At 39.3% G+C, this 130,051-nt stretch overlaps 2 protein-coding genes, 2 long non-coding RNA genes and 1 pseudogene across 4 annotated transcripts; 3 read left to right on the forward strand and 2 right to left on the reverse strand.

The window, feature by feature from the left end:
• Window positions 1-14,150: 14,150 nt before the first annotated feature.
• LOC140923944 (uncharacterized) lies at window positions 14,151-14,896 on the reverse strand (annotated as a pseudogene).
• Window positions 14,897-45,044: 30,148 nt separating this feature from the next.
• LOC140925247 (uncharacterized) lies at window positions 45,045-56,095 on the forward strand. The gene is made up of 3 exons (XR_012164381.1): window positions 45,045-45,202; window positions 45,567-45,695; window positions 55,847-56,095. It is a non-coding gene; the product is annotated as an uncharacterized lncRNA (long non-coding RNA).
• A 6,962-nt stretch (window positions 56,096-63,057) lies between these two features.
• On the forward strand, window positions 63,058-73,802 carry LOC140925250 (uncharacterized). The gene is made up of 4 exons (XR_012164383.1): window positions 63,058-63,230; window positions 65,193-65,309; window positions 71,582-71,701; window positions 73,664-73,802. It is a non-coding gene; the product is annotated as an uncharacterized lncRNA (long non-coding RNA).
• A 922-nt stretch (window positions 73,803-74,724) lies between these two features.
• On the forward strand, window positions 74,725-97,951 carry LOC140925243 (EGF-like repeat and discoidin I-like domain-containing protein 3). The gene is made up of 5 exons (XM_073375235.1): window positions 74,725-75,246; window positions 76,638-76,787; window positions 80,684-80,806; window positions 88,325-88,641; window positions 95,658-97,951. Exons 1-5 carry the CDS (start codon window positions 74,913-74,915, stop codon window positions 95,790-95,792), a joined length of 1,059 nt encoding a protein of 352 aa, XP_073231336.1. The 5' UTR covers window positions 74,725-74,912; the 3' UTR covers window positions 95,793-97,951.
• A 9,625-nt stretch (window positions 97,952-107,576) lies between these two features.
• LOC140923945 (uncharacterized) lies at window positions 107,577-112,061 on the reverse strand. Its single transcript, XM_073373960.1, has 2 exons — window positions 111,987-112,061; window positions 107,577-110,454 (listed from the first exon to the last, which is right to left on the reverse strand). Exon 2 carries the CDS (start codon window positions 110,439-110,441, stop codon window positions 107,577-107,579), a length of 2,865 nt encoding a protein of 954 aa, XP_073230061.1. The 5' UTR covers window positions 110,442-110,454; window positions 111,987-112,061.
• Window positions 112,062-130,051: the final 17,990 nt, after the last annotated feature.

The raw sequence follows: 130,051 nt of genomic DNA on the forward strand, positions 1-130,051 counted from the left end.
AAAAAATGAAATGTTGTGAATTTAAGGACCTTTCAGGGATGGGAATAGGGCAGAAATAGGGTTCATCAACCAGGGGCACCCAAGGTCAATTTTTGGAAAATATCTGTTCGGAAGACGATTTGAGATTCAGAATGTTCGGAACATTTGTTGTAAAATTTCGTGCTTGCCTGCCTCTTCTAGGATTTTCGAACATCTTAAAAATGATATGATTGTCCATTTCTAACGGATTTTTACCCTAAAAAGGTCACCTAGAAATTTTCGGAAGCCTTTTTTCTGGCAGAAATTTTCGAAAAGGTAACTTTTGATCCCTATAATTTTCGGATCACTAGACTTTCAGCTAGGAAATCCGAACAGATGAAAAATTCTTAGGGGATGAAAATATGCCTATATCTACCGTTAAAAAACTAAAATACGCTCAACAATGCTATGTTTAAGTGGTTTTGAACTATATTATCGTCGGGTGCCCCTGATCAACAAGTAGAAAAGACACCAATAGTGTTCATAAGCAATATTGACACTCCCGACATGAAAGTGCTTGGCTTTGTCACAGTAACAATCAGTATCTGTCAAATAAACAATAATTGAATGTCAAAACAACCCACGCCTTAAATAGAAAATAGCTGAAGCGAACTTCAGAGCAATGAACTGAAGCCGTATTTAACTACTGTGACGCATGTGTGGTGCGGACTGATCCTTAGCTAATATACGCAGCGTTTTGGTAACTTTAAGTTAGCAAGATCAAAGAGTAGAACGTGTAATGTCGAATTGTTATATAATCAGTGTTAATAACAGACTCAGATGTGAACCAAAGTATACAGGCTCATTTACTGTCAAATTAGCGAGTGCAGAACTTCTTTCTAACACGAGTGGGAAATTCTGCCAAAGGAAAAGGAAAGTTATTGAAGAGACGAAATACAAGGCCCAACTAACGCCGGCCATATTTCCCTTGCCTAAAAAAATGCGCGGGGAAAGTCCATAGAAACGTGTTTGCCCGTATGACTATTTTTTAATGCTAGCTTGCACTGAGCGAGACTGTAGGCAGGTACAGTGAAACTTATATCAGGTGCACATCTTGTATTAAAGGTTGAATGGATGAGTGTTTACCAAACACTCAATATGGGAAGAATCCCATATTTCCTGTACGAACAAACCTGTATTTAGCAGACACTGCGTGATGTCAAGCGCATCAGAGAAAGAGTACCGATGGTTTCTCCTTACAAAAAAAAATTCACGGCATGTCCTTTAAGGACCATTTCTGTGCATTGTACTTACTACCTGACTTCTAATCGACCGGGAGCCTATTATTTTGGAAATCGGCACAACCTGCATTTTAGTCGGTTGTCTCTTGCAGATAACCAACTAATCTGGTTGCGCGCGCAATGCATGATTTCTACGAGCAATGTCAAACTGTGCTCCGTGCTTGTCATTATTTTCTTTGAAACAATGTATAATTCAGCCTTTACAATTGAACCGTCTTGTGGGAGCACCTCAAGTAAGCGACCTGATTTCCTGTAAGTGACCGCCTAACAAAAACACCCGAAAAACCAAAAACTTTCCGTTTGGAAATGGTTAATAATAATAACAATAATAATAATAGTAATAATATTTATTGCTTTTATTGCGCATTTTAACATTAAAAGATGTGATCAAATGCGCATAACACTCGAATACGACTAAAACAAAAAATATATTATACACTCTCTATAAACTAAACTGCTTAATCATTTGTTACATTTCCTTCCTAATGGGTTATTTAGCATAACTCATTACAAGTAAGAAGTGAAAAGAGAAGATAAAAGTAGAAAATACAAACCTACGATAGCTCAAGACAGGTCGGTATAGGCCTCTTTAAAATAGTGGGTCTTATTAAAAATAATGAGTTTCTTAAACTTATCAAAATCATTCTCTTTCCTTATATAGTCCGGTAAACCGTTCCATATCTTTCGAGCAGCTGCAGTAAATGATCTGTCCCCAACAGTGCATTTGAACTTAGCGCTAGGGTCATGCAAAATAACGCCCAGGCACATTACTCCGCGGGTTATAGCGAGAACATCGTTTAATATTTATGAGATTACTTATAATAAATAAACAGGACCCAGATTGTGAATAGTAATCTATTTCACAACACTCTCATTCATGCTTAGTTTAAATAAGTTATGGACATAATATTGCTCAGCGGTCTAAGCCAGGCTGGAACAGCTTGGCTTAGGGTAGCAGTGTTGAAAGACCCACGCGAATTTTGTGTAGACAAATGGGGTGGGCGGGAGGGTCGATCGCTTCTTGACTGCTCCGCTGGCTGAAAACTAAGCTAGAAAGGAGTGCTTTGCTCCAATCCTGTATTTATAGTCCTGCTATACCCTCGTGCACGTACCTGCGTGCATTCAATCCACGGTAGTATTTTATTTTTTCGCGTTTTACTTTCGCATATCATTACGAGTGTTATGAATTGTAATCTATTTCACAACACTCTCATTCATGCTTGGTTTAAATAAGATAAGGACATCATGCTCAGCGCCCTCAAACCAAAATTGTTCATCTTTAATTTTATAAGCCCTACAAACAACCCGTAACAATCCTAACCCTCTTATAATACCTCATTTCCATAGGAAACTACCCCAATCCTTACAATAAACTATCCCCAAATCTCCCACAACTTACAAAATAAAATAATCAAATAGATGTCCTGCTGGTAAATAAATAAACGTTCAGATTCAATAATCAGTCCGATTGAGGTCTTTTCCGTGAACAGGCTGATGGAAAAGCACACACAAATCGCTTCAGTTCATTGATATCCTGCCATGTACTATTAACGCTCATCACCTCGAAAACCTCCCGACGGATCGGAGAAAGAATTGTAGCCCCCAACCTGAGACATATGCATCCGTAGCTACTGACTCTTGAATATGTCGTTCATCCCACCAAGGTAATGGGTTATCCCAAGTCTCCAGGAGTAACCAATAGGAAATCTCCCCTCTCAAGGCACCACGTAGCAAAATCGGCTTTTGAGAGCGGATGCCCTTAGAAATGGCTGCATTCATCTCTTTTTTGAATAAGCTTGCCGCAGGCACTGCCCGAGAAAAAGAGGTACACTTCCCTACCAGACGTTGCAACGTTTTAACAGAAACATAAGTGGATTGCAGTGTTTCTTGAACCAACGTAACGAATGTATGTTTCTTCTCGGGAATTAAGTGAAATACTTCCATAGAGGAGTCTGCCAAAAAACCTAAATATGGGACAATTTTCAGGGGGGTCAAGATGGACTTCGATAAACCCAGAAAATAGCCCATCCGTACCAGGTAAAAGGCTACCAAGAAAATGTCAGACTTGGCAGCTGCAAACCTGCGTTCATCAGCCGTACTTAGCGTGCCATATTCTCCCTGTTCTAATGGAACTTGAAGTTGTCCTGGAATACCAATGGAACGAAAAAAGTCAGTAGCCAACAATCCCGTTGTATGGTAAACGTAAGGTGAGATTTTCCAACCAAACGGCAAACTGTTATATGTAAAGTACCAGCCACCCCACTGGATCCCAAAAAAGGTGCGACTTTCGTCCGTTAAAAGAATGTGATCATACCCAGATTTGTCATCTAACACAGTCTGATACGAATCTTTCGCGACGTATCAATCAATCAAACAATCAATCAACTTTATTTAAACACGGTAAATGGCTCAGCAAGCTGGTTTTCAGACAAGCCGTGTGATAATTACAATTTATAAAAATTAAGACTAGTGATTAACTAGCAATACAATATAACAGCAAGAAATGAGTATTAGATATAAGGTAAAAACATAATAAAAGTTATATCCTAAGATATGGCGGGTTTAAAGCTAGTAAGATCCCCCATCTCACGTGTTTCATTTGACAGTTGGTTCCAAGCCATTGCACCCCGATAAGAAAATGAACGCTTGAGAAAATTTGTTTTAGGTAGTGGTAGTTGGAGATCATAGTTAGAACCCCTCAAATTATAGTCATGAGTTTCCACGTACCGTGGTAAATCATTAAGGCTATCCAAGGTGAAAGGTTTGTCTCGCATCCAGAGGTTTAAGTATCGCGCATCATGACAAAGACGTGCTTTTGATGGCTCCACAGTCAAAGATAGCACAATATGAGGGCTTGAACATCACCCACTTTTCCCAGCAAGGAAATCGCCCCAGTAGTCAGGCGATTAAGTAGAGTTTTCCGGACAAAGTTCGCGAACGACTTGCAAGACATGTTTTTCCTAAACAGTTTTCTTGCTGGAAGATCCGAGTCATACCCCTCACCCTTAAAGAACCCCGTAAAATGCTGGAAATATGGAAATATAGACACTTTATCTCTAATCCACCCTAAAACCTCTGTTTTCGTTGTTGAAGGATTCCGTTCCGCAATTGTCTCCCAGAACGATGAGTGACAATCAGGGCGGATAAAGGTTGGGCGGTGAAACGAGCGCTCCGCTCTTCATTTAATGTGTGATGCGGAGTAGGACTGGCACGAGCGCTCTTTCCGCGCTTCCGGTGCGCTTGAAGGCCGGCGAAATTTTCCTTTTTGCAAACCGGAAATCCTATTTTCTTTCTGTAATTTCAGGCCACATTGTTAAATAGATAAATTCGTTTCATGACAATATCAATAAACAGTTTCATTTGTTTGTGTCTGTACGTCTATAAGTCAAACTTGTTGGTCGTATAATGCCAAAATTTGAGTTTAATTTGAAAGTGTTGAATACCTCCTCCTTCCACTAAATATCACCTAATCGTCTTTCGCCGTTTCGTTTGCAAAAGCTTAACACTTCTTAACCTCAATTTTTACATATGTTAAAGGGGGATAAATTTTATACAACATAACAAAAAATTAGATTGATATATATTGATATAGTGGCGTTGTACTTCTTCAAACTTTGCTTCTCGGATGCAACGCGCCATGGGGATTCGCGCAATGCGTTGCAAATCCAGCAACCGCATGTAAACAAAATTTAGTGAGGTTAGTTGTAAGGTTTTTTCTCCTTTTTTCTCTCTAAAACAAAACAAGGTAAACAGTAAAAACTGAGGGGAAATTAATTTTGAAGTTTCGAAGAAACAGAAAGACGTATGAGATGTTTTTTTCAAAATTAAAAAGAAGGATGATGGTGATTGAAATTAGCATAATTTCACCTTGCACGAGCTGCACGCAGTTATAAAATACACGTCATCTAGTTATGAAGCACGATCTGCTGTCTTTTAGTTTTGCCATGGATGACATGAATGAGATTTTCCTTCGTGTTTTAGACAGTACTTAGTTGTTTTTGTTTTGGAATAACATCGACATTGGTAGTAGTCAGTGGTAGAGTCATGGAAGTAATAAAAGAAACCCTTTGAAAGAGATGTTTGTCTACTCCAACTAAACCTCCCGCAAAAAATAGCAACATTTGCCTCTCGGAGACAGGGTACCAGAACAAAGGAACGAGGAAGAAGTGCAAGAAAACAAATCAAGCTGCCATAATTCAGTGACAGCGGCAGTGTCTAATGTACAAACCACATCGCAAGCCCTGACCGAAGGCGAAAACAAGCGACATTTCTAAGCAGAGTCCCAGTCCACTGCATCACACCTTTTTGCTCGGACGCGCTCGTTTCACCGCCCAACCTTTATCCGCCCTGGTGACAATGTAACTCGCCCGCTCTGAAGTGATCGGGGTCTCGGAAAAATAACTCGCGCACATCACCAATAGCTTTGCCTCGCTCCACGCATGCGACCTTTCTTTGAAGTACTTCATCTGCTGTCATCTCCCTGCCGACCTTAATGGGGGTCCCCACCGAATCCACCCATTGTATGGGATTCGTCAGAAATTCTCCATTAGAGATAATTTGGTCAAAGTCTTCATCGAACTCTTAAGCCCATGTTAAAATTCCCTACAAAAAAGATCACCAAAAAATGCAAGATTTAGAAGGGGAAGATCCAAGCAAGTCAGCAGAGAGATGACAGCTTTGACCCAGAAATCCTGATAGGGTAACTAGAGACCCTGGTTTTAAAGCCACCAAGGCTCTGTGACCCACGACCACAATCGAAGAAATAACAAAAACGCATGTACCAAGGATAGCTGCCATATAGACACGGACACGTTTATTAATGAGTCTTACACACTCAACACACTCAATGAATCAATGTCATTAATCGATCGTACTGTTCACTACTCATTTTGTTGGCGGTTGAGGCGCCCTGTTCGTCTCTTCGAGGTCACGCAGATCTCTCTTTCGTTGATTATAGTTAATCTTGAAATGCCCTATTTTACCACAGTAAAAACAACCTACGGATCGGTTGTCTACCGATCCCCGAGAGCCACGCACACGATGTCCCCTATCATAAGGGTTCAACGTAGACCCCCCACGACTATTTCTACGATAGTGCTTTTCTACTTTGGCTACTACATCAAATACTTTTCATTGTCCTTGTCGCCCAAAAGGCGAAGGATTAAACTCTTCAGCTGGTCGTGGAGCACATCCATCTTCCCGCGTACCGTCTGGTACACTAAACGGTAGAACTTCTGCCGCTCATGTTTAGTGTCCTGGGCTGTGTGCTGAAGAGCTTCCAGCATCTCCAAAGCTTCATACTTATTGAAGTCGGCCAAGGGACGAGACGCGTAGCTCATAATCCCCTGCACAGAACTTTCTACAGAGGACTTTGTTAAAGTTTCCACTGTCAGTGTCTGATAAAGCTTCTTCAATTCTCCCTTCAATGTCTAAAAGAGTAAAGAACCATGCCATAAAAATCTCCGTTACTGTACCATCATCTTTAAAGTTTGGAATACCCCTGTAACCTGGTTGCATTCACCCCCTCTAATCAAAAAATTTAAGTCAATCAGTAAAAGGTTATAATTCACTCCCGTTACTACACGGCGTAGAAACTGCATTTGTAACCAATCACGGACTAAATCTTGGGGGCAAAGCATCGCCGCGACTACACACACGACGTGCAAATACATCTGCAACAAACTACAGACTGAATCCGGTGACAAAGCACCCCCGTGACTACATATCAAGGAGTCTGTAGTCACGCCCCTCCTTAAATGTTCACCACCTAAATGTATTAAGAACGATCTAAGGCCAATTACTTTAACTTCTCAAATAGCTAAAATATTTGAGGGTTTCATGTTAGCCCCCCTATTTAATCGACTCATCGATAAAATTGATCTAAAACAGTTTGCACTCCCAGGCAGATCAACTACGCATGCGCTCGTTTACTTACTTCACTGTATCCTAGAAGCACTTGACAACAGCCATTGCTATGCTCGCATCTTCTTTACTGACTTTACCAAAGGATTTGACCTTGTGGATCATTCTGTTTTGTTATCTGAGCTTCGCGATTTGGGGGTGCATGAGGCCTTAATTACATGGATTGGGGCCTTCTTGACGGGAAGGTCGCAACAAGTCAAATTCGGTAGTGCTCTGTCCAACAGCGTTATTCCAAGGGGCGGTATCCCTCAGGGGACAAGACTAGCCCCCCTGTTGTTTGCAATCCTCGTCAACAACCTAGTGAAGGACTGGAAAACTAGAGTTAAGTATGTGGACGATCTCTCAGTCTTAGAGATTATTCCTAGGAGTTCAACCAGCATGCTGCCCTTTGTAGCTAGGGACATTTGTTCTTATGCTAGTAGTCATGGTATGAAGCTAAATCCATCCAAATTTAAAGAGTTACGCCTAGATTTCTTACAGTATAAGCCCTCCGACCTACCTCCCTTACAGATGTCGGGCAGTATTATAGAGCAGGTGTCATCTTATAAGTTGCTCGGTGTCCATCTGTCGCACAATTTATCATGGTCTATTCACTGCGACTATATTGTGAGGAGAGCACGCAAGCGTCTCCACGCTTTGTGTGTCTTAATGAAATAAGGCCCCCCACCAGCTGATCTCATTGAGGTTTATTGTAGCCTTGTGCGGCCCATTTTAGAATATGCATCCCCGGTGTGGGCAGAGTTACCCAACTGTCCGGTTCAATTGGTGGAAAGCGTGCAGAAGTCTGCAGTAGGAATCATTTTTCCAGATTGCTCTTATTAGTCGGCACTCGTGCGCTGTGGCTTGCCTACACTGTTGTCGCGCCGTGATGAGGCTTGTAGGCGTTTTATATCTAACATCAAGGTTTCCGGGTTCCTTTCACACCTGCTGCCGAAGCCCACGAATGTCGCTCATGGGTACGGGTTGAGGTCGGGATTTTCCCGTTCTGAATTCCGCTTTGTCAGAACGGACCGCCTTAGTAATTTTGTTACCCACAGTTACAATAGGATTTAATTGTTTTTGCCTTCTTGCCATGTGTAATTATGTGTTCTGCGTATTCTTGACCTCCCTTGTAATTTAGTGTTATACACTACCAAAGGGTTTAATAAACTGATTATTATTATTATTATTATAATTACATCTGTAACAAATTACAGACTGAATTCCAGTGACAAAGCACTCCCGTGGCTACAAACGGCGCAAGATTGCATCTGTAACAAACTACGGACCAAATCCCGGTGACAAAGCACCCCCGTGACTACACACGGCGTATAATTGCATCTGTAACAAATTACAGACCAAATCCAGGTGACAAGCACCCCCGTGACTACATACGGCGTATAATTGCATCTGTAACAAATTACAAACCAAATCCGGGTGACAAAGCACCCCCGTGACTACACATGGCGTATAATTGCATCTGTAACAAATTACAGACCAAATCCTGGTGACAAAGCACCCCCGTGACTACACAGGACGTATAACCCCATCTATAACAACTTTAATACAGAGTGCCCGTGATTATACGCGGCCTAGATTAATTCAGAAGAAAACTCAAATACCCCCCCGGGATCAAGGTTCCTCCCAAGGATTAATGCGCCCAAGAAAAGGGTATCCAGGTCTACAAGTTACGCAACTACCTACGCGCAAGCGAGAAGGCGCCATCCACGCACGGCCTCCTAAGCCGCAAGCATCCACACGCTTTCGAACAGGGTTACACGAACCCACACACGCCCCTAGGCGCACGCGGACCCAAGCGAAACTAAAGGGACACGCGAACACCCGCACAACCTTGTAAAACTACACGCATAAACGTACAGGATTTATGCCAGTCACGATAAGGCCCCGAACAACGTGCGCGTAGCAATAGACAAAAGTGCCCAAGAAACCCAAGAGGAAGCATGCGAGAAGTCACGAACCGCCCACGAACCTACACCCACGTAACGCGACACTCGTGCTACCAAATCGCTGGGGTAACAAAATGTGCACTAAGAAATATATATTTCGCTACAAACAACAAAATACTATCCAGCCACAAGGCAATGATAAAATGAATTAATCTGGAACGACGAAGGAACACTTACCTGTCACTAAAGAAAAAAAATTCCTACTTAACACGTGGAAGCAAGCAACGAAAAAACATAAAAAAGCTTTGAAGGACATCTGAAAAATTCTGTTCTAAATGATTAAAACTACGTAACAAACGAGGCAACTGCGTAACGTACCATGGAAACATACTCTCAAATTATGAACTAACCAAAACCCGAAAAGATAGGACAAATAATTTACCTCAAGCTCCGCATTCTGCGTCTCATTTTGAGCTGGCTGTGCAGGTCCAGGTTGTGGATCCGGTGCCGCTTGCCCTGGGGCAACTTGGGCTTCTTCAGCAGCCGCTATAGGTTGAGGAAATTGTTCTTCAACTGCGCCGTCGGCCATGAGTAACGAAATTCGCGTGGGTCTTTGACTGAACGATCCCATCTTGACTGCTCCGCTGGCTGAAAACTAAGCTAGAAAGGAGTGTTTTGCTCCAATCCTGTATTTATAGTCCTGCTATACCCTCGTGTACGTACCTGCGTGCATTCAATCCACGGAAGTATTTTATTTTTTCGCGTTTTACTTTCGCATATCATTACGAGTGTTATGAATAGCCTTGAAAGAGATCACAGCGATTTTATAGCAAATTCGGAACTTCACCGGTAACTAATGCAGTGCAAGCATCACTGGGGTAATAAAACAGTATCTGGGTGTATGGGTGATAAGTTGCGCTGCGGAATTCTGAAGACGTTGCAATTTGGAAAGATACACAACTGGTACACCTTAGAGAAGACCGTTGCAATCGCGTGCCGTGATTACGCCTTGTACAAGCAATTTGATGCAGGCTGCAGGAGTCAAGAACTTCCTTATTTGTCTGGTATTATGCAGGTGATAGTAGACTGATTGACAAGTCTTGTTAATCTGTTCTGTCATCAGCCCGGAATATGCCTAAATTTAAGGACAGTTGTGGCGCGTCATGGAGCTATTGTTCTAGAGGAAAATAGCGGATAGATTACCTAAACGACCACAGTCAACGTTTCGAGGCTCTCAGGCATATTTCGAAGACTTTTCATGAGGCATACACAATTTTTCAAAGTGGGCAGTGTATCGGAAGCCTTATTGGAAGTGTTTTGTGAAATATTCAGCACATTTTGAGGCTGATTTCTTCTTTTAAACAACGCGATGTAGGCGAGATTTTGGTCAGTTTTCAAGGTAGGTGAACCAGTATCTATTATTTTTTCGATTAACAGATTTTTTACGAAGTTTTAGATATTTTTCCTCGATTTTCATATCGATTAACTTGTATAATGTTGAATGTGGGGATGATAGACAATCTAGAATTTTGGTAGACAATTTTTGAATTCCGAGGTCCAAAACACGTGTTCCACTCCCGGGTTTCACGCAGACATGGCAGATCCGTTTCATTACTTTTTTTCGCATTAATACGAGCCTTTGCCTCACTTTGCCGAATTTGCGGAGATAAAATTAAAGATCATATGCGCAAGGTAGACACTAACCACTTTGTTTCTGAAATTCACCATATCTGGAACGATTTATTATTGTTGGATTCTCCAAATGTTCATCCATAGTTTAAAAAAAAAAAATCAAAGAAAAAAAGGCAAATTTCAGCTGTAAATGATGTATTTCGCTAGTCATTGAACATGCACTGATTATCTGGGATAAAATTAAAACATTGCAGTTACGACAGCAGACAAAGAAAGCACCAGATGCGTCAAGTCAGCACGAATTGAAATAACGCAAAAATACAAACAAGAAAAATTAATGAATTTGAACTGCTTTTTATTCTCTTTATGATGACTGGTTCTTTGATTCTTGTTCTGTAGAAGTTAATAGGTAGTACCATTCCTTTTTTGTACGATCGCAACAAATTTTCACACACTCTTTTACGGCTATTTTTACACGGGACCAGTTTGCTTCTATCAAAAATATTTCAAGCCACGCCAGTGAATCTACGACCTCTGCGATCTGTCCGGAATCAGTTCGAACACCCCGATGATTCTTTGCAATGAATAATACTTTTATTCTCTTTCATCAATTTTTTTTTGTTGTGAAATAATGTGAAACCTTGAAGAGTACTGTAAGCTTATGTTAAAATCTGTCCGACTCTGTCCGCTGTTGTGAAAATGTTTGATCACTGGGTCGATGTTTTGATAAACACAAGCGCGCCTTCTCATTGATTGAACAGTGTCGCGTGACCAGTTGGCCCTGTCGCTAAATTTAGGGATATTCCGGACTAGTCATCCTAAGGTTAATGTCAAACCACGAACCAAGGTTGCGGACGACACTGATGCTTGACAAATCTCTAGGTGTGCAATATTCACTTTATCAAGTTATTGCTGAGTACCAATTAGAATGACCTCGGTTTTGTCTTCATTAAGCTTTAGCTGGTCCGCCGCCATCCATGCCCTAATGTCTTTAATACATTCCTGTCCAGCATCCACGGCTTCAGTTTGGTTGTCCTCAGAATCCGGCATAAAAGATAGATAGAGGTGAGTATCGTCTGCGTAGGCGTGCACATCCGGAAGGTGAGCCTTGGCTGTTTCAAACAACTTCCTAGCGTAAATTGTAAAACAATATGAACCTTGAGGGACACCATGGGGCAGAGCAGCAACCTTCAACACAGATGCGCTGAGATATTCCATCGAGGTATGATTTAAACCAGCTAAGTGCAGTCTCAGATATTCCAAAGGTAGATTCTAATCGCTTGAGCAACACCTGGTAGTTGACAGTGTCAAAGGCGGCACTTAGGTCGAGAAGTACCAGCAGTGTGACCCTCTGTTTATCCATGCTTAACAGAATGTCATTGTGCACCTTAAGCAGCGCGGTTTCTGTGCTGTGACCAGTGCGGTAGGCAGATTGTAATAATTATAGATATTGGGTAAAGCTGGATCGTCATCATGTGCTCGTGAACCTGATTAAATATTGCGGGCTCAGCACGTTTTGATATAAACTGGAGATTACTCACAGGTCTTAGGTTTGAGAACGAGATGTCTTTCCCAGATTTTTTAAGGCGTGGATCGACAAGAGCTTCTTTCAATAGAAGGGGAAAATGACCTGATCCCAAAGAAGAATTTAGTGTACACGTTATTACTGGAAGAAGTTCCTCTAGATACGCTTCGACTATAGATGTTGGTATTGGGTCTAGGGTATAGGTCTTTTTAGCTGGCTTCTGGACGAGGCTGCGGACATCTTCACAAGAGAGCTGACGAAACTCATATATAGACTATACTACAGGATCGTCTTTAACTTTGTCCTCTTCTTTCATAGCGGCTCTAACGATTCCAAGTTCATTCCGGAAATTATGCGACGAAAGAATCCACCTATGTCATCAGCTAGAGCGCGATTATCACGGTAGTCAGGAAAACAGAGATTATCCTTCGGCGCGAGGAGTGTCACAGTTTTCATTTCTCTAAACAGCTTCCCAAGATCACTGCTATTGTCATGTACAAAGTTCGTATAAAATTACTAGTATTAATGCTCTTAACCCATAACCCCTTAGATAAAAGCAAGTAACTAGACCAGAATTATTAGGGGGAAAAAAGGGGTAATGGATGAAGTACTCCAAATATGGACAGCAGGTCACTTTTCTCTACATATTGGTGTAACAGTCCGAAATCTACAAGGGGAGAGGTGATAATCCTCTCTAGGGAGTGATAATCCCCCAGGATAGTGAGAGGTGATAATCCTCTCTAGGGAGTGATAATCCCCCAGGATAGTGAGAGGTGATAATCCTCTCTTGGGGGTGATAATCCCCCAGGATAGTGAGAAGCTAGGTGATAATCCTCTCTAGGGGTTGATAATCCCCCAAGGTTGTGAGTGGAGGTGAAAATCCCCCTTGGGTACTGGAGAGGTGGAAAGACCTCTCTAGATGTCTAATTCTCCGGTTTAAGGAGAAACAAGAGTCTATGGGGCAAAGTGTGACCTGTATGGGAGCACTTCGTCCCGAACCCATCTTTATTAATTGCCAACAACTCTCAATACAGATATCATTACTAATTTAAGCTAGAATTGCGTGCCTGCTGCCCGTCAGGAAAAACCCTCAATTATTTTTGAGGGAAACCTGAACCCTCCCGAAAGCAAACGGGAACCTCGAGAGAGAGAGGTTAGACGAAAATATATTAATAGAAGTTGTAAGTAAATGACAATTAAACTTTTATCAACTTAATAATCAAAATAAGGCCCGAAGTAACTAAGTGCACAAGCATGTTAGGATGCCGGGTATGATGATTCCCCTCAGTAGAAACCCCACCTCTTTTCTGCCATATCTTCTTGACAATTGCCAATTGATTCAAAGTGTAAACAACAAAGATCAGTAGTTCGTATGACTGCAAAAAGTATAAGCAGCTTCTTAAATTTTTAAGCAAGAGAAAAGACCTCATATATAAAACCTTAAGAAAACCAGCAGAGAGAATCAAGCAGTAATAAGGGAGGGTGGGATGGGATTTTGTTCCACGAAGAGAAGAATATGAAGTGCTATTTTGCTGAGCTAGGCGCGAAAATATAGGCATCAACTGTACATGTGATAGCTGGCATCTAATTGGCTGAGCGAAACAATTAGTGTGACAGGGGTCGCATGCAGGAGGTGACCCCTGAAAGGATAGGATAGGATAGGATAAGTGCTTTATTATCCACAGAGCGCCTACAGACACATGTGTTTACAACGATAACAAAGATTTAGTGCAGTAGTTACAGTGATGTACATTTGTAGAATTTATACAACTATTAAAGAAAGTTATATTTACCGCATCTATCTCTTTCACGGAAGCGATCACATACGTATTTAGCTACAATTTTTTGCATTTTCTCTCCTTGCTTCATACTTATCAACGTTGCAAAGGCAGAGCTTGGAGTCATAGAGTCAAGAAAAAGATTAGTTTACTTTTTTAGCGTATTGAACAGCTCTCTCCTAGGATCCCTATAGGCTATGCAATTCATCAAGAAATGCTCCTCGTCTTCTACTCCAGTTTTAGATGGTGGTTGATAGGGTTAACGTATCGTCCAGTTTCAATTGCTAGTTTGTGGTTGCTTAATCTTAGCTTTGTGATTGCTACTCTATGATTGATGTTTCTTACATTTGTGAGGTAATTTTCGTAGTCATGGGTAAGTTTAAATTTCCTAAAAGTTCTTAGTTTGTTTTTTCGATGCGGGTCCTTTCGTTCATCATTGTGTATTTCGGAAATCTATGTTTGCTGTTCTATGTCTAAGAGTCTCTGTCGTATATAGCTCATGATTGCAGGAGTGTTCGTTTTCGCTGACCATATGTCGCCAAGACCTGCCAGATGTAATAGCCGTTTTAATTTGCTTGACCAAAGTTCCTTTTTATCTTGACCAATTTGGTCTGCAAATGCTGTTCCAGAGAGTTTATTTTGGTGCTCCGGCTCACAAAATTTCAGCCAATATTTAATGGCTCTGCACTTTGTCTTCGTTCGCATTGGGAAACGGCTTACCTCCGATCTGCACGCATTTGAGCTGCAGAATTTGTTAACTCACAATAGCCACCTAATAAACTTTGTTTGAACAAACTCAGTTGGATCATTTTCTAGCTTTCCGTCGTGATCGACCCCCCAGACCTCGCTTCCGTACGTGAGTATTGGGGAAAAAACCGTGTCAAAAATTTTCATTGTGAGTTTTACATCGTCTCTGAAATGGTCGCCAAATGGAAGTGAGCTGGTTCCATTACTGGTAAGGGCGGGTTTATGGTTATCACATTAACTCTAATTTATCCTGTTGTATAAATTAGCTATAATAGTTATTAGTATTATTATGTATAATAATCGTTAGTGAAATAGTTTGTCTTTAATTTAGTGCTTTCGCCAGGTCTTTCTGCTCTACGTCTTTACGTCTTTTCGCCAATGCAATCTCCTCGTTGTACCAGAGAACTTGCGGCCTGGTCGTAACTCTCTTAGTCTTAATAGGTGCATAATTGTTAATCGGACGGGACAGTATTGTTCCGTAGTTTTCAACCAGCTTTTCCAGGTTATCAGGGCTACGCCTTTCACTGTAATCGTTAGTAAACAGGTCAGAAGAGGCTAGATTGTTGCGAAGATCAGGCATGTTAGCAAATTTAAGCTTTCTATACGTGACCATTTTGACTTAGGAGACAGGCCTTTTAATCCTGAGATCACAGACAATGGAGGCATGATCAGAAAAGTACCGGTCCACCCTGGGTAATTTTTGAGTGATAGTGCCTGTCTTACAAGTAATGACGAGGTCAAGCGTATGACCATGAATGTACGTGGTCATATTAACATGCTGGTGAAGACCAAATGAGTCTATCTTATCCAGGAACTGCAAGGCGTAGGGATCGTTCCGGACATGTACATGGATATTAAAGTGACCAATGATCAGCAGGTGTTCCTTTGAAAGAATGATAGAGTCTAATAAAAGTACTTAGTATTCACCAAATCAGTGGATAGCAATTTTTCCGCGTTCTGATTGGCCCTCGTAACTCGGAATATCCTTGGATATTCACTGTTTTGGGACGGGATTCAAAATGGCTTCTCGTTTCTCGACAGTTTCGAAAGATGAAATTTTAGCGGTAACTGAAGCAGCTGCGCCAAAAATACCAAGAAAGAGACAAAATTTGGCTTGTCGCTGTTTACTGCTCGGTAGAAAAAAATTTCTCGCTGAATTTGCAACAAAATCGTAAGAAAAAATAATCCCCGCAACACTGCCGGTTGAAACGTAAGTAACTCTAATAAAATGACGTCCTTTATTAACAAAAAGTTCCTTTTTGGTTTTTATCCAACTGATTTGGAAAATACTAAAACAACTATCCCCCTCAGAGTCGGTTCATAGCGCTAGATATATAGCTCGACGCTTCGCGTCTCGGTATAGAACGAGCACTATTCACTATTCACATCACCAGCCTTTTCTCACGTCTGGCCATTATGTAGCCTCTCGTGTACACCTTTCTTTGGCTTGTCACACAATCATGGGGAAGGAATGCGTGACGTCTGCGTGGCAGGCCGCTGACTATATTAAGATGCAAAGGAACAGTGTCTGGCTATGTGACCACCCCGGGTGCCAAACTCCAGGTAACACTTTGGAGCCAGGCTCTGTTGTTTTGGCACTTATCGCGTCAGTGTTCAAGTAAAACTAAATCAGTGTGAAAGTGATTTCAGGGGGTACGATAAAGGCGAAAAGCGATGGCTTTGAAAACCAAGACAATGGTGGCTGAATCGCGTTTTGCTAGCTAAAGTTGTTTTGTCTCGATATTTTTGACCAACTAGTCGGATTTTGCTAAAACAATTATTCCTCTCGCCCTCATGGCCTCCGAAACATCAACAAATCTGGCTACCATTTAGAAGACTGCTGGCCTTCAATGTTACAATCACCGCGCGGTGATTGTAGCGGGATGAAGCGAAGCTCCTAGGCAATCATAGCGCTCTATTTTCGATAATCATCAATGTAATTATAGCTCCAGTTAATAAATTTATAATCTAAATCAAACCATAAACTTGTTAATTATCAACAAAGCTCAACAAATCAAACTGGATAGATCCATATGACTTTAAAGGGTGGGGCTGGGTGATTTTAGGGAACCAATTTTCAAACAGTCCGAGAGTGAAACAAATCTTGCATCGAGTTAATAGTCTTATATGTACACCGAAAAAATGGCAATCACCTTTGATCAAAGTAGATTAGGCTAGGAAACAAATTCGTCCCAAGCAAAATAACCTATTTTCCCCACCTATAAAACCACCTTTTTTATAAGGGTAATTGGACAGTCCCCGCGAAATATAATTTTATGCTATAAACGCCGTTAAGAGACTGTGCTCCTCGGTGGCAACCAATTTACAATCAAGTCATAACTTTTCTGTTGTATCTCAAAAATCAGGCCGGATGTTTTTGTGTGTGGCTCGCTACGAGTTTAACCAGCCTTCATCACCTCTGAGCTGAGGTAAACACTCTATCAGGCGTTGTTTGTTTATCGTTCAGAACTCGGACAGAGATTATATCACTTTTTGCATTTCTTTACCAATAATGCTGCAGTTTTTCACAGAATAACCCTGTGAGACAAATTTCCACTCACTCAATATCCAGGACGATCGAAGCACGAAGTTCCTTTGCACAACAAATTATAAAAATGACAACAACATAAACCGCTTTTATATAAAGAATTCACTGTTAGGCGGGACTGTTCAGTCAGGCCAATCAGCCATTATGTAGTAAGAAGGATAATAATGGGCTTCAAGCAAAAACTTTTGGAAAAAAATATTACTTTACATGTAATTCAATTTGCAAAATAACCCGTCCGACTGATTTCTGAATTTTGCCAAGCGCCAAACTTGCAATGCGAGTTGTGTCGCCTGTCGGGAATGAACAGTACCCGTTAATAGAGTTCAAAATAAAACAAGTAGTTATTTAAAAAATCGAACACACCTTTTAGGAAGCCGTTCTCGGAATCATTTTCGTTTGCATTCTACTTCTAAAACACCATAACCTTTTAAACTGTTTGATATGTGCGGCATTTTGAGTACTCCTGCATGCGATTCACGTACGACTGAAAACAACTGACAAAGCAATAAGAAAAAGAATTTGACAAACAATCAACACAAAAAGTATAATTCAATGAAACATTTGAAGTACATTCCACCCCAAATCAGATTTTGACTAGAATAAAAATAGGAAAGTTACAATAAAAGATGCCGCAGTTTTTTTCGATTTTAGCTTAATCCGAATCTTTTTTACAGATTTTCAAAATGCAGAATTTCTATCTTAGGCCGTGACATTCTTGGCCTGGGGTGAGTGACGTATTTTGAGGCATTGTTCTCTTTGATATGCCCAGCATGCATGACAGAGTTTGACGTACATTCGCTCTAAATAGGGAGTTTAACGCGACGACGGCGAAAAAGTCACTTAAATAGTGGCTTTTAGCGCGTTATTTAAAATTCCAGGGCGATTTAGTATCCCGACTCCCTCACTTTTAATTTTCAATTTACAGTATATATGGTCCTTGGTCCGGCCGGTTTTACTTTGTGATGTAATTTCTGGGAGAAAAACAAAGGTTCAATCCAAACGAAACTTTCCAAGTGCTCATTGATCTGTTTGCCTTCTTAAGCTCGACTTCACGCTTTCCTTATGCTAGCGAAGTTGGGAAAATCAAATTAACGCATACGTAGGTGAATTTTGTTCTGTTATTTTTGTCTTTTTGTGGCCGCGCCTTAAATGATTAGTTGGATATATATTTTGAATTCAGGCATATGCGATTAAGTGCTTTAAGAGAGCCCATTTTTGGTGTACATGGCATGCAAGAAATGTTCTTTCGACTTGCAAAACAAATTTGGTCGAGAAGTTGAATTTCAAAACCAAATGTTTATAATAGATGATATTTTCAAGTAAAGTTGGCGCATTAGGTCGTTGTTTCGGCCACCGGACGATACCATAAACCATCCAATAGAAACTGAAAAATGAGAGCCTCAGAAAGTTCAGTTTTCTTTTCCTTTAGTTATTAGTAAATTAAGATTCACGACTTGAAGCGGATCTTTCAACTTTCAGTCATTTGATTCATTTTTTTTTTTTTTTTCTTTACGGTCGTTTCGCCAACGAGTCGTTAAAGCACTTTCAAGGATTGGAGTAAATCAGGATAAAAACCGCTTGCAAGCTTTCAGTAATTTAAATACATTCCTCGAGACTTTCTCGGTAACACTGCACTTAATTTATTAAGTAATGATATAAAAGGCCAAAAAAAGGAAGTTTATATCCGTCCGTCAATAAACTCAAGCAATACGTTTTAACAAGCAAACTGACATGACTCTACAAATGCATGACGTACATTTATTGTTTACGCTTTTCGGTCGGATTTCTTTGCCGTCGCTGCACGAATAAGACATGAAGTTTCCTATTTTAATTTTTTCTTGAGGACGTCTTGTCAGCGGATACCCTGTTTTGACAGCTGTCACTTGATTATAAAATGAATGTGCAGTAGATCATTGCACACTAGCCTCCATTAGCTTACTACTAATGGATAGAATCAAATTTTCTTAGCCATGGGGCTAATCTAAAACATACTCCTCCACTGACGGGCTGACTCCTGACCCCCCTCTCCCCCTCCCAGGGTCTCTACGGTCAGCGTTCGATCGTACGCTGATGTCATAACCAAATTTTCTCGGATGGATAGATTACCAAATTATCTTAAATATGGTGCTCCGCCCGCGCGCGCTTGCGCGCGCACGAGGAGCTCCCCTATCAATGATCGGTTAAAAAATCCTTCAGTGTTCTAATGTAGCTTAGACCGTTGTTTTTACCTTGGCAATATTTTAAAAAAAAGTTAATGAGGGAGTTTTTGAAATATACTTTTCTAAAAATTTTGCATCCTTAAAAATGTCTTTTTCACTTTTTTAAATCATCAAAAATGATGATTTACAGAGCCGGTACTATCCAAATTTATATATTTAGATTAAGGTGCGGCTCAGATGTTTGAATCGCCCTAGCTTTGCGATCACACATTTTGTTATTCATACCGACAACATATATTTGCTCATGTAAGCGTGAAGAGGTGTCATTTAAAGTCGATTTATTCTGTTTCAGAAACGCCAAACAAAATAATTCACCATCCATTTGCCAGTTTCCTTAATTTTAGATTATTGTTCAAGTGACGTGTCACTTCAGCATAATTAAACGTTAATAAGGCACAATATTTACGTTTGCATGTTTGGGGAAAAATTCATATTGCTCTAAGTATCCTAACAAGAGATATTGCCAATCAATTATATTCCCCGAGCACGCCTTTGACCCAGGCCTAAAAAGCTCCTTAAACCAATTGAGTAAATGGCATCATGGTTCATGTAAAACACTCTATCAACAAAACTAAATGGAACTGCAGCATTGCCTGTCCCGACGTCATCAGTCGATCTATTAACTAAATAATACAGTTCCCTATTGTCTTCTTTTTGTTGCGCTCGACGTTAGGAGAACGCAACTCCTAATCTTGGACATTCTGTGGTTCTTGGCTATTCTGCGGTATAAAGGGGTGACATTTAACAAGTTTGCCTTTCTCGTCATTCTTCATGTCTATTCGGTGGCAACTTGAATTACATCATGGCGTACTATTGTCACTTGCTAAGCAACAAAAAATAGGTGCACCTGCAGCAGCTTAATATCTTTCTTTCAACAAAATAACAACTATGACACCGATGATATTGCACTGGCTTTTTGATGAATGGATAATCGAATCGGTGCGAGAAACAATAAAAAACAGGGTTCTAGACTAATTGAAATGTTTGTTTACGTTTTACAAGTCAACCGACTTTGTAAACAATCTACTTCATGCAAGAATGGAGCAACTTTTTTTCCAATTCTGATGTTTGCGTGAGACACTTCAATTCGTATTTGGTTTTCAATATCTCTTGATGATATCAGGGCACGGAACTCCTTTGCCCACCGAGTGTTTTTCCGTTCGTTTTAACTTTTGTTATATCCCCGAATATAATAATTAACTTTGAGGCATTTCCTTGCACATCCGATCAAAAGATAATTTAACTTCCAACGCACTCCATTGTATATTACTACTTCTCAAACTCATTAATAATTCATAAAGAGAACACAGTGGAAATTAATCTTTAATGAGTGTTTGCAAATCAGATGAAAAACTGCTCATTTTCTATTCTTATTTTCTCCTTCTAAAATCATTTTGTTTAAGAAGTAAAATAAAGCACTCGACACAGTATTTCATCACCAGATGAAACACCTCGAAGTTCGTCGAAAATACGCAGCTGCCCGTCGTATTTTCGACTCTCTTCTCTGTGCTTCATCTGGTGATGAAACACTGCGTCTCATGCTTGATATACTAGATCTTTGCTGATAAAAACCATGAAACAAATTTTAAATAACAGTTATCGTGAAAATACATACAGAATCGACCTTTATTTTTGTTTTAAGAATATCAATTAAGCCATTTTGCATGAAAATGAATATTCAATAGTACGTATAGCCATTTTAAAGTTTAACAAGGTCACTAAAAATTGCCTTAAGCAAATATCGACAACAGTAGTTGACGGGATGCCAGGGCATTTCAAATACATTTATTGGCCCTTGCACAACCCCAAGGCCGTCCGAGTGGGGAAGAAATTGTATAGTACTGGAAACTAGGATCGATTGTGTTCCTTAATAGAAAGCAAACACGAAAAAAAGTACACGGACAACATGACAGCGTAATTACTCTAGAAAGGGATAGCTTGGAGCTTTAAACACAGTGCTTGAAATTTGGACCAAAAATATTGACAGAAATTGAGTTGCCATACTGAACACTTCACTCTGATAGAGCCGATGGTGAGATAGAAGAGACCTTTCACCTTTTTCATCTGATCATAATATTATCTTTTAGTTCATAGTTAGGATTCGTTACTTCACTCTAATTGTACCTTTGCACATTCAGGTTTTTAATACACTTGGCCATGGGTAAGTGTAGTGTATGCAATATCACACTAGAAAGTAAAGATGTTAAACAACCTCTTTATCCCGTTGTGTCTCTATCGGGTCCTTTTTGCAGTTTCCCTGCTTGTCGAGAGCAGTCAGGGTACATAAAAACAAATTCTTCATCTTTTTATTTGCACGCTATAATATGATTTTGTGATAATGGTAATTTTGTGGCGTCCGAAGTCGGAAGGAGGAGAAGAATTTGTAAGATGGAACTAGCTCGCGAAGAAGAAATTAGCATGCGTCTCAAAACAACTGTGTTGTTAATTCATCAATGTCTTAACGTGTGCTTTTAAAAGTGGTTTAAAAAGTATGTTAATATCTTGGTTCAAGTCTATTTGTAGATATTCTGATCTTTTCTATAACATGCAGCCAGCCTTTCAACAAAGCGGTTGCAGTTTTTCCAGGGAGCGTTCAGGTTAGCTTGTCCCCAGTCCCCAATTAAGCTTCCTAAACCTTAAAATTGATAACCTATTAATACGTTTTAATAAATGGTGACGTGTGCTTTACATCACGTTGAATCAAATACGATTGTCTTTAGACAAATGTCTCATCAGGAAATACCAAGCTCGAGTGCTCTCAAATAAAACGACGACAGAAAGACTACAGAAAACAAATACAAATAATGATCTATTAGCCCTCTGAGTAAGAGATGAGACAACTGAGTATGAAATATTTGTTTAAGTTATAAAAGAAACTGTAAGGCACTTCATTCTAAATCAATTTTTTGAGATACGCCACAGATATCTCGCACCTCCCTATTATTTTCAATATTTCGTTTCTCGTCTTTTGCATGTATTCAAGTATTTCTTACAATAATTCCTACGGCCTATATATCCTTTAGGTTAAAAAATAAACTCAATTTCAGTACCGTTGCTTGTCAGGCACTTGACCTATCACCCTCCTATTCATCAAGAGCGTATATAATAACATCTGAGAAAGGCTTCTTCATTAAAAGCAATGATGCCGAACAAATTCACCGTGTCCAGTTACGTCTGTGCTGCGTCTTTTTCGCTCTTTGGCCTCTCGTCCAAGGCAGTAAAGGTACATAAACTTGAAAATTCTCATTTATTTTGTTACTCATTATAATCGCTGTTTCTTGCTAAAGGTGACTTCTTAGCGTTTGAAAATAGCAAGAGCAGATGAAGTTTTAGGGTGTGGCACGTTCGCAAAGAAGAAATTGAATTGCGTCGAAAATCAGTTGTGGGTTCAGTTAATGGGTTAACATTGAAATAATTATAAATAACTAGTTATAAAAAAGTCGTATTGTTTGTGTTCTTATAATTGACATTGCAATTTTTTTTAATTTCTATTTCTTTTAAATAGCAGGCATCTTTAAAGCTGGTAAAGCCGACGTGACTACAGTTTCTCCTGGGCTATTCGCTTGCCAACAGGTCTCGTTTGCGACACCTTTCCATGGCGGACACGAAGTTACCGTTCTTACTTCACTGGGTCGTTCTATCAAAAGCCCTACTCGTGGTAACGGGAGCGCCATCTGGGTGGAGTCAGTAGATCAAAGTGGTTTCAAGGCTTGTATTCTAGAATACAGTGATGGGTCCAATAACACAGCAGAGGTGAACTGGATAGCAACACAATCTGCTCCAGCTGGAGGTAAAAGGGGATCTACATCTTTTGGCGATTGGACAACAGGAACACAGTGCAAAATAATTAGTTTTCAGCAGGTAAGTGTTTTGATTTGCAATATTTCCATTTTATAAGGGATCATGGCATCAATATATGAACGGTATAGATACCTTGAGACGGTTGTAAACATTTCATTGGTTCTTCGGTTCATTCTAAAGGTTTCTTTCTTTCAATTTTCTTTTTTTTTATCGTATGAGTTTCTTCTTTCATGGCAAGCCTTACTTTTCTCTTGAGATGAAAGAAGAAGTACAAATTGACAATAACTTATCAAATATGTAATCTAAAACCTTTAAAGTTTTATGAAAAGTTTTTTGGGTTGTTTTCAGCCTTTCCTGTCACCCCCAGTCATACTTGCAACCCCTAGTCACCAGACTCCAGAGAGACCTCAGGATGCAATGGCCGTGTGGATGGAGGACTCGCGCAAGGACAGTTTCAAGATTTGTGTCAAGGAATCTAAAATTTTCGATGGAGTTCACAAAAGTATTGAAGTTGTAAGTAAAGTAGTAGTTACGACACGGCAGCCGCCTCAAATTAAAGGGTTAAAATAATTCATCCCACCTGAAAATGATAATTTCAATTGATTTATTTCTATGGACGCCTAACTGAAATTAACCTTGTCATACAAAAAGAAAAGACAGAAAGCAGGAATAAAGCCAAGAAGGAATTATTTAGCGATCTCTATGCAAATTAAGATTTGATATTTTGTTAAGATAAGGAACTAAACCCTTTTTGCAGTACAATATAATTACATTTCAATTTGACATCAAATTTAAGGTCAAGTTGGCCACACCAAAGACATTTTAAGCTTTATCCTCTCGCCAGTGCCTGATCTTTCAAAATTAATTAATGTTTTACTTCTCGGCAGTATCGACCCACTTAACTTATTTCTGGAGAGAGGTTGAGATGGAAGGGATAACGGGACATTTATATTCCACTTTATTGTTTGCCAGGTCCGCTGAAAGGCAATACTCCTGATGCTTGTATTGTTGGCGCGTTGCAAATTCATTTTCTTATCAGCTACCAATTCACCTCAACATCCACAAAAACAGCAGGGAAATTTGACGTTGCGTATCTTATAAGCTCTGAGCGCCAGCATAGACTTTAAAATACGTTTCCTGATAACGAGAGGAAGGATTTATTGCAAAAGAGTAAGATTTTCCGTATTGGGAAGAAAGACTTGGTTAATGAGAAATGCGCTATAGTGCCTTCAATTGACCTTAATCTGCCAGCAAAATGGTCTCAAATGGAATATTATCTTCCCACTGCAGGTTATAATGAGAAACAAAGATTTTATACTTTGCGCTACCATGAGACCTACAAACCAGATAGATGACCTTTGAAAGTCAGTTTGTTCTAAATAGAAGACATATTTCCCGTCTTATATCTTCACCTACATAGCCTTGGGTGTTTCTTAGACAATGCACAAAAAAAAGATATATTTAATTGTTATTTTCTTAGACTTTTTACTAAACTAAACAGGGACTATTATTGGTGGATTCGTGGTTAAGTTGCCTTGACTAAATTCAAATGTGTCCCGATCATGAAACCAACATTGTTTACCCAATTCAGACCACGTACGTGATGTTCTCAAGGGAATTTCCCTTTTGTCTATTCATAAGTTTGCATACATATGCACTTCATCAAGTCATGATGGAAAGTGGTGTGACACACAGATGGTGGAAAAAAACACTGCCTGTTTTCACTTTAAAGGGCCTGTTTAGATGGAGGACGGGGGGCCCCAGGTAGGTGCGGTAACCCGCTCAATTGGATAAAAAAAATATCCGCGTTTACATGCAATCTTGCAACCCCATCATCCCGGGGTGCACATTCTCAAGATTATTTAATGGTCGTTAAGAAAGTACATCCAGGATAATTGTACAAAGCTAAATATGAATAAATTTGGCACGCTCATAACTCACCTCTATCAGCGATCCATTCTCATTGCATAATAAATTAGCTCGGAGCTAAATTTGGTGTATTCCATTCGCATTCCCCGTGATGGTAGCCTGCGTAGCATGGCGGTTTTGGTTGGGCGCGCTAAGTAGTAAAGGGGGGCGAGGACAGAGAAACCGCGAGGAGATTGGGGCGGGAGCAACTTGAAAAACCGCCTGCACGGACGGGGGGGCTTTTTTGAGTCAGTCCGTACGCCACCGTACGGATCGTTCCGATTGGTTCGGAATGTTCGCCTGTCAATCAAATATTTTGGTAATCTCCCATGGGAGAGTTTCGACTGACTGAGGAACAAAATCAAAATATCAAAGAAGCGTTGACAGGGGCGTCGTCGATCTTGAATATTTGACGGGAAAACAGGGCAATTGTATTGAAGCCTAAACAGGAAATGGCCATTTACAGTCTTCTTCAAAGGAGAGATGTCATGGAAATTTTGTCAACAAGATTTGGCAAGAGCATGATCTTTACTGTCTTTGCTATGGCCAAAGAAGAAATATCCTCTTCGAAAACCTGTATGATCACAATTTCCCTAGGGTTTTCCAATACTCACAAATAGACTCCATTGGTGTTAGTGGTGAGAAGAAGGGTCTCCATTGGTACCAATGGTACGATTGGTACCAATAGAAAAGCATCCTATTCCAATGGTTCTGTTGGTGAATATGCACCTCATTAAGGAGACTTAGATTATTTTCTCATGTGGTGTAGCTGGGTACAGGGCAATTCCAATGGTCCATTGGTACCAATGGTACGATTGGTACCAATGGAAAAGCACCCTATTCCAATGGTTCTATTGGTGAATATGCATCTCATTAAGAGAGTTAGATTATTTTCTCATGTGGTCTAGCTGGGTACAGGGCAATTCCAATGGTCCATTGGTACCAATGGTACGATTGGTACCAATGGAAAAGCACCCTATTCCAATGGTTCTGTTAGTGAATATGCTTCTCATTAAGGGGACTTAGATTATTTTCTCATGTGGTCTAGCTGGGTACAGGGCAATTCCAATGGTCCATTGGTACCAATGGTACGATTGGTACCAATAGAAAAGCACCATATTCCTATAGTTCTATTGGTGAATATGCATCTCATTAAGGGGACTTAGATTATTTTCTCATGTGGTCTGGCTGGGTACAGGGCAATTCCAATGGTCCATTGGTACCAATGGTACGATTGGTACCAATGGAAAAGCACCCTATTCCAATGGTTCTATTGGTGAATATGCTTCTCATTAAGGGGACTTAGATTATTTTCTCATGTGGTCTAGCTGGGTACAGGGCAATTCCAATGGTCCATTGGTACCAATGGTACGATTGGTACCAATGGAAAAGCACCCTATTCCAATGGTTCTATTGGTGAATATGCATCTCATTAAGAGAGTTAGATTATTTTCTCATGTGGTCTGGCTGGGTAAAGGGCAATTCCAATGGTCCATTGGTACGAATGGAATGATTGGTACCAATAGAAAATGATGTCATTCCAGTGGTTCTATTGGTGAATATGCATCCATTAAAAATTAAAAATCTCCGTCGATTCATATGTTTATGAGTGATAAGGAGACATTCAAACTTCTGCTGTTTTTCAACGGCAAGGGGTGCAATCCTGAAATCATCAGTAGATGGATTCTTCTAGCTCAGTCCTGGGCCTCATCGCAAGCTACAGCCGAGAAAAGAGCACGGCAAATACAATTTGTCAACGACAACGTTGACATTAAATACATCAATGGTTTTACTACGACCTTGATTATAGCAAACTGGTGTACCTCAATGGGTTACCACGACAAACCCCACGTCAACAGTCAAAAGTGACTTCAGTCACTTGAATATAAAACGGCTCTCTTAGGAGCCACCAAATACAATACAAAGTCATAACCAACAGCATGATATAACCACCCTTTTCGGAAACTCTTCATTGAAAACTTGTTTTGGTGGCGTTTGCACTCCATTATTTTTTTTTATATGTAGATAATGAAATTGCGCTAAGAAATTTCAGAAGTTAATTTCACAGTGTGTTGAGTACAGTTGTTAAAACCTGTTGCCTCAATACCACTTCGCTAGTTTCGCGCCTTTCCGCGTTGTTTTGGGTTCTTTTAACAAGTAAGAATTACCAAAAAATAGTGCTTGCGTACAGGAAAGAAGACATACATATGTCATGTTGTTTGCTCGTGAATCACAATAGACAGAACGAACCCAACAGTGACGCGTTACCTTTCAATTTTAATGTTCGTACGATGTTTGTTATACTCACAGCACCTTGAGATATTATTAGTGCTAGATATATAGGTCGCCCTCGCTTTGTAACTATTAGCGCGTTTCTACTTTGTGTGAAAGCGAACTTGTTTTGCGTGGTTAGCCTATAGAACGAGGAATATTCATAAGAATTATGGCGCGTTTTTAATTGGTGTAACAGCGAACTTGTTTTGCGTGGTTGGCTTATAGAACGAGGAATATTCATAATAATTATTAGCGCGTTTTTACTTAGTGTAAAAGGCAACTTGTTTTGTGTGGTTGGCTTATAGAACGAGGAATATTCATAATAATTATTAGCGCGTTTTTACTTAGTGTAAAAGGCAACTTGTTTTGTGTGGTTGGCTTATAGAACGAGGAAAATTCATAATAATTATTAGTGCGTTTTTACTTGGTGTAAAAGCGAACTTGTTTTGCGTGGTTGACTTATAGAACGAGGAATATTCATAAGAATTATAGCACGTTTTTACTTGGTGTAAAAGCGAACTTGTTTTGCATGGTTGGCTTATAGAACGAGGAATATTCATAAGAATCATAGCGCGCTTTTACTTGGTGTAAAAGCGAACTTGTTTTGCGTGATTGGGATATAGAACGAGGAATATTCATAAGAATTATAGCGCGCTTTTACTTGAAAAAAGAGAAAGAAGACATACATATGTCATGTTGTTTGCTCGTGAATCACAATAGACAGAACGAACCCAACAGTGACGCGTTACCTTTCAATTTTAATGTTCGTACGATGTTTGTTATACTCACAGCACCTTGAGATATTATTAGTGCTAGATATATAGGTCGCCCTCGCTTTGTAACTATTAGCGCGTTTCTACTTTGTGTGAAAGCGAACTTGTTTTGCGTGGTTAGCCTATAGAACGAGGAATATTCATAAGAATTATGGCGCGTTTTTAATTGGTGTAACAGCGAACTTGTTTTGCGTGGTTGGCTTATAGAACGAGGAATATTCATAATAATTATTAGCGCGTTTTTACTTAGTGTAAAAGGCAACTTGTTTTGTGTGGTTGGCTTATAGAACGAGGAATATTCATAATAATTATTAGCGCGTTTTTACTTAGTGTAAAAGCGAACTTGTTTTGCGTGGTTTTCTTATAGAACGAGGAACGTTCATAATAATTATTAGCGCGTTTTCACTTGGTGTAAAGGTGAACTTGTTTTGCACCAATAGAACCATTGGAATGGCATCATTTTCCATTGGTACCAATCGCACCATTGATACCAATGGACCATCGGAATTGCCCTGTACCCAGCCAGGTCACATGGGAAAATAATCTAAGTCCCCTTAATGAGATGCATATTCACCAATAGAACCATTGGAATAGGGTGCTTTTCCATTGGTACCAATCGTACCATTGGTACCAATGGACCATTGGAATTGCCCTATACCCAACCAGGTCACATGGGAAAATAATCTAAGTCCCCTTAATGAGATGCATATTCACCAATAGAACCATTGGAATAGGGTGCTTTTCCATTGGTACCAATCGTACCATTGGTACCAATGGACCATTGGAATTGCCCTATACCCAACCAGGTCACATGGGAAAATAATCTAAGTCCCCTTAATTAGATGCATATGCACCAACAGAACCATTGGAATAGGGTGCTTTTCTATTGGTACCAATCGTACCATTGGTACCAATGGACCATCAGTTTGACGAATCGTATCCGTTTGTGTATATTGGACATGTGTGAATTTCCCCTCTAAAAAGTACTATCGACGACCAGATATCCGAAATGTTGTCGCTGAGCTGTACATGCAGCAATGGACCTTATGACAGAAACAATAAATTTCAGTGCTTCGAGAAAGTTCACCTCAAGTTTCTCTATTACTCGGTGTTAGAGAATAACGCACTCCAGCGCAATACATCGAACGGTGTCCGCGATTCTGGTCGATGAATCGCATACAGTAGAAGAAAGACGCACAGCGTAATTCTCCATACTTTTTTGCTTGGTGTAGCTTAAGTTTAAGCTACAACTCAAATCTGAAGATCGCGCTATACGTGAAAATACAACATCTTGCAAACAACACTTAAAAAGTCGGGCCCAGCGTCAAAACATTCACGGACAAAGAAACTACAAACCAAGGCTCCCTGGTTTGTACTTGTCCAGATCCAGGCATTTTAGTCGGAAAAGACCAAAGAAACTATATTATTTATTTAGCCGTAATAAAAAGCTTTAGGCTTTAAGAGTGGTCAAAGAAATTAGTACTTTACAACTGCATCTGAGATCAACAAATTCTAATTAGCAACACTAACATTAACCACAGGAAATAATTACTCAATACGGATTAAACAAACCAACTTCATGACCTCTAAATAAATGTAAGAGTTAGTACATCAAAAATAAGATCTACTCAGTCAAGTTTAGAACGCAGTGTAGTCACCTATGCGCTAGCCTGTTCCAGGCGTTCAGATAGTGGGGAGCGGTGCGAAGTAAAAAGGAGCGCGAAAAAATAAAAGCGGGGGAGGAGGAGAGATGAGGGAGGGAACGCCTGTTAGATTTGTTTTAAATAGACTCTTCCGCCCAGTCAGACCGCATCAGCTGTAGGTGGTCTTCACTTGTCAATCAAGACTGGTGTTACAGCCCGATGCATTTATTACTTTTCTTGCGAATAAATCGAAGTTTGTCAGATCAAAAATTAATATTATGTATACATAATCTTACAACAAACCCAATGTAAGACTTTCAGACAATAGAAGGCGGGAGAAGTATTCATGTATAATGAATTTATTTACGGCTTTAAAACATGATTTCAGCGTGTACATGACAAAAAATTATGAATCAAGTGACAAACAAATATCGCTCATTTCGATAGAAAGCCGTTTCAATACAGATCGTTAACTCAAGCAATGAAAATGCACAACAATTGAAGAGAAAATTTACTATTCGGTGATTGAGTGGACCTCGTCAATAGCGATAGCTGTAACTTGGTTTCCAAGCTTTCGTTCTTGAAGTCCTTTTGTCCATTCATTAGACAACCACGATTTGGCACTTCAGTAAACAATTTCACAGCTTCCACTTTTAACGGCTTCATCCACATCTTTTCCCATCATTGCCGCCGCTACTCCGATTTTGTTTAAATATTCCACTTGGTCTTCCATGATGGTAATCAACGGAGTTACCACAACAATCGTAAATGGCATTCTATCCTGCCTTCATTCCAACGCACGCGCTATTCGAGGAAAAAGCTGGAAAATAAGAATTTTTCCAAAGCCAGTCGGTGAGAAATTGCTAAGACATCTATCCTACCGACTACGTGTTTTAAACAGTTTCTTTGCTCTTCGCTTTTAGCCTCCACGTTTGGAAAGTCACTCAGTGCTGTGTTTGTTGCGAGTTTGAATTCTGCGTGACGGCACGTAGAGTCTGTCATAACGGCCATATCGCATTTCTCGCTGTGATCGAAGACGCTCCACTGTTGACAAAAACTGTCAAAATCAACCAATCAGAGGGTATACCAGGATCTGGTATACCGAAACCAGGGGGGGGCCCACGACTTAGCGAAATTTCGTGTACCTATGATCCACCGATTTATGACATCACATCCGGTTTCAGAGTTGCTGCTCTGTTTTCGCGCGAGGCACAAAGATGGACGCCCAGTGCTATTTGGTTTCTTCGTTATTTTAACCCAAAGGCTAACGGAATTATGTATCTTGAATACCGAGAATGTTGAAAAGGTATCTAGCCGGCCTTTCAAGCAAATGTCATGACCAAACAAAGAAGTTTTAGTATTATTTTAACGATAAATATCATGCAGCTGCGAGGAATGTCATGGCGAGTCTTGCGATGTTTCAAAACGAGTGTCGTTAACGTTTTGCGGCTTTTGCGGCCTCTGATTTAGAGAATTTATCAATCAAAATATAATTTCCTGAGCGGAAAAGAATGGAAAAAACGCCGATGGCCACAGTTTAAAGTGTTCACCGCTGGAAGGTTGTTATCACGCCCCGTAAAGTTGCAGAAACTTCTACTCAACTGCACGGTTTTGAGGAATGTCATGGCGAGTCTTTTGCTGTTTGTAATCGTGCGTCACTCAAGAGTTTGGCTTTTGCGGCTTCCGATTCATCGAAGTCGTCAATCAAAATTGCCTATCCTGAGCTAAATACCGTGGGGAAAAGCTTGTGGTCACAGTTTAAAGTGTTAACAGCTGGAAGGCTTTGCCACTCGACGTAAAGTTTTTGCAGGGGCTCGGTCTTCTACTGTTCGAGCACCCTCTGGCATGGTGTCGCATAGTTAAGGTTAGTAGGTTTGCTGATCCAGGATTTTTCTTTTAGTGCACGTGAGAGAATTACAAGGAACGTAGAGTAAAGAAATATTAGAGTCATTCAATGTTAGAGCGTGAGCTTTTGTTAAGAGAATTAGATATCAAATTTTTTAAATGGTTGATGAAAGAGGAATTCTCAAAGAACAGGTGGTACTATTAGGAAAGGGCAGTAAAACATCCTAAAAAACTACTCTTTTTCTCACAGCACTTTCTACTGGATCTCTAAAACTGTATTTTATTGGGTAAGAAACACATAAAATAGAAAAAATGTGACAGAGAATAGGCCGTTTGCTTTGGGAGGTGGTGCCCCAAGAGAGGTGGAGATATTAAGAGGGGCTACAGCCAAGAAGGACAATATCATAACCAAAACAATAATCTTGCTGATGAATTATTATTACTAGTAGTCTCTTTTGAGTACGATAGTATACCAGAAAGATACCACATGCCTGCAACTGCTGTGACATAATTTATTGTTTTAGAGGGAGGCATGCAAGGTTTTTGCTAAGGGGATTTCAGGGGTGGTAACAGCACACCTCCAGACAGACTGCATGGTTGCTTATGGGGGATTGTGAAACTTAATGACAGCAAACTTAATTTGCACAGATAAGCAAAATTACATTGCCAGTTATTTCTCTCTGTGTAGTAGGGGATAGACAGTTCAATTATGTGTGAAGGACTGGAAGTATATTTTTTTGCCAATTTTCCCTTGCTGAGCATAAAAATCTATATTGTAAGACAGTTGTGCATAAGGGATATTTGCATTGTTTGATTCTAGGATCCTTAAAAGTTGTAAGGAGAGAGGGTCTTCATGGCCAAAACAAACAAAAAGTATGTAATATGAAACTTGAATGAAATTTCTACCTGGTAGGGAGTTGTTGGGAGAAAACGGCCTCCCTGGAAAAAGAAAGTATAGTTTTTGTTCTGTAACGTGAAACTTTCATCTTAAGACTTGCACTTTTTGTTACTAGAAACAATACATGTAAGCAATGGAACCAAAATTTGGAGGATACTGCAATAATTCACTTCAGTAGAATGGTTTTTCTGTTTCCTAGTAACAATGTTTTTACTCGGTAACTTTTTAATAAGGTTGACAGTGGTCTTCTTTTAGTACAATATCTATGTTGAATGGCATGCCTGAGGGGGGAGGGGGGAGGGCTATGTACCTGTAGCTGGTTGGGCAAAAGGGAGTATCCAACAGAGGGTTCAAACCTTTTTAGGAGAAACAGTCACCCAGTGCAGCTTTGAGTGAACCAGTGATCATTTTTTTTTTCTTTTGGCCATACATAGACGGTATATTTATTTTTTTTTTTATACTTCAATTTAAATTTTTCCTGTTTTTTGGGGTATGAAAATGTATGATAATGAGTATGACACAAAGAAAAGTAAAATTATCCAGGGATAAAATTGAACCACAATAATAACGATATACAGCTGTGTATAAATTATTAGTATGTATACAACAGTTTTTCTTCTAGTGTTAAAGGAAATACTGAACTTTTATTCACCTACTTCATTTGATTGATCAATGATATTATTATTGTTCTAAAAAAAGAAACATCAAAATATTATCAATAAATTACATGTATGAATTTTAGAAACATGCAAACCAGCCCTGAGACATTCAAGCTGTATTGATTTCCTTTTTCCCAAAAAATATCCACATTCCTTTTTATTGACTAACGTCTTTTGATCCTGTATTTGGCTCAAAATCTTAATGCTTAGATTCACAATGCATTCTTGATTCTTTTCCAGTATCTACTGAAAAATACAGTCTAGGTATGTTGTAAATACCATCTCTTCTTGGTTGTATCCTTGACAACAGGCTTTCAATGCAATGTTCCGAGTTGTTTTAACACACAACACGGGCAGATCTAGGGGAAGGGTGCAGGGGGTGCGCCCCCCCCCCCCCCCCCCGAGATGACTTGCTGTTTTCTAATACAACTGGTATTCTGCCAAAAAAAACTATGTGGTTTATTGGTGTTGAAGTAGAGCAAGAGACGAGTGCACCCCCTCGTGAAAAAAATCCTGAATCCGCCCCTGCACAATCCCCCAACAAGTGAAGGTCTAGGAAATATGGGGTAAATGTAGATAATTATAACATCGTTTTTGTGTCAAAAAGTGTTTATACTCCTATTTCAATCTTCAAACAGCTTGATTTGCATAAAAAGAGTATTTTTTTATTGTTCAGTAGCTCTAGGCTCAAGTTCATATCTTGATCCCATCAATGTATCTTCAGTTTTAAACAGAGGTTTCAGTGGTTTCAAAACAAGCTGGTGACCACTGGAGTTCCATCGGCTACTTGATTGTATGTTGCCAGCAATTCTGTAGTCCCCTTCCCCCCCCCCCCCCCAGCCTCCAGATACTTTAAACATTTTGAAATCCCTGAAGTTTATGTACTGACAATGAGCTAGTATAATTTTACAAAGGAACCCTACCAAAGGATCAGAAAGCCAAGCCAAGTAGTGTACCATAAAGACTGATCATCTCAAAACCCACCTCCTATTCCATGGCACATACCTGTATAGAAGTACTACAACCTTCTCCCTGGGTGTTAAAGTAACAGTAAAGAGGGGTTTCAGTTGTAGCCTCTTGTCTTTGTTTTATTTTTTTGATTTTTGCTACAAACTTTGCTCCTCTGTAGGGAAAGATGATTTGGCAAGAGGAAAGCAGAAGACAGTTTGATGAAATGATTTATTAATTCACATTTTACTATTCCATCTGTTAAGAGGATTTTCTAAACAGATCATTTAAATAGTCTGGAATTCATTAAAGCTGACAAAAAGCACATGCTGTTCTTATTGTTCCTTTATAAGACAGCCTTAAATAAATTGCAGGTCTGAAAGATGGAGTTGTAAATAAGCTCATCTCGCTATGTTAATTTTTGATAATCCTTTTTCCATCAAATTTAATTACTAGTAAAAACCTGCAACTAAGAACCTGTATTTTCCCAAGTTAGCCTAAACAAGTCAGGTTCTTACATAAAAACCAATTAGCACAGATTTAGGCTATTTAGGTTCAGTCTCAAATAGGTCCTTATTTTCTGAAAAAAAAAATACTTTGTAGCTTTGAGCTAAAAGTATTTAGTGGCATTCAGCTCTTTCCTTAGTATATGTAAAACCTGTATACCATTGCATTGCAGTCGGAGTATTAAATGATAAATATTATTAGACACCTATGTCTCAAAAGAGGACCCTGTATGTTGACTTATCTTACTTTCCCAAGTGTATACTGTGCAGAAGTTTTTTCTTAGAGATTTTATAAATAATGGTAATAGGACTGAGTGGAGTCCAATTCGGTCTGTAATCATACATGTGTTACAAAATTGGACAACCACGAAGCAGGAGTCGGATTTGTTTAATCATGAGTATGATTACAGATTGAATTGGACAAAACAAAGTCCTGTAACCGTTACAATTTCCAAGAAAATATATGCATTCCTTTTTGGACAAATAGCATTTGTTCATACTAAATGTCCAAAATAAGAGAAAATATTACTGGTGGAGACACTGCCTATATGTTGCATATTCATCCATTTTGGATTAATCCCCAGTTTGTTTGGGTAAGTGATTGTTGCTATGGTTATTGTAATAACTTCTGTGATTGGTGGATTTAGCTGAGTGCACTTAAAATGATTGGCTTATGTAATTGTCTGATTACGGGCAACTGTCCGACTACAGCCAACTGTCTGATTACAACCATACACAATGATTAAAGAAAAATAAAGCAGTTAATGTACCAATCAAATTTGAGGAAATTGTAATGGTTATGATTAATAACCTGTTTCAAATTTGAGTGCTCTTTTATAAAGACAGCCTAGCTGGAAAATTAGCCTGACAGGTTCTTAAAAACCAGTTTCTTAGTTGTGGATTTTTCCTGTATCCTTGTTGAGCTTAATACTGTACATCACTATGCTGGGTGTCAGCCCATCCCTTTTTTGTTTCTCCATGTCATTGAGGTCAGATAGGGAATTTACATTTAGTCTTCTAGACCATGGTGCCTTTAATAGAAAGCTTTCTTCTCCTAATCAGGATCATATTAACAATCCTTTACTCTAACTGATTAATTGAAGGATGAAGAACACTAAGGGATGAAGTTGTCATAACACAACCACCAACTCCTTTCCACAGGAAGAACAGAATGCTTAGGGATGGAAAATAAACATGCGAAACTGATTGAAGTATAGAGAGTATGCACATGACGTCACGGCAGCCATGTTGGTGTCCCAAACTAATCCTGTGGGAGTTGAACTCTTTTCTTATGCAAATGATTTCTTTTGTTCCAATAAATTTGCATAGATGCAGGCCACGTGAGTGAATACTCTCTATGAAATTCAAGCTTAGTTTGGTTTCCTATAGTTGCATCTAGGGTGTTTGCCTTCTTATCTCCAAGGGAAATATGTGCAGCAGACAGTGCTGCACACCCCCTCCCCCCTTAGAAATTTTGATTTCTTCAAAGCTTCCTAGTGCAAGATCATTAGTTTCAGTCTTTCCTGTGAAGTTTTTTAAGTCACACAGTTGTCTAGTTAAATATTGCTGATCCCTGACAAGAAAGTGAATGTCAGGGAAACAGACACTTATCCTTGAGGTCCTTGAAAGAGAGTTGGCATGTAAAGTAAGGAAATGTCTTACCAAGGACCAGCTTCGAAGCACACTACTGTACACTGGCCTAGACACTGTCAGAGGATTCCATCGAAACAGAATTGACATCCTGAACCAGCTCAACATGATTTCAGTGTCTTCTGTTGCTGCAGATTTTCTGTAAACCAGAAAAGTGTACTCCTTGAAATGTCAGCATTCTTCCTTCCTTTCAACTTTAATATTTGACAGTGAGTTGTACTCAACATTTATTAACAACATTTTTGTCCTCATTGACTTTTATCTCTCTTTACGAGTTGTGTGGTAGATATACTTTTTAATACTTCTTGATATTCTCTTGTTTGTGCTCTTCTGTCATCTATTTTTGTCTTCCCAGCTAAGCAAAATAAAATACATAATTTAAACATTAATGCCCAGAGGACTAGCCTGTGCCACAGACAGAACTAAACTTCTGGTTTAGTCCCCCTGTGAGACAGCACTGAAATCCTGGTTGTGGGCACCCCCTGGCCCACCTGTAAACTAGCACTTGCATATGTGCTATGATTGGCCTGTTAAAAATACCATTATTGAAGGGAATATCGAAACACATTGGGATTGGGAGCCCAGAATATTGGAAAGGCTTTGCAGATGTTACTAACTGGCAATAGATTATGTCTGCAACACAGGCTACACTGACAACCAGACTTACAGTGTAGGTTTTAAATATATATTGTTTATAAATTCAAAAGTAAGTTTATATTCAAGTCTTTAAAAATACACAAAATTCATTTTTTATACCTTAGATAATCGTCAAATAAAATAAGGTGCAGTACAGCATTATGAATGACCCTAACTGAAACTTATTAATAATTCATAAAATGCAATTTACATCAAGAAATACAAGTAATAATTACCAAGCCAAAATATGTGTTTTGCTGCAGGAAAAACTTATACATTTCTTCTAATGTGTTCTAAAGTAACTAGACCGCTTATTGAGTCTCATATTACACCTCTAGTGATCCCTCCAGAACTTCAAACCTCTAAAACAGTTAAACCAGCAGTTTGTTTTTTCACTTTATAAATTTCACTCTTTTTCACTTTACTAATTAATTACATAACTATAATCACTGTAAGTCGTAGTATTTTTTTTTTTTTTAGCTTTAAAGGTCAAGAACCAATCAACACATGTTCGGGAGCGATTCATTGTTAAATAAGTGTTGTAGTTATCAGTTAAGATAAGGAGTAATTTCAAACTAGTCATTTTAACAATATGACTAGTAGTGCATTAGGGTTTCTTTTCATGTATGTTACACTTGCAAGCTTAGAAAAAAAGGAAGGGCACAAACTTTCTTGATTTCTCTCAGATAATGACAAATTGGACTACTTTTGGGCTTAACTCTTGTTCTAAACATAAATCTTCAAAGGCTAAAAAATCTTTAAATGCTAAAAATCCAACACTAACCTTCCAGAAGCTCGCAACATGCCGGACCGTTTCGAAATCAGTTGAGTACAGCTTTCAGCAACTTTACGTCAACTGGCAAAGCCTTCCAGCTGTTAACACTGTAACTGTGACCATAGGCTTTTTCTCCACGGTACTTCGCTCAGGATAGGGTATTTTGATTGATGACTTCGGTGAATCAGAAGATGCAAAAGCTAAAATCTTGAGTGACGCTCGATTAGGCACAGAGAAAGACTCACCATTACATTGCTCAAACCGTACAGTCGAGAAGAGGCTTTGAGCAACTTTACGACGAGTGATAAAGCCTTCCAGAAATCAACACTTTAAACTGTGACTACCAGCTTTTTCTCCATTCTATTCCACTCAGGATAGGCTATTTTGTTTGACAATCTCGGTAAATCAGAAGCTACAACAGCCAACCCTTTGAGCGGACACTCGTTTTGAAAAAAGCGAAAGACTCGCCATGACAGGACAGTTGGGTAGAGCTTTCTGCAACTTTACGTCCAGTGATAACGCCTTCAAGCAGTTGACACTTTAAACTATGGCCACCGGCGTTTTGCCCATTCCATTCCGCTCAGGATAGGCAATTTTGATTGATGACTTCGATGAATCAGAAGCCGCAAAAGCCAAACTCTTGAGTGACGCTCGATTACAAAGAGCGAAAGACTCGCCATGATATTCCTCAAAACCATGCAGTTGAGTAGAAGTTTTTTCAACTTTACGGGGCGTGATACAGCCTTCCAGCGGTGAACACTTTAAACTGTGGCCATCGGCGTTTTTTCCATTCTTTTCCGCTCAGGAAATTATATTTTGTTTGATGACTTCTCTAAATCAGACGCCGCAAAAGCCGCAAAACGTTAACGACACTCGTTTTAAAACATCTCAAGACTCGCCATGACATTCCCCGCAGTTGCATGTTATTTATCGTTAAAATAATACTAAAACTTCTTTGTTTGGTCATGAAATTTGCTTGAAAGGCCGGCTAGATACCTTCTCAACATTCTCGGCATTCAAGATACATAATTCCGTTAGCCTGTGGGTAAAAATAACGAGAAAACCAAATGGCATCGGGCGTCCATCTTGGTGCTTCGCGCGAAAACAGAGCAGCAACTCTGCAACCGGATGTGATGTCATAAATCGGTGGATCATAGGTACACGAAACAAGTACCGAACGCTATTGGACTCGTGCCCCCCCCCCCCCCCCCCCCCGACCGGAACGCACTTTTGTTAAAAATTCTTACAAGCGTTCCCGCACCTCTCTCCCCAGTCCCTCTCTACTTTTCATCGCTTTCTTTACTCTGCACCGCTCTCCACTATCTGAACGCTTGGAACAGGCTACCTATGCGCGAGATAGCCACAAAGAAAAAACCTGTGTTTGTTCAAGCAAACTCCGATTCCGGCCAAGGTCACGTTTTACACTATATCACGAGCTTTTGTGTCGTGTTTAGGCTGTCAACACTTTATTTCTGACTGGCTGGGAAAACTGAAACCAAACAAGTTGTTAACAGGATGTCAAAATGAGTTGAAGGGGGCGGCAGTTGAAAAGGCCACGAATCCGGGCAGGCGGTTTTTATTTTTTTCGTGGCTACGCCGCTCCTGCGCCCGGCTCGACAAAACCGCCATGCTACGCAGGCTACGTGATGGTGCACGCTTGTAATGACCAGGATGCTTTGCGATCCGCTGGTATAAATTCGGCGGTTTCACTCAAGTCGTGGCCATTTGAATTGTCGGTTCTCCGGGAACTCTTTCGCCTTTTGCGACGCTCGATATTCAACTGCCACCAGCTTCCCATGGCTGACCAAGTTCTTCCTCCTCCGCCCGATCCAGCGCCAGTTCCAGCTGCTTTACCACGTGCACCAGCCCCGGAAAACGCAGTATCCCGCCTAATCCACCAGAAGCGAATGTGGGACCAGAGCAAGCTCCGCATCCTGACGCTCTAGGAGAGGAAATTCTATATTTGCCTTCCCTTTGCCGGTTTTCATTATGGCACTTTCTATGTTCCGTATGGTTCTCTAGACCGCTTTTCCGTTTTGTGTTCACTTGTTTCTTCTGTTTTGGGGTTACAGTATGTTGCCCAGTATCCGGACACTTCAGTTTAAGATTTCAATAACTTTCCTTTGTTAATCGCAGGAGCTCTGAAATTTGGCCCAGAGAAAATCTATCTAGTCCTTAATATGACAAAAGACAGTTTAACTTTTTTGCCTTTGTTTCCATGGCGAAATTAATATTTTTGCAGAGCTCCTATGTTGCCCAGTATCCGGACAGCTAGCCCAGTATCCGGACACAACAATAACAACGTAATTGTACATAAATTTCGACAGGCAAGCGACTTATAAGCTTCTCTTGCACTTGCAAAGTAGTCTGGCAATCGATTCCAAAAATATAACCTAGCATCGTGAAATAAAACATAACAAATGACTGGGGTATGGTGGGGAACGCGAGCGGCTGTTTTAAAAATGTTATAATTCTTACTTCCTAAACCAAAACAGTGCGGGCTAGGCCCAAGGTACCCTGGTATACCAGTGAGATAGCCGAGGCAAAAAGGCGACGCCGGAAAGCAGAACGGAGATGGAGAAGAACACGATCACAGGAAGATTTGTTGGCATTCAAGAAACTCAAGAACCACGTTACTTATTTAAGTACACGGGCTAAGCGTGCTTTCTACTCAGACTTTGTGAACGACAATAGTGAAAACCAAGGAAAGCTATTCAGGGCCACTCGATCATTGTTACTTCCTAGGAATGAGTTGTGTTTTCCAGAATACACGGACAACTCAATCTTAGCCAACGATATCGGGCGGTTTTTCGACCGTAAGATTGCAAAGATTCGGGCAGAGCTTGATGCGTGTACTCTTCATCCTGGGGCGGTGGCTGAGGATAAAGTGTTTACAGGCGATAGGAAACTTGATCATTTCAATACGTATTCTGTGGAAGATATAAGGAAGCTGGTCAGTAGATCATCGAAGAAAAGCTGTCAACTTGATCCTATGCCAACCAATTTAGTAGTCGGCATGTCCGATATGCTTCTCCCCATCATCACTAATGTCGTGAATTCTTCACTTTCCTTGGGACACTTTCCATCTGATTGGAAAACGGCCCTTGTGGATCCAAGACTGAAGAAGACCAAGCAAGGGACTTCCTTATCCAATTTAAGACCTGTGAGTAATCTGCAATACCTCTCTAAATTGGTTGAAAGGGCAGTTTATGATCAGACAACCGATCACGTTACTCAATCGGGTTTGTATCCCATCCTCCAGTCAGCCTATCGACTTGGTCATAGCACAGAGACTGCCCTATTGAAGATACAGAATGACATACTAGCTGCAATGGACAATCAACGAGTTACTCTTTTGGTATTGCTAGACCTGAGTGCAGCATTTGACACGATTGACCACCAAGTGTTGTTGAATCGCCTGTGCGTGACGTATGGAATTACAGGTACCGCTCTTAAATGGTTTCACTCGTATTTATCAAACAGGAAACAGCGAATCCTGATTAACGGGAGCTATTCGAGTGACTTTGATCTGCCTCAAGGGGTACCTCAAGGATCATGTCTTGGTCCCTTGCTCTTCACGTTGTACGCAAGTAAGCTCTTCGATGTTGTTGAATCCCATCTCCCTAACGTTCACGCATACGCTGATGATACGCAGCTCTATATCTCATTTAAGCCGGATGGTTCTTCTACTGAGACGGATGCTGTTGACGCTCTACAAGCTTGCATCAGGGACATAAGAACCTGGATGGTCCAAGACAAACTTCGGCTGAACGATGCTAAGACCGAGTTTCTTATTATAGGTACACGCGCACAGTTAAATAAGGTTATGATAAGTGACTTGCAAGTAGGTGAGGTAAAGGTTTCTGCGGTTTACTCTGTTAGAAACCTGGGTGCTTGGTTTGATGCAAACATGAATATGACCACACATATTAACAGCATATGTCAGAATATTTATTACCATCTACATAACATCCGGCGTATTAGAAAGTATTTATCATATGATAATAGGAAGTCCATTGTACAGGCTATTATAATGTCACGATTAGACTATTGTAACGGTCTATTATATGGTACGCCCGCTGTTCATCTTGGTAAGCTGCAACGCCTGCAGAACGCGGCAGCTCGGCTGGTATGTACTATATCTAGGTATGATCCTATCACACCATCCCTGATCAACCTGCACTGGCTTCCGGTTACCCACAGAATAGAATTCAAGATAGCAATGCTAGTTCACAAATGTATCTACGGCGTCGTACCACAATATCTTTTAGACTTGATAAAAATCAAAGAGAGCTCGCGGTATCAGTTGAGATCATACCGGGGCATACTCCTAATGGACAATACCTATAGAACAAAAAAGACACTCGGGGATAGGGCGTTTGAAAATGCTGCGCCCAAAGTATGGAATCGACTCCCTCTAGAAATTAGACAATGTCAATCATTGAACATTTTTAAAGTTTTACTAAAGACACATCTTTTTAAATTAGCTTTTTATTAGTTCTTTTATTAACTCATATTTTACTTTTATTGTTTTCCGAAAATTGTAAATTATTATTATTATTATCATTATTTGGACTAGCCATTTATTACTTTAAGATTTTAGTGTTGTAATGCGCACTCGATCATATCTTTATCGCATGCTAGACTGCGCAATATAAGAAATAAACATTATTATTATTATTATTACTTCCTTTTCTAGGAACTTTTTCACTGATTTAAGGAAGGCATCCGTGGACATGCCGAAACCGCAGTTTGCAATCTCAATTAGCCAATCTGCAAGCGACTTTCTTTCTTCATTTTTTATCTTAAAAAAAAGCTTGGGGAAGGGACCTCAACCCGACGGTCAAAGGTCACTCTCCTATTTAGTCTGACCTGCAGTGTTGATTTCTTCATGCTCATGATCAGTCCCCACAATAAGCCTGCTTTTCAAACACTAATTGCTCCTTCTTTCAAATCTCTCGATCCCTTTGTGACATTTTTCAGACCGTTGCAACCCCATTCTAGCAGTCACAACTGGGGAAAGTATGAGAATTCCAGGTTCAACTCAGACGCTTTCAGTTGTATATAGAAAATGCAGTCACGCGAAACAAGCCGTGCACACGAAATCAACTCGCCTCTGAATGAGTGAAGAAAATTTCCATACGGAGTTGAGTAGAATTACATTTTACGACTATATCATATATCCTAAGCCTTAATTATAGTTACTGATATGAAATAAATCTTATCCGGATAATTTACACAGCTAATTCATCGATTCTGTACAGCAAAGAAAAACTGTCCGGATACTGGGCACATGACATCAAAACTTAGTGAATGTTTCTGGCCTCCGTTATTCCAAACAAATCGAATTTCAAGAAGAATTAATAAACTTTCTGAAAACCTGACTTCCTTAAGTATCTTCACTTTAAAAATAAAACAGTTTCTTTGAAAGTATCACACATTACCCTCCCTTTTCTGAGCAGCACTAATTTTACTGCGCAGTAAACAGCGTAAATATTAGCCATGAAAAGGTTACTCACGTGAACAGAACGGCTTCTTCTGCGACTGTTTCGCAAGCTTTCAAATCGCCAAAACTTTCATCTTAAAGCTGAAATGTTCAGCTTTCATTCGAAATACTTCGTTCACCGAGAACTGAAAAGGGCCCCTCAAAAATTGAGTTTTTGTTTCAAGTGTCCGGATACTGGGCAACATACTGTAGTTTATTTTCAGTTCTCTGCATTTTTTGCGTTTCGTTTCTTTAGTTTGTAGTAGTCGTTGGCATGGTCACACCTCTTCGCTTTGCATGTTCGAGTTTATTTGTTTCACGGTGCTTAGTTTCTTTTACTTCTAGGCTTATCGCTTTTTCATGTCTTTTTGCCAAGTTGCGTTTTCTTTTGCGCTCGCTTTTTGTTTGTCACCCGCTTTTGTCACCTATTATGCTTTTATTATCATGCTTTTCTGTCACGTAACTGATAGTTTCGTGGTGGGCTGTTTAGCCAGCGTTTCTTGTTTATTGAGGCGGCGCTTTTTTTTTGTCTTTGGGCTCTAAAGTTTAGTGATTTCTTTATTTGAAGCGTTTATTTTTGCCTTTGTCTATTATCAGTGAAGGCGATTTATTGTTGCGTGGAATAAGTTTAGAGATGCCACTGGTGAAAGAGTTTTATTCAGTTAAGGCGGGTCGGGTCCGGATTGGTTTTCTACATTTTTAATGTGTATCTGGTAACGTCGTTTGTTGCCCGTTATGATTGTAAAATATGCCAATGAATTGCGACAAATTACGTTCATTTGCTTGTGTGATTCCGCTTTCATTATCAGAAATACGGACCGATTTTAAGCGTACCGCTGGTGAGGGTAGTTTGTTTCTGCGTATAGCAGTTCTGGGATGCCACCAGTGAGGAAAATGAAGTAATTTGCGTATTTTTCCCTGTTTGCGTAACTAGACATCTTTTCTACATGGGCGAATATTTCCAATCTTCAACAGTATTTCGTAGTTGAATGTTCTGCTCCGCTGGTGAAGGCAACTTACTGTCTCGTAGAACGATTATGGCATGCCACCAGCGTGTGTAGTTTGACCTTGAAAGGAGAGGATCCGTTTCCAGTGTTTTTGTTTAACTGTTAGTTACCGTGTCACTTGTCAATACCACTTGCTGCTGCTTGTGATAATTGTGCAATCCCTCTAAAAGAGTATTGACGTTTCTATGCGTAAAATAATAATAGAAATGGAATTCTTTATAAATAGTATGATCTATCAAATGTTAAAATTTTTCAAAAGAATAACTTCATGCTATACCGAGATGATCCTAAGACCTTTACTTTGCTTTGAGGCTACAAAAAATACAGGTTTATTAATATTTAACTCTTTGAAACAAAAGAAAATAATTTTTAACCTTTTGTTAACCGTAACTGAAAAAACTTAACCTATAACCTTAAAAGAACCAAAATTTTAGCCGATAACCGTAAAAAGCCACCACCCCATTGAGACTCTCTACTAGCAGAGGGAAGAAAAAGTGAGAGAAAAATGCCTAGTGAACTATGAGAGGGAGATGAGAGTCTCTCCGCTTCCTGTATTTTTTCTCTCGCCTTTAGGGGCATCTGCTTGTCGGGGTTTTACCGATGTGCTGATGCTAACGAAAAAAATCCATATTTTTCAATCGAAGAAAGATATTTGTAGACGGAAGATGATTTTACAATTGCTATCTTGCTATGATAGTAATGAATTAAATTCTAATCAACCATTTGAGAATTAGAAAGTGTTTTAATATGTTTAGACGAGGACGAATGTACTTCTGATTCTGATGACTGCGACGTCAATGCCGTTTGCCAAAATACTGTGGGCTCATACACATGAACGTGCAAAGCTGGATATACCGGAAACGGACGAACCTGTGATGGTAAGAAGAGCTAGACATCTATTGAACACTAGCACTGAACGTCATTAAGAAACACACTGTATACCCTGCCTCATGACAATACGCCATAGTCAAAAAGCAAAGAGATGGTCTCACAATTCGCAAGGCTTCGAAACGATTAGCAAAATGCCTAATTTATATATACGGATCACCTCAAAAACTGTCAAAAAGCAGATAAAATACGGTGAATATGACGGATATCAAATTCAGATCTTTTCATTGTTTTTTTGTGGAGGGTCTTGAAGGGAAAAAATAGTGAAAACACTACCATCCTTGCATTTCTGAGCCTTTCCCGTTTCTACTTTTATTAATCATTTTCAGTCTGTTGTGTTTCAATTCTCTTTAGATCTGAACGAGTGTTCAAGTAACTTTGATGACTGTCACGTCAATGCAATATGTCACAATACCGTTGGGTCCTACACATGTACCTGCAAACCTGGATATAAAGGAGATGGACGAGCCTGTAGTCCTAATGGTAAGAGTCATGTCTTACAAAATCCTAGATGTTAAATATGAACTATCACTCTGTCTGAGTGCCGGGTGATTTGAGGTGAGCAGTTAACCCTATTCAGACCGGGGTTATTTTTGCTTCCTGTGACCGGGCGGGTGGCTATAGAGGTCCCCTCTTTAAAACTTCGAAACCGCTCATGAAAAAAAAAAAAAAAAAAAAAAGGCAAAAATAACACAGAATAATCATTTCCAAAAATCTAATTTTTTTCCAAAAACTGGCATAATGACGTTATTTGCTGTCATTGTGGCGTCATGTTGTTCAATTTATTAGCGACCAAGAGAGGCAAAACTAGTATTGATTAGGGGTGGAGAGCTGGGCATGAGCCGTTGGAAGTAGACGCACATTTGAAAGCTCCGCAAACCCGGCTTTGAGAAATCAACACAACACAGTGAATATTGCCGTTCTTGTACGTTTTTCATCGTACTAACAGCTACCAACATGGGAAACAAAGATTTAGATAATAAACGACCGAGGATAAGCAGCTCTGGCACCGACACGGAATCCATCGAAGCAGCCCAGTGGCGCCTACATCAAAATGACGCTAACAGAATATCAAAGTTTCTTATTAAGACTTAAAGCTATCGACGACAACACTAAAATCCGCGAAGAACGAATTCTTAATCTGGAGGCTAGACTTGACGAAGCCCAAGTTGAAATAGCTAATTTATACAACAGGATAAATTGAAGTTAATGTGATAACCATAAACCCGCCCTTACCAGTAGTGGAATCAGCTCACTTCCTTTCAGGGGTCACTTCCTGCATGTGACCCCTGTCACACTAATTGTTTCGCTAGGCCAATTAGATGCCAGCTATCACATGTACAGTCGATGCCTATATTTTCGCGCCTAGCTCAGCAAAATAGCACTTCATATTCTTCTCTTCGCGTGGAACAAAATGTTTGTTACTTATAGCCTGGATTTTTTCTTCATGAATTGGAATTTTTGCTAAGCTGTAATGACGAGATCACCGTTTTAGGAAGAGCTACCTTGATCTTCTACCTGCATACAAGCCGTACGCGTTTGAGTTTTTTCTGGACAGACCTTCCACGAAGAGATGTTGCACCGCCGCTCTTGGTCAAACTTGGTCCTTGGAACATTGATCTACAATCGTGCAACCCTCCTCTCGAATGTCGCTGCTTTCTCCTCTTCTTGAACTTTCGATATCCTCTCGCATATACCGTCACTTTAGCCGTTTCGACTCTCTCTGCTGGCACTTCACAGTCAAGGTTCCTCCGTAGCAAATCATCTTAGCCCAGTGTGTCTTCCTTTGGGATCAGAGTTGCTCTCTCATGATTCAGGTGCGGTATTTTTCTAGTCTATCGATAGGTAACTTAATATTCTTATTATATTGCACCTCGAACGACATCTGCGTTTGCAATATTGCGTGCATGTGACTGTACTGAGCGCTTTCAGACATGGAAAGTTATTTTTGAGTTCACTTATTATTATGAAGAGGGACTTGGCGCCGCGGCCTCTGAAATTCATTTTATTCAAGTCCCGGGGATTCCATTATGCATGTCCGTGCTTTTATTATGCTCTTACTATGGAGTAAGAAAGAATACGGACTGTTAAAATCAAATCTGTGACGATTGGGTCTTCGAGATTTTTTCAAATAATGGATTGAATTTCAGTTTTAATTCTTTATTCACATCTAACATATTATGAGTTGAGAATGATACATGACAGAAAATCATCAAGGTCGGTTTCATGCTTCGCACGTGCAGACTGCTCCTGTAAAAAGGCGCGTTTTACAGTATTCGAAAATCAAAAATTTCCTTCGTTCTCCGGTTCATAAACAGGAATTATTGCTAGTTTTCAGTGTCACGCCATTCAAAATAGATCAAAATAAAATCAAAACCGTTCAATAGATGAAGTCCAGCATCTTTGAAATGAAAGGAGGTACATATACAAAGACCCTCAGCAAGATTCAGGTCAGAGGTATATTTCGTATACGAGATATCCGTAGAAATGTTTTCCCTAAACTTATGGAGATTTGTATGGAGACGCCATGCAACATGGCGGACGGAAACCAACAGAAACATATGTTACCGAGTTTTGCTACAAAAGGGTGAATTTATCCTTCGAGAAACTCATACACATGAAAGTGATACTTTTTCAATACACGAACTGTTTAGATGGCAAATTTCCTGAAATAAGTCATTTTTTAAAACCTACATGACAGCTCTTTTGGCCGTCATGTAAATTCCGCGTCACGCAAAAGCTTAGAAATTCAAGCGTATTCTATCACAAAACCAAGAACCCTTTTGAAGCGAAAATTTGTATGAAAATTAGTTTTCAGCTGCTCTAATGCATTGTGAAAGTAAAAATCTCGATAGGATAGTGACGTCATGTAAAAACCAGCAATAAGCTAAAATTTTCAGGGATTTCCACCTCTCAGGGCCTGGGGATCAGGACCCCAGAGAGAGGATTAGGACCTCCCTTTAGCCTGGTTGTTGTGTTGTTGTTGCGTGATAATGTTTTTATTGGGTGAGTCCTCTCGTTTGGAGCTCACCTTTCTTGTTGTGGTTATCCCCAGGGGGCCTGGGAATTAGGATCCCAGAGAGAGGATTAGGACCTCTCTGTAGCCGGGGACTTGATGGCTTGTTGTGGTTGTCCCCAGGGGGCCTGGGAATTAGGATCCCAGAGAGAGGATTAGGACCTCTCTGTAGCCTAGGGACTTGATGGCTTGTTGTAGTTGTCCCCAGGGGGCCTGGGAATTAGGATCCCAGCGAGAGGATTAGGACCTCTCTGTAGCCTGGGGACTTGATGGCTTGTTGTGGTTGTCCCCAGGGGGCCTGGGAATTAGGATCCCAGAGAGAGGATTAGGACCTCTTTGTAGCCTGGGGACTTGATGGCTTGTTGTGGTTGTCCCCAGGGGGCCTGGGAATTAGGATCCCAGAGAGAGGATTAGGACCTCTCTGTAGCCTGGGGACTTGATGGCTTGTTGTGGTTGTCCCCAGGGGGCCTGGGAATTAGGATCCCAGCGAGAGGATTAGGACCTCTCTGTAGCCTGGGGACTTGATGGCTTGTTGTGGTTGTCCCCAGGGGGCCTGGGAATTAGGATCCCAGAGAGAGGATTAGGACCTCTCTGTAGCCTGGGGACTTGATGGCTTGTTGTGGTTGTCCCCAGGGGGCCTGGGAATTAGGATCCCAGAGAGAGGATTAGGACCTCTCTGTAGCCTGGGGACTTGATGGCTTGTTGTGGTTGTCCCCAGGGGGCCTGGGAATTAGGATCCCAGAGAGAGGATTAGGACCTCTCTGTAGCCTAGGGACTTGATGGCTGGTTGTGGTTGTCCCCAGGGGGCCTGGGAATTAGGATCCCAGAGAGAGGATTAGGACCTCTCTGTAGCCTGGGGACTTGATGGTCTGTTGTGGTTGTCCCCAGGGGGACAACATATAAGCGCAGATATGAAAAAAAAAAATACAAATACAAATACAAAAAAATATACAAAAAAAAAAACAATACCAAAAAAAAAACAAATAAATAAATAAATAAAAAATAAAAAATAAAAAAAAGATGACAAAAAAAAAGATACAAAAAAATACCAAAAAAAAAAAAGTACAAAAATAAATAATACAAAAAAAAATACCCAAAAAAAAATATATATATCAGGTTCAGGATCAGGACCCCAGAGAGAGGATTAGGACCCCTCTTTAGCCTGGTTGTTGTGTTGTTGTTGCATGATAATGGTCTCATTGGGTGAGTCCTCTCCTTTGGAGCTAACCTTTCTTGTTGTGAATGTCCCCAAGGGGCCTCGGAATGTACTATTGTCATTGTTTCAATAATTGGGTTGAAACCATAAATTATACAGTTACTTTTAGTAGCTTACAAACAACAACCATGAGCATGTCTTTTCCGATTTATCGATAAGGAATTGTTTAAAAATTTTGTCAATATATATTGGGTTCTCACATCTCAGTATCTGGCCCTGACTTGATAGATACACCAGTTGCATCCAGTTTATGTAATTAGTCAACTAATTGTGGTTAATTTACAGACTAATCCTTTGTTTTGTTGTTTGTTATTGCATATCTCCTCATCTGCTGTGGAGGAAGTCTTAGGCCGCTGAGCAACTTGCTGCTGTTCCTGGTTAAGTCCTCAGCTGATACCTAGTCAATGGGACATTTGCCCAGTCTAATCTTACGCGCAATGTTCAAGTACCATGTGACCATTGTTTCAAGTGACATTTGACTCTGGAAGTAGCCCTACAATTCCTGTTGTTCGTCTATGGGGAATACCCCTTTGGGGTATTTGTGGGGATGAAGTGCTCCCATACAGGTCACACTTTGCCCCATAGACTCTTGTTACTCCTTAAACCGGGGAATTAGACATCTAGAGAGGTCTTTCCACCTCTCCAGTACCCAAGGGGGATTATCACCCTCCACTCACAACCTTGGGGGATTATCAACCCCTAGAGAGGATTATCACCTAGCTTCTCACTATCCTGGGGGATTATCACCCCCAAGAGAGGATTATGACCTCTCACTATCCTGGGGGATTATCACTCCCTAGAGAGCATTATCACCTCTCCCCTTGTAGATTTCGGACTGTTACACCAATATGTAGAGAAAAGTGACCTGCTGTCCATATTTGGAGTACTTCATCCCTTACCCCTTTTTTCCCCATAATAATTCTGCTCTAGTTACTTGCTTTATCTAAGGGGTTATGGGTTAAGAGCATTAAACAAGCCTTAAAGAAACAACTCCGTGAAGTCGATAAGACAGTGAACAACACTAAAGATTCCCTTGAGTTCACCCAAGGAGAGCATGACGACCTTGTGGAACGCGTCGCGAACTGCGAAAACGAGCAGTCAACTTGTTGGGATGAGCTGACTCATTTAAACATCTATAGTCGTCGATGGAATCTAATTTTCTACAGAGTCAATGAGTCCAAAGACGAGGATTGCTTCTCGCTGGTACGTGACGTCTTAACCCGAAATTTAAACCTACCACAAGACGAAGTCTCGAATATGAAGCTTTGCGGGGCACACCGTCTTGGCAAGCCAAACAGAAACAGAGCCCGACCTCTCATTGCTCGCTTCACGTGTCGTGCTGACAGAGATCGCGTCTGGAAAGCTCGCTACAGGCTGAAAAACTCGCGTTTTTCAATGGGTGAAGACCTACCGAAGCACATACAAGAAATCAGGAAAAACGTCCTTATCCCTGCGATGAAGAAGATAAAACAAGAAACACCTAGCCACAAAGCTTCCGTCATAGGAGATAAGTTAGTTGTCAATGGAAAAGTTTATTTTCATTATGACGTGCCGAAGAAATGGTTCCCTGTCAACTTTTCAGTGAATACCCATGAGGATTATGGCAATGGTACAGCCGAACATCAAGAACCACTGCAAAGTAAGAAGAATCCTCTGATGTTATGGTCCAATCCCAAGAACTGCTTAGTCAAAGCGAATAGGTGACGCTTTTTCCGTAAGTCCAATCCTTTCACAAAACTTTAAAATTAACTCTTAGTTGAAAACCAGTTTTATTTTTACTCCGTTGCTTCTTGCCTTTAAAATTATGTTCTAGTTTTGTGTTTCCAAATACGAGGACTTAATTTCGACCCTGAGATGGAACTCGCTATTTTCATGCTTCCCTTACGGTAACCAAATTTTCACTTGCACCTTTCAAAATGGCAAATCCGTTTATTTTACATTCAGAGTCAAATTCGTTGTTATTGCGGATGCTTTCTACGTCCCTTGTTATGCTACCCTCTCAAATACGCCAAACCACTTTCGTGTGGTGCGTTCGAAGGCCTTTTTCAGCGCCTTTTTTATTTTTCTGTTTATGTTTCTTAAGTAATGTTTGTCTAAGTCCTTTGATAATTTATTTTATTTCTACTAGTAGTTTGAACACTTTAATCACCAAAACACTGCATTCACATTCACACTTCGGCCAAAAGACAGCTGTCAAAGTCCGCCGTTGCCAGCGCAATTTTCTGACTTTTTCCCTTTGTCCCGTAGACGCATTTAAAACCTACTTTTGATGTTAAATTCCAGTCCTTAAACGTAAGAGGATTGAATAAGTCAATCAAACGTCGATCAATCTTCCGTTGGTTACATAATCAAAAATTCCATTCCACATTCTTACAAGAAACCTACAGCTCTAAAGAATGTGCCCAAATTTGGGAAGCTGAATGGGGCGGGAAGGTTTATTTTAGTCACGGCAGTTCACACAGCAAAGGCGTCATGACTCTCGTTAATCCGAACTTAGATGTCAAGGTCGAAAAATGCATCCAAGACACGAATGGCAGGTTTCTTATACTTGACCTATTAATTGATGAGTTGCATCTAATTCTAGTGAATATTTATGCCCCGAATGACGCGAATCAGCAAGTCACGTTTTTTAAAGAGCTCGAAAATCAGCTTGAAGATTTTGCCCAAGAGAATATTATTATCGCAGGTGACTTCAACTACGCTCTTTCTGAAAATGACAAAAAAGGTGGAAATTCATTTTGGAAAAAATCCATAGTAATTAAAGAAGTTCAGCATCTTGCGAACCTCTATAATTTAACAGACATTTGGCGCGATCGCAATCCGAACGACAACCGCTTCACTTGGAGAAACAAATCGCTAAAAATCTAATGCCGACTAGACTTCTTTTTAATTTCAAAAGAACTCAGCAGTGACACACATGCTTGCAATATAATTAACGCCCCTGAAACTGATCACTCGGCTGTCACTTTACATCTTAAGACAGAAGATTTATTGCAACCTAAAGCTCCTGATTTTTGGAAATTTAATAATTCTCTATTAGACGACGAAGACTTCACTTCCGCAATCCGTGAAAGTCTACCGGATTTCAAAGATAAATATGCTGACCTGGATGACTTAGGTCTAAAATGGGACTTAATTAAAATGGAAATTCGCGGATTCACAATCAAGTATTCAAAAATCAAAGCTAAGAACAAGAGGAATGAAGAGGCTGCCCTTCAAAATAAAGTTAATGAACTTACGCAAAAGTGTGAACAAAACCCTAGCGACAAAAGAATATTGAACGAGCTTTACGCGAAAAAATTGCGCCTTCAAACGATCATGCGACAAAAAACAAAAGGCGCCATTCTTAGGAGCAAAGCTCGGTGGCATGAGTTTGGTGAGCGAAATTCCAAATACTTCTTCAACCTGGAAAAACGAAATCATTTTAAAAAAACAGTCACAAGGCTCAAACTTCGTAACAATCAGGTAACTTGTGATCAGTTTGAGATACTACAAGAACAAAAAACTTTTTTTGAAACTCTTTACAAGTCGCAAAATTCCCAGGATAATCTGCCTGAATCTGATTTATTCAATTTAGAGAATATTGATCCGCTAGATGAAAACGAACAAATACTGTGTGAAGGCATGATTTCAAAAGAAGAATGCTTAACTGCCTTAAAAGAGTTTAAAAACAATAAAACGCCAGGAACTGATGGTTTTTCTGCAGAATTCTACAAATTCTTCTGGAGTGACCTTGGCACTGAGATGACTGCCAGTTTTAATTATGCTTTCCAAAAAGGTTCACTATCTATCAGCCAAAAGCGCGGAATTATTTCACTCATCCCCAAAAAGAACAAAGACAAAACTTTACTTGAAAACCTGCGACCCATATCTCTACTAAACGTTGATTACAAAATTCTGACAAAATCTATTGCAAAAAGACTATAAAAAGTCCTTCCTAAAATCATAAACTCTCACCAAACTGGTTACATTAAAGGACGCTTTATCGGTGAAAACGTTAGACTAATTCAAGATGTAATGTCTCACACTAAGCAGGAAGAAAAACCCGGTATTGCCATATTTCTTGACTTTCGAAAAGCGTTTGATACAATAGAATGGAACTACTTAAGAGCCGCTTTACAAACGTTTAATTTTGGCCCTGACATACTCAACTGGTTTCAAGTTATTTACAACCAAGCATCGAGCTGTGTACTACACAATGGTCATGCATCGGACTTCTTCCTTCTCGAGCAAGGTGTGCGACAAGGTTGCCCACTGTCTGGCCTCCTTTTCGTCGTTGGAATCGAACTCTTAGCTAGAGTACTTAAGAAAGACCATACTATTAAAGGCATCCAAGTCGGTCAGAATGAAATTAAGATAACATTTAGACAAAAACATTTAAAAAAAAACATTTAGACAAATTCAAGCAGATCAGTGGTCTCGAAATTAACACAAACAAAACCGAAGCGTTGTGGTTAGGATGTTGGAGGTCGCGCAAAGACACGCCGTTTGGTTTTAAATGGCCCCAAGAACCAGTCTATGCCCTTGGTATACACTTTTCCTATGACTTAAAGCAAGCCAACACCCTTAATTTTGAAGAAAAGGTCTGTTCTTTAGAAAAAACACTCAACAACTGGAAAAAAAGAAAGCTAACTTTAATTGGCAAAATCAATATTGTCAAGACATTAGGTTTGTCGAAACTCATATATTGCAGTTCGTTACTGACCGTATCTAAATCCCTTATAGACAGAATTAATAAGATTATTTTCGGCTTCATTTGGGAGGGTAAGCCTCCCAAAATTAAGAAAAAGACTATCATTGGTGAAAAACACTGTGGGGGCCTAAAAATGATTGACTTTGAAATCATGGAGCGGTCGCTAAAGATTGCTTGGATAAAGCGTATTGCTGAATCAAGTAATGCTTCGTGGAAAAAAATCCCAAATCAAGCTCTTAACCAATACGGAGGTCTAGAGTTCCTCATCGAATGCGACTACGATCCTAAGCTACTCAACTTAGAGAACCTTCCGGAGTTTTACCACACCATTTTAAATTACTGGCATGACTTCAGAAGACTAACCTGTGACAAGCAAATTTCCATAAAAAAACAAATAATTTGGAATAACCGTAACATATGTATTGATGGAAAACCGATTTATATTAAATCCTGGTGTACAAGTGGAATTCGTTGCATCGAAGACCTTCTAAATGTTAACCTTAAATTTCTTACCTTATCAGAAATGAAAGAGAAATATGACTTTGAATTTCCTTTTACCACTTATTACGGCCTTTTAAGAGCCATACCAACTGAATGGAAAACTGCACTACGAGTCAAAGCAGGCGTGCATGATGAATCTGAAAAGTGCGAAACATCCTTGAAGCTTTTTTCCACAAAAGAAGCCTATTCTTCCATACTTGATAAGAGCTTCTCAGCACCCACTGCTGAGGGCTGAATTCTAGATCATGGGTTCACGAAAGAGGAAATTCGTTACATCTACATGCTCCCGTTTAAAATCTTGAAAGAACCAAAACTGATCATGTTCCAAGTCAAAATTATTCACAACATTTTACCTACCCAATCTAGCCTCTTCCGCGCGCGCATAACTGATACTGATGTTTGTCCTTTATGCAACCTTGAAAGTCAATCTCTAAAACATATGTTAATTACCTGTAGTGTATCCTCTTCGTTTTGGACTTGTTTTTCTAATGGCACGAAAAATTTAATCACAAACTGACTTTATCTGAAAGCACTATTCTATATGGTTGGCACAAAGAGTCAAGTAACTGGGAAGTGCTTAATTACTGTTTGACTGTCGCCAAATATAATGTTTTTGCTACAAGCGTACGCAACGGCGTCCTGGACTTTGACAGTTTTCTACTGCGTCTCAACAACAAAATTGATATTCTTCGCACCATAGCTTTTAGATCTAACTGCTTATCGCAATTCAAAAAAACATGGGACAAACTTCTTTAGATAAGTGAATGCTAGTGTCATTTCCTTCAAGCTACACTTTACTGCTATACTGTTTCACTCATCAGGTTTGCGTCTTTTTCCTTTGAATTTAGTTTGTTTGTTTGTTTGTTTTTTTTTCCTTTACAAATTTATTTTGTTTCTTGCCATATAGATATATATATTATTTTTCATAGTTAGTTAGTATTCGTAAATAATTTTTTTCTTGTCAATAAAAAAAAAAAAAGAAGTATTGATTAGGGGTTAGAGAAGTTAAGTGAAAATAGAATAAACGGTTACAGTATTAATTTAAAATGGTATAAAAATAAAAATAAGTGTTATCGATCTTGGCTGACGGTAAATTGCAATGTTATTAACTGCCCGGAAAACAGTCAGCTCAATTGGCGCCGAATTTTAAACAGTTTTGCCCGACCATAGTTCTTTTGTCAGATTATGGAAGTCGACTATTTTTCTAGGTTTGCAAGACTCCGTTATTGTGGGAAACAACCGAAACCACTTAACCTCGTTAAACAACTGGCTTTCACCGGAGATAAGAAGCGTTTATTCTCGCTGGAGGCGCTGCTGGCGTGCATCAGTGGACGGCTGGGCTGCAAGTACGTTTCACTCGCGATGTGACGGCAAGGGACCGACTGTAACAATAATAAGGGTCGGAAGATATATTTTTGGAGGATACGCTAGTGTTTCGTGGGATAAGTAAACAATGTAAACAATTGGCGATTTTATTAACAGCCCTGCCGTCGAAAGCATTCCACTTGACATGATGCTTTAAGTTCAGCCGGATAGTGAGCAATGGAGTGAATCAATCTGCCTTAAGGACGGTGCCCACTAATGGGAAGGTTTCTTTTTCTTTTTTTTTTTTTTGTTTTTCAGAAAATGACTATGCCATACGCCATCGTAGATCATACCAAGGGCTATTGAAATCCAAAAAGAAAACTAGGGGTAACCGCGCATTTTTTAGTGTTAAATACACTTTAATATGGAGAGATAAATGTTGAATAGGCATTTTTAGAAAAAAAATTCTTCCCAAATTTCGGAGTGTACAAGTTAAATGGCGCAAATGCAATGGCAATTGTATCGAGGCTTCGAAATAAAGAACAAATGGTAACATAACAACTGCTCTTATAAGTCTTTTTAACTCATCACTGTGAACTGGGTAGTTAGAAGCAGTGACCCCTCTCCACGCGTTTGCCTCAAAAATGCTTCAAACGACATTTGTCCCAAAAACAAAAAAAAATTGATCGTCTGCCGAGTAGGCTAATTACTTCGATTTGGCAAGATACCATTCGCTTTTGGATTTAATTCTTTCCCATCTCTTCTCCGGTCAGTTCCAACAAACCATCTCAAGCATAAAAAAAAACATAAATCGCCTCGGGAAGCACACAGGAAAGAAGAAAGAGATATACTACAAGTGTTCCAAAAGGTAATGTTTATCTTAGTCTGCGCTATAACTTTTGATCGAAACTTTTTACATGGGATTTCTAAACGACATCGATTGCTCTATAGAGTACATGTAGTCAGAAGTTCATAATCCTGCATGACCCTCTGTTTTTTTGTTTTGTTTTTACTTCATCGCATGCTCTAGCCGTTGCGGCGTAAAGAGGGTTAACTAATGTAGTATGTGTGGTATATCAGAATTCTGAAAGTCGCAAATGACAACTGTTTTCAATTCCTTTCTTTTTAATAGTTTCCAGCGGTGGGTTTCAGTACGACTCCAAAGCCTTTTTATTTTCACTGGTAAACAAGCCAGGATGGGCACCTGTTAAACTGCCTCAGACAGGGAAATACAGTTCAAGCACAAGATATTCCTTACATTTTTACCCTTCATATGGCCCTACATTCGGAGGAGGATATGACATTAAATTGTCCGACTACGCCTCATCCAATACCAATTCTTACAGCAGACTTGGCTATACTTACGGCCCTCCTAGAGGATACAGCTTGGGCAGCACTTTCGCCCAAACATTTATGGCAGGATCACACCACTTCCAACCAGACGAAATAGAAACATTTTACGAAACAATCTAAACATCCAGATAATGAATAGATCCGCTTTACTGCTTCAATAAATATATATAATGATCATTTCCAGATAAGCCTATAAAAATTGGTGGCTGTCTCAATAATATAAGGTCAGGAATAATTAGGTAGAATAAAAAATTATTGCCTCATGATAAAAATAACTCAAAGATGGTTTGTAAGCTATTTGCTCCCCTTGCGTTTAATGAGACAGTGCAAACTCGTTTTTTCCGTTTTATTTACATTTAAATGCTAGAGAATTTTAATGTATTGTGACGTCCCAACAAAAATTCCTGAAGGTCATGCCACTTTGCGGAAAACCTGAAAAATGGATAGTTGCCCTAATGATAATTTCAAAAATTTGAACTTTACTGTACTTTCCTTATTTCCTCGTCGGCTGAAACTTGAGAAATTTTTAGAAAATAGGCTCGATTTCCGGCCGCTGTTCTTGAAATGAGCTTACGCTCTTCTACAAAAACGGCAAACGGATCCGAAAAAGCGGCCGAAATCGACCTAGCATGTATCGATTATTTTTTTTCGCTTAAACTGACATTTAAGCGAGAAAAATCCTTATTTTGGAAAGTCTCTTTTTTGCAAAACAAGAACTTTATATAGTTACGCTTACAAAACTTCGTGTACAACACTTCGTGACTGGTAAGAATTTCTCCTTTATCAGTTTCATAAACAAAGAGTTCTATTTTCTTTTCTCGGGTAACTGATTCTATAAAAACGTTAGAAAACGTTTCATTGTGTATGCATTATTTCAGCATAGCCTGCAGATAAAAACACTCTCAATAGTTGGACAAACCCGAGAGAAAGTTGAGGGTTAGCATAACTGTGTCGAACATCGTGATTAGTCAGGCTATGCAAGCACGGAAAAAACGTTTTTTATTGCCTAAGTGTGGCGATGAGACTTGCTCGAGCAGCAACACTCAACACAAAATGACGGTTCCTGCATTGAAGTAGTCTAGTAAGCAAAGTTGAGTGAAGGACCTTGATACTGGAGTTCTTGGTAGATAATTAAACTTCTAAGCGCCACGTTTGTTATTGGCATCAGTAACCGAGCTTTCCTATATTGCGTATCGCCAAGGACGCCGATTCCCAGATATTATTGACTTGTGTTGACATGTCAAAATAGTGAATAAGCAATAGTAAATTAAATGTTTTTTATTTGTATTTGCATGACATGATATAATTACGAGAGGGTGGTCAGTAGAGCTTGGATTCGAGACAGCAAAGCAAACCTCCAGACGAGGTAAGGTCGCAAACAAAGGGATGGCAAAACTTGCATTCCATAACTTCATTGTACTTGGGAATTTTCACGAGGACGTACCGAGATTTTAGTTCTAATTTTGAAGTAATCTTTAAACTCTGAAACTTACCAAAGAGCTTGTTACTGTGTGATGCGGTACCTACTACTGAATTAACTAACAGAAAAAAAATAGCTATAAATATTTACCACATTAATTGGCCTGTTTATGCACTTGTCAGTAAAAACCAACACCTTCCCGCCACATTCCTCCACACCGGGGAAACATTGAGCATGTGTGAAGGTTAAGGGAATTGAATCTTCGCCTTACCCAAGAAGATGCGGTATTTTAAAATTTATTTGAGTCATTCCCTTGTATAGGCGGTTGGGATTTGGAAAATTCTGTGCACAGCCTTAGAATATTTTCTTAAAGTCAGATTTCAAAGACTAATGTTAAAGCGAAGCCCACGCGCTTAAGCTCGCGTAACGGAGTCCCATATAAAAAAGGAAAATGAAGACCTATCAATGTCAGAAATTTTAGTTGTGACGTCAGCATACGCCCGTCCGCCAGTACTTTTTTTTGAGTTTGAGGTTAACCCTTTAAACCCTAAGATCAAAATTTGAATTCTCATTAATTCATCATGTGTGATCAGGTCTGTAATTCTCATGACCACTCTGTTTTACAAAGCATTGATATTACAAGGAGAAATTTGATGCTGATCACTCTTAGGGCTTAAAGGGTTAAAAAACTCAGTAGGGTATGGAAGTGAGTCACAGACATTGACGTTGCGTTTCGTTTTAACGCAAAATGAACGAGTTAAGAGTTACTAAGAGTAAAAATCTAGATAGAAGTTTCTTATGATCGGCTTAAGACAAAGTTTTCGGAAATAAATTTCTAAGGCTTTACTCTTTTGTTTGGTCAAGTTTTTGGTCACTGTCCACAGGACAGGTGAATTCATCATTGTTTCTGGTTCATCCAGGTAGAACACCTGGCGCCAGTTGTTGGAAGGCGGATAGCGCTATACACTGGATAATCACTTCCTATCAGATAGCACAATTCGTTTCCCCAATACTTATCCACTGGAGAGCGATTTTTCCGGTGGATAGAGCTATCCACCTTTTAAACAACCGGGGCCTGGCATAGTATTGTTCCTGAGCGCTTCTAGGATATATGACAAGTGTAACATTTCGACCCGTGGAAAAAATATATTAGGGAAGTTGTTCTTCATCCTTTGTGCTTCATTCAGGTAGACGTCCTGGCATATTATTATGCCTGAGCGGTCGTAGGATATACATGTATAACAGGTTTTGCAGTCCGATCCATTAGCGCCCCACGCCATCGAAAAGAAAAATCAAAATCAGTCAATAGATAAAGGTCGGTCAATTTTTGACATGCGAGATGTGTGGAGAAGTAGATTTTTGAATGGAGACTCCATGTTGTTGCCCTACGGAGAGGTGGTGGCCGGAAGCCAACAGCAACATCTGTTAGCGAGTTTAGCTGCGAAAGCGTGAAGTCATCCCTCGAGAAACCCATAAACATTAAATTAACACTTTCCCAAATACAAGGACTGTCTCTACATGACAGCTCTCTCGACTACCAGGTAAATGTCGTGTTACGCAAAAAATTAGAAGCTATTGACAGAAAACGGAGGATCCTTTCAAGGTGAAAAGTTTTTAGCTGCTCTAAGACTTCACAAAAGTAAAAACTCGCGACCGGGAGGAGCAAAAATTTCTTACTTTTAAAATTTGGTGACGTCACGTGAAAACCAAGAGTACATTGAATCAAAAGAGCACCGCATTTCCCAGCAGTGGGAAATTGTGAGCAAATTAACCATTAGCCATAATAAGGAGTGAAACTATTACTGTAGTTACTATCAAGACATTTAGTCCCCTTGCATTTGTTCATTTACCGATTATCATATCTGTTAACAAACTGACAATGCTAAATAGTGCTCAGCTTAATTTAATTATATTACTTTTTTTTGGCTTTTGTCCGCGGGCCGGGGTAGGGTAGCTCTAGAACAAAGAGGTAGTAGCACCCAGCCCCTCTCTCTGCCCCCCCACCAGTTCATTCAAATTTCAGAGACATCTTTTATTACATGTCGAGGATCTGAAAACAGTAAAAACAACAACAACAACAAGCTTTTAACACCACTAATGGCAAATAAGATAAAACACTGTACTGCGCATACTGACACTGGTGGCGATAATTTTTACCAGTCCTCTGAAGAGAGGTAAAAAAATGCGTTGTATTCCTCTTTTGCGGTTTAAATAGCCATTATGAAAACGCTTCTCGGCTAAAAAGGCGCTGGGCTAAAAAAAAAAAAGATGCTAGTCTTAAAACTTACTCAAATTTCTTGGCACAAAATGATCATTTGAAGCCCAAATTGTCTCTATGATGTCTTTTTGCGAAGAAAGAAGAACGGTGATTCCCCTTTTATTATTAGTGTTTTAAGGTGGCTCGATACAGTTTTTCAGGGCCAATACCTCCCAAGTTTGAGCATAAACTACGTCGCCATAAACAAAGTTTTGGAAAAATTGCCACCACAGTTGTATTAGATAAAGATGAAAATTTGTTATGATCAGGGTTGCAACGGCATCGGAGTTGTCATAGCAACGAAATGACGCTATTATCTATTTTACTTGCAGCAGTATATCTCGGCACTGGGAACTGTTCTTCCAAAATCGTTCACGGGAGCTTTTTCCTCCAATAGCGGCCTCGATGTTCGTGAGGTTTAAGCGAAATCTGTAAGAGCGTTATCGAGATATTTTGGGATGAGGTTTTTGTGGTTAGAAACACAGTAAAAAAATGGACAATATTGTTGTTTGGCCGTTATCTGTAGAAAATGAAGCGCTTTTTGCATGCAATTTCACCTCATAGTAGTTTCAATCTCTTTAAAAACGTGTGTGAAAGATCATGGAGATAGCTCCAGCCGATTACTAGAAAGAAGGGTTTTATTAGCATGTATCGAAGCGCTCTTGTTAGCGGTTTTGTAAACATTTTGGTCTTCTTTAACAAATTAGCGAATAGTTTTTAAACTGCTCGACAGACTTTTTTAAAAATTTAAGATTCTTGAGATTAACCTTTCCTTTATATGACCTTTTAGTTTCAAGATTATTGATATATTGTAAAGCAGTAAAATAAGGGCTACAATTCGTTACTTTTTTATCGGAAGTTTCATTATTACAAGTGAAAGGCTCTCATTATTCAAGACATTGTCTCCAAGTTTCATTTTCACGTGAACAACAGTAACTAACAATGCATTTGACATATGCAAAAATGCTAGCTATTGTTATGTGCGAAAATGTGAAACTTGGAGACAATACCCTGAATAATGAGAGGCTCACATTTGTAAACACAACATTTCTGCCAAAATATTGGCGAATTGTAGCCCTTATTTTACTGCCTTACAATGTATCAATAATCTTGAAACTAAAAGGTCATATAAAAGGAAGGTTAATCTCAAAATCTATCGAGCGCTTTAAAAATTTTTCGCTTTTTTTTTAAAGTAAACCAAAATGTTCAAAAACCGCTAACAAAAGCGCCTCGATACATACTAATCAAATCCTTCTTTCTAGCAATCGGCCAAAGGTATCTCCACGGTCATTCACACACGTTTTTAAAAAGATTGAAACTACTGTGAGGTGAAATTGCATGTCAAAAGAGCTTCATTTTCTACGGATAACAGCCGAACATCAAGATTATCCATTTTGTACCGTATTTCTAACCACAAAATCTTTATCCCAAAATTTCTCGATAACGCTCTTACAGATTTCGCTAAAACTTCACGAACATTGAGGCGACTATTGGAGGAAAAAGCTCCCGTGAATGATTTTGGAAGAATAGTAATGGGCAACCCCAGTTAAATGGGTTTAAGCGACTGGCGAACACAAATCGTCAATGAGTTAGAGAACTCCGACTATTTAGCTTTAAATATGGAAACGTTCTGTAATTGCAGAATTTTTTTACTGTGAACTAAACATATGTTTTTAAAGCAACAATTCAGTTAACGCGTCCGTAAGATGCATAAAGCCTAAATGTGTTACAACTTACTCTGGTGTTCTCTTAACTAAAAGCGACGTCAGGATACGATAAATTTTTAAAATCGTTGTTTATTATAAGCGTCATTTTATACAACACTTATCACGTCCTTAGAGATGAAGCCGAATGTCAGTAAGATACACGTTTTAAAATGCCATTTTTAGTGAACATTACATGATGTCCCTAAATCCTTACTTACATTCATCTATCTCAGGGTCTAAAAGGGGATACTCGGAATCAGAGATTTGACGAAAATACATGCAATGCGTAGATTCTGGCAAACATTATTACATTAAATATTTTATAAGCCATTAGTGGATTATTTTCACTGTAAAGTAGCAACACGTGTTCACCTATCATACAACTAACAGGTTCTTGATGATCGAATCTAGTAGATTCCTCTCCTTTTTAGCCACCTGCAAGGTTCGCTTAACACTTTACCGTGTTCCCGAAACCGAGCGGAAGAAATAACCCCTGGAATATTACTTGCCCTGAAACATCGCTGACAACACCATCGACAGCAATCCAGAAGGTCAGTAATCTAGTAATCTTGAAAATTGCAACAGAATTTCCAAATTGTGTTTAGACACGTAGATTGTTTTCATGCGGAAAAGGAGAAATAAAATGGTCGGGCTTCAATGAATTAAAGGAACCTATTGAGTTTATCAAACATGCAGATAAAAAAGAAGTCAAAGAATGCGCAAATTATAAGAGAAAGTAAAGGAAAAGTTTTTCCTATTCAGGATATCAGTCATCACTGAACTTTCCATAAAAATGTTACCAAATTGACTTGCCCAACTAACTTTCTTAAGCCAGGGCAATTCCAACTCCTTCATGCTTTGCCCTGATTTTTGCTAAACACGTACAGTATCATGATGCTGCTTACAAAATTTTTTCTGAATAACCAAACTTTCCTTAACATGAAGCTTTCCTCTAATCGAATGGTTTGCTTTGTATTTTAGCCATAATAATCTCGGTTTCTTTTCCCTTACAATATCATTGTTTTGTGACTAAAAACGGTTATTATCATGACAATGTGTGGAACTGACAGGCACGAAGGAGGAAAAGGATAGAGTAAGGAGTGAGATGAATAATTAGAATAGAACGAAACTAATAATGAAAAGGGCAAGTATCGGGATAAATAGGACGCACTGTGGTCGTTTTTAATTGAGTGGGGGAAGGTTTTGTTTCGGGTCATGGAAATCGAAAGGACAAGTTTAATAGAAAGGGAGCAGGGAAGGAAGACGTCACTGAAAACACCCACTTCGTCCTGCATGCGATGAATTAACGCTCTAGGCGTTTACATGAAAAATATACCATGCACAGCGAGCTAATTGATAAAATTTAGCCATTTAAAAAATATGGCAAACAACGAATACCACCCCTCGTGAGATAGAATAACGTACGCGAGGAGAGGGCTACAAAGAGATTAAAAAAAAAAAAAAACTCGTTCGACGGAGTCGACTCAGAGATATACAAAAAAGCGCTAAAAGTGCAAATTTTGAATGAAGTTGCGACTTATGCAGGTTGTGACAAAAAGGGGTTAGTTTTCAAGATCGCAATAACGAACATACACATAAATTTCCTAGCATCGAAATATGATATTAGGTAGCATTCTGACGCTACGTAAGAATAATTTGAGTCATTTATAACGTTTTTATTAAATAATCTATCACGGCTATTGAAAATTTAGGGTTTGAAATATATTTCAGTTTTAGTGGAATTCAAACATACAGAATTTTTTACTTCTTACGGAGATTGTTTTCTAAATACCAAACTTTAAGTTCCTTAAAAGTGTTGAATTCGGTTTCGTCAATTTCAAAGTTTTTTTGTTTATTGCTGTCATAGTTATATCGATTTTACTTAAAACTACATTTTCACAAATTTTAATTTATAGTCAATTACTGGTGAAAATTTTATGGCTATCGGACGAGGAAAAAACACTTTTAAGGCGATTGAAAAATAGCGGTATGGCCTCTGAAAAAATGTATCGAAACACCTTAAATGTGGCAACGTTCTCTAATTGCAGAATGTTTCTACTCTGAACTAAACATCTTTTTCATGCAACATCGACTTTAGTTAACACGTCCGTAAGATGCGTTTAGTGCGATCAGTGCGTTTACAACTTTCTCTGGTGTTCTCTTTCTTAAAAGTAACGTCATTGAGATAAATTTTTAAATCGTTTTTTATTAAGGGTTATTTTATGCAACACTTTCACGTCCGTGAAGATGAAGTCGAATTTCAGTAAGATACACGTTTTAAAATGCCTTTTTTAGTGAAAGTCATTTCCTTCATTACCTACATTCACCTATGAGATCTCAGCTCAAAAGGGTATTCTCGGAATCAAGGGTTTGACCAAAATACATGCTGTGAGAGATTCTAGCAAAACATTAAAACAATAAATATTTTATAAACCATTAGTGAATAATTTGCACTATAAGGTAGCAATACGTGTTTCACCTGTCAAACAGCTAACAGGTCCTCTCCTTTTCAGGCACCTGCAAGGTTCACTTAAAACTTTACCTTGTTCCTAAAAGCGAGGGTAAGAAGTATCCCCGTGCAATATTAACCTGAAACATCGCGGACAACGCCATCGACAGCAATCCAGAAGGTCAGTAATCTAGTAATCTTGAAAACTGCAACAGAACTTCTACATTGGTTTTTGACACGCAAATTGTTTACATGCGGAAAAGGACAAAATAGAATGGTCGGGCATTTTATGATGAATCAAGGAACCTATTCAGTTCATCAAACAAACAAAAAGAAGTCACAGAATGCGCAAATAAAAAGAGAAAGTCATTTGTAAAAATTGCTCCTATTCAGGATATCAGCCATCAATGAACTTTTCATAAAAATGTTACCAAAGTGACTTGCCCAGGGCAATTCCAACTACTTTATGCCGTGCTTTGATTTCTGCTAAACACAGTCCCATGATGCTGCTTACAAAGTTTTTTCGAGTAAACCAAACCTTCCCTAAAACGAAGCTTTCCGCTAGTCAACTGGTTTGCTTTGTGTTCCGTAGCCATAACAATCTCGGTTTCTTTTCCTTAACAATATCATCCTTTTGTGACTATAAAACGTTATTATCATGACAATATGTGGAACTGACAAATACGAAGGAGCGAGCAAAAGGGTGGAGCATGTCTTTTTGTGAAGAAACGAGAAAAAGGAGAAAAATCTGGATAGTAGAAGCTGTATCATTATTTTGATCTGAAACTCGAGAAACTCTGTGGCATTTGGAGCTACAGAGAAGTATGTCAAAATGCCCGTTTCTCCTACATTTTTTGCGAAATCGGGTCAGATTTGAGGTGACTTTATTGAAAAATTAGAGCTCAGACGAACAAGCGGGCTTCAGGTTTTAGATAGACTTACCTACAAATCGAGCTCAAATTTGTTCACGAGCGCGAAGTAATAAAGCGCGAGCGGTAGATTTTTCATGTTTTCTGCGGCAAAAGCACCTTGGATAATAGCGAGCGAGAGTGAGAGCTTCGCGCTGGGGCCGGAAATGAGAAGCAAAGGACTATCACAAAGTCTTGGTTTTAGAAAGATTCGCAGATTATACGAAATAACATAAATTTTTGTACTCGGAAAAAAACAACAACAACAACAACAACAACAACGATTAGAATTAATGGCACGCGGTCCAAAAACAAGCACGGTGGCCCCATCTTTTATTAGCACTACAAGAATTACACTATAAGATAAATAGCTATTAGGGCAACCCCTATTAAAGGAGTTTAAGCGACTGGTGAACTGACAGCTCAGGCTTTTTTACGAAGACTTGATATGAATTTTTGGTGGTTGTTCAAGTTTTGAACATTTTGCGCACAACTAGGAGAGAGAGAGAGAGGGGGGGACTGGGACTGAGCATGACTGAGTAAGGACGTGTGATTGTTAGCTCCGTAACTTTTGTTGCACTCTTCCATGCGTTCTGATATTTTTTATGGAATTTTCATCGCCACTTTCATCTCTGTTTAAACGGAAAACGAGAGGGAGTAATTCACCGACCAGCGAGACCATTTCCCCCGAAACGAAGCGGTTGAAAGAGAGTGTGAAAGAAGACCAAGCGAACGCTCCACCCGCCATTGTATCGCCACCAAAGTCGAAGAACGATTCTGAAGACGTAGTTCTGTCTGCCCTCAATATGGCACAAGATTTCGCCTCCAAAGTGGACCTAATATTATCAAAGTTAAGTCAACTGGAAAATATCGGACCGAAACACAAGAAAACCCAGGGCCATCATAGCACGCTGTCTTCGCTTTAAAGATCGAGAAAACCTCTTTTCTTGCCGAGGCAACATCGATAGCCAGTCGAATTTCGGTATTGGCCCAGATCTACCTAAGCAGGTGATTGATATGAGGAAGAGGCTTATTCCGAAGATGGTACAAGCAAGAAAAGATGGAAAACGGGCAGCCTTCAGTAGAACGGAACCCTATAAACTCTTTATTGACGGTGTGGAGGTAAAATCATAAATAAATAGGTTCCAGGTTATTTATTTTTAGAATTCGCAGGAAGTAGTTCACTTCTTATTTTTTTCGTTTCTATTGGGAGCTATCGATTAGCATATTCCTTAGTTCTCTTCTGAAGTTCGATTTAAACAAAAGTATAACACTTGATCTCGTCCAGGCGTAGCTTCAACAGTTTAATTCTTTACACTGGCTACGTTTTTCATCTCGTTTCTTTTGTTTTGTTATGTATGTTATTCTATATTTATTCAGTTTGCACTTGACAAAATCAGGAATGCGTTAATTGTTCGAGTAACAGTGACCCTTCTGGGAATAACAGCTACTCTTGTTGTCTTTTTTTCACTACACGTATGCAAATTTCAATGGATTTCAACAACTTAAAGTTTAAAACTCTTTCGCTGAACGTTCGGGGTATCCATTCTTTTGAAAAACGTAAGTCCATTTTCAACTGGCTATACAAGCAAAATTCAGACATCTGCTTTCTGCAGGAAACGTACAGCACTGAAGAGATTGAAAATCAATGTTCGGGTGGAAACCCTGTGTTAAAAGACTCAGTTAAGTGTGTGGAGGACATTATGCTGAATTATGATTTAGTTGACATCTGGAGAATCCGTAATCCTAATAGCAAGAAATTTTCTTGGAGACAAAAAAGCCCAATTATTCAAAGACGCCTTGATTATTGGCTCATTAGTGACCTATTACAAGATGACGTAGCTAAAGTCGACATAGTGACAGCTATAAGAACGGATCACCATGCAATAACTTTAGAGATTGACAGTCTAAATGATCAGCAGCGTGGCCCATCTTTTTGGAAGTTCAATAACAGTCTCTTGGATGACGCTCTTTTTGTTGAGCGTTTACACGAGAACTTTCCTAAGTGGATAGACGAAATTAATTTTTGCGATGATTCGAGAATTAAATGGGACTGGATGAAATACAAAATTCGCGGGGAAAGTATATCGTATAGCAAACTGAAAGCTAAAGAAAGGAGAAATAGAATTCAAACAATTGAAAACAGGCTTAAAATATGTGAGGAAAAAATAGCAGAATCACCGACGCAAGAAAACCTTGCCAACCTCGAATCGGTCAAAACAGAATACGAACAAGAGTATGATTACATTGTAAGAGGCTCAATCATTCGTTCCCGCGCTACATGGTTTGAACAAGGGGAAAGAAACAACAAGTATTTTCTAAATCTGGAAAACAGAAATAAGAAAAGAAGCTGCATACGGAAACTTATTCGAGCAAATGGAGAAGAGACTACTGTTCCGGACACTATTATGACCGAAATTCACAGTTTTTATTCTGAGCTTTACGACGAAAAGTCGGGGATACAAACTGACTATTCGATTTGTCCTTTTCTGGAAGATACCCTCTCATCTCCTAAGTTAACCGACTCAATGCGGGAAACGTGCGAGGGTCAATTAACATATTCCGAATGTTTCAAGGTTCTGTCTACCTTTAGTAACGATAAAACTCCTGGAAACGATGGGCTCACTATAGAATTTTACAAGTTCTTCTGGTCAGAAATCGGAATGTTTCTAGTGGACTCATTAAATTATGCGTATTTTCATGGTGAATTATCACATTCGCAAAAGCAAGCCGTAATAACTTTAATTGAGAAAAAGGACAAAGATAGGAGATGGATAAAAAACTGGAGACCGATTTCTCTGGTAAATGTTGATGTTAAAATTGGCTCAAAAGCTATCGCTAAAAGGCTAGAAAATGTCCTACCACATATTATCCATTATGACCAGAATGCCTTTGTAAAAGGACGAACAATTTTTGATGCAACTCGTACGATAACCGATGTGTTGGAATTTACTAAAATGCGAGACTACCAAGGTATAATGACCGCAATTGATTTTGAGAAAGCCTTCGATTCTCTAAATTGGAACTTCCTCCACAAATCGCTAGAGTTCTTTGGCTTTGGAGAATCCTTCTTGGGGTGGATCAAGACGTTTTATAATAATATTTCAAGTTGTGTTTTCAATAATGGTTTTTCCACCCCCTCTTTCAATGTTAAACGGGGTGTTCGCCAGGGCGACCCACTCTCGCCATCTCTTTTCATAATAGTACTTGAATTATTGGCATTATCCATACGTAATAACGATCAAATTAAGGGTATTGAGGTGGGTGGTTCCGAAATCAAATTAGTTACATTCGCTGATGATATGACATCATTTGTTAGGGACAAATTTTCGCATCGCACCCTTTTTGATACTATCGATCTGTTTAGTACATACTCCGGATTGAAGGTCAATCACGACAAAACGGAAATTCTTCTACTAGGAAATATGGAAGTAAACAGCTCAGAACTAGGTGTTAATGAAATAAGTAAGGTCATATGGAACAACCAGTTCATTTGCATTGAATCAAAGTCAGTCTATAACAGTAGGCTGATTGATCTTGGAATTGTTAAAATTGGAGACCTCTACGACACGTGGGGAGGTTTCAAGTCGAACAAGGAACCATTATATTCAACTCTCTCACCAGTTGAACATTTTCTACTTTTCAGTCTCTTCAATGCTTTTCCTGAAGAATGGCGCAAAATATTAAAAACAAATAAAAACTCTATCTCTTCAAAAACTCATGATCTAATCCAAACTGATTTCAAGTTATGTATTGAAGGGAAAAAAGTCAATTTCCAAAATCTTAAATCAAAGTCATTATATGACAGTTTTGTTTCTAAGATATCCAGTATACCAACAGCGCAAAAGAAATATAACGAAGCTTTCAGCACACACACATTTCAGTTGGACTGGGAAAAGATATATCTACTGCCCTTCAAAACAACATTGGATACTAAATTAAGAGAATTCCAATATAAGATATTAAACAGGATCTTATACACGAACAAGATGCTGTTTAAGTTCAAAAAAGTAGATTCTCCCTTGTGCGATTTTTGTGAAAAGGAGTTGGAGACCATAGAACATCTCTTTTTCCATTGTACAAAAGTAAGCATGTTTTGGAATGATTTAAAGTCTGTACTTGATTCTTTTAATATAACTATTAGGTTTGATATCATGAATGTCCTTTTTGGGATCTTAGATACAGATAATATAAGCATTCTAGTCAATTACATCATTCTTGAAAGCAAATATTTTATTTACCGCTGTAAGTTAAATAAGGGCTGTTTATGTGTAAGTCTGTTAGTCGATAAATTTAAAAAAACGTTTCAAACCGAACGTTTTATCGCGAAAAGAAACAACAAAATCCATTTCCATGATAAAAAATGGAAGCCGTTACTCCCATTAATACAACAGTAGCTGTTATCCAAACTTCGTTTTTCTAATACTCCCTGTATTACTCTGTATTTTAAGTTCAAGTCGAATAAGTTATGTAAGCCTTGTAGTGTAGTGCAGCGTAGCTTTTTATTTATTTATTCTATTTTCTTTTTTTGTTTTTTGTAATTAAGGTAGTTGTTGTAAATTTTGTAGTGTTTGTATGTTTCGATCTGTATGTTGTTTGTACTATACCTGTAAAAAGAAAATAAATAAATAAAATACAAAAAAAAAATAAATAGCTATTAGGGCAACCCCTATTAAAGGAGTTTAAGCGACTGGTGAACTGACAGCTCAGGCTTTTTTACGAAGACTTGATATGAATTTTTGGTGGTTGTTCAAGTTTTGAACATTTTGCGCGCAACTAGGAGAAAAAACGCTAGTGCTTAGAACTACTGGCACGCGTAGAGAAAACAAGCACGGGTGACCTCATCTCTTTTTTCCAGTTTTTATATAGTCAATATCCTACAATAATATGGCACTACAACAATTACGCTATAAGATAAATAGTTATTAGGGCAACCCCAGTTAAAGGAGTTTAAGCAATTGGGGAACACAGATAGTCAATGAGTTAGAGATCTCCGACAATTTAGCTTTAAATGTGGCAACGTTCTGTAGTTGCAGAATTTTTGTACTGTGAACTAAACATCTGTTTTTAAAGCAACAATTCAGTTAACGCGTTCGTAAGATGCAGAAGTCTAGATGTGTTGAATGCGTTTACAACTTACTCTGGTGTTCTCTTAACTAAAAGCGACGTCAGAATACGATAAATTTTTAAAATTGTTGTTTATTATAAGCGTCATTTTATGCAACACTTGTCACGTCAGTAGAGATGAAGCCGAATATCAGAAAGATACACGTTTTAAAATGCCATTTTTTAGTGAACATTAAAATAATGATGTCCCTAAATCCTTACTTACATTCACCTGGCTAGGGTCTAAAAGGGGATACTCAGAATCAGAGATTTGACCAAAATACATGCAGTGCGTAGATTCCAGCAAAACATTAAGACATTAAATATTTTATAAGCCATTAGTGAATTATTTGCATTGTAAAGTAGCAGTACGTGTTCACCTGTCAAACAGCTAACAGGTTCTTGATCATCGAATCTAGTAGATTCGTCTCCTTTTCAGCCACTTGCAGGGTTCGCTTAACACTTTACCGTGTTCCCGAAACCGAGCGGAAGAAATAACCCCTGGAATATTACTTGCCCTGAAACATCGCTAACAACACCATCGACAGCAATCCAGAAGGTCAGTAATCTAGTAATCTTGAAAATTGCAACAGAATTTCCAAATTGTGTTTAGACACGTAGATTGTTTTCATGCGGAAAAGGAGAAATAAAATGGTCGGGCTTCAATGAATTAAAGGAACCTATTGAGTTTATCAAACATGCAGATAAAAAAGAAGTCAAAGAATGCGCAAATTATAAGAGAAAGTAAAGGAAAAGTTTTTCCTATTCAGGATATCAGTCATCACTGAACTTTCCATAAAAATGTTACCAAATTGACTTGCCCAACTAACTTTCTTAAGCCAGGGCAATTCCAACTCCTTCATGCTTTGCCCTGATTTTTGCTAAACACGTACAGTATCATGATGCTGCTTACAAAATTTTTTCTGAATAACCAAACTTTCCTTAACATGAAGCTTTCCTCTAATCGAATGGTTTGCTTTGTATTTTAGCCATAATAATCTCGGTTTCTTTTCCCTTACAATATCATTGTTTTGTGACTAAAAACGGTTATTATCATGACAATGTGTGGAACTGACAGGCACGAAGGAGGAAAAGGATAGAGTAAGGAGTGAGATGAATAATTAGAATAGAACGAAACTAATAATGAAAAGGGCAAGTATCGGGATAAATAGGACGCACTGTGGTCGTTTTTAATTGAGTGGGGGAAGGTTTTGTTTCGGGTCATGGAAATCGAAAGGACAAGTTTAATAGAAAGGGAGCAGGGAAGGAAGACGTCACTGAAAACACCCACTTCGTCCTGCATGCGATGAATTAACGCTCTAGGCGTTTACATGAAAAATATACCATGCACAGCGAGCTAATTGATAAAATTTAGCCATTTAAAAAATATGGCAAACAACGAATACCACCCCTCGTGAGATAGAATAACGTACGCGAGGAGAGGGCTACAAAGAGATTAAAAAAAAAAAAAAACTCGTTCGACGGAGTCGACTCAGAGATATACAAAAAAGCGCTAAAAGTGCAAATTTTGAATGAAGTTGCGACTTATGCAGGCGGTGACAAAAAGGGGTTAGTTTTCAAGATCGCAATAACGAACATACACATAGATTTCCTAGCATCGAAATATGATATTAGGTAGCATTCTGACGCTACGTAAGAATAATTTGAGTCATTTATAACGTTTTTATTAAATAATCTATCACGGCTATTGAAAATTTAGGGTTTGAAATATATTTCAGTTTTAGTGGAATTCAAACATACAGAATTTTTTACTTCTTACGGAGATTGTTTTCTAAATACCAAACTTTAAGTTCCTTAAAAGTGTTGAATTCGGTTTCGTCAATTTCAAAGTTTTTTTGTTTATTGCTGTCATAGTTATATCGATTTTACTTAAAACTACATTTTCACAAATTTTAATTTATAGTCAATTACTGGTGAAAATTTTATGGCTATCGGACGAGGAAAAAACACTTTTAAGGCGATTGAAAAATAGCGGTATGGCCTCTGAAAAAATGTATCGAAACACCTTAAATGTGGCAACGTTCTCTAATTGCAGAATGTTTCTACTCTGAACTAAACATCTTTTTCATGCAACATCGACTTTAGTTAACACGTCCGTAAGATGCGTTTAGTGCGATCAGTGCGTTTACAACTTTCTCTGGTGTTCTCTTTCTTAAAAGTAACGTCATTGAGATAAATTTTTAAATCGTTTTTTATTAAGGGTTATTTTATGCAACACTTTCACGTCCGTGAAGATGAAGTCGAATTTCAGTAAGATACACGTTTTAAAATGCCTTTTTTAGTGAAAGTCATTTCCTTCATTACCTACATTCACCTATGAGATCTCAGCTCAAAAGGGTATTCTCGGAATCAAGGGTTTGACCAAAATACATGCTGTGAGAGATTCTAGCAAAACATTAAAACAATAAATATTTTATAAACCATTAGTGAATAATTTGCACTATAAGGTAGCAATACGTGTTTCACCTGTCAAACAGCTAACAGGTCCTCTCCTTTTCAGGCACCTGCAAGGTTCACTTAAAACTTTACCTTGTTCCTAAAAGCGAGGGTAAGAAGTATCCCCGTGCAATACTAACCTGAAACATCGCGGACAACGCCATCGACAGCAATCCAGAAGGTCAGTAATCTAGTAATCTTGAAAACTGCAACAGAACTTCCACATTGGTTTTTGACACGCAAATTGTTCACATGCGGAAAAGGACAAAATAGAATGGTCGGGCATTTTATGATGAATCAAGGAACCTATTCAGTTCATCAAACAAACAAAAAGAAGTCACAGAATGCGCAAATAAAAAGAGAAAGTCATTTGTAAAAATTGCTCCTATTCAGGATATCAGCCATCAATGAACTTTTCATAAAAATGTTACCAAAGTGACTTGCCCAGGGCAATTCCAACTACTTTATGCCGTGTTTTAATTTCTGCTAAACACAGTCCCATGATGCTGCTTACAAAATTTCTTTTGAGTAAACCAAACCTTCCCTAAAACGAAGCTTTCCGCTAGTCAACTGGTTTGCTTTGTGTTCCGTAGCCATAACAATCTCGGTTTCTTTTCCTTAACAATATCATCCTTTTGTGACTATAAAAGGTTATTATCATGACAATATGTGGAACTGACAGGTACGAAGGAGCAAAAGGGTAGAGTAAGGAGTGAGATAAATAATCAAAATGGAACGAAACTAATAATCAAAAGGGCAAGTATCGAGATAAATAGGACGCACTGTGGTCGTTTTTATTTGGGTAGGGAGAGGTCTTTTTCGGGTCGTGGAAATCGAAAGGAAAACTTTAATAGAAAGAAGGCAGGGAAGGAAGACGACACTGAAAACACCCATTTCATCCTTCAGCGCAGTGACTGCATGCCATTAATTAACGCTTTAGGCGTTTACATGAAAATTGTACTATGCAAGCTAATTATGAAGTTTACCCAGTTAAAAAAATTACGGCAAACAACGAATAGCCCCCGTGAGATAGAATAACTTACGCGAGGAGGGAGAAGGAGAGGGCTGAAACAAATCGTCATTTCAAATTCGGTAAAAGAGTAAAAACACCACCCAAAGGAATAAATTATAGAAAGATCTAGAATATCGGGTTTCAAAAGCACTTGAAAATACTCTGGTATAGGCTAACTCGCGGAAAACTCGAGTCTCAAAATTTTGCAGGTTCTTCGTTTGCGCCCCATATATAATGACATCCTCGGTACACAGACCAATATGATCTTCTTGTTTTAACCAGGTATTCTCGTTTTGCAAAGATGCATGAAAAGGCCGCTGTTACGGGCGTTCTTTTCTCGATCTTCTTTCTTGGTCTGATCCGCAAAGCAGCAACTACAGATCAGTGTAACGGACCTCGCCAGATACCCATGCAGGGCAAGATGCTGAAGGGACACATCTATGAAACCCGATGGGTACGATCCGGGTATGCGGAGTGCTTGTTTATATGCAGAGAGGAAAAAGTCTGCCAAAGCTTCAACTTTGTGGCTAATGAAAGCAAGTGTGAGTTCAATAATCGCACAAAGGAAGCCTGCAGTCCTGAGGATTTTGTTCCCGACCTTCATCGTCTTTATGTCAAACTTGACGTCAGTAGAGGTAAAGAACTTTGAAACTGTTTTAAACGGTATACATCCGCTTTTTAAGCATTTATCACCTCGAAACAACTTTGTTTCACTTTCAGATAGATTTTTTAGTTATTTTGTTGGCTTTAAAGGGGCTATATCACAAAGAAAATTGCTGTTTTAAGTCAATTCTGTGCTGAAGTCATTACGTAGTGCCTTTAACCTTAAACAGAATCAGTGCTCCTGTAGAGTAACGAGGAAGATATCAAACATACTTCATCAACATAATTTTTTTCATGGCACAGCATTACAATTTGAAAAAATTGGCCCATTTTTTTTTTCAGTTCAGTTCAATCCATGTTCATCCTTGCCATCAGCCGCAACGGACACCAGGAAACAGTTTCAATGCGTATAAAATACACTCTTAAATACCAAAACTGGGCTATTATTTTTGGAATTTAATTGATCCGAGTATACGTTGTAGCATTTTATAACGATGACAAAAAGCTTGACGTAGCTCTTTTCAGTTCTGTTTTGATGCCAACAGTAAATCCATAGAAAGGTGATAATTCAGAGCGCTTAGTATAAAAGCACGATCCGATCAAAAGCATCGCTTCAAGGCAAAAAAACCTCTCTCCTCCCCTCTAGTATTACAAATTTGTCACGCCGAAGATAAAACGATCATGCACAGACTGTTCGGTCTTTTTTCGGTAGCATCACCTAGGACAAAGGGCTATTGTTTTGGTGAATTGGACCTGGTACAATAGATCATTTCTTGATACGACATGTCACACAAGGCCACACCTAACGAATTGACGAGAGCCCGATTACTTGCAGACAAATTAGAAACCAAAATTAAATAGTTTTAAAGTCCCTTTATTGCGTTTAGGTTTAGCCTGTGTCGCGCGCGCCTTACGTTACCATCCCCTTTCCACTCCAAACGCCCGCTTTTCAGGCTATATGGGATTTAATTTCGTTTTGTCATGCCGAAAAGGAGATATTTCCTTCTACCTGGGTGCTGTTGTCAGTTTTGAAAAACGACCTACGCTTGTTCCTGTCAAAGGTTTTCTGAAGTTGTAAGATTAAATTAACCTATATTTACGCAGCAACAAACATTCAATGTTTTCGCTTAGCGCCTCTCTGGAAGTGACATTGCTGATTACATACAAAATCACGGACGAGCAGGAGTCTCGTAGTGCGAAGGTCGAGTGTAGGGAATTTAAAACGATCTTTTTGGGATAAAAAAACATGTCAAACTGAAACACCTTAACAAAAAATACCCGCAACAATAGACATTTTAAAAAAGAACTGAACCAAAAAATATAATTTTATTTGAACGTATGTAATCATGGTAACAACGTGAACATTGAACTGTTGATTTTAAAGTGTGCAATATTTAGACGGCTTGTTTTTTGTAAATTCTAGTTCCCCTTGGTTCTATTCCTGAGCTGCCAGCGACATCATGTCAGGAAATAAACAAAAACGAAGGCAAAAAATTGGACAGCGGCAAATACTGGATATCTTTAAGTGGAACGATTGTTCATGTTTACTGCAATATGAGTACCGTGCCGGAAGGTAAGTTCAATTCTTGCCCTAGTATTATTATCATCTATAACAAATATCACACCTGTAATGCCAGTTGAGGTACAAAATTTAATTCTGGGACCGCAGCCTTACAAGAGGTCTAGCGTCACCAATGCAACTGCCACAGGACGTTCGCAAAGACCTTTGGTATGACGAATTTCCTGGCTAACCTTTATCTTCAGAAATTTATTGTCTTCTAGTGAATATTCATTGCTCTTTGTCGCTTCTTCGTTTACTGAAGTCTAGTTCGAGCATCTCGCTCAGTGCTTGTGGAGTAACCGTACCATTTCTCCATAACTTTTCTCATTTCTCTCTTTTTATCATAAAGTGGTGGTCGAGGTGTCTACCTATGAACCAACTCCTTTGCAGCAACTCTGTGGCAACTGACATCTGTATTGCTCGAAGCCGCACATATACAGAGGTGCAATGATTAGTTATAAGTGATTTGGTTAATTACGCGGCGATCATATTTATTACTTTTAAAGCTTATCTGAAGATCCGGTGCATGAATAGGCCAGTCATATGCTCAATTCGAAGGGCAAGCACATTATTATTACGCCCGAATCATAGCTCACACAGATTCGTCCGGCGCTACAAAGCGTTCAACACGCGATGAGGAAGTCTTCCTTTACGACTTTGGTCTTCCCTCAGCCGAAGGAACAGAAAATACAGAAGCACAAAACAGACGAAAGCAAACAGGTGGAGACATAATAATCCACTTGAGCTAAGCTGATGATCCGGGCCCGTTGGCGCGTACAATAACCCACACTATAGTCAACACTACTGCTCATCCAGGAATGGTCTGATGGCGAAAGGGACACCATTTTCACTTCCTTATACGTCTATTCCTGCAGTTTGAGGAAATCAGAAGACCGATCCTGCACCGGTTATTCTCCTGCGTGGAGAGTACCCACACAATAGCCAACACTATTGCTCATTCAGGCAAGGTCTGATGGCGAAAGGAACACCATTTTCACTTCGTCATACGTCTATTCTTGCAGTTTGAAGAAATCAGAGGACCGATCCTGACATTAAGTGACCGTGGAGGCATGTGTTTGGCTGAGATGTTTCCAAAGATGGGCGAGCTCAGGCGTTGGCACGTTTTTGGGTGTGGAAAGTTCTTCTTTTATAATGAATTTCATCGGCAGCTGCACGGGATTCTCTCATTTCAAGTCCATAACGGCTAAATAATCCATTCAAGTCCTTAATGTCGAGCGACTTTGTACCATTGACGGTCTTCACCATTAGCTGTGTATTCATGCCCTTCACCCTGAACGTGGCTGCGATATCGTTAAAAACGAACGAAGCGGTACAACAGGTGTCGAGCTGGAGCATGATACAGTTTGCTGGTGAAGAGAAGGGCTTAGCTTCTTGGTGGCCTCCTGATTGGGAGGGAAGGTTTCGTCATATGGTGCTTTTGAATGTAGACGTTAAAGCAGCTCTTAAAGGTCCTTCGCTGGTTACAAATGTTGGCTCTAATTGCAGGATTGTAGAAGTCAAAGCAAATCGCCTTCTTTTTCCTCTTTGGCACTCGGGTTTTCTTTAAGTATTTTTGACAATCATGACTCTTGGTAGAGGCTAGTGGGGTTGAGTGAGCCAGCGGTTACCTCTGTCACGTGATTGAAGGAGTGATGCGAAATGCGCTTTTCCCCAGACATTTTGCAGTTGTAAGAGCCTTTTCCTTTTCTAGAACGATCAGGTCGAACCGAGGAACCATCCAAATAATTGAGCGCTCCTCGCTGGAGGCCTTGATTGGTCGAAATTTTCACTTCTGCATTAAAAAAGTTCACGAAGTCGGCGGGGGAATCGCCCCTCCTGTCACTCTCCTGTTATTTTATTCTCGGCGCCATCCGCTTTGAAGCGTAACTGGATGCTTTATAAGTGACTATTTTTTACAAGTTGTGAAGATGGTTGAGAATAGAAAGGAGGGTTAGAGTTAATATTGCGCTCTGACACTGACTAAGCAAGAGGGAAAATCTGTATAATTCCCTCTCATGCCCTGGTTGGATGGAGGTCGTTAATCTTCTTAAGGTGCCTAGGCTGGGGCTGGACATCTTGTAAAGGTGCCCATTCATAGCGTCCGGGTAGCCACTTCGTCAAGGTAGAGACATCCGTTGAAAAGGTCCTTGGGTTCTTTGGGTAAATACTGCTCTAATTATTGTAGACTAAAACATCATATGCGCTGAATTTAGTTTCTACTTGCCAGTCACAACTTGGTTTGAATTAGGAATACTCCAATGGATCCCCATTTACCGTGGTCAGTGTCAGTGAAGGCAGTAAATTCTGTAATTGTAAATAAAGTTTAAATTATTCACAGTCTTTGACTCGCCACTTATTCGGCGGCGTTGACCTTAAGACTCTGACTCTGTCTGCATCGATCAATTGGTAAGAAGATCTACTAGACGGTTGCGAACGAGTGATAGTGTAGAACGTATTCAACCAAATTGAGATCTAGTTCCAAACTCTGTTCGATGGTCTCTTTCGCAGATGAGACTCCAGCCTAAAGTTTGCTGTATAAAGAGTCCTCAAACCTCTCGCTCTGGTGGGCGTGCCAATCGTTCGCTCCTTCAAATCATCCTCAGTCTGAAGATCGTCCAAAAGTGCAGCGTCATTTGTCTTACGTTCTAAAATGTAATACGAAATGAAGCCAGATTCTTCAAACGACAACCATTTTTTAGCTAGTCGGTAAAGAATCGATTCCATTTCTTTACCGACCAACTGAGAGTCTGTCCACCAAATGTTAACGATGATCAATAATTATAGCTCTTTTCTTTCTGGGTGCGCTGCCTTAGCCTTAATTGTTACTCTGATTGCTTCAGCGGTGTCTGTAAGATCCAAGCTGTCGGCCGAACGTGTCGCTTTCCGTTCTCACTTGTTCACAAATTTGATGTCTCCCAATTTCCTCGATTGGATCCATAACGTCTAAGGAATTGTACTGCAAATTGGTCACCGTTTTAACGCGCTTTTCATTTTCTGATTAAATCAATTACGATCAGTGCGGCTGCTAGACTAAAACAACATTAAATGTGCACGTTACATGAAAGCAATAGACAAAGGTAGAATAAGAAAGGAAAAGTAAACGAAGCAAAGACCTTGAATTAGTTGGACAGGAAAAAATTAACCGCAGTTGAAATCTGAACGGAACAGATTACTGTTGACCTTTAAAGCAAGATGCCCTAAAAGAAATAACAAAACTTAGACAGATCAGATCTTAAAACACACACATAAAAACCTAAAAGAATTAAATACCTAAGAAAGTCGAACAGAATATGAACTATAGCAAAAAAAATGAAAAGAATGGGAAAACAAAATAAAGAAAAAATGCACGAAACGTTTTGTAAGAAACGCGAGGACGAGTATATTTGTGCTGGATTACGACAGCAACAATTATTATATATGGTGAATTAGAACTTTCGTAGATCGCTCAAATATATGGCTTTTTATAAATGAGGCGCATGAAGTAAAAGAACTTGCTAGCAACAAGCTTTTTCAATGTTAAAGTAAGTTTTTAGAGGCCAAAATGAAGCCAAATTCAAGAATGTGTCCCATATCAACTCCATACATGTAAAGACATTGTACTGACTACTAACAGCAATACCCTATTACAGTCCAATATAAGCCAAAGGTGTTTCTGAAAGGCCTCAATTAATTCAAGTAATGATACAAAGGCCGTTTTGGGGGTATGTGGTAGCATTTCACTTATATAAGATCAGGTCTGGAATTAACCGGATTTATGTAAAAAACAAAATGTTTATTATTTGTCTGAATTTGCTAATACGTGCCTCTTGAGATTTCAAGAGCGTCTTAACATTTTTCTATCTATTTCAGGCACGATATCTCTTTGGATTCCTCTCTATTGAAATTTTCTTTTTGATTCTTTTGACCAGACATTGATGAATGCAAGAGCGAAAGTCATGATTGTCACGTAAATGCAAACTGCACTAACACTCTTGGCTCTTATAACTGCTCGTGTTGGCCTGGCTACAAAGGGAATGGGACCATTTGTACAGGTATTATGAAAAAGTTGTTCCTTTCTTCCTTAATAAATATATAGAGGATATTACATGGCCGCGCGGAGATACAAAATTTCTCTTCGAGTGTTAAAAAATATTTCAGTCGTTCTCTGCGCTCACTCGTGAAATATTTTCAACACGAAAAGAGAAATTTCGTATCTCCAAGCGGCCATGTAATGTTCTATTTATTATATAAACACCAATGAAATACCAAACTATTTCACTGAAACAGTTTTTTTCCTGAAAAAGGCGCAATTTATTTTGTAGCCATAGCAACGGTGATATTTTCACATGTAAAAATAACATGTTATTTTCACGTGTGAAGAGATCATGTTTTCGCGCGAAAGCTCACCTGGTATTTCATTGGTGTTTATATAATAAGAAATAATACCTAGTAAAACCAAAGTTTAGGGAATGAGGACGACATAGATCGAAGGTTAAAACACTCTTGCTGCAGTAAAGGCAGTGCTTGGCGGAAGTTTTATGTGATCGAAGATCAAAATACGTGTGATCAGGTTACGAATGATAGAAGGTCCAAACGCGTGTGATCAAATTACACTCTACGCATTCAATTCGTTCTTAGTGGAAATCCAAACTAATGTTAGCTGCAAATCGTGACGCTCATACATAATCGCAACCTGAAGGTGGCATCGCTGGCTCCTCTTGTGGCCCGCACTTAGGCAACGAGTTGCGCAGCGCTAATATGGTTAATTATCTCATAGCCAACAACCACGAGAATCTCCCTAGATTATCTCCTGGTCGTCTCACTTTAGACAAGTAGGAAAGAGCCTTACATGGGAACGAGGTTGTAATCTCAATTGGATTCTACTTTTCTATCCGCCACATTTCAGTCATTTGTGTTGTAGTTCTGCATTAATCGAGAAATATATAACTCATCAAGATTCTCTGAATCTACACTGTTCGAATATTTGAAAGCTGGGTGCATTTACAAAAGTTAAACTGCCGTGTAAAACGCTTGTGCAAAGCTTGTTGCCATGTTGTTTGCAGTCATCACGCTAGTTTTGATGAACGGGAATACAGAAGCTACAGATAACTGGATTACCGTGATGGATATACGTTTCTAGCCTTTTGTTGAAGCTACGTGGCTTGAGGGTGATCTTTGTTAGCAAAACACCACTATTTCACTGAAAAAAAAAATAGTATGAGTGTTAGAGAGAGTGAAATTCTTATAGATTCCACAATTCCATTCAAAACCTTGGGGAATGAGGAAATGAAGAACCCAGACAAGAAGGGCAATATATGGGCAGTCGATGCAAAAAAAGCTGTATTTAGGAGGACACCCGTGTAAACATGTACATCGCGTTTGTGACCGCGCCTGTCATGGATGTTAGAGATCGAGACCAGGTCTAAAAATGGGTGTAGAAAATAGCATTTTGGTCAGGCTCAGGATTTGGAGAATCGGGAGGCACACAAACACCAAGAATTTCTAGGAGTATTTATAACTTAAACTCACGTGTTGTGCTATTTAGCGATCTTTTCATCTTATTTTACCTTACCTTGAACCAATTAGCACAGTTTTTACCAACGTAGTCCGTCTTTCGTTTCTTTCCCTAACAATGTTTTGCCTTGGCATTCTCTTTGAAAGCACTCCTCCACTTGCACAGTTTTCAAAATGGTCGCCCAAGGAAGTCAAAGATTCGAACCAGTCCACTTCAAATGCAAGGCCCGTAATGCATTGTAGACCAAAAATTAAAAATTCGCGATACCGCGAAAAATAATTCTCGGCCCAATATTAAAAAATAATTCTTGATACACATTAGAAAAATAATATCATAGGTGACGAATTACTCCTTAAAAAGAAATTTCAGCGTTAATTTGTAATTTCACATGTGAAATTACAAAATTGCCATGGCAACCTAACGTACGTCTCAGTGTCAACATGGCGACGAAGTTTTAAAATGTCATGAATAAAGATGTCAGGGCAGAAAAAGACGCTTTAGAAAACCTGAACACACGAAAGAGCACATCAAGGAGGATTCTAACAGGTATTTTGTCGAAAAACTCTGAACTTAAGCGAAATGTACCTTTACCGAACCTTTCTCGTCACCATTTGATTACACTTACTAATTCGTAATACCACTGAAAAATAATTAATGACATGAATGAAAAAAGGATTCCTATAATTAAAACAAAAATAACTCATGTTGCTAAAAGTAATTTCTAACACGCTGAAAAAAGTATTGTTTATTGATGACAAAAATACACAACAAGTCCATAATATTTGATGCGGTTGGATTAAAATTGACTTGTAATGCAATTTTATTGTCATGATTTTGACCAAAAAAGGGCCTCCATACAAATACGTGCGACGAAAAATGTAATGTACCAGGCCAACAAGTACGAATACAAACTTAATTAGAAGATACAAGCGGCAAATGATAAACAAAAGAACAAAAGAAAAATAAGAAAACGAAAAGAAATACTAATACCTTGTAAGCCTATTATATATACCATCCTGAAAAACCAATTGAAAATCCATCGACAAACAAGCGAACGAGACCATTTTGCAGGGCCCGCCAAGGGGTTTTGGGTATTCGGGTATCTGGGGGCATTTCGGCGCCACAATATGGATATTTAGTATCTTGTTTTTCTAAATTTTTGGTATTTGGCATTTAGGCACGAGGGTTTAACGAATTTTTTTTGATACATGAATGATTGAAATACGTAGACATATTAAATTCCGCAAGCAGAATACTGCAATGCTGATCGTACTACGTGAAATATGTTCCACAGAAGTTTGCCAGGGGTTGGGAATGGAAAGGAATGGACAAAGGCCACCGACTGTAGTGCACCAAAACTTATGCATTCTTTGTCTGGGGGTATTAATTATCTCTCAGCAGGCTGTCCAACCATCCCTATTTCGTCGAGATTGCCCCGATTTTGCTTTCAAATCTCCAATCCTGACCAATGTGCAATTCTTATAACACTTATACCAGAACACAAGATAGAGTATATAAACAACTGAAACCGATATTCCAAAAACTAAAGAAGCTGCTACAAATATAACATATTAAAATCGAGTAGCTGTACGCCAAGCTACGCATAGCGACAAAGCAACGAAGGGGTTTGTAGCATATAGCTATGTCAGCCATCTTGATGTTCCTCTCTGAATGCTTGGTCATTCTCATCGCGTACACAAGGTACCGTGCCTCCAGTTCGAGTGGCTTTCAGTGAGTCAAAATATCGAAAAACATCTATCGTTTTAGTTAAGTTAGGAAATCAGATGAGTCATCTGAGCCCAAGGGAAAGAAGTTCGACCGTCAATTTCAATTTGCATTAATTCCCAAAAACTCCCAATATTCACAGTCCCTTTCTGGACTTCAACATTTCAAAATTGTCTAGCGGAGCATGCCCCTCCCTAGCCGTTCGCGCCTTCGACGCTCGCGTCATTAGTCTCGCATTAAAGGCAATTTCGGGTATTCGGTATCAATGATTTTGCAATTTGTAGGCATATTGGTATCTTATGGGGAAAAAACGGGTATATTGGTATCCCACTAGACATCTGAAATTAAATTTGTTAAATCTTTTTTCTAATTTTACCGTGTTAAAAGGGGGCATAGTAAAGTCTGAGTTCCTCAATATATATCGCCTGTTTTCTACCTCCTGAGTTATAAAAAGGTCTTGTAGATACTTCGGCGATAGTTTGTTTTTAGCTTTGAACATCGATATTGCTATGTCCTGGAGCCTTCTATTGTTAAGTGTCGTAAGATTGGCCTGTTTCAGTAAATTCTTATAAAAGTCCAGTTTGCTATTGAATACTATTCTTAAAGCTCTCTCTTGTAATCGTTCCGACTTTGTGCCTGTCAGAGACTCTGCAAAAAAATGCCAGGCTGTACCACAATATGTTAGATGTGGTAAGATGGCCGCTTTGAATAATAGCAATTTGGCATGGGACGGTAAAGGGTTTTGAAATTGAAAAATTGACATTGAAATTTGAAATTGGATTGAAAAATATAACTCATCAAGTATCTCTGAATTTACGCTGTTGGAATATTTGAACATTGGGTGCATTTACAAAAGTTAAACTGCCGTGTAAAACGCGTGTGCAAAGCTTGTTGCCATATTGTTTGCAGTCATTACGCTGGTTTTGATGAACGGAAATACAGAAGCTACAGATAACTGCAATCGGCGACAAAATTGTTGAGACATTGTACTTAAATAGGGTAGTTTCGGAGAACAAAGGAATCCGCACCCCTCCCCTGTCCCCTCCATTCAAAGTTGGCGTGTTTGTTGTTTTCTATAGGCAGCTAGAACAAGGGCACAACATTGCACGGAGGGGATGGGGAAGGAAAGCTATATTTCCTCCTTTTGAAGTTAATAAAACGTAAAAAAACCCAGTTTTGGACGAAGTGTCTCAACTCATTTTATCGCCGATTGTGGATTACCGTGATGGATACGTTTGTAACCTTTTTTATCCTTTTTTTACCATTTTTGGATTTCTTGTATTTTGATTGGGAGTCGATCTATCATGGTAGTCGGATGCCACCTGGTTATTACCTCGAAATTCATAGTGAACGCGACATCGATTCCACTGTTAATATGACTGCAGAAGGTACCTGAATTTTTTAAAACCGGGTTAGCAAAAAAATCAATCCATTCCACTACTTGGCAATTTAAAACAATGAAAAATCATTCAAAGAACGATTAAAAGCCTTTGTTCTGACGCCGGGCAGTAATTTAGGGGTCCCTAGTAGCATTCCACTGAGTCAAAATTTAAAATGACGCAAATTATAGAACATATTTTTACTCAGTAATCTAACCCCGTGGAGTTTCAAACCGATGTTATTTCATTGTCATTTCAGTCTAGAATTTTTTGAATAATTAAAAATGCAATCAAAAAGTGTCTGGTTTAGGCTTACAGAACTACTGAAAACAAACAAATTATCGATCACCTTCTGATCTGCAAAAATCGGCCTATGGTTTAAAACCAAGCGCTCGCTGAAACTAGACCTAGATCCAGTTTTCCTGAATGGAAAATTTATTTTCTAAGGCACAGTCACCTAAGCTACAACCGACCAAGGGTTTTTATGCCTCGTACATAATATTTTAGTGCAGCAGCTCAACCACGCGACCACATACCTAACTTCTGCCTGTCGACACCATTCGGCATCTCTCTATAATGCGAAGAGAAAGAGGATGGTTATACCTAGAAAAGTGCTTTATTTGTACCCAATGAGCTTGCAGACAACGGAAGATGCATCCCCTTCACTTTCATATGTGAGTTTCCCCTCCCCACCCATGCACCGGGACTATGACGGCATGGGAGACTGTGTAGAGGCCATTTCTTAGTTATAGGCAGGTATTCTAATCGTAGATCGCTTCTGACATCTTAATGTTGTAATGAATGTTCAATGCCGGCGTTCATATCTCCTAAAAAATGACCGTTGAGTCGGTTCTTGATTCGTGGTCCTTAAGGGATTATGATTTTGGAGGTTTCTTCGGCCGGTTTTTGTGTTTTCCTTCTCCAAAATCTCAGCAAAGAAATTGTTTAGATCATTTTCATCGAAGTTATCGGCACTTTGTTGAAAGGCTAGCACTTGGAACGTAAACTTCTTAATAACTTTACCGTGGAAACCAACCCTATAAACTCAGTTGATTAAACGGAGTCTATTATTTTATCAGGGTTCGCCTCCTGAGGTTATTCCATGTTTACCGTTCACTTTCATCTAAGGAACACCCTGGCCATATGATATATAGATATAGCCGGGGCTTAAAGCGAAGCTCCCGATAATATTTATAGTTTGCTCAAACAAAATATAAAATCGTGTAATGCTAAGCGGCGAAGGCAACGAGATTAGCAATAAAGCAACTTTGCACGTGCAGCTGACACTTTATATATATAAATTCGTTTTTTGAGTAGAACGTATTTCGTAGAGCGCTCGACTCAATTGATTGAGGAGCATCAGAGTCGTCAAAATTGCCTGATGAGTGTGGTCCTTGCACCATACGAAACAGTTCTGTAGCAATAAAACGATGATTACTTGGGAAACCTGAACTTCTGTGAAGTTATATATATATATCTTTGCCGTTGTTTTGTAGGACTACAACGTGCAATTTCCAGAAACTTCCTAGTGACACGCTTTATGAAGGAAATGCCGTACTTGTTCTTTTTCACTTTTTTTTCCTTTTTTCACTGCCGCTCATTTTCACCCTGGTGGCCGCTAGCACTTCTCATTTTCCCACCGCCGCTACAAGTTTTTTTTCGTCCTTCCAACAAAGAATGCCTCCTTTATTTTTATCTCTCACTCTAGCTGGCTATCGCCAGGCCTGTGTCGCTACTTTTATCGTTGAGCTTCGCTGGCCTGTCGCCTACTCTCTCTTTTTTCTGTCTTTCTCTTTCTCTATATTCCAAATTTGTGGACATGACAATTAATCTAGCTTAATACTTTAGACCACACGGAAACAGAAACAATTTTCGCTTTCCGTTTTCGTCTTTATTGACTTTTTAGTTGTCCCTGCTTCACAAGACGCGGGTGGCTATGTGATTTCCCGCTAAAATGACCTTAAATTTCATTTGGGTTGCCATACCTGCTGATTGAGTTATCTCACATTGGTATGTCTGTGATGTAGACGGACGGACGGACGGACGGACGGTCGAGCGTACGGTCACGTGGTTACCAAAATTTGTCGGATGGATAGATTACCACATTTTCTTAGGTATGGGGCTACGCTCGCGCGCGCTTCGCGTGTGCGTGGAGCTCCACTATGAACTAGACATCTCAGTAATGCGAGCCTTATGCGCCTACTGGTGCGATCAGACATGGCGATGATGATGATGATGATGAATACGAGCCATAAGAACTGGTCCCTACTGTTCTTCAGTCTTTCTTTTAGTCACTTTTGGAAGCCCACGATCTTCAAGATGAAATTGATAAGTGCTGTTTTAGGGAGCGAGTCGACTGTAAACAGAAGTGAGAACGGAAAACAACCCTTTCCTACTCAGTCTGAGCCTAATCTAACAGCACCCCATGGAGAGAGTGATGTAGAGTACCTGACTGTATACTGGCTACCGACAGAGAGTTTGTCTTTTTACCCTGTCCAATGCTTTTCAGTCCTGGTCGACTTAGGCAAAATTTAGAGCCTCGTCGTTTTCAGTTATATTTTCACTGAGCTTTGATTGGTCACGAGGGCGGAAGTATTTAAAAACTGCACAGTCCGCTGAATGTAAGTTTGATTTTTTGAAGGCTCATTTGGCGGCAAGCGAGAAAAACAAATTTTCCAGCAGAATTCATAAAGTTTTTAGCTAAGGTGAATAGAACAGCAATTACAATAAACATGATTAAAGAGAGTCCACGAAGCTTAAGATGATTTAAGTCGATCAGAAACTAGGTAATTTATCATCGTTACTTATGCCCAGATATAACCTCGTGCGTACCTCGGTCCTTAACTCGTTTCCTCTGTTTTGATTTAATTTATGGCTCGCTTTTGGCAAAGTCCGAAGCTTACAATACGAACCTCGAACTAGGTTAGTAAGATATATTCTTCTTTTTACAGAATGTCAGCCCGTAGGGGTGGCAAACCCTAACAGAATTCTAAATAATCAAATGACGGCTAGCAGCTACCATGGTTCAAGCTATTATCCATACTACGGTCGACTTAATGAAAAACGAGGCGCAGGAGCATGGTGCCCAAAGACTCCTTGGATTCCCAGAACAGATTATCTTCAAGTTGACCTGGGTACTGAACATTTTGTTTGTGCAGTAGCAACACAAGGATCATCACGCTATAATGAGTGGCTAACAAGCTACATTTTGCTAATGTCTAAAGATCAAGTAACTTGGGGCACCTACAAAGAAAACAATACCGAGAAGGTGAGATGATAGAATAGCCACGAAATACAATACAGTGGAAACTTTCTACAATGGCCCCCTTATTGGGTGGCCGTTACGGAGTAGTAGGAGTATTAAATGTGCTCGTTTGAGTTTTTCTAGGGCAGATTAAAATGTTTACTATAAATACGCAACACAATGAAATGTGTCAATAAAACAGAACCAAATGAAGTACAATCCGTTTGTACATCATTTTCTTTTAAACGTTTAGGGTAAGTTATCTTCAATTGCCAGTCTGGGATGCGTCCTTGTAGGGGCTGCTGTCGTTGAGGAGAGGAGGCTGTTGCTGCAGAGAGAGGATAAAACGAAAGTAAATGTAGGGAATGTCCATCGCTGGGGACAGAAAAGTCCTCAGGTAAAATAAGGAGTGTGTCACGCATTATTCTGTTAAATAAATGAAGGGGGTGCTCTATCTCCGAAAGAAAGACAACGAACGATTAACATTAAAGTTGGCTGAGACTTTTAACTGGTTGAGTAAGCTTTATTCACAATACTCTTTCTATAATATATAGATTTAGCCACGGCTAAAAGCGAAGCTCCCATTGAAAAGTTAAGTGAATTTGGAGTGAAACAAATCTTGTATCGAGTTGATATAGCCTTATATGTACACCCAAAAAGGTGTACGGTCAAATTTAAGAGCAATAATGGCTCTTGATCACAGTAGATAAGGCGTGGAAAACAAATCAGGCCGACTTTTTTGCGATCGACAAGTTTACAAATTCTTGGCAATAAATCTGGGTGCGTGCAAACCAATGTTTTATTTTTTCTTAATACATCACATCTGAGGAGAAAGAGTACTATTAGGCGCTGTTTTTATCATACAGACCTCGTACAAAATGCAGTATTTCACAATTTTTCAAGACAAATACACCGTATTCACAAATGGCGGACACGCGGGAAAAAACTGGTGCCTAGTCATGAAAGCGAGGCGTTGGAGGATAAACAAAAATTGCAAATGAAGACTTTCAGTGAACTTGCAGAGTGTTTAGCATGGATTTCACCTAAAATAACTTTGTATGGACCTCTTTTTAAATACAGTTACGTTGGACGTCTTCTGCTTTTAATGTTTAGTATTGATTTGCTGTTTGCAATCAAAAGGGACGCGTATATCTTCAAGGAAACAGGATGATTTTGTAGGTTTCCGAAGCCTCAGAAGCTCGACAAGTGGGCGATGGCTGGAGAAAAGCGGCAAACATGTTGGCCTAAACCTCACACTGAACCCGAATATTAAAGCCATCTCCCTGCAATTCGGTAAAACAGAAATAAAAAGAGATATTGGTGGCAAGAAAAAAAGAAATAAGCGACGGATATATGGCCTACTTGTCAACGGAAGAGACCTCCGCCATTACTCAAAACAGGTCAAGGCAAGAGCGGGTGAAAGATTTATTCACGAGACTCATTCATTCATGTCAGTGTCATTTTATACATATCTATGTATGTCTGTATTTACAACTTCCTTTGGATGATATTAATTCCGTCGCTTTGGAGTGAATTGTTAGAGGTACGTTGGTAGAGCTTAGCAAAAATCTTTTGATTTCTTTATCATTGCGGAATAAAATAATTTTATCAAAATTAGAAGCTGTAGTGTGTGAATCTTATGGCTTGCTATTTGTCTGGTCTCCTTTAGGGCATTATCTCGGAGAGCTCTTGGTAAAAAAGTGATATAAAGCTTACATTTTACTAGGTTAAACGTTTCAGGCAATGTTTGTGTCAGGACTGAACACGGCAAGCTTCTGTTTCGAATCATTAAATTCGAGTCTGGATCCGTTTAAAAAGACCGTCATTTTATTTATTTATGTATTCTTCACTTTTAAAATATTATGGAACATAAAGTTAAAACTCTTAACAGCCAAAGATAAGAAATACGAAAATTACTCGCTGAAATAATATGTGGCCGGCTTACCGAGTCTGCCGAGTAACATGTTGAAATTTTGAGCGTACTCCACTCGACCGCTCCTGCATTTTTAATTTATACTAAAAAAATAGATCTAATTGATGTCCTTCATCGATAAAGACCAGAGAATAACGTCCTGGCAAACCAAAACCAAACATAACTGCATCGAAACCTCAGTCAGCACTTCTTTCCTTTCTTCCTTTTTTCCATCTCCACTTGAACTGTTTTGTTTAATAGCAGACGTCTCTTGCGTTAACAAGTAGGCCATATATCCGTCGCTTATTTCTTTCTTTTGTTGCCACCAAGATTTGCATTGTTTATATTTGTGTTTTCCCGAATTGCAGGGAGCTGGCTTTCGTATTCGGGTTCAGTGTGAAGTGTGGGCCAACATGTTTGCCGTTTTTCTCCAGCCATCGCCCACTTGTCGAGCTTCTGAGGCTTCGGAAACCTACAAAATCATCCTGTTTCCTTGAAGATATACGCGTCCCTTTTGATTGCAAACAGCAAATCAATACTAAACATTAAAAGCAGAAGACGTCTCACGTAATTGTATCGAAAAAGAAGTCCATACAAAGTTATTTTAGGTGGAATCCGTGCTAAACACTCTGCAAGTTCACTGAAAGTCTTCATTTGCAATTTTTGTTTATCCTCCAACGCCTCGCTTTCATGACTAGGCACCAGTTTTTTCCCGCGTGTCCGCCATTTGTGAATACGGCGTATTGCATTCATTCAATATTCAGGATTATCGAAGCACGCGTGGACTTTTAATTAGTGAAACCGTTCAAAAAATTTGCAAAATCACCTATACGGCCAGCCGGTTCTAACTTTTGACAAGCGCCAAATTTGCGAAGAAATTTTAAAAGAGTTACGCTTCAACGTGATAAAGAATTTATTGAGTCTACTTTTTATTCATGGTTTTATAACGATGTGTAAAAAAGCGTTTGATACGCTCGGCATTTTGAGTACTCCTGCACGTGATGTTTATGAACGGCTGAAAACAAACGGCAAAGCGATGAAAATTACACTTTTGAGACTACCAACAATCAATAAAGAAATATAATTCAATCGGAACATTTACAGAGACAACAATTTTCATTCACGAAAACAAATGAGTATTTAAGTGTCTCTAAGAATCCTCAAGTCTTTACTAGTAAGCTTAAAGATTAAGTTTATGTTTTAAGCCGCCGGTTTCCCAGACCTGTTTGCTGTTTTCAAACATGAACTCAGGACAAGAAAATCGCTCAAAGCTTTCTTTCTACTGCCAAAATTATAACTAAATATTCTTCGCGAAGTCTTTTCTTTCTATTTACGGTGAATTAATACCGACTAAAGGCTTTTTAAAGTTCTGTAAGCTTAAGCTTATATCAGTCAAATCTTAATACAAACGTGCATAAACTAGCTTCATAAACTGCGCCGCTGGACTTCATGAAATTAGATATAAATACAATAATTACTCAGGCTTACCATATTTCGAGATGCAGCTCCTGAAAGCTATCAAGTAAGGCAAGGATCGCTTGAGCCTTTATAATTCTCGCACGCATCCAGCAAGGTGAAAAACAAAAACGATGCCATCCGAAATGGGATTATCGGCTTTGACAAGCGACACATTTCCCAACCAAAAGCCCAATTAACAAACCAGCCATGAATAAGAGAACACTCTTGATAGCGGCTGTATTTCATTTTGTACAACCAGTGGAAAAAGACAGTTAAAAACAGCACAAGTTGACTCAAAACTCTGTCAGCTTCAGCTGTCAAAGTAAACAACTTTCAAGACGCTACATAAATTTTACGCATGAACTCACCTGTCAAATTTTAACCAATCAGAGCATAAACATTAAACGTGGAGCGTGACCAACACGTGACCATGGTAAGAAAAGGTCTTCCCCGCCTGTATTTTAAAAAAACTGGCTGAATTTTTGCGTCTGAGGTCAGTTTGAAATCAAAATCGTAATAGTGCGGGGCGATACTGACATAAACACAACATATTTGATATGAATTTAAAAACAAGTAAACGTGAGCCTGCAATCATTTGAAAACGAATAAATTGTCAGCGGATAACTTCAAAAAATACTCGACCTCGATGGGTCGACACCTGAGCCCGCGATAGGGTCAGATGATACTGGTCAGCGGATACCCTGTTTCGACAGCTGTCAATTGATAGCGGAGCTCCACGCGCGCGAAGCGCGCGCGTGGACGGAGCCCCATAGCTAAGGAAATGTGGTAATCTACCCACCCGAGAAAATTTGGTAATCACGTGACCTTACGACCGTCCGTCCGCACCACAGGCACACCAATGTTTACTCCCACACTTTCTAGCTAGTTTGGGAGCCCAATAGAAAACTAATTGCACATCAGTGTTGTGATCAATTGACAGCTGTCAAAACAGGATATCCGTTGACCAGTATCACCTGACCGTACCGCGGGCTCAAGTGACGACCCATCGAGGTCGAGTACTTTTTTGACGTTATCCGCTGACAAATTACCAGTTTCAAATGATCGCAGGCTCAAGTCTATTTTTTTCAATGATTCATATGAAATATGTTGTGTTTATGTCACTATGGCCCCGCACTGTCAAGATTTTGATTTCAAACTCACCTCGGACACGAAAATTCAGCCACTTTTTGAAAAATAAAGGCGGGGAAGACCTTTTCTTACCATGGTCACGCGTTGGCCACGCCCTACGTCCAATTTTTGTACTCTGATTGGTCAAAATTTGACAGGTGAGTTCATGCAGAAAAAAAATGCAGCATCTTGAAAGTTGTTTACTTTGACAGCTAAAGCTGACAGAAATTTGTGTCAACTTGTGATGTTTTTATTTGTCTTTTTCCACTGGATGTACAAAATGAAATACAGCTGCTATCAAGAGTCTTCTGTTATCCATGACTGGTTTGTTTATTGGTTTTTGGTTGGGAAATGCGTCGCTTGTCAAAATTGGGTAATCCGTTTTCGGATGGCATCGTTTCCGTCTTTCACCTTGCTCAATGCGTAAGAGGGTTTAAAAGTCTCAAGCAACTATGGCCTTCCTTGATATCCTTTAGGAACTGAATCTCGAATGGTAAGCCTGAGTAATTATTGTATTTGATGTTTGTTTTTGTTATATCTAATTTCATGAAGTCGAGCACAGTTTATGCGGCAAGTTTTTGCACGTTTGTTAAGATTTGAGTCAATGATCTGATCTAGTATCAGGTTTTATATAAGCTTACAGAACTATAAAAGGCCTTCAGATATATTTTCTCACGGCAAATAGAAAAAAAAAACGTTCCGAAGAATATTTAGTTATCAATTTGGCTGTAGAAAGAAAACTTTGAGTGATTTTCTTGCTTCGAGGAGTTCATTTTTGAAAAAAAAAAACAAACACAGGCAGGCCGGCTGAAGGTAAAACAAAATAAATTTAAGCTTAAGCTTTAAGCTTTAAGCTTAAAGACTCAGGATTTTTAGAGACACTTTAATACTTGTCTTCGTGAATGAAAATTGTTGTCTCTGTAAATGTTTTACCGAATTATATTTCTTTTATTGATTGTTAGTAGTCTTTCTTGCAATTTTAATCGCTTGTCCGTGGTGTTTGTTTTCATCGTTCATGAACATCGCTTGCAGGAGTACTTAGAAATGTCGCCCGTATCAAACGCTTTATAAGATTACACATCGTTATAACTGGAACCATTAAATAACAAAAAATAATGATAATAAATTCGTTATTATGTTGAAGCGTATCTCCATTAAAGTTCATTCAAACACTCGACCACAATGACAGCTCGCACTAAAAATGAGAACCGTCTGGCCGTATGGGTGATTTTGGAAATTTTTTGAACGGTTTCGCAAAAAGCCCACGATTGATCGTCCTGAACATTGAAAAATTGTGGAATGCCGTATTCTGTCCGAGGTCTGTATGATAAAAAGTACTGTTTCACCTCAGATGTGATGTATAAAAAGTATAAAAGGTTGGTTTACACACCCTCAGATTTGTTGGCAAGAATTTGTAAAGTAAACCTGTCGAACGCCAAAAAATGCGGCCTGATTTGTTTTCCAAGAATTTGTTTTCGAGGCCTAATCTACTGTGATCAAGAGCCCATTATGGCTCTTGAATGTGATAGAAGATGTTTGCTATTTTTTGGGTGTACATATATTTAGTGCAACTCGATGTAAGATGTTTCACTCTAAAATAACTTATCCTTTCCCTCAAAAGTCACATGAATGTGCCCTTAAGTTAACTGATTTGTGGATTACAAGTTTATTAGTTGATTTAAAATATAAATTTATTAATGGGAGCTTCGCTTTTACCCCTGGCTAAATCTATATATTAACAACATTGATGTGCAATCAGCTTTCTCCTGGGCTCCCAAAATAGCAACAGTAACATTGGTATGCCTGTGGTGCGCAAGGACGGTCGGTCGGTCGCTCGGTCGCTCGGTCACGTGATTACCAAATTTTCTGGGATGGGTAGATTACCTTAGCTATGGGGCTCCACCCACGCGCCCGCGCGAAGCGCGCGTGGAGCTCCGCTATTAACCACTCGCGTGACCATTTATGCTTCAACTTCCGGTTTGTTCCTCAAGGGCTTCAGCACATAAGCAAATGAAATTATCGTTACTGAAAGGTTTTGCCAGTTTTGTTTCTAGCATGCAGACACGTATTCCAATTGGTCCTGTACATGAAACCATTCAAACTTTATGTTGTAAGTCAAGTTGTGTTAAGGTAGCAAACGCTAACCTAAAGGAAACTAATAGTAAACTGCCGTCAGTACGGTATATGAAAATTTGATATCATTTTAAACACGGCTGGTGACTTATTTGCGTGGCAACATCGACAAAATGATTCATCGATTCATCGTGACAAGTGTAAACCCTTGGCAACGTTTCGAGTCATTAAAAAGGTAGACCATCTCCTTTCCTTTTATATATTAACCTTCATTGATTGATCCACGCCATTATACACCTATGTGGCTGGGGTAAAAAAGTGACCGTTAGTATTGTTTCGTGTGAATTTATTGTCCAAAGAAAAGTGTTTTATTACTCCATACTTTCAGATATGGCAATTATCGAAAAATTATTCTCTCTCAGTAATATCTTTGAACATTTGAACTTAACCATTTCATTTTTTTATGCAGGTGTTCCAAGGAAACACAGATAGTAATACGACTGTGAAGCATTCCCTTCTTACTGCCGTGAAAGCCCGATTTGTTCGGTTTTATTACCTCACCTATAATAGTTGGCCTTCCCTTAGAGTAGAAATATATGTTTAAAGCCATACTAAAGTAGCTATGTGACTAGGATATTGCTGTATTAGCTCAATTTTTTGCCAAGTACTTCAGTAGTACGTTAGATATCAAACAAAGTTCATCAGGAAGCGCTAACCATAGTTCTCGGCAGTAGTATTTAAGGGCGCAGCATTGAAAATTGAAAAAGTTGGCCCAATTTTTTTCCCTGTAGCAACCGTTGACAGGAAACATTTTTAATATCTGAATATTTTCCCAAATAACAAAACTGGAGGTCTGGTTTCTTTTTTGTATAACATCATGGGTGACGAATTATTCCTTAATTTTGGCGCGAAATTTTCGCGTATACTAGTACATGAGAAATTTCTGCAATTTGATTGGCTTAGGGCAGGGTATTTCAGCTTAATTTGAAATACCTACACGTGAAAATTACAAACCTTTTGTGGGTAGTAGTATAAACAAATAATAGCATGATTTGTACGTGATATTTGGCATAAATACCACTCGTGATATTTCAAAATTGTCTCAAATTTCACTCGCCTAACGGCTCACGAAATTACTTTTAACAGTTTTGAAACATCACTCGTGGTATTTATGCCAAATATCACTACAAATCATGCTATTACCTATACTAATTTGTAACTTCAGATGTGAAAATACAAATTTGCCATGGCAACCTTCCGTACGTCTCAGTGCCAAGATGGTGGCTAAGTTTTAAAATGTTTGAAATTAAAATGCTAGGGCATTGAAAGACGCTTTAGAAAACCTAAACTCACGAGAGAGCACACCAAGAACGACTTGTCGAAGACTTCTGAAAGTTTTGAAAATTTAAGCTGTGAAGTTTTCAGTGCGTGGAGTTCTCGAGCGATAATCAATTTGAATTAAACATGTCAATAACCTACGATTGTGAGAGTTATTCGTCACCCATGATAATCATCACATCTGTATTATATGAAGATGACAATTTCTTATGAGAAGTCTTTTCTTAGCAATGAAATGGCGTCATTTGCCTATTTTACTTGCAGCCGTATTTCTCATAGCACTGTTGCAGAAGGTTTTTTTCTAAAATAGTTCACGGGAGCTTGTTAAGTTCCCTCAATCGCTGAATCAATTTTCGTGAAGTAAGAGCAAAATCTATGAAAGCGTGATCTTGTATAATTTTGGGATGAAGTTTTTATGCTTTAAACCCGGTGCAAAATTAGACCATCTTAATGTTAATAATAGAAACCGAAGTGCCTTTAAAACGCAATTTCACTTCATAGTAGTTTCATTCCGTTTAAACACATTTGTGAGAAGATCATGGGGATGGTTTTAGCCGATTGCTAGTGGAGCCGATAGCATGCATTGAGGTGTTATTGTTGGCTTTTTTGTAAATACTTTGGTGTACTTTAACAAATAAGCGAATAGTTTAGAAACCGCTCTGTACATGTTTTTAAAAATTTGATATTCTTGAGATCAATTGTAGTTTTATATGATCTTTATGTTTCGAGACCCTTGCATCAACGCAATAAAATAATTCACATGTCAGCTACCTCCCCCCAAGGGTAGGATCCCGGGCCCACCAAGGAATAGTAAAATGGACAGAACAAAGTTGACAATTTTCTCCATGGTGTGGGAAAACTAAGGAAGAAAAATTTATCTGGGTCAAGAGCAGGTCAAGAGCTTCTCACTGAAAAATCCCCTGATATCCAGCTAATGTAACTAAAACTAATGATGCGTAGCTGGCTGAAAAATCCGCGCACGAATGTTAACAAAGACTAGAAAAGTTGGCCGTGGAATGAACATCATCATTTTGGCTTTATAAAAGCCGTCAGGGAGATGAATGGGGAAAATCCGGATCTTATGTCTTATAGGGGGGGTCGACCGACGTATCGGTCGACATATCGATCGATATGAGTATGTAAGTCAAACTGATGAGTACGAAAGTCAAACCAAGGACGGTTCCCTACAAAGCGAATAAACCGAGTAGGGGACCAGTCATAAATTAAGTTGGACGGGGAGGAGGGAGGGGATGGAGGAGAATTGGGAGGCCTTCAATTTTTTTTGGATGGAATATAAGGGGCTTTAAAATGCCAAAAGATGACCTTGGGGGGTCTTCAAGTTTCTTTTAAGTAGCATCCCTGCTGAGCAGCATGATGTTTGAGTATTAAAGGACCTGATTTTGATTCAATTTTTCAAAAAGTCCTATATTGTGTAATACTAAAACAATTTCATCAGCATTTTTACAAAAAGATTTAATGCTCGAATAGTAGGTGCATCAACACAACATCTATTATTGTGTAACACTGAAACAATTTCATCGGCATTTTAACAAATGATTACATGCATAAAGTCATGTTATGTAATCTCACTATCGGAATCATAATTTGTAGATGAGGTTGATGTAGAGTCACTGTCTGTGTCTCTTTCAAGTTTTTTGCTTTTAGAGCATGTACTGCTCATTTAAAAAGCAGTAAGCTTTGGCCGATTATCTTCTTTCTTCCTTGAAGCGGTCCTGTCAGCCTCTAACCTTTCGATGGCTTGTCTTACCTCAATTATAACACAATCACTGATATATCCTTGCTCTATAAGCTGTTTGAGAGGCTCTGGGTGAAATCTCTTTCTCAGTTTAGTGTGAAGTGCTTCTCTGTTGAGGTTATTAATATCAATCACAGGAATACTGGCTTTTTGAGTGATATCTATTTCTGCACTCCCAGTCAAAAGTTTACACACCTCTTTAGCCTGCCTTGACAACACTTTCCGCTTGTTGGTCTTGTTCTTTCTTTTTTGTTCTTTCTTTCTTCTTACCATTTGGGTATTATGTAAGAAAGGGGGGCCCTTAAATCTTTTAACATGATTGAAGGTGGGGGTACCTAAAAACATGGGTGCTATTGATTAGGGGTTTGGAAATAATTTGGGATAAAAAACGATTTCTCCTCCACCGGTTTCACTAAACCGAGGTCGGTTGTCCAGAACCATCTATTGATCCAACGTTTGTGCGATGTGTTAGGAGAAATCACTAGATTTCAAGAAGGACGAGGAGGATAACTGACATGAGTAAAGCAGAAGAGTCAGGTGCTAGAAATATAGCAAACTTTTTGTAGTCGTAGTCACCGTTCTGTCCAACGCTCGATTTTGATACCTCATGAGCTATTAAAATATTTATCATCTTCACGTCTCTATCTCAAGAAATTAGGACAATGTGGCCCCCAAAAGCGTTTTTTTCCCTCGCGTGAATATTCCCCTATTTCTGAGCTAAGGAAAGCGGGAATCCCTGTCGCGTGCTCGTGGTTGCCGTCTGCGATTTTACAAAATTTTGAATTCCCCAACCCCTCTCCTTTGAACTTAAAACGATGTCGTGAATTTTCCCCTCCCTAGGGGCAGAGAATCCGATCCATCCATTTGTATTCCACGACATATTCCCCTGGTTAGCCGGGGTTCCTACCCCTGGGGGAAGCCGATGACTTGCGCAAAAGGCCAACTCCAATGCGGACGGTAATTTTTTTGCGGAAATTTCGTGTAAGAGAGAACCTCTGATTATTCAGAGGTGTTGTCTTCAATTCATTCGTTTTCAGGTGAACAGCAGCAACTAACAATGCATTCGAAATACGCACAAAAGTGTTAGCTTTTGCTGTCTTCTAAAATACGAAATTTTCCCTTACGAAGGCAGCATTGCCGAAAGGTTGGGTTTAATATTAACAGCGTTTTGTCTTTAATTCTTCGTAAGGTATCTCGGTTGGAAAGAATACGAGTATTAAAGCAAAATGTGGAGGCAGCGTGGCCGAGCGGTTAGAGCGCTGGACTTGTAATCGCGAAGCCCCGAGTTCAAGTCCCGCCCCAGCTGCTAGCTGGACTTGATCACTGTAGTCCCGGGTTCAAATCCTCGGCCACGCTTGTAAATAGCCAACTGGTTCGCCTCCTACCAGTTGGGATCTGTAAGCATGTTATGTTCCATTTGATGAATTATTGTTTCAGTATCCCTGAAAAGCCCCATAAGGGGAGTGGATAATGACTATTTAATGTTATTTATTACTAAAAATACGAGGCTGTTTTTAATACAAGTAGTAAACCGTTTCCACTGTCAGAATAACCACTTACTACCTTTGCGAAACTAAGTTATGGAAGCGAGATTTTACAAAGGCAGAGAGTCGTGAGACAGAGAACTAGAAATACTAGGAATAAAGATAAACTTCATGTACCATCTTTTCGATCAGCAACAGGTCAGCGATCTTTCTCATATAGGGCTGTTCAGCTCTGGAATGACCTTCCAGAAAGTTTAGTAAACATAGAGTCATTTAATGTTTTTAAGAATGCGATTAAAGGACGTGCCCTTGACGAGTTTTTAAGCCATTGACACTCAATAGGTGTAATTATGCATATTTTATATTTTTTAAATAGTATGGTAATGTTTTTTCACTTTCAAATGTTTATATTGAATTTCTATTGTTCATATTAGATTTTATTGTAATTGGTATGTGAAAACCCATTTTAATTGGATGTACCAATAAAGTTGATTTGATTTGATTTGAGAACTAAGAGGGGGATACGCAGCGCCGAAGGGGAGGTAGGAGGGTCAGAAAATCTACCTTTGTCAAGAACGGCGTTCATCATCATCATCATGTCTCATCGCGCCAGTTAAGGCGCATAAGGCCTCAACAACGGCGTTACTTGGCAAAGGAGGCCGAAAACACGGGACAGCTGGCTTAAATAGGCAAAAGGATTCCCCCGTTCCCCCACCCGCCCCCACCAAGACTTCAAGAAGATTCTGTGTAATGCCCTCGGGTGTTGTGAGGATACCAGCATTGCGTTCAGGCAGAATCCTTGGCTATTCTAACAGTGAAAATACATGTACCATAAGGCTTTAGCATCTTGACGCAAACGTGTGCAAAACATGCATATGTAAAGTTTAAGCACAGTTACCAGGCATATTGGAGGGTCCCTATCCTTTTTTCCTGCTAGATGTGAGATTGGGACTTTTACTAATTGACCATCCCTTAAGGACAGTCCGCGTACGTGAAAGCGGTTTTGGAATCAAGCGTAACACTGCTCACACTGACCCCTTATTTAAAAATTTAAAAATTCTGAATCTTGAGGCTATCTACAAACTTCAAATAGGAAAATTTATGTATCAATACAGATCTGGCTTACTTCCTCACAGCTTCAATAACATGTTTTTGGTGACACGCCAAGTGCATTCTTAGGGCACTAGAAGTTCGGAGCTTTTTTATTTACCACAATGCAGGACTAATATAAGAAAGTTCTCCATCAGTTTTCAAGGTCCTAAATTTTTTAACTCACTTAGTTTTGAAATTCGTAATGCAACAAGTACAGCTTCCTTTTGCTGTAAGCTGAAAGCATTCCTCTTATCATAAATAGTGATTTATATATGTGTATATATATATGTGTGTGTGTGTGTGTGTGTGTGGGTGTGTGTGTGTGTGTGTATTTTTTTTTTTTTACCTTTGCTCTCTTATTTTCATTTCTTTCTTTTGTCATTTCGCTTTTTTTAACATAGAACTATGATTAGTACGAATATCTAATATATTTTCTTTAAGATTTACTGTAGCTCTGCCTTTGATTTTCCCATGTGTAATTATGATAATATTTTGTTCTAATTATTTAACTGAGGGAGCCCATTCCTTATAAGCCCAGTGGCTTCCCTTGGGCTTCCTCGCCATGAGAGTTTAAATAATTAGATTTTTTTTTTTTTTGCTTTGTACATCTTATGGCAAACAAAACAATTAACAATAAACAAATAATGAATGAAGATAATTGATTTGAACGTACTTTGTGAACTAGTAAACGTGACTGTCTTGTGTGAACTGATTTTTTGTCGTGAGGCTATTTTGGTAGTTCACCCTTTTGGCCCAAATAGGCCTTTTCTTCGGGAAGATAAATTGTGGCCTTAAAACCTACCAGAACGGCGTTTGGGTGATTATAAGTCTTCCTAAAACCACCTACATTTGATTGAGACTTCAAGGAACTTTGGAGCGTAAACAACATCAATCCTTAAACAGTTGACTGTGTTTTTTCCCGAATCTCAGTTTTCCACGGATTACTCGATTTTTACGCCGACTTGAAATAATTTTTTGGAATTAGTAACTGATTTGGTAAAAGGGTATAGAGGAGCCTCCTATTGATATCTTTAATTGCTATAGCTTCTAGTATTAATTACTTATTAATAAGATATTTTTAGCAAAACGTAGTATAATGTAATGTCGATTTTTCGAATCTCCAAGGGAAAAGAAAATTGGCCGAAAAACCGAAAAAGACATGCCCACACTTGTTTTACCAGACAGGTATTGTTTTATAAGAACCAAGAAGGACGTAGGCAACAACAGTATTGCACTCTTGTATGGACCATTTTAATAGGCCATTTGCACTAATTAGTCATGTGACATCGTTTTTATTAAAATCAAAGTTATATAATTTTGCCTTCAAAAAATGCTTAGTGGGTCATGTCATAACAAAAAAATAGTGATTTGGTTTTTCAAACCCGCACCTTTTTCTTAAATTGAGTAAGTTCGTAGCTGGTCACGTGACGAAAAGGAGATTTTTAAAAATGAACCCAAATTTTGCACTCAAACTTCAAGGAAATGTTGAAAAGATGATGTGGTAACGTTTACAGCACATCTAAGCGTAACTATCAAACGTTCAACAAGATATAAGTAAAAAGTAGTTTTGGCCGCCATGTTGGAGGGCAAGAGTATGTCCTCCAAATGGCGACCAATACAAATCATACTACTTTGTTGAAAAGTCAAAGTGCCATAAAATATCACCCTTAAATGCGTTTCCTCTCAAATTTCGGTTGTAAGATAATTTTTATGTGCTCTGTCAATTTTTGGCATCAGCAAGATTCCAACTCATTGTTTAAAGGAAGCATTGGTCACGTGACTTCTAAGTGCAAGTGGCCTATTTACAAACAACTCGTACATACACCAATCGTTGTAGAACATGAGCAATGAACTGAGACCGTACTGAACTATTGTGACGCATGTGCAGCCTTCGAACTGAGAATAGCCATCTCTCCTCTTTCCTTGCCTCTTGGAACGTTTCGACAGGCAACAGGAGGGGCATCTGCGACTCAGCGACAGAATTTTTATGTCTGGAATCTGGCTACGAGCTCTGATTGGTCGACATAGTAGTTACATTGTTTTAGCTATTGTTGAGGAACGACAGACAAAAGACAAACGGTCACAAACATTAAATGTAAACGCGATGAGTCTACACCAAACAGCCAATATTCGTGGAGTATCCCGTGTGAAATACCTCCATGGAATTCCATGGAATTCCATGTAAAACCATGGAAATCCATGGAATTCCACGGAACTTCCATGGAGTATCCATGGAGTATCCATGGAGTTCCATGGAATGCCATAGAGTTCCATGGAGTATCCATGGAGTTCCATGGAATGCCATGGAGTTCCATGGAGTATCCATGGAGTTCCATGGAATGCCATGGAGTTCCACGGAGTTCCATGAAGTAGTGATGGAGTTCCATGGAATGCCATGAAATTCCATGGAGTTTCCTTGGAGGTCCATGGAATTCCAGTGAATATTGTAGAGTTCCATGGAATGCCATGGGGTTCCCTGAAGTACCGATGCAGTTTCATGGAATGCCATAGCGTGTCCATGGAGTTCGATAGAATACCATGCAGTTTGTATGAGAAAATCCATAGAAATTCAGAAATCAAGCAACTCATCAACTCGTTAACCACATGTTCAAGTCTGCACTTTTTATTGAATAGAAAAATAGGAAACATTTGGAAGTTTTCTAAAAGCAAAATAGTGCATTTAGTTTAAATTACACAGACAATGCAAAAGTATTTTTCACCCTAATTGGAAGCTAACCGTTTCGAGTCAGGGCTTTAATAGCCCTTATCAGTTTAGTCGGAATCCCGTATGAATAGCAAATACAAGACGATGTACGGGTCCCGTACTTAAATAGCCAGTAGAAAATGATCCCACTAGGCACATATTACTCTTCTCGGTATCGAAGTGTTTTTGGTTGAGAACTAAGATTTTCCCTGTTACTCGAGTCCAACCTGATTGATGAGATTGCTTTGCATGGAGTATTTCGGCGAACCTACACAAGCAATATTAGAGTTTTTTTGCCGCATCCATGGATAGGCTAGTCTGCTACACAGCCGTTTTTAGTGGGGAGAAGCGTTGCGTGACGACACTAACAACGGCTGTGTATCAGACTATGAATAGGCCTGCTGCCTTTTTTCAAAGGTTCCCTCACCTGGACGAACAATGCAATATTTTTCTCTCACTGCTTTACTCTTCGACAGTGTCGGAATAGTTCAATTAACTCTGAAAGGGACCACAATTTAAAGCCTTTAAAGACAGACATCTCCACGATCGTGCCGTGATTTGACGCCATGTTTGGTGCTTGAACTGGCGTTCAGGCCTCCCCGCTTAGTGACTTACGCGATCACGTGGGGCTCTTGAACCAATAGAAATGCGTAGAAGATCAGTTTTCTTGGTTCGAATCTTTAGGCGGACTTCTGTGCAGTACGACAGAGTTGTGTAAACGGATTGTCTGTACAATGAATGCATCCGAAAAAGATGTTATTTTCAGCGCAAAATATCACTTGTTAGGTTGCTTACATTTGGCTTGTTTCAAATCAACTTCGATTGAACAATGACTCAGCTGGATCGCACATTAAAAGAGGAAGGTAAGCTTAATATGTTGACAACTCGTGTTTGGTTGCTTGACTGAATTCGTCCGCTCGATTGTCTCTGCTAGATTTAGAAGGGTGACTTTTCGGGTGCTGTTTATCGGTTTTAATATGTAGTTTTCATCTTTTTTTGTTTATACAGATATGAATGTGGTCTTTCCTGCAAATTGCCTTTGGAATCCTTCGAAATAGTTACTAATTCTGGCAGAATTAGAAATCGAAGACTGTACTTCGATGGACTGCTCCGATGTATAAGAAGAAATATCATATTTAGAATTTTCATGCCTGCTACGTAAAAACTGTACAAGAGACTGATAAATTATAATTGTGGCTGACGCCGTTTTTCCCAAGGATTAGGTAGGACTTTGCTATAACTAAATACCATGGTTCTGATCGAGGAAATAAGTAGCTCTTCGCTTTTTCGTGGCATTAAATAAAGCGATGTTTAAGTCTTACATACTGACGGTTTATGCATTCAAGTATTAGCTTATTTTTTTTCTCTCAATTATGCATCTGTTCGCCTGTTACTTTTCTTAAACACCAGGCCAAGATTCCTTGCTTTATATTAAATCTAAATTTTTCATTTAAGCTACTTCAATATGATTGCTGCGTTCTAAACTGCAATGTATATAGTCACAAGTAAACATTAATTTGTTTTAGCTACAGTATGTCAAATTTTCCACCAAAAGCATGTTAACTTTTGATTAATATCTTTAAAAAGAGGTTTATGCGGTCCTTTTATTGATCAGATAAATTGCAGTGGACCAAAATCTGTTATGTATTCCATTTGATTCACTGGATATTTTAAATGTGTAATTCCTGTGAATTCCATGAAACTCCCTGGAGATCCATGGAATAATCGATGGAGTAGTTTCTATGGAATTGCATGGAACTTTTCCATGGAATTCCATGGAAAATGTCGATGCAGGAATTTCCATGGAAATTGTTGTGCTAATGTTTTCCATGGAATTCCATGGGAAATGTCCTAATCCTCCATGGAAATCTATGGAGAAATTTCCATGGAATTCCATGGAAATTGATGTCCTAATCCTCCATGGAATTCCATGGAGAATTTTCCATGGAAATCCATGGAATTCCATGGAGGTTTTTCACACGGGATATTCTTCTTCACAAAAAGCATTGGAGTTTATTTGGAGCATTCTCGCAGAAGAACACAAAAACTTACTATAATCGACCAGGCGCCAGTTGGTCGAAACTGGATGGACAGCGCTATCCATTGGATAAATTGCTATCCAAAAGATAGCCCAATTGGTGTTCGTAATACTTATCCTCTGGATAGCGATTTATCCGGTGGATAGCCCTATCCAATTTTTGAACAACCGACCCCAGGAGATACAAAATCGATGAAAATTTATATTTAGAGCCTCATAACTACCAGATTTATTAATATGTAAACATTGGTGATTTACGTCATCACTATAGAAATTCTGTCGCTGATGTGCACGCAGGCTAACTCATGTGTGTTGTGGCCTTTACCTTGAGTTAGATCGTAGAACGAAAAGTGTATTGTTGAAACGTCAAAAAAATAAACTCAGATTTGAAAGAAAGTATGCAGTCCAAGATTACTGAATTAAATTCCAGAAAAAACGAATCAAGGATGCTCCGCAAACAGCCAGAATCCAGGGATGAGGCCTCTTCACTCGGCCCCTTGTTTCCACTTATTGGAAGTGTACGCCTAGAAAGTCCATAGAAACGTTTTCCCCTTGTAGCTGCCTTATTACATGAAATTCTGGCGACACTTTAATTTAGCGAATTTAGCGAATTTTCTAAAAATCGCTAAATTAAAATGAACCAGATTAAGTGTCGCTAAATTTAAATCGTGGCTAAATTATAGTGAGTACAAAAGAAGGACTATGCAGTCTTCGGATGATTCCATGCGGCAATTTTTCGCGGTTTTTCGCGTGTAACGTAGCCGTTTTGGATGCATTGTATGCGTCGGAGATAATTTTTCGACCTTTCAATCTCGCCGAGTTATTGGCGAGATCTCGGCGAAAAATCGTTTATCTCGCCGCGATCTCAGAGACATTAAGAAATCTCGACGAGATCTCGTCCCGATCTCAGAGACATTACAAATCTCGCTGAGATCTCGTCCGGATTAACGCGATCTACGAGATCTCTGTCATCTCGGCGAGATCTCGCTTATCTCGCCTAGATCTCTGCGAGATCCTCGCCGAGATCTAGGCGAGATCTCTGTGAAAATACAAATCTCGCCGAGATTTCGGTTAAATTTTTGCACGGGCAGAGTCGTAATCGGACACGCAAGCCAAAGGCATTTTCATTATGAAAAAACTTTGAAAAGATGCCTGATTGACGTCAGCTATTTTTTCCTTAGGATACTCTATTAACCCCATTTTTAGTGGAAACTTAGTGGCAGCTGCTATGTCACAGGTTTTACTTCTATTAGGTAGTCAATTTATTGTTCAATGTGTAGGGTCAAACATGATGCACCACCCCAGTTCTAGGATAAACGCAAATTCCCCACGAATTGAGAGACCGTACTCTATTATTATTAATGATTTCAAAAAAATTCAAATGACGAGAATTCTTATTTTTTACTTCAATATCACAAACCTTTTCCTTTTTTGCAATTTTTTGGACCCCAATAGTGAACACTAACATATGGCAAAATTCGCGTGTTTGAATTATCTTTACATGTAGTATGTTTGGGCGTTGCAAATATTTTTCTCCCTATAAATACGTCTACGGATTTGTAGTACTTCAAAATTAAATTAACGTACACTAGGTAGCGTAATGTTTTTTCTTGAATACTTGAATATCTGATTATGTTCCTGTGGATTTCCGCTTCCTCTAAGAAGTCACTTTTCAGTTCTAACTAGTTGTAATTTAGCAGTCTTAATTTCCTCCATAAACTCTTACTCGGTCCCAGTTCTCTCTATTAAGCTTGCTAAGGTTGTATTCTAACAACAATCCGGTTATGCAACTTAAATCCGCCGACGTAAGAGCAAAAATTGAGAGTTCCGATTTAGCGACGCCATAACAGAAAACCAACCCTTTTAGTTTTCTTGAAGATATCGTCTTAACAAAGTTAGTAGGACTTGGTTAACGAAAGCGTGTGTCGCACAAGACCGAGGAATGCATGCTTCAAATTAAACGTTTAACGATGGCTTTAATGTAATTGTGAACTACGAGCCTGGCTGTACTGACCAACGTCACAATTAACTGAGAGAGGATTCTCTCCGACTGATAGACGGTTGATCGTCGACCATTGATGGAGTTCACTGATTATTTCCTTTCTAATGGCACGGCACTTCTCATAGTACTCTTGAGCCTGACTGTACTTGCCAAGGTTACTGTAAACATTTCCCAGATTGTAATAGCTTAAAGCTACGTCGCCGTGGTGTTCACCATAAATATCCTTTCTGATGGCAAGAGATTTTTGATGGTAGTCTTCAGCCTGTTTGTACTGACCGAGGTCACTGTGAACCTTTCCAAGGTTGTTGTAGCTAGTCGCCACGTCACCATGGTGTTCACCGTAAATCTCTTTTCTAATGGCGAGAGACTTTTCTTGGTATTCTTTAGCCTGACTGTACTGACCAAGGGCACTATAAACATTTCCGAGGTTGTTGTAGCTCATAGCTACATGACCATGGTGTCCACCGTGATCTTTTTTTGTAAAGAAGGCCAACGACGTCTCATAGCACTCTTTAGCCTGACTGTACTGACCAAGGTTACTGTAAACATTTCCCAGGTTGTTGTAACTTGCCGCTACGTCTTCATGGTCTTCGCCGTAAATCTCTTTTCTAATGGTGAGAGACCTTTCATGGTACTCCCTAGCCTGGGTGTACTGGCCAATGGAACTATATACATTGCCGTGTACGTGGAAATGATCTGACCTTAGCAGTCTATCCTTCGGTTCGTTATTAAGATAATCTAAAAAGTAAGATGATGATTTTGAAAAGAAGTAAGCATCTGATAGTTTATTTAGGAGGCAGCAGACTTCTGCAGTCGAGGAAAGCCACGAAACTAAATCACCAGGGGTGATTAAATGTGATAACTCCTTATCTAATAATTCTGTGTAGATAGTAAAAGTAGTTCTGAAAACTAGGTATAGCTGTCTACAATGATGGGTAATCTTGTCTAATTTTACGCACACTTTCCCACTAGCTTGTAGAAGATTTTTGTTTGTCTCTATCAATGAATGAAAAATAGTAATAGAAACAGAAAGGCACTCAGTTATATAGGTCAAGTCCCGGCCACACGTTGTAACTGACTTCAACACCTCGTAAATGACGTTATGTACTCTGAAATAAGTGATAGTGCGGTCTTCGTCAAATACATAAGATATCAAGGAGGATTTCTGAATTTTAGCTCTGATGAACTCTTCTGCTTGCTCTGTGGTACGATATTTAACGAAGCCAACAACAGCTTCAGCTGGAATAGAATCAGATGCGCATAGCGAAAACAAAACAAATACTTCACGAAGAATGTCATCGCTTTCTATAACTCTTGTTACGGCCAGTTTTATGGAAGAAGACATTGTCTGCGGATATGCTATGTTCTGTTTCACAAAAAGTTCTTCTTTGGCTTCACGTTCGTTGTTCTCAAACGTTTCTAGGTATTTTCTCCAACCATAATTGGGAGAACCATGGTTGACAACTGTTTGTACGTAAACTGCTGCAGCTGCTAAGGCAAGTGGCTGATACTCAAGAGCTTCAGCTACCTTCTCTGCTTGATCTTGATTTGACATTTGTGAGACTTTCCATAACAGATCCAATGCGTCATCTGGATCCATGCCTTGGTTAAGAGACTCATGATATGTATGAGGAGCATTTGAGGGTACTGACCAGGTATCTAGAGTAGTTATGAGCACCTGACCATAGCCCCATTCTTCACTGCCAGTCGCGGGCAGATAGCAACGAACAGAGGGTAGGTCAACGACGTTATCTATAATTATCAGCCAGTAAGAGAACTGTTTCATCTTTGGAGTAATAAAACGCTTTAAATCCTGAATTTTTTCTCTTGGCTCGCCCTTTGTGGAGACCGCTAGGTTGGTCAAAGCGTATTCCGTAATCCCCAGATGTCTAGCTAGACAGAAATAGGAGTCGGCAAGTGAGTCAAGGGTTTCTGCATTCAAGGTTGCAACAAATGCTAGGCCTTCACCTTCACTTAATCTTCTGTCAAAGACTCCCTGTCCCACTTGACGCGCAATTTGACTTTTACCACAGCCCGGTATCCCTGATAAATAGATGGTGCTGACGGCTCTCTTGTTTTTGTGTTGAAGCTCGTCCAGTTTTTTCGTGATTCTCGTGACATCGCCCAAACGTCTAATGATTTGATGTGATGGCTTTAATGTGAGACTGCAGAAAGATTCGACTGTGGAATTGATTTCCTGAGTAAGACTTTCTCTTACTTTTTGCTTCTTCTGCAATTTGTTTTGAGTCAATTGCAATTCGGAGTTTAGGTTTTTCACTTCCTCATCTTTCGTTTTTAAATCATGTTTGAGTTTACCAGCCTGCATCTTCAAGCTTTTTACTTCTGCTGTGGGAAAGCTGGTCTGGTTTTTAACAATCTCAACGTCATCAAGAGGAAGCTTCAAAGACGTGAATGCCACTAGCACTCTTGCTGCATAATTCTGGAATTCAGCATCTGTAAGTTCAGCGTCATTCATGTGAGAAATATCATTTCTAACTTGTCGGAGATCATCAACTTCTTTTCTGATTGCCGCACTCAGCGTGGTGCCAATTGTATCCGAATACAAGATTGCAAAAATTAGACAACTGCAGTCCCACTCTGCCGTGTTTCCTTTTTGTATTGTCGTTAAATATCGAGCATTCTTTTTTAGGCTTTTTGTGGTCTCGTTGTTGTAGAAATCGTGTCCATTTTGTGGAATGTCTTCCCATTTCCCAAACGGAGTCGTCATGTAAAGGAAATTCCACTCTTGTTTGAAGACCTCCCGAAGTGCTTCGGGGACCAAGTTGAAGGCGATGTAACATATTCTGAAATAGTTTAACTGCTCTGAAGTGTACTCCATTCGAGTGCAGGATCTGGTGAAAATGAGTTGAAAACAAAACTTGAATGAGAACCAGCCTAACACCAATAGAAGTATATATGGCCCATTTCAAACGCCGCGTCACTGCCGTGCCGAACTCAAAGAGTCACACTAAATTCGACATAGCCGCGCCAGTAGAAAGATTTGGTTTTAACCACCGTGCTACAGCTGTGCTGAACTCAATTCTTAAACTAGTAGTAGTTGACACAACAGCTGCCCCCGCTCTGTTTATATTGTCGGCCAACAGTATTCTTGCTCGTTGAGTAGCTTTTTGAAATATACCCGTCCGATTCATAATGAAGATTTTCACGCATATTCCACACAATAGGTGAGATGAATATAGGAAACGCAAAAAGGTTCCATGCACAGTTCATGTTCGATTTACACAGCTTTGATCAAAACATTCTCAGTTTCGAGAGTAGTTTATTCTAAACCATAAGAAAAGATTTAGTTAGAAGTTGAATTTTTCGCTATTTCTCTATCACTTTTAACATTCAGTTAATTTTATTTGCCGGAAAGTAAGCCTTTATTATAAATTAAAAGGACGTTTGATCAATTCACGCTCGCGGATTCTAATCTTATGTAAAACTTTATAGCGGAAGGACATCTGTGAGCAGAGAATAAGTCAGCACAGAGTTTGATTGTCGGCGAGTTTCTGTAATTGTCCATCGTTCTGCTAGTGATAAGCTAGCCGTTATTCACTTGTCTTGCTTGTTTTGGGGCTGAGTCTTATTCCGGTCAAAGAGAGGAAAGAGTGTCTGCCAAGGTTTCCAATCAAAGATCGATTTGTGAACTCGTATCTGGAAAACTCTCCAAGTGTTTATATATGTATACAGTTATACGCACCTTATAACTTTATCTGCGCTTAACGAGTGTCTTTTGGTCCATAACTTTCAAAACAACTGCTCCACAGAATGTCAATGATAACACGTAACGCAAAAGAGTATCGAAGTATGCCTGCACAATAAATGTCAAAAAATCTACCTAAGGGGTCCCTTCGGGATTTTCTGTCTTTACGTCATCCTAACCATTTGCGTACTTGCGGGCGCAAACAGTAGAAACGTCATCATTACCTACCGATTCCTAGCGGTCCCTGTTCAAACAAATCGAGATTTTTGGCATACTGACTGTATATTTCAACTGTAAGTAGTTTCCTTAATATACGCGCGAGTTACTAGGGTGCCTCCTCGTGATTTCGCCTTCTGGGCGAAATCCCTGCGGGGGCAATTATCAAGTTGACGAAACTGCTTTTGCAAAAGTTATTTTATTCGACTGAATTTGACGTCTGAAACCCAGTTAGCTAGCTTATATATTTCGGTTGTCATTGGCATAACATTTGACATGGGTCTTTTAAGTTGCAATGAATGGTGGACTTTTATATAGCGACGGACGGGATATTATCACTTTCAGTGGAATAATCTTGTCTTATAATATATGTTTAAATAATAATCTGGGTAAATTTGCATAAAATGTGTGTACAAATTAGTTTAACAATTTTCATTTAATGGTATTCATTTTGGTATAGACCTTCACGGTTTACAGTCATCGTTTTCGACGCATCTTGACGAGTAGTCAAACGCGTGAGAAATTACAGTGTTGTGTAGGAATCCAATGTCGAATAATTTCCGTAGAACGGCTGTTCTGAAAAAAGCAATGAATTGTAAACTCAGACAAGCTTCACTTCTAAGGATCAGTAGGGAAAAAAATTGAGGGTATTACATGCGCTAGACGACCTAGGGCCACTTTTATAAATTTTCTGTACATTTGTCTGTAAGAAAGTGCCGGGAAAAATTACAGACAAATGTATGGAAAATCTAAAGCAAGCCTCTAGAGACTAAGCACAGGTACGCCCCAGACTTTTTTAAGCACAATCCTTTGTTTTGTAGCTTTAGTTTACAAGTCATTTTTTTTTTTTTTCAGAACAGCCGTTTTACGGAAATTATTCGACATTAGATTCTCATACACACACTGTAATTTCTCACACGTTTGCCTATTCGTCAAGATGGCGTCGAAAACCGTGACAAGAGGGCCATTTATACGAGGAAAAATAAGACGCGTCTTACTTAAGACGCGTCTTAAATAAGACGCGAACTTTCCGTATAAACGGCACATTTCGTCTAAAATAAGACGCGGCTTAGCTAAGACGCGTCTTATTAGATAAAACATGCTCGTATAAATGGTACAGTTCGCGTCTTATTTAAGACGCGTCTTATTTTTCCTCGTATAAATGGCCCTGAGGTCTATTTGTACGCCTACCTGAATTAGTAGATGAGTTTTAGTTGGGACGACAAATGAACGGCCACCACGAATACTAAAAAAAGGGTTTATCATCAGAAGATCTAAGATTGTATCTAGAGACAGTTTTGAGATTTCAAAGTTTTGTCATATGTGCTGAAGCAAGCCCAAGACTTCATGCTGGTAAAACGTAAGATTTTAAACTGAATTCTGTATCTAATCGGCGACATGAAAGTGGAGACTAGAAAGAAAGGAGTGATGTGAACCAATTACAAATCAGCCTTGCCTTTGCAACCCACAAACTTTGAAGCCTGAGTGTACAGCAGGTTATTAGTCATGCCATACACGAGTTAAAGTAAAGAAACAGGTACCCATTTACAGTAATCCAGTCGACTAGTTACATAGATATTAACTAAAATCTGAGTACGATCAAAGCTGAGAGAGGTCTTACGTAATTCTTCCAATGTCACATAACTGGAACTTGAAGACAGCCTTACAGATTAAAATTTGTGTGTTTATCTTCAATTGCATGTATATCAAATCAGCAACCCAGCTAGGTTCTTAACTCTGCTTAATACAGGGCAGTTGCTCTGTCGCCGCAATTTGAAAACAGTCTATATTAACTTTCTTAAGTTGCTGCCTCGTCCTTTATAATGATGATAGATTCTGCTTTAGCCTAAGCCTGTTCTGTCTGATAGCATCCATTCTATGACGACTACTGCAGTTTGCTGGCTGTAAGTTGCACTGATTTCCAAAAGTAAATCACGTTAGACTCTTAGCCAATTAAAAGACAGATAGTGGGTACAATAAAAAGTAAATCGTTCTAAACACGCTTTTAATACGAATTTATTGACAAACTATTGTCAACTCTTGATTGTCTTTAGCCAGTCTTTTATAATTGTTGCTCTCTGTGGTCAAATACGCATCACAGTACAATCAAATGGTGATGACTGAAATTAGGGAATAATTTCTCGTGCGTTTTGTCCAAATCCTCAAATAAGTTCCCGAGCCTAAAACGTTTAGAACTTGAATTCGGCTTAAGTTGCGAATCATAATTTTTCCACAAAATAGTGCCTGTTAGTATAGGCAATAGGATGATTTGTAGTGATATTTGGCATATATACCACGAGTGATTATTTCGAGATTGTTATAGGCAATTTCACAAGCCTTTAGGCGAGTGTAAATTTGAGATAATTTTGAAATATCACGAGAGGTGTTTAAGTCAAATATCACGTACGAATCATGCTATTATTTGTTTATACTACTACCCGCAAAAGGTTTGTAATTTTCACATGTAGGTATTTCAAATTAAGCTGAAATACCACTGCTCTAAGCCAATCAGATTGCAGAAATTTCTCGCGGAAATTTCGCGCCAATTACGACCACCCTTAAGTCCTCAGGTTGGTTATATTTTACAGTGACAATATACTTTCTTTTAGGTGTGTTACGGGTTGCGCTTCCGAATTGTTGTAACTAGTGCTCAAATATCCGATCGTGAAACTCGTAATTCGCAAAAAGTTGGAAACAATCTGTTACATACGGAGGATTTTCCATTATAGAATAGTTTCCATATGGAATGGTATTAATAAGGACTCAGTGAAATTATATAAGAACTTTCGAGTATTTTAAAAAGCCTGACCTTTAAAAAGAATCGTGAAACGCAGTTGAGCTTTTAGATGTTTTAGTTAATGGTATTGAATTTTTAAATGAATTATCATAATTATAAGTCAAATTAACTCATCTACAATTTGTGAATTCTTCTTTCCTCTCAACTGAGTCGAGTTTCTTAAAGATCTAGTAAAAGGATAAGTACAATAAAGGTATAGTTGTATTGTATCTTGACATATCTAGGGGGACGTCGTTGACCTGAAATATTGGCGTGGAAGCTTACAACACGACGACAAAGGCAATCAAAACGTCGCTATAAAAGATATGAATTTCGTTTTCATGGTTTATCAAACTTTATCGTGTTTATTTAGCCTCGCCCAATTTGCCAAATGCTGACGAATTTTTCCAGGAGTTGATTGATTCATCCATGCTCAAAAGGGAAAGGAAAATTCGTCTAATGGTGTATTAACGTCCTCCATAAAATGTCACATAAGGTAGCTATAGCTTCAGGCGTTGTCGCACAGCTAGGGCGTACAGTCAGTGGAGATCACGGAAAAGTTTACCGAAAAGTGTGATACACATAAGATCAATGTTCCCGTTACCTTCGTCGTCGAGGTTGCTTTCTAGTTGCATCCCTGACTCTGGAAACACAATGTTCATTATGAACAATGTAGAACATATGTTGTAGGAAACCGTGTTCTTTAACTTGTGTGAGGTTTGAGGAATATTCATTGTCAAAGTATTCAGGAAAATCTAAAGGTCGTTTCTGACATATCAATAGGGAGCTTAAGCAACTACGATGACGACGACAACGACGACTTCAAAAAAACAATAGATTTAATGATCAAAACAACAGCTCTGCAGGTGCATCACGCCTTTTAGTACATTTCTTTGACGTCCACTGCACGACTACGACGTGAAACCTCCTAATTGGACGATTTGTGGAGGTCGTGGACATACGACGACGAATTTTCCTTCATCTTTTTTAACCTGAATAAGATTCTTAAGAATTTTAACCCCAGGGAACGTCGCCTGTATTTGACATATTGAGCGGGTCCAAATAGACGCGATTAAGTTTGCTTGCTTGCTTGCTTATTTCGAGCGAACTCGAACTCCATTAACTAGCTTCATCCATTCCTTCCGGTTTTCCATGATGTTCTTCAGTTCAGCTATGCTCAAACCAGTATCATTTTGCAGCTGGTCTACGTATGTTAATGCTGGTCTTCCTCTCTTTCTTGCGCCGTGCTTTGGTTCCCAGAGTAGTAAATCACTTATCACCTCATCCTTTTTTCTCCAACAGTGTCCTATAAACCGCAGCCTCCTGATCATCAGTGTATCTGTAATCTTAGGAAGATTGCCGTACAGTTCTTTGTTGGTTTTATGCTCCTTCCAGGAAACTCCAAGAACTGGTCTGAGCATTCTTGTGTACGTACCATCTAGTCTATTCATCATCTTTCCAGTCATCGTCCAGCATTCAGCACCATAAAGCAGTACACTTTCAACTGTGGCCCGAAAGAAACCTATTTTGAGATGATTTTTTAGGTTTGATTTCCACACTTTCATCATTTTGTTGAGTGCACTCCAAGCGTGTCCAATTCTTATATTCATGTCCTTTTCACCGGATTGTATCCACGAACCAAGGTATTTGAAGTTATCTACTTGCTTCAATTTGTTCCCTGCCAGTGTGACAAGATCACCTACAGGTTGATTGTACAGCATGTATTCCGTTTTCTTGTAGTTAACATGCAGACCCACTGTTTTCGCAGCAACCTCCAGTCTTAATAAGAGAAGTTGTGCCTCTTCAAGATAGTCAGAAATTAGGGCAAGATCATCCGCGAAATCAGTGTCGGTGATGTATGTTGCTACATGACGGGAGCTCTGCCGTGGTGTAAGAGTGAACCCAGTGTGTGTTTCTCTAGTAGCTTCTCTAAGGGCATAATCCAAGGCTATGATAAATAGGAAAGGTGCGAGTGTGTCTCCTTGCAGAACTCCCGCAAGAATTTCAAAGAATTCCGTATCACCATCAGGAGTTATCACCTGTGCTTCGGTGTCCTTGTAGAGTATGCTGATGGCATCCACTATCTTTGTTGGAATTCCATATGCCTTCAAGATCTCCATCAATTTCCCACGATGTATCGAATCAAAGGCTTTACTGAAGTCTACGAAAGTCAATATTGCAGGAAGCTGTTTTTCTTTTATTCCCTCTATGAGCCTACGCAGAGTTAAAATTTGCGGTAGTGTAGATCTACCCGTACGAAATCCATTTTGGTTCACCCTGAGCAGAGGATCCAGATGAGGTCTTATTCGATCTAATAGAATCTTGTTATAGATTTTCGCAGCTGTGACAGTTAGGGATATACCACGATAGTTTCCTGTGTCACCCAAGTCACCTTTCTTTGGTAGGGGTATTATTCCACTTTTAACCCATATATTCGGTCGATCACCATTGAATGTTTTGTTGCAGATGTCAAGCAATTGTTGATTTAAGGCACCAGTTTTCCAGACTTCAATTGGTATGTTGTCGAGACCATGTGCTTTGTTATTTTTGAAACCTTTGATACTTTTAACCAGTTCTTCCATGGTTATGTTATCCGTGTTGATGGGAAGAGGTTCCTGTATTATGGAAGCAGTTGGTTTTATTGTGACACTGGGTGGTTGACCTAGCAGGTTTGAGAAGTGTAACTTCCATTTACTGACACGGTCTTCAGGACTTTTGGCTTTTATTCGACCCCTGTTTGTGCCCTTTCTTCTTGTGAACTCGTTTACCGTTTCCCATGCAAGACCGGATTTTTGGTGTTGTATAGCGTCAGTAATTGCATGAATCTTTTCATTCACATACTTCTCTTGTTCTCGATCGTAAGATTCCTGTAGCTCTTGCTTGGCCTCCTCCAGTTTTACAGCACTGCTTCTGGTATTTCTTCTCAAGGATACCTCATAAGCATTCTTCACCATTTCCCTTTTTTCTATGATGTTTTCATTTTCCCACGGAACGTGTTGCTTTATCTTGGCCTTCACAGGTACACTGATTTCTGCAGCTTTTTCATGGGCTGTCATGATATTCTCATACATCTGGTTTGCATCCTCATTACCATGTAAGTCCTGTAGAGTTTGGTATCGGTTGCAGACTTCAACAGTATACATGTCTTTGATGATGTTATCATTGAGAAGCTTGTTCCAATCGTATCTGATCTTTTTCTTACCAGATGGTTTACTTTGCCGCAGGCTTAGTCTTATTTTAGCTGTGACAATACGGTGATCAGATCCCACAGAACAGAAGGTGTTATAAGCTTCACAGTTTAAAGCACTATTTTTCCATTTGTTGTTTATTAGGATATAATCTATTTGACATTTGGCTCCAGAAGGTGATGTATGAGTCCAAAGCTTACCTTCGCGCTTTTTAAAACTGGTGTTCAGCGGTTTGAGATTGCATTCTAACATGTAGTTTAGGAGCAATTGCCCATTCTCGTTGGTGTGTTTGTTGTAGACTGACCCCTTAGCATCACTTGCACCAATCTTTCCATTCATATCTCCGCCAATTAGTAAGACATTGTGTTTAGGAACAGCCTTAGTCAATTCTGATAATTCTGCATAGAATTCCTCTCTGTCATCAACGTTAGATACATTGGTGGGGCTGTAGCAGGATATGACAGTAACAGCAGGATTTCCATTGAAAGTGGCAATGAGAATCCTTGGATTGATGGTTTCTACCGAGTTCAGTGCTTTGTGTGCTTTCGGACTGAGAAGTAAGCCAACACCTCGTATTGTTGAGTTATTTGTAGCTTTTTCAGCGGAAGATGTAATCATAACCCAACCTTTCTTCATGTCATGGTACTTCAACTCGATGTCATCATGGTAGATCCGATGTTCTTGGATGCATATGACATCAATGTTCTGTTCCTGAGCTAGTGCAGTTAGTTCACCTGTCCTTCCGATGGAGCTCAGAGTGCGACAGTTGAAAGTGGAAACAAGAGTAGAAAGAACGCAAATTCATTTTTTTACCGACGTTTTCACTGCCGTCGTCGTCATCCTTGCTTAAGGTCCCTATTTATTGAAATAAAACTCACCCGGCGATTTATTTACGAGGTTTCCAGGTGTTACCCGACTCTGCCATAACTGGAAAACATAATCAGTTGAAAACCACTGCACTGGGAAAATTAGCAGTAAAGTCGAATTTACATTGACGTACTCAATACGTCAGTAAACTTGCGACAGTCCCAATATAAGAAATTCTAGACAATTCATTGCAAAAACTAAAATAACATATACATTCTCAAATATATTATTTATTTGTAACAATCAATAATTATTCCTTCTCACAAGAAGTAATAAAGTCTGATTCCGGTAATATCAGTTAAGCACAAAAGGTCTGAATGTACACAACTCAGAATTGTGCATGATGCACACACAAAAATTGGTGTGAGGTCGAACTGTACTGGTCGACCTAATATCAGACATAATATCGACAAAATTTCAGTACCTTTTCGAAAGGGCATATAATTCAACTATAGTTCTCTTTGGGCACACGCCTAAAACCCTTTATGACAGATTATTCTTCATTAAGTGTAAAAAAGGGACAATCAGTAACCCTGTGTGGTTACTTTGGTGTCCTGAGACTAAAAAACTGTTCCGGTTTTGTTTGAACGAAAGTTGGAAAATACTGCATGAGCACACTCTTTGAAAGTGCCTACAGCTATTTCGAGAAAGGTTGTTGGAAAAAGTGCACGCGACAATCCCGACAAGTATTGTGGATGGTTTTGAGTGCACTGTTCTTCAAAGAAATTTAAAAGAATGATACAGGGTTTTTGCGATGTTATGCTTGCGATTGCTATAAAGCTAAAGGAAAGCAACCAAAGTAGGTTCGACAGCTACAGTCGTTAGGAACAGTGTATTGATTATATCATATCCCATATTATCTTTCGGGATTGTCGCGTGCACATTTTTTCCGACAACCTTTCTCGAAATAACTGTATACCCGCTTTCGTTTAAATATGCTCAGTAATAAAAACAGCAAACTTTGGAAAGGACATTCGTTTTAAACATTAACAGGCAGTTTTGAACACATTACATTTTAACTGTAGTTTGTCATCGGGAAATGGCGCACATCGTTTAACATGGTTGCCAGAGGTCAGGAAATGGTCAGGGAAAATAAAATTGCTTCAAGGTTCACTTCGAGTCAGCAAAATTTAATTTAAGGGGAAGGTGAAATTTTAAGGGTACATTTGTACATTTTACGGACATTAATCGTATTGTATTGGAAAAATATTTTTCATGAAATTGAAGACAAGCTGATGTTGGTTTTTCAAAAAAAATCAATCCTGTTTGCATGTTGATTAACTATCAATTCGTGTATATTGCACGTGAGTTGCAGAAAGCATGAATTAATGGTTGCGAGATTGCTGTGAGGGGGCGTTTCGCACCGTTTTAACACCGTGTCAGTATCAGGACTAATATGTGAAATTGTTCATTCAGTTGGTCCTGGGAATTTTAGATTTGTCAAGAAGAAGTCAGGGATTTTCAGAAACCTCTGGCTGTGGCAACCATGTTTAAGATGACGTATGCAATGTTTATTTTCAACAATTTTCGCGTTAAAATAGTTAGTAGTGGTGAGTTAAGGGTGGTCGGTTAACTCGTGTCAGTTGCAAGATCTTGAATTTTCCAAATCTTGCCGGCAAGATCTTGAATTTTCCAAATCTTGCCGCAAGATCTTGAATTTTCCAAATCTTGCCGGCAAGATCTGGAATTTTCCAAATCTTGCCGCATGATGTTGAATTTTCCAAATGTTACCCGCCGGCAAGATATGGAATTTTCCAAATCTTGCAATTTTCTCTGTTTTCTCATTTGCTGTAAACGTGGCAATTTGTGCCTGCAAGATTATAAGATAGATTGTTTTTTTTGCTGAAAGCGCAAGAAACTCACGACAGAAACACTGGAAACAAATTATGCAAGAGATACGTACCTCTGAAAAGTCTTCATTGATCCATTTAAAGTGGTTAAACGGTCAGCTAGTGTTAAGATTCAAGTTAGGTTTTTTGGTAGAATTCGTGCTAGACGAAGCAGCTCTCAGTACAGCTCTTAAGCAATTTGACATCGCGATAAATATCTTGAAAATTACCAGATTTACAAGTGTCCGGCAAGACTTCGAAAATTTAAAATTTTGCCTGCAAAATTTGGAATATTCAAGACTTGTCTCGCCGGCAAGATTTGCAAAATTTGAAAAATTCATAGATCTTGCAGGCATGATTAAGAAAATTCCAAATCTTGCCGACAAGATTTGGAAAATTCAATATCTTGCCGGCAACATTTGGAAAATTCAAAATCCTGCCAGCAAGATTTGGAAAATTCAAGATCTTGCCGGCAAGATTTGGAAAATTCAAGATCTTGCAACTCACCACTCTTTAACTGGCTGCAGTATAACTCACGACGGATAATTCACCAGCTTGCCGGTCCCGTCTGGGGGTGTGTAACCTTTTATGCTTTTTATACATCACATCTGGGGTGAAACAGTACGTACAATTTATCATACAGACCTCGGACAGAATGCAGTATTTCACAATTTTTCAAGACAAATTGCACTCAGTCAATGTTCAGGACGATCATCGTGTGCTTTTTGCGAAACCGTTCAAACAATTTCCAAAATCACCCATATAGCCAGCCGGTTCTCATTTCTAGTCACGAGCTGTCAGTATGGTTTCAGTTATAACGGTGTGTAACCTTATAAAGCGCTTGATACGCGTGACAGCCTCCTCCTCAGGCGCTTCGTTTTTCTCATCGTAGAGGCGAGCGCGAAACGCGAGTGACTGGTGGTGAACCGCAAGGGACCATGGGAAGGGTAATGACGGCAGACGTAGCGCCTGCCAGATCCTGTGTCGTTTTCTTAGCAAAAAAGTCGTTTTCTTGGCACAAAACAATTTTTGGTCTTTTTAAGTCTAGGAAGCGATCAATTTTAGTAGCATATTGTTGTAAACATTGTAAACTTTAGGTAGACAGGTGAATGGCTCAAACTTTGCAAAACCTGAGGTAGAAATAATCGACAGGCTGCAAAGGACGCGGATTCTGCTGGATTCTTACGAATCGAAGACCTCTAACAATATTTGATGACTTGACAGTATCGGGTAAGTCTTGTTTTAGTATTTAACTTGTCGTTTATTGTAGAATCCGGATTAGTAAAGTACAGCGCTGGCGACTATTTTTCTATTTTTTGCTCTTTTAGGCCAAATCCACCGAACAACGAGCAAGTAACCTTGTGAATTGAAAGAAGTGAAAGGCCTAGCTAGATTGTGCAAGGTCAGGAGTTGATTATGAAGACCACATTATGTCGTTACACCAAGATTTAAGTCTGCGACGTTACTAACTATGAAACCAGGGACAGATGGACATATTTAAGTTGATGCTTTTAGTTGACAAAATAAATAAAAGTGCATAACTTGTTGAAACTTACAATTACCTAACTCTCGGTATAAGATCCCTAGATTCTCGAGGGATAAGTAATGAACTTTATATCCGGATCAGGGAAGGGGTTGAAGAGAAGAAAGGTGCCAGCATTGACCAATCCATCATTTTGGACTACCTCTGTCAATCTTGATAAGGGAGACAAAAATCTCGCGCTACAAAGGCAGTCTTTTCTAGCTTAATTTTTTTTAGTATTTTTTAACGTTGTAAAATAATTAATGTTATAATATTTTAATCCATTTTATCTTTTGTAGGAGATTTTAATTTTGCTATCATTAGTTTTAACTTTATTTCATGTTATTTAGGGGCGTAACGATTCATATGCCTTGCGGTTCGATTCAATTTTGATTATTGCCTTTCAATTTCGTTTTTTTTTCGATTCGATTAAGCAAATGTTTCTTGATTCTTATAAAATTACGTGTAATGTAAACAATATGCAACTCTAAACCCTTAATATGAGAACAGTAACAGGGCCAGGAGGGTTCACAGTCGCTTGGTTCGTCGCCATGTTTGAGAAGCTGACAAAGAGCGTGTCGCACATGGTTTGCCTTATTTGGAAATTCTCAAGGAGAGGTTAAAGGACAGCATTTTTACCAAGAAACACAAAATGGCGCACGGACTGCTATCGTCTTTGCTCATCAATCAAAAACGCACATTAAGGAGTTCTGGATTCTTATTTTAGAATATAATAACTCACTGAGGGCACCCTGGAAAAGGTATGCAAAAATCATGAACGGTCATAATCGCGATTAATTGAGAATTCGATTAATCGTTACACCTCTAATTTTATTTAGCTAGACGTCTGGCATGATGGCACCCCTATTGCAAGACTAAAAATGTTTGAATAAAGGTTGAATAAAGTATATAGTTCAGTTAAAACACAATGATTTAATGACCACACTGCTACATCTCCTAATAGGTCTGTAGTCTCAATGTGACCTTATTGGGACACACAAATGTAAAAGAAGGGGAACGGTAACCCTTTTTTAACAAAAGTCAGTTCAAAGACAACATGCCAGTTCAATAATCTCAGTAGCCCGTGTACAGCAATTTTTTCTGAGAGGAAGGGGCAACTGTACACATGCTATTATCCCAGTATTAGTTCAAAAAACTCACATCAACCCAATTTCCATTGTCCAAAAACAAGGAATTATAGAAGCAAAGTATTTTATTACTTTGGGCAAGACAGCTAGATCGAGTTTAAGCTGGATTAGGCTGGGGGGGGGGGGGGACTGCCATATATGGGCTATATAGGTATGTGCCGCTGTAAAGAATATGGTTTTAAAGCTGTTCACTCTGGGATAGGGCGTATCAATCAGAGACTTTAAGTCTAGATTAGGGTATCATTTTCCCGGAAACTGATCAATTGCTTGAAGATTTTAGTCTAGACTAGGGAAACCCGGAATTGCCACTCAAAAATATAAAAAAATCAAATCAGCAAATTTATATTTATAAAACTCAGCCCAAAAGCAACTCTAGGTGTTGTCGTCTTTTCGCTGTTCTTCAAGATCTCAGTGTCTCAGTATTCTAACAGTTCAAGTTAATTAGCATTCACGTGTCGAAATCGTCTCGCCTCTTTCACTTCTACATTTCGAGGGTTACTAGAGTGATTTACAGAATGATTCGCTGAAAAAAGGAAAAGCCCAAATATCCTGATAAGATATTCGCTCAAAGGATGAAAAAACTCTTAGAAAAAAACTACTTACACGAGGGTCTCAATGGGGTTAACCGATAGGCGTAAAACGGCCAAAAATTTAGTCGATAGCCGTAAAAATTGAAAAAATTTAACCGTTAGCCGTAAAAGGGTAAAAAAGAGTTAACCGTAAACGAAATTGTTCCCTAGATTTGCTACTTTTAAGGAAGGTACTAAACTCACTTTTGGTTGCGTTTTTTATTTCCCGGCTAGTGTAACTCCGTACGCACGTTAGGCGAAGCGCCTTTTAGGTGTTAACCAAGAACTAGGCTCCACTTCCGGCGTTCTCTCGGGGAAGGAATTTTTTCCATAGCGAAAGTGTGGCTTCCTGCTGGGGATTAATATTCGCAATTTTCAGGAGGGCTTGCCCTCGAAACAGTAGTGAAACAACACGCAGAGATGTCACTGTTTGTAAAACACGTTGCCGATAAAAAAAATTTCCCTGTTTTTCTCTGACGCTACGGTAGACATTGTCATGCCTAGTCCCTGTACGGAGTCTTCCCACGCAATCTCGGTCAAGGCATTTCGGTGGCGAACTCGCTCGGAACACGTGACCCGAAACGCATTAGCCGCGCGGAATAATGCGGCCTACGGGCAAGGCAACGGCAGACGGTCGTTCCGTACAGTCCTTCGCTATCATTAAAAACACTGGACACGGGATTTTGTTATTGGCCGTTTTCACCTCAGAGCTAGAAATGGATCATCCGTCTGAGACTAGCCTGTGTACAGTCGTGCCCTCCCCACAGACACCCCTTCTCCGACTTTTTCTGAGGGGAGGAGGTGGCTGTACACAGGCTATCTGGAACGGATAATCCCGTCTGCAAAATTAAAACTATTCCATTTTTGAAATTAAGACGTATTATCTATCCTACGCGAATCATCAAACGGATAACCCGTCTCACACGAATAATCCTTCTCCGGTGTGAAAACGGCCATTTCTGTTATAATGATGAATGTCGCGCCCCGGCCTTGAGTTGGGCGTTCGCGTGTCTGCTTTTGCTTTTTCACAAAGATTATTTTTAAATCGACTATTGACATTTCTATGAGTAAAATAATATTAGAAGTGGAATACTTTATAAAAAGTATGATCTATCAAATGTTAAAATTTTTCAAAAGAACAGTATATTTCATCCCGAGATGATCCGAAGACCTTTATTTTGATTTAAAGATACAAAAAAATACAGGTTAATTAATACTTAACTTTTTGAAATAAAAGAAGTTAATTTTTAACGTTTTCGTTAATCGTAACTGCAAAAAACTAACCGATAGCCGTAAAAGAGCCAAAATTTTAGCCGATAACCGTAAAAGCCACCACCCCATTGAGACCCTCTTACACTAGCGTGAATCTCCGGGTCTTTGTTTCTTAATCTGAATTCTTTTATTCATGTCCACTGCTAGCTCAAACTGAATTTTTAAATATAGTGCTAGAATGCAAAATACCCTTAGGGAATTTAGGGGACGCGTTGCTATGTTGCTATCGGTAACGCCGATTTAATTTATAACGCTAGGATAGGGGAATATTTAGGGAGTTTAGTCTAGTATAGGGTAGCAAAATTTAAGTGAAGTAATTCTTGTATATGCTAAGGGTTCCAGGGTCCCGGCGGCACACTCCCAACCAAAAATCCCTAAAGTACTCCCCGGGGATTGGGGGTGCAGGTTTTCTCTTTTGCTAATCATATCCTGCAGTGCAGGCGTTTTCTTCGAGCGCGCAATTTGCTCGCGAACTGAGCCATGTTGAAACTTTGTCGTCGTTTATAATTATCAGGATAGCCGTAAGCTTCTTTGTTAAAAAATACCGTATGATATATATGGCTTGCACAACTGCCAACCGTTTATTGTTCCTTATTAATATTCTGGATGTTTAGGTATGCTCTAGAGGATTTTTAAAAATCACTGAGCCACATGTGTTTTTAAGTAAAGTTTTCATATTGGCCATAAACAAGAAAGCCTTTCGCTTGGAAAGTTATGTTGTCTGTTTTGTCTCTGTTTATACGGCAGGACTTTTCCGCGGCTGGCGGGTGGCGGGTGACGGGTGACGGGTGGCAGGTGGCGGGTTAAAAAACCTCTGTAAGCAACGGTAAGCAGCCCACCAACTCCTCTGAAATTACCTCCTTTTGGACCCCCCCTCCCCTTGGAATTTCTGTCCTCCCTGGGGAGGGGGGGTGCGGGGTGGGGGTATGGATATTTTCTGGAACTACACAATTCAGAAAAAGTGTGATTTCCCAGCGAAAAAGATTGTTCGATGCTTATTATTTTTAATGATTGTTGACAAATTTGCCACACATACTTGTATATCACGGCACACCTTACGTCTAATAATAACCACGCAATTCACTACTGATTGAAGAAATCGTGATGTACAGCGTCGTTTCTTTGTTAATTGTTTAAATTTCTATAAAAGGCGGAAAAGATCTTGTTTGTCTAGTTTGCTTTTTCTTCCACATCGAGACGAAAGACCTGATTGCACTTCCCCAACTGTTTAGCCGTGTTCAGCTGTGTTCATAACAGACTGCAAGAGATTCGGCCTTCCCTGTCGTAGCTCAGTTTTTGCCCTAGTATGCGGCATGATTGCCATCCTAATCAGTATTTTTAAGCAGTATTTAAAAAATGCAGATTATTTTTGTATATATATACAACGAGATCAATTCGCGTCCGAGACATGCGGCGAAAACGGTCCATGCTGTGCCAAAAACGTTGTTGCTCCTCACAGCTTTCTTGTTTTAGTCTCAGGAAAATTTCCTTGTTTTCTCGAAATAGACATTTTGTTCATTTTAAACTACAAGTCGGGAACCAAACTGGCAAAGATTTTTTCCACGGGCAATGCTATGTTTATCCCAACTTATAACAAAAGAACAAACGCACTTGTCAAAAATCTGAGACACTGTTCAAACATGTCGAGAAGAGAATGCGATCTTACTTGTCTGGTCTCAGCATAAATATTACTTTAATTTTTATGAGTTCCTCAAGCCATCTCGTGCATGCGATATCGTGTAGAAGAATATTGCTAAAAAAACGCTTTTTGTAATGTTTATGATCTTTTTTTCTTTCTTTGGTTTCCTCTTTTTATTTTTATTTTTTTGACAATTTGTCACCCGTCACCAACCACCCGCCACCCGCTACCCGTCACCCCCTACCTGTCACCCGCTACCCAGCACCCGCCACTAGTCACCCGTCTCCCCCGGAAATGTCCTGCCGCAGTTCATACTGTTTCCTGTTGTCTTACATGTCGCGTTGGTATATAATTATTTTTATCTTTGATCTATTTACCACTTTTCTTTTGCCGTATCATGACAAAGGTTAGGCGGTGGAAAATGCTGACATTTTAGGCTATAGCTTTCCGTGAAGTTACTAGATCTAAAATATTACTTTGATCGTAACTGTATTAACTGAATTTCTTGCTCTCAATGTAACTGCCATGTGTTGTCCCGGGGTTTTGTCACGCCGAACCACTAACACCGCAAATGGTGTAGGTTTATTTGGCCCGATTACCAGCCGCTGTCAGACAAACATTGAAACTTTTAGCATAGAAGTTCAACATACAGGGATTTTACCTTCAAAAAGTTAACTCTCTTGTGTATAACTCAAGATCGTAGATTTTTAGCGATGGTGTCATCGGTTAAACCGGCGACAACGCTAGTTTTTGATTCCTTCTCTGGTAATTCACTTGTTTATCTGATAGTTTTGTTTAGGCAGAAATTTCCTTTAGTTTCATAGTTGTAGTAGGGTTAGGAAATCTATCTTGCTGTTGCGATCACTGCGTGCCTGACGTCGCGAATAAACCAGACAAAAAAATGTGAGACAGAGGACTCCTCCCTCAGAAATAATTTTGTTCTGGAGCCAAGTGACCAGCGTTTTCCAGGGTCTCTCTCTCTCTCGCTCCGTGGGGCGGGTAGGAGAGAACCCTGGGAACGAGGTTGCTTCAGAAATATGCGAAGATCGATATCGCGACGTTGGACGTAGCTATCCCCCGAAAATCGAGCCTGCGGCTTGTAATGACAAAAACCGTGGACGAAGATCCTGCTAGTTGTAAACGTTGGATCTCTAGAAAAGAGATCTAATCAGCCAAAATATAACTGAAGAACCAAGAACAACATATCCAGTCAGCTCAAGGAAATTAAGGCATGGGTCTTTTTTCCTCAAAGGTTGAGGGGTGGTCTATATTTCGAGGATTAAGGCCTATAGCGGCAAAACTTGGGTAAAATAATGACTGTCAAAAGTTTATGCGATTCCGTGCAAAACAATATCTAAATTAGGTCACGTGCCTTTTCTCGGCCATTTTGTGAAAAAAAAAACTTAAATTAGAAATGGCACCAGTTCATAATAGCAGTGAATAAAAGAAATTGCAACCAAACATGTCCCCAGATGAACGACTAAACATCTGTGCCCAGGCTTTGTTAAATAATTTATGGAAAGTGTAAGTAAACGGAATTTTGTACTAGTACTTAGCCCCCTTATCAAATGATTTTCGAATTTCGTCCCTGTCTAAAAGATTAACTTAAAAGAGGCTCTCAATGGGGTGGTGGCTTTAACGGTTATCGGCTAAAATTTTGGCTCTCCCAAGGAGCCATGCAGTTACAGTTAACGAAAAAGTTAAAAATTATCTTCTTTTGTTTCAAAAAGTTAAATATTAATTAACCTGTATTTTTTTGAATAAAGGTCTCCGGATCATCTCGGGATGAAATAAGCTATTCTTTTAAAAAATTTTAACATTTGATAGATTATACTTTTTTAAAAGTATTCCACTTCTAATATTATTTTACACTTAGACACGGTCAATAGTCAATTTAAAAATAATTTAAAGCAAAAGCAGACACGCGAACGCCAAACTCAAGGCCAGGGCGCGACATTCATTATAACAGAAATGGCCGTTTTCACATTAGAGAAGAATTATTCTATCTGACGCGAATCATGAAACGGATAAGTTATCCATTACATGATTCGTGTCAGATAGGTAATCCGTCTTAATTTGAAAATGGAATAGTTTTAAGTTTGAATCAACAATCCGCCTGACTTTTGAAGACGGGATTATCCGTTCCAGATAGCCTCAGTGTACAGCCGCCCTCTCGCCTCAGAAAAAAACGGAGAAAGGGTGTCTGTGAGGAGGACGCGACTGTACACAGGCTAGTCTCAGACGGATGATCCATTTCTAGCTGTAGTGTGAAAATGGACAATATCAAAATTCCCTTGTCCAGTGTTTTTAATGATCGCGAAGGTCTGTACGAAATGACTGTCTGCCGTTGCCTTGTCCGTAGGCCGCATTATTCTGCGCGGCTAATGCGTTTCAGGTCACGTGGTCCGAGCGAGTTCGCCACCGAAATGCCTTGACCGAGATTGCGTGGGAAGACGCCCGCACAGGGACTAGGCGTGGCAATGTCTACCGTAGCGTCAGAGGAAAACAGGGAAATGTTCTTTATCGGCAACGTGTTTTACGAACAGTGACATCTCTGCGTGTTGTTTTACTAGTGTTTCGAGGGCACGACCTCGGGAAAGAAGCCACATTTTCGCTATGGAAAAAATTACTCCCCCGAGAGAGCGCCGGATGGAGCCTAGGTCTTGGTTAAGGCGCTTCGCCTAACGTGCATACGAAGTCACACTAGCCGGGAAATAAAAAACGCAGCCATAAGTGAGTTTAGTACCTTCCTTAAAAGTAGCAAATCTAGGTAACACTTTCTTTTACGGTTAACTCTTTTTTACCCTATTTACGGCTAACGGTTAAAATTTTTCAATTTTTACGGCTATCGGTTAAATGTTCGGCCGTTTTATGCCTATCGGTTAACCCCATTGAGACCTTCTTAAAAGGCCTGGCAAAAGAAATGATGTACCCACTAGTCCACCTAGACAAGCGCTCTACCGCCTGAGATTGGCTCAAATGAACAATGGTCCTCGAGCAAATGTATTTCCAGCAGGGCAGGTTAACTTTGAGCCAGCTTTAAAGAGCCAGCTGTTTATCGGTCCCTAGAAAGGTCACCCCAGGACACCCGGGATGGATTTGATTTGTAAAGCGCCCAGGCCTCATTTGCCTGGCCGCGCGTTGATCTGGCTAGGCCACTGCGGCGCGTCGATTTCGGCCTTTTTGGATTATATCCTTCTAGGTTTTCAAAGTCTGCTGGATTCATTTCTCTAGCTAGAAAAGCTTCATCGGTTTCTATATCTGATGCTATCCTATTTCTACGATCCTAGCATGTTTATTTTGCTGTTGGAATTCGAATTTCGTGGAAAACGTTGTGTTTGAAAGAGAGCATGCGTGGCGGCCGAGATGCCATCTCGTGCCTCCGGCTTGTGTATTATATTGTGTGGAGCGCGAATTTGACCAAATTATCATGAAACTTTGTTTGACTAACTGCAGAGTAAGTTTCATTGACTTTTGTTCAGTATTTCCTACATCTGGAACCGTCCTGTGGCCTGTATTATAGAGCGTGGGTTACCTGTGCTTTAAACAACACTTTGTGTCGTTGATTACAAATAAATCATCGGAGGCTGACTTGCGCTTACCCTCTTTCTCTTAAACACTTGTTGAAATTTCCCTTTGCTTTGATATAAACAACCAATTTCGGGAAAGTTTTAGCAACTTTTCTTTCGACAACAGTGGAGTAGCGTTAGGCAAGTA

The sequence above is a fragment of the Porites lutea genome, chromosome 14 (genome assembly GCF_958299795.1).
Source record: "Porites lutea chromosome 14, jaPorLute2.1, whole genome shotgun sequence".
NCBI classification, from domain to species: Eukaryota; Metazoa; Cnidaria; class Anthozoa; order Scleractinia; family Poritidae; genus Porites; species Porites lutea.

Excerpts from the sequence above, each read along its gene's own strand:
- LOC140925243 (XM_073375235.1), top strand. The coding sequence starts at position 74,913 with ATGCATGAAAAGGCCGCTGTTACGGGCGTTCTTTTCTCGATCTTCTTT. Across the intron at positions 75,247-76,637 it reads CAAACTTGACGTCAGTAGAG|TTCCCCTTGGTTCTATTCCT; the intron begins GTAAAGAACTTT and ends TGTAAATTCTAG. Across the intron at positions 88,642-95,657 it reads AAGAAAACAATACCGAGAAG|GTGTTCCAAGGAAACACAGA; the intron begins GTGAGATGATAG and ends TTTTTTATGCAG.
- LOC140923945 (XM_073373960.1), bottom strand. The coding sequence starts at position 110,441 with ATGGAGTACACTTCAGAGCAGTTAAACTATTTCAGAATATGTTACATC.